At 29.1% G+C, this 109897-nt stretch overlaps 2 protein-coding genes across 2 annotated transcripts; both read left to right on the forward strand.

Annotated features, from left to right (window-relative positions):
* Nucleotides 1–6750: 6750 nt before the first annotated feature.
* Nucleotides 6751–10787, forward strand: LOC100575341. The gene is made up of 5 exons (XM_003244204.4): nt 6751–6932; nt 9502–9617; nt 9695–9813; nt 9904–10075; nt 10312–10787. Exons 2-5 carry the CDS (start codon nt 9515–9517, stop codon nt 10422–10424), a joined length of 507 nt encoding a protein of 168 aa, XP_003244252.1. The 5' UTR covers nt 6751–6932; nt 9502–9514; the 3' UTR covers nt 10425–10787.
* Nucleotides 10788–16423: 5636 nt separating this feature from the next.
* LOC100575255 (AT-rich binding protein-like) lies at nt 16424–86119 on the forward strand. The gene is made up of 3 exons (XM_008184442.3): nt 16424–16791; nt 40559–41404; nt 85724–86119. The coding sequence occupies exon 2, from the start codon at nt 40600–40602 to the stop codon at nt 41392–41394; it is 795 nt and encodes a 264-aa protein (XP_008182664.1). The 5' UTR covers nt 16424–16791; nt 40559–40599; the 3' UTR covers nt 41395–41404; nt 85724–86119.
* Nucleotides 86120–109897: the final 23778 nt, after the last annotated feature.

Genomic DNA, 109897 nt, shown 5'->3' on the forward strand with positions numbered 1-109897 from the left:
AGAGAACAGCGTATTATAATAAAGTGAAATTTTAAAATATGTGAAGGTAATTAAACCAAGTTTATAGTTTGTTTAGTTTTAAGAAACTGAGTATATTACCTTTAATATTGTCCGGATCAAGGCTGTAGTATGTTATATTGTTGCTATAAGCGTCATATTATACTGTTGCATAAAGATAGGTAGATACTGCGAACCTAACCTGTCCGGATCAGGGCCGTACTATGTTGTTATATTGTTAGAAGACGTCATGTTATTGTTGTATAAAGATAGGTGCTGCAGCTGTATATACAGAAATGTGAATACAATAATAGTATGTAGGTATTATAAGCCATAATATTATATAGTCTAACGGAAAAAGATTTTTATGTCGTTTCCTGTACGTCTGGTTGACGATAAAGCGAATCTAACTTTTAGTCCCAACATTTATCTTGAAAATTAGGTATCACACATTGTAATCTGAAATTATATTATACTATAGGTATTAGGTACTATATGTAGGTACTGGGTATATAGCGCGATATGTAGGTACAATGCTTATATTATATAATATTGTATAATATATTATATAATCGCAGTGTCTTAAATTGTACCTCACTTATATGAGGTCCGAGAAATTGTAATTACCAGCACTACAGCCTATCCATACTCTGTTCAAGACGTAGTCGGCGACGACTAGTTTTCGTCGCTCAGCAGTGGTAAAGCAAAGCCTGTTTGTAATTTCTATACCGTTTCAACTATTTGTACATCTGCCGTGTAGTATTTGACGGCATATTTTGTTGTCTCCTTACAAGTGCGGAACATAGTACATTTATGTTCAGCAGATCACGAACGTTTAGATTCATTATTTTAAAACTTAGAGTGAATCGACTTATTATGAAACATGATGGTATGTACATTATCTGTGTTTGTATGTGATTTTTTTTACGAGAATTCAGTTTTTAAGTGATTATGAGCATTTTTAATTTACGATATACATATATTAGGTATATACTCAACATTTGTTAAAACATTGAACTATCGTAAAATACCCACATACAAACACGTCATATTATGTTCTTACCATCAAGTTTCATAATAGGTAGGATTCACTCTAATTTTTAAATTAACGAAGGTAAACGTGATCTCCTGAGCGTAAATTTGTTATGTTGCGCACTTTTAATAATGTATAATATTATATTAGTAATAATTTAAGAGTAGGTATAATAGATTATTATAGATAGTTGACTGATATTATTATTAGTCGGGTTACCTATATATAAATGACTCATGAAAATACACAGTTTTTAACCATTTTGCACATACATATTATATGTTTCCAAATACAGACAGGTCGTAATAGTATTAAAATAAAAATGGCCACTACTCCCGGGTAACAGCTAATAATAAGAAAATACATGTCTGAGTCTTATAGAATCAAAAAATAATCTACCTAATTTGACGATTTAAGGTTAAGATAATAGCCAATAGGTAGACTGAACTAAAGCTCTACATAGAATGGGTATGCTATGCCACCATTTTGCGACTCATTTATCAATGATAAAATGATAAAATAAAGGGGGAGAAATTCAAATTCACGTAACATTATTAGTCGCAAAATGGCGGCGTAGCATACCTGTATCTATAGTTTCCTAACTGAACCATTCATTTTAGGGTTGGCTTACCTGTTATTAATAATATTTAATTCATAACCTCGTATACGTTTATTTCTTTTTGTAATTGGTTTGTGTAAGAAAAAAAAGTTACTAATTACTAATCCGCCGCAGGTAGATTGCCCACCTTGTTTTAATATATCCCCGTGCAATGTCGGTAATACACCTTTAAAGAAGGTACAATCGTATCCAAGAAATATCTAGGTATACGATGAGTCAGTTGGGTTGAACTTTTGTTTATAATATGGAGTTGACTTCACTTACCCGTTCAATAGCTGTGGTCACATTATAACTAGCTCCTTACTTAGAATTGTTCATTTTTAAAAGTGAGAGTCCTAGAAATTCCGTATGACACCCTGTATTTAAAAAAAGTAGGTACATAATATTTGATTAATTTTATTACCTACTTAAAAAAGTCTATACATCGGTACTTAAAATTGTTTATTGCATATTATATTATCTTATACTGTTATATTTTATGAAAATATGGTGGGTATATTACGAGTGCGACATCTGTTGAACGTTTATTTCATTTTTCGATCGTTGCAATGTCTGGAGCACAGACTAAGATATATCTTAGTCCGTGGTCTGAAGTTATATTGTATAAAAATGTTATAGCCATTGTGAGTGCGACATCTGTTGGAGCCTTGAAAGGTAGATTATATTTTTCGATCGGTCGCTACTCATACAGTGGTTGAATATTAATAATAATAATAATAATTATTATAATAATGGCCGTTTCAGATTTGTCGTCGAAATACTCCCACTCAGTCATACCTACGGAGTACATACCCATCACAGTTCTGAGTTCTTCGTTTTCCATACGATAATCTGGCGCACCAAAAACGATAACAGCTCTCTCTCAAAAAAACACACTGTTCTTATTCAACAATTCGTACACCTGATGTAAAAATTTTAATTCAAACTACGGCAGGGCTTGCAAACGTTATAATAACGTTATATTTGACATAAAACGATAGAAAATTGTAAACGTTATCATAACGGAAAGCGATAATCAAAAATAATAAAATACCGCAAAACAAAACATAACGATTAACAAAATCTATATAATATATATAAGAATCTAACTTGATTTTGGAGACGAAAGTAACCGGTTTGTTTGTTTGTTTATTTATTATTATTATTATTATTATTAACTACTTATTTATTTGTTTGCACTTGAATTTTTCCATTTGAAATATATATTATTCATTGAACAAATAATTTATTGTTACATTTTTTCTACCTTATATCTATTCTATAATAAAAAGAATAAAATTTACCACTCCAATGGTTGAATTCAAAATGTAGGATATATAATTTTCAGAAATTAGCAATAACAATAACTACAATATGTAATTATATTATCTATATTATTTGTAGGTATAGCCAAAAAATAGTCATATGTTTTTAAATTAAATTATAAAAAAAAAGTCTTCGCAAGGAATGTCAGGCAGCTAGTATATTATATATTATTATATAAAACATATCGCAAAACGTAATTTATAGAATATCATTGAACGAAAAATAATGCAAAACGATAAACGCAAAACTTGGATTACGTTTTAATTCCGAATAACGATAAACGCAAAAGTTTAATAACGTTTTAATTTTAAATAACGATAAATGCAACAATTGTGTAATATTTTAATTTTAAATAACGTAAAACTGAATTTTTTTCAAATGCAAGCCCTGAACAAAGGTCTAAAACAAATATATTAAACTCGAACAATTATTAAATATTTGTATATAATGATTTGAGGGAAGTTGCCACGAATGATGGTCGTGACCTACCCTTACCTACATCTACCGGATAAACAACGCGTAACCATCATGTCTTCAAGCCACGACCATTCAACCTTATCACGGCGATAAACGTATACACGTCGACTTTAATGCCCCGACAAACTTGTCATTTGTAAGGAGTTGTGGTTAGGCAATTATGTCGTCCCTTGCGGTCACTGCTCATATTTGTGTGTCTAGTAAATTATCATTAAGGGGGGATGATGCTCCACAAACACCATCCGCATCATACATATTATAATTACATACGTCGGTGGACATGTAATTTAATCATAAGATCAAAATATTCAAAACCAATTTACGGACGTGAAATAGCTATACGCATGACAAAAATCTAATCATAGGCACTTTCAAAGATTCGATTTAAAAATTTTTTAAGATGTTCGAATGCATTATCAAGATTATTATTATTATATCGGTGTGAGCACTTTTTCAATTTCAAGCAATTTCTTGACACTAATAAATACTTCAAGTTTAATCAATTTTTCCAATTTTTATACTAAATATATTAAACGTTTTGAATATATTATTATTATAATTTCAGTCATACATAATAAATTTTTTTTCGAAATCAAAAATCTTTTACTTTTTTAAACGAAATACTAAGTACCTTAATTTTTGTCAAGTTGTTTCGATCAAAAATTATTATGGTTTGAAGAACCTTAGAATGTTATAAGGGGCTGTGATAATATTTGATAACTGCAGATAAACTATACAGGCGATAGAGGTAGGGGTGAACATGTCTACCACCTTTGCGTAACCACTCTCCCCGTCCACCAGGGTCAGTTTATTGGACCCGACGCAGTTACTCGCTCAGGGTAATCATTTGGCGTTTACATTTGTCTCGATCAGTTGTCTGTAGTAGGCGGCAGCAGAAGACCGAGGAGCTATAACCACCAGTTTTAACAGAAAAACCACAGCCGACGTCCATACTCCCATCATAGTGAGTATATATATGTTTATATCATAGTGAGTATATATATGTTTATATCATATATATATTTATATATTTACCAGCCTGTTGTTTATTATTGTGTATAATATAATGTATTCAACACCACTAATTGCGCAAACCCGTAGTCCACGCGTTACGATACGTTTCGCTTCCGTTTAAATGTTTTCCCCATCCGCCAATCGTCGTACGCGCGCGCGCGGTTCGATGGCGGCCATTTTAAGCACTTAGCCGGTTTCTCGTGGTGCCAGAGTTTACTATACCCATGCAAATAATATGTTACACTTTGAAGATAGGACGAGAATGAAAAAAAAAACGCATGACAATATCTGTTATCGTAAAGACGTCATAATTTATCACGATTAACAATTAAAACAAATTGTAGACCTCCACCGCATACCTACCTATTATACGCATATAAAATAATCGTATAATATATTATTATATGCAATTACACTTCTACATCGGAAATCCCGGGATGACTTTCTTAGCACCACCACTAGAATTTTTATCATAATTCGCACTTCCCCTCGCACTATGCGTCAACAATAATGTGTCATCCGTTCATTCTGTAGAAAATATTTTGTCACGGTGGTGGCCATTTTCTGACAGCTAGTCTAATATTGTCGTGTGACTGCAATAACCATACCCGTATCGCTGCAACTCTTTTGTGCACATTCAAAATTTTTTACCTGAAAATGGACGACCCGCTTACGCACTACGAAATCAGTCGTTTACCTAATAACTAATAATACTCGTTTGCGCACAACGACACATTCACACACATGTATATCGTCACAGACTGCAGTACCAATTATCAAATATGCAATATTATCAATATTATCTTATAATCATTTTGGTTTTTCCGTACCTAACTAATTTTAGTAGAGTTTCAGTATAGTTATGGTTAAGTACAGTAAAGTACTAGTGTTTTGACAACGTTACCTCTTTAATTTGGACGTATAGACATATCTAATATTTTTGAAACTCGGCGAAGAAAACGATGTCTTAATATCGATAATCATACATTTAGTGAATATTGTGTTGATATTATATTCAAATTTTAGATTGTATATATATTGACTATACTGTAACAATATTATGACGATTTATATAACACACACACACACATTTTTAATCACGCCTATTTGTAGCAGACAGTCCTCAACTTGTTGAAGTCAGAAGGAAAATGTATGCGCAAACGAGTTCTGATACTAGAGATTTTCGTCACGGGTAGCCAAAATATATGCGAGTAATCGAGTTGTGCTTTTTTGCGCAAACGAGTGGTAGCCATCTGTATTGTATTGTATATATACACAGGTATATTTAAAGTTACAATAAAAAAAACAATTTTACTCAATTTATCATGATAACATTTCTATGGTCATGTACGCGTTTGCACATGTCAATAACTCAATAAAAATATAATATTCATTATACGAATTTTACAACAATCTAAACTTATAGTTTTGACAAAATAAAAGTTAGTAACGGCAGTAGCAAGGCCTCTTAAACGTATATGAATGGACACCTCCTAAACACTGCTGCCAGGGACGATTATCTCAGTGCTGCCACACAGGCCACTGCAATTTCGGGCAAATGTAAACTGGGCCCGCGGTTACCTTTTTTGTTGTAATCTCGGCCCGGAAATTTTAGGTAGTAAAATAGGTCGGTTGTAAACTTGGCCCAATAATGTAGACCAATAAAATATAATAAGCACGACATAATTTAATCTGCAAATACATTTTACTTATATTTTTTAATCCCGAAATATATTACTTAAATTTATACACAATTTTACATTATTATAACGAATTTAAAACTATGAATAATAATAATATAAAAATGAAAATAACTTTTGAAGGATAGCGAAATTCACGCCTCCTCATGGTGTCCTCTGGGTAATGCCAAATGGTACTCAAAAATATTATATGCATATTTTTATTCGGGCTGAGTTAACACTGAAATCATTTTTACCTGTAAAAACACCGGGCCGAGCTTACACCTAAATAATTTTTACCCGAAAAAAAACATGGGCCGAGTTTACAATAGACTTTTTGAAAATTATTTTTCCTCGAGCCGAGTTTACAATCGCCCGCAATTTCTTATCGTAAATTCGTAACGTGAACCATAGCTCCTAAAACTGATGCGTCGTTTATAGTTAAAATACTCTCTATACTCCATGCATAGACATATTAATAATATTTAATAATATGGCTATGACTCCGTGCCACGAGAGAGCTCCTACGGCGGTCGACCGAAACTCGTTTTTCTCGAGCGTCCCCCCTCCGACTCCACAGTCGCTATCGCATACGTCTTGACGCGTATGGCGGCACTATGCGTTTTAACGTGGTGCGGCGGTGGAAATTTGGTATCGCAACGTCGGAGTGACTGATCATTCGAGTACGCGCGCTGTGGCACGGAGTATAGATATAAATTCGTAGCAGTGGCGGCCATATTTCAGCGTACAATCTTGTTCATTGGAGGCTCTAGCTGTATTTCTAGACACGGTGCACCTATACATATAGGTATATTATTTTTATTCTGATAAATTTGTCTTGTATCAGCAGCGAAGGACGCACCCCTTCCCCCACCCACACACGACAATCCACAATCCAAGCATGACATCTCGACTCGCGTACGACAACCTAATTGCTGCCACTGAATTTCTTATCAGAACATGCGCTTCTCGAAGTTTTTTCCATTATCATGTTCAGTAGGGCACATTATTATTCGAAATAAACACATAATAATAATAATAATAATATTAATAATATATAAATATCGTTTTTTTACTTGTACTGATAAATAAGTCTTATTTTCTATAGCACTCAAGGACAACCCGAGTCCGAACTATATAGCGCCACTACGGGAATTTTTTTTTATCGCAACGCTGCGCACTTTCCTTAACGTTGGTTCATTGTTATCGGCGTTTCGGGTGTCTCGCCGACACGATGACGTGTATGACAAACAGGTTGCTGGCGTGCGACAGCCATTTTCAAACGCATATTCGATCGGTTTAATTTAGACTCGCGGCGCAAACTATAGTAATGTGTATATACATATTATACATGTTATAACTTTTTTTTAAGTCCGTTAATTTGTACGTTAACGGTTTTAGTAGGTACCTATTTTTATTGGGAATTTTATTGATCGTATTTTTTAAAACAGTTAAAAAAAATATATTAAAATTGAATGAAAATCGACTAAGTTAGAACTAATTATTATTTTGAATTTCTAAGAATAATAGTTATGTTACCTATGTGGCTATGTCCATATACAGTTTATGTGTCACCTAAGACATAGTTTAATACAGAGTCGGATATAATCTCGGTGGACCGCATAAACTTTGGGCTGGGCATGTGAGTATGGGTGAAAATAAATGCACGTTTAAAATATGATTAGTCACCTATATAACAATTTTAGACGTAATTTTGGGCCAGTGAATATGTAAATGGACCGATACATTTAGCACATACCAATCCGGCCCTGGTTTAACTTGACATTGTCTTATGCGACACATAAATTGACTATGCATACGGCATTCAGGCGTGGATCTATAACTAAAATTTGGGGGGGGGGGGGGGGTCATTTTTTCGAAAGGACAAAAAGATAATATAATAGGTACACAATTAAAAAATAATCAAAGTAAATTATTAACAGGCCATATTTACTCGCTAACAAGTAACAATACTCGTATCGTCAATCAGTTTATAATCACTGTTAATATTCTCAGAAGTAAGAAGTTTGCCTGTTTGCCGGCAATTATGATTTTATGAACAAGACGTGTTAATGTAGTTTTAGTAGATATAGATAATAATATTATATAATTCGTGTGATAAAAAATCTTCCTGAAATTTATGCATATTATATTATTTTTTCAATAAACACAAAACACTTAATCTTTATGTTTGGGTGGGGGTTATTATGACCCCCATGACTCCTCCCCCTGGAACCACGCCTGACGGAATTAGCGAAATACGATTCACATGCTTTAAACAGAATTTAAATATTACATAACTATTATTCTTAGAAATTCAAAATAATAATTAGCTCTAATTTGGTCGATTTTCATTAAATTTTAATATTTTTTTTTAACTGTTTTCAAAAATATAATCAACAAAACGGCCATCTTGGAAATCTAAAAACTGAATTGCCTAAAAAAATGTTTGGTAATTTTTGAAAAAAAAAATTGAAAATTATACTATTCAATCAACATTTTCTTACTTAATAGGTACTTAAAAAAAAACCAAATTTAAATACAGTAGAACTTCCATATAACGGTCACCGAAGGGACTGTAAATAATGACCGCTATTTAGAGGTACCCGTCCTACAGAGGTAGAATAACACTAGGACAGTGTTCGGAACGTTCACTAAAAAAATGAACTCGTTCACGTTCAGTCTTTAAAAAAGGAACTCGTTCACGTTCACGTTCTTTCAAAAAATGAACGCGTTCATTGGGTAGTTCATTTATTTTTTTTATGAATTATTTACCTGCTGTAAAGGCTCAGTCAAACAGAGGGTGACTTTTTGTCCAGCAATCAAAAAATGAATCCGGACTTTTTGTACCCGGACTTTTCGTCCACCATAGTTTATGGGTACGCGGACCGCAACGGGCGAGCGGTTTTTGTATTATTTTACAGTGTCCGCTCAGGCAGCCGCTTTCTGTTTGACCGAGTCTTTAATATAAAAGCCAATAAACATATACAACTCAAGCCAAAAATAAAAATATTATTTAGACTTATATATAATATAATTAATTAATATATTTTATAAATATATTTATTAAAGGGTAAATAAATTGAACGTCTTAAAAATCGATCAAGTTCGTTAAAAATATAAACGTCGTTCACGTTCACGTTCTATTTTAATAAAATGAGTGATATTCACGTGCGTTCATGAACGACGTTCTTTCCTAATACTGCACTAGGATACACTCGATTGGACCAAAAAATTGACCGTTACATAGAGGTGACCGTTAACGGAAGTTTTACTGTATATTGATTTTCCATGGAGATATTAAGGGTGATACCTACGGGAATTTTTTGGACATACTGTAGGTATATCCGTTTTTATAATTGTTTTTTTTTTTTTAGAATAAAGATAAAAATGTCTGACCATCAAGGACATAGAAAAGAGATTAAAGATCAAGGAACATTGTCCAGGGATTCTAAAAGAATGAAAAGGAGAACCTACAGGAAAGTTGTGAGATGTACGTATACCTATTATCAGTTATTAATTATTTTTGTGCTTTCAATTTTGATTAATTGTTATATTATTTTTTGTTAGTATTCGAGCTGGGCTTATTGAAGTTAAAAAAGATGACCGTAGAGGAAATTGATAATAATGCCGTTTTACTATTTACGGAAGTAACTAAATGCCGGTTATGTAGCCAATTTCTAGTCATGGTGATTTTTATATTTTGTTATTCTATTATTAGGTCCATACGATGAATGTTGCAAAATAATAATAATGTGTATTTGAATGTATTTTATAAGACCGCAAGGAATTCATGCTGCGAACCATGTCTCATCAAATGGATGAACGAGGATGACCCCGATGACGAGATTATTAAGTGTAGAATGTGCAATACACCAATCAAAGCTGTGCTGAGCGGCAGAGAACTTAAATTATTTTACGAACTAGTTGAATTCAATGATAAAAAAATAAGTAAGGAAGTTGTGATATCTATAAATAAATTAGTTTATTTCATTAGTGATTTAGACAAAACCTCTATGAGGGTCAAATTTAGTGTCATAGTAGTGGTTAAAAATAATATTTTAACGTTATAACATGTGTGTAGAATGTTGTGTTTTTAAAGTGTTTAAATCTTAATAATATATACATACTTAACTAAGTTGTTTAATTCTGTTTAATGATGTTTTCACTTTTTATTTTAAAAATAGGCTCAAACGGACACTTCGGTTATCCCGTATTAGGCAAAGTAGTGATGTACCAGTTATTCGTGGACTTGGAAAGAAACCTGGACTTTGCAGATGAAAGAATCCAAAAACCATGAATTAACGTAGAAAAAAGTTGACGACATTTTGTAGCAGTTGTCCATCAAAACCATGTGTGCTCCAATGTTTCCAACATTATCAACAACGATAAATTACATATATAATACATAGTAACAAATAACAATAATTAATTTAATGTATAATGATAATAAAATTTATAAAAATAACTTTTTTTCACATATTTTAAAGTAATAATAAATCTTTCATAAGTTTGAATATTTTAATCATTTTTTTTTCTTCAAAACCATCTACTTTCTGTTGTCTACGCCAATGTAAAAACTATATTTGTCTATCCCCAAGCCGTATTAAAATAAAGTCCATTTAAGATAATGTAGAGTTTTGTAACCGGCGACCCAAGCAGCTCCTGAAAAATAATTCGGTTTAGGTCGCCGGCCACCCAATTGGCTTCACAATAAATCAAATCATTTGGATCGCCGGCGGCCATGTGGCAATCAACGTGTTAACCTAATATGAAAACTATTCAAAAGTTTAAAAGAAAGATCGTATCATATAGTAATACAATATTTTAAGAAGCTATCACATACCTAAATATTGATGAAGATTAAAATGTGTTCACAATAATGTTAGATGTTATATGAATGTATATGCATCCTGAACCCTTAGAGTATTAGACCATAATATTACTTATAATTTATAAAGTAGTATAATAATTTTAAAATGTTTAAAAATATTATTTATAAGTTATAAATAATATTTTAAAACACTTTTTACTAAGCAACTACTGAAGTTTTTACCTTGTATTTATAGTTTATTATCATTTTTAGTATAAAAAAAATGTAGTTTACACCTATAAGTACCTATACAAATTATTTTATTTTTTCTTGTTTAATAGGATAACTAATAAGACTCATTAAAGTTCACATAAAATACCAGGAATACTGAACAAAATGCATGGCCATTGAAAATATATCATAGGCTATACAGTGCAATATAGGGTGAATTGGCCCCAGAATACCGGCCACTTATAGTGGAACAATTAAAATCACTCTTACTGCAACCCTTCTCACTTCAAAACATTATCAATTACTAGAAACTTTTTTTTGTATTTAGTTTGGTAATAATTATTTACTATTAACAAAAAAATAAGAAAGTAAAATAATTACCCAATAACACTATAGCAAAATAATTATGTAATATTATATTATACATAGTTATAAATTATTTAAAGAAAGGTACTAAAATAATTGTCACTACAACCAAGGTCGTAACAAATGATATTTTATTATTTTAAGCGTTATCTAATATTACAAAATAATAATAAACATAGGCGAAACTACGAGTCAGGCCAGTCAGGCCATGGCCTGACCTAATACTGACTAAAAATGTGTATATATTATATATTATTTTAATAATTATTTAGGCATTATAAATAATATATTTATACCTACGTGAAAACGTACATTGTTAACATTTTTTTAATTAAATTGTATACACTACACAATGAACATAATAGTACAATTTATTTTAACATTGATTATGGAAATATGGAGTCATATTGTCATAATATAGTCTATTCTATGTACTTGAATAATCGGTTTAATCAGTTATTGTTTAGTTCAGACATTTGACGTTTATTTTTATATTATAGCAAGTAATAGTTAATTTTACGTAACAAGTCGCCAGTCGGTAATGTTTGTTACGTGGTGAAAATACAACCGAAAATATAATCGTAGAAAATTTATTATTGTCGATTAAACGTACTTTAATATTTTCATATTATTTCTTTAATATAAATTCATATTTTTATCATAGACCGGCGACAGCGATTGTTCGTAAGATTCTTACGTTTAACATTAGAAAATCATGGAAACCGGAGACGTAATTATTAATTAGAATATTTTTTTTTTATAGTTAGAGGATAAGTCAAATATTTTAATTATTATTAAAAATATAATACAATACATGTACAATTAATACAATGTATTAATTATTTTTATTATACACATTAGTACATCCCCAAACAATTTATTTATTATTAACCCCCGTTAGTCGCATCGCTGTGTAAAAGACCGGACATTTATAATTTTTCAAATTACTCATTGTAAATAATTTACATTATTTCGTGTACTTTATTACCTTCAATGTCCAAGTCAAGCTATCATTTTATGCTATTTAAAACAATTATCTATTGTTTGTTGAATTTATAGGTATTTTTAAAGTCACAAACCTGTCAAAAAGACCTTGTGTGACTAAGCTCGGAATTAATTTTGTTCAATATTATTTTCGTCAGTGATTATTTTTTTTGATACAAAAAAAAAACATCATAATTATATATTAATACCATCATCGTTTATTTTTATACATGTATTAATTATTATAATATTTTATTTATTATTAAATAATTATATTGTAAAGAAATATTCATTATATAATATATATATACATTTAACAAAATTACTACCTATGTAAAGTTGCTAATAGAAGTTTTTTTTTATATTTTTCATTTGGCCTGCCCTAATAAAAGTGTCTAGTTTCGCCTATGATAATAAATACTGTTAGTTCTCACGAATGGCTATAAAATATCTAATATTTTTTAACTATGACTAAAATTAAAAAAATATGTCAAATTAAAGACGTCTAGTGATAATTTGAACTAGACAAAGTTTACATATTGAAGTCACCTGAGCCACATAGCCTATTAGTCTGTTGTTTTTTAATTTTAATATTAGGGAAACTTGAACTTTTATCAATTTTGAAGGTAAAAACATTATTATATAGAAACCCTTCAAAAGGATTTTTTTTTTGACATTTTAAATTGTAAGCAATTAAGGAATATTTTAAAATTTTAAAAACTTTTAATTTACATAGTCTAAAATTCTCAAAACTTGTTTTAAGAAATATTAAAAATGTCCGCGTGGGCCTAAATAATAATAATTATTCCGACATTTAAATTTTATATGACGTTTTAAATAGCTCTAATATTAAATTCAACAAAGTAAAACAGATTATTCTGGTTTTCTGAACGTAAAATGTGATTTAGTTAGATAAACACAACACTTCATGCGAGTTCTTAAGGGGTTGTGGATAGACAATTTTAATCACATATTAATGCCAAGCTGTAAGAACAATCATTTAAAACAAATTAAAGTATCAATACTCAATAGTGAAATGGTCCCTTTAACATGATTTAGTGGCACATGATTGGACAATTAAATTCCATCAGGTCCATCGGTATATGATTGACAAAAGATTAGTACATTTTGGTTGAAATAGTTGTCTGTTTGCAATCCTCTTATAAGAGGACGCAATATCTTTATATGTTGTCTCCGTATTATTAATGCATAAGTGCATAACATAGCAAATAGTACATTCTGACGGAAGAATGAATTATTCAGAATTTGCTATGTCATATGCGGTTAAGTGTTTGTAAGACGGAGAAAAGGCTGCGGGTATTAGTAATTTATTATACTATATATATCAGTGGAGTATTTTGTGAGGGGGTGTCCTCCATGTCTGGACACCACCTGACTTAAAAAAAAAAGGTCCTAATATATTGAACATTGGTATTATCATTTATTTTATAGTATATTAGTATACTATTTTTATTTTATTATAAAATAAATGGTATTTTTATGTAAAACGGCAAAACTGAAATTAATTTTATTAGATTCGACAACATAGAGACTTATCTACAATTTATCAGGGATATCCAGAAATTATTTGAATTTCACCGGGTCATTACGATAATAAAAATACTCGCAGGGTGCAGCAAAAATACAAGGCCGCAACGAAAATATTGTGAACGTATTGAGTATATTTTAGTCTAGTTTACAGTTTATCAGTTTAGAGAATTATACATTTCATTATTAATAATACCTAGTGTTTGAAGTATGAAATATTTCACTATATGGTGAAATATCTCACAAAAACGTGAAACATTGAAATTTTTTTTAACACAAATAAAAACACAATTTATTTATTTTTTAACACAATGTTTAGTATTCTAAATTCTAATGTGAGAATTCAGTAGGTATACAATATACATGTTTACTATTGTATACCTACTTGTATCATTTAAACATTAAAATATTTAAAAATGTTGAATACCATTTTAAATGTATAATACCAAAGGTTAAGTATACATTTAGGTACCATACAATTATGAAGTTGATTCATGAGTTATGCCATTTATATGTAAATATAAAATTTATTTAAAAATAAAACAAAATTTATTAAAATACTGAAATATTTCACACATTTAAAATATTTCTTTTTTTTAAATTTCATGAAATTTTCAAACACTAAATTAATTCTATTTATCAATGATTATACTATTGTACTATTATGGTATTAATTGTCAATTTGTCATTATTTTTTTCGTTGTTTTTGTTCGAACATATTTGTCATGTTCTCGAGAGTCATGTGGCCGCCTCGAACATTTCATGGTCGCCAACCATGGACCGAGACCCGAAAGCCGGAGTGCCGTGGATTTTTTAATAATAATAATAAGGGGAACGGGGATACATTTGGACCAGTAATAGGAAGGGCAAAATTATAATTAGGATATGCATTTTTTAACCATTAAAATAATAATGAGAGTAATAATAATAATAATGCATTTTACCAATAAATATAAAATAGTACTCACACCACACGGTTCCGACGGAGCGGTTTACCGGCGGGATAAAAATAATAATGTACCATATTTTTTAATAACAATAATAAGACACTAAAAGTACCGTCCATGGTGAGAATAATAATAATGTACCAAAAAAACGTTACCAGTGAATAATGTATGTCCTGTGCCGCCATTCGGCGCACCAGCAAAAACGTTTGCCACTCGCTTATGGTACCGGTAGCTGAGACGGGAAAAAATGCAGTTCTGGCTTTTGCTGGTGTCGGCCAGTACTTTGCGATCTTGGGTGGCACGGAACAGGCGACAGGTGACGGAGGGGGTCACATATGCGCAGATAACATGAGTGGCCGATACTCTAGGTATATTATTTAAATGTATGGTTATCGTTATGGTGTTTTTAGACCTTTAAGTTATACCTAAGCCGTGGGTACTAGGAGAGGAGCGTGTGTGCGACTGCAGTACGGTGGTGCGGTCATCGATCGGCGGAGACCTGTGGTTCGCGGGATAGTATACCTTATCTATTTCGTCACATGTCGCGCTCATCCTGTACCTGCTATAACAATAATAATAATATTGGTTTGCGTTAGACGTCGTAATGTTGTTTGTGAGGTTCAATAAATGTTGGACAACCCCCGATAAATCACCCAAAATACACCACTGTATATTATAAATCAATGTAATCAGAAACAGTTCAAATACAGACATATTTTTAGGTATTATAAGAAGAGACTAGAACATTTTTAAAACTCTAAAGTATATTATGAGATTAGGTTATCGGCGGGGGTGCAAACATATAGTATAATATAATATTTTATATGCATTCCAGTCAAAATATAATATTTTAAATAATAATTAATATTATACAGTTTGGTATGGGTATTGAAAACTCGCAGTTGGACTAGGCACAATAATACACGCCTGTAGACTGCAGTACCTAGATTAAATCATGAAATTAATATAATATTTGATTTAAAATCAAACCTATTGGTGCAGTATATACAAATTTAATTGCCTAATGCCTGGGGTACTTGGCACTCTCGAAGCAACCCCTTGCGTTAATACCGGTATTGTACCGGGACGTTCGACGAGAAAGAAACGATACGCTCTTTCCACTAATTGTATAGGTATATAGACGGTATACATAGTATATTAAAGCTGAATATATTGGTCGTTAGGCAAATGGTCGTATTATCGTTTCAATTCCGAAAAACATAAACAACTTCAAAGAACAGTAGAAAAACCACCCCTTTCCAAATTCGGCAGCAGAGGGCGGTTGCTGTATCATATTTATGATGATATAATAATATACCATGGTATTCACTCGCTTCGGCGCGGAGACTCGCGTGGCGGCGGCGGCGGACCGATGGAAAGCTTTTGGGCAGCGGCATTCGCGAATCGCGATTCACGCCCGAACGGCCTGCAGTGTGTCGCGCGCGTCCCGTTCGTCCGCTTATATCGCCCGCCGCCTCCGCCGTTATCGCCGCTACCGCGTTTTTGGCGTTATGTCCCGCCGACGCGTTTACCAAGGCCCCGAGCGATTATAATAATTTACTGCTATTATTAATAATGTTATAATTAATTGTAAAATATTATAAGACGTATTATACGCCTCTAAACGTAATATAATATTATTACCTATATTATTATATGATATTATAGTTGCGGTCTTCCGGGCTCCCGCGATAACGTTCGGACACGCGTAAATAGACTATATAATTATATTATAGTGTTTCGTCGGCTGACGGTTTATTTTTCTTTTCACACAGTTCGTAAGTATATATTATATTATAGTATATATTATGTTATATATTATAATAACACAAAGGATGGGTCAAACTCTGTTTTTTTTCTCGAACTGTTCGAGATTGAGTACTTGGACTCAAATCCATTTTTACTCAAAATGTTTTTGAACTTTCCTACTATAATCAGATATAATCAGACAACGACGACACGATTAGAAAATTGTGAAAACTAAAGATGTGTTCTCGGAGAAGAGGATATCTCGAACTCTGGGAAATTCGAATAATTAAAAGTTCATTGGGAATTAATAGATACTCGAACTCATTTCGAACAATGCAAGAAAAATCTAGTTCAAAACCGATACTTTTATAAATATAATACATCATATAATATTGACACAGATTTTCCAGTTTAATATTTTCTGTGAAATTATTTTTTACCCGTTTTTTGAAATTGGTGGAGGGGTGACTGGGGAAGCCTTAGTCTACCACCATTCCAAAAAGCAAGTCTTCAGGTTGCTATACTACACTAAAAACGATCGAAAAAATTATTTTCATATTTTCATAACGTACAATATTTTGGCTGAACAAAAAAAAAAAATGTTTAAATAATTCGTCATAGAATGATAATCCAACTGCAATTATTTTATATATTTATTATATTTTATATTATACGTGTAACACGGTGGCTTTCAGATTATTAATTATACCTAATCGTTTTCAAAACCATTAGGCATGTGCAATAAATTCGACATTTATTTTATAGATTTCCATGCAATATCATATAAAGCGATTAGTTGACCATAACACACATAATATATTATATAATATATGATTCATATATGCTCCTACAACAATATATTATATTGAATGCCGAAGAGCATATCATGAAACAAGTCGTTATCTTCCGCTGAAAAATGTATTCCTTTTTTTATACTCGTATATTATAAACAGTGCGTTATAATACTTGCTTTCCATCTCTCTTAAAAATTTTCCATTTCTATAAATGACATTAAGTGCGCACATTTTTGGATATTTATATTAATAATAATAATAATAATAATTTGAATGCTTATTTTATTCAGCACGTTAAGTTGGAAAAAGTGAGATTCGATCATTTTTTTCTGGGGTGTGTGGTCAAAATGTAACATACGTTCAAAATATTATGTTAATAATAAATGTTTCAAAAAATATAATTAAGCAGACTTCTGTCTATGATCGACACTGAGAAATCATGCAAAATGCATAACTATAGACACAAACACTATTTGTATAACTGTAAAAAAATTGTCTAATAACTTTTTGAATGTAAGACACTGATATTATACAGACAATTTATATTATATGTAATTAAAAGCAACTGCGTTACATCTATACTTATAAAAACACATTTCATTTTAAGCAATATATAGATGATACGTTTTATACTTATAGGCAAGACATAATGTATTTATTTGTAATCACAGCCACTGTTTTTAATTTCGTATACTGGATATTTCTACATATAAGTATATAGTATAAAACACAGTATTACCGTTCGTTATTCTTGTCAGTTGTCAAGTAACAAATGTTTAATACCGATTATGTGTACGGTGTACCTATTATTTGAACAATAATTTTCAGTTTAAATAGTATAAGGTAAGTGGTACCTAGGTATAACAGTATATAAGTGTCTATAACCAACAGGGTACACCTCACAAACTTGTACGAAATACGAACAGCTATTCGTTTGTTTTCTGCTTTTTACGTATAACTATATAAATGAACTCTTTAAAATATACATCGATAATTTATAAGTAAAAATTGATAGGTACCTAATACATGTTTTTACATTTTAATATAAACAATAAAGAAAATGGCAGAATATTGATTTTTGTTAGTAATTTAATTGGTATCTAAGAAAAATACACGAATGACTATAGTACAAATAAAAAAAAAAACGGTGAAAAACGGTAGGAGGTCATTGAAATATTGTTAATTAACCGGTGATTGATCATTTCATTAAAATTACGTTTATTTATTATTATTATTTTATTTAAATACCAACCTGACAAAATAATCGACATTGCTTATATAGATACGCTTATATTATACGACGTTTAAATATTAGGTTATTGTTCCTACACCATTGTAAATTGCCCCTTAAATTGATATTTTGTTAAAATTTCATAACTTACTGACTGTAGAGTGTGCAGAGCCTCGTATCCGAAGGAGGAACATTAAAGTATCTAAAAAAACACAATGGATGAGTTTGCATTGAGACATTTCTGTTTAATTTATTGTCCGCACTAACAAAGTACAAAAAAAAGAAGTCATACTTGTTTCCTCCTGATTATTATGGCCATCGCAGTTTATTAATATATTCAAAAATAATTTTAAAAAATGTCTTATTTACCGAATTATTTGGTCTAGTTTCTCAGGTCGTTTATTTATAATCCTCTAAAAATCGAGTGGTTTGTTTAAGTTCAGCAAAATATTGTAAGAATTGCTGTTTTATATAATAGTTGTCCACACAAATAATTTAATTTATTAGGTAGTATAACTTTAATTTACTAATATTACTTCCTTACTTAATATTCTACGTCTTTTGTGTATAAATATTTTTGTATGTTATATTTTTGTTTAACATTGTTTATTTACTGTTATCATAATATTCTTTTGTTCTATTTCATTCACCTTAAGACACCGTGCTGGAATATTGTAATAATTCGTATAAAACAGCACTAGCAACATTAGTAGGTATCAAAAACACTGTTTTACACATTATTAAAATAGGTAAATAAACTGTATTTCTTATATTTATATAAAAGTCTATCTAATATACTTTTAATTTTATAATAAATTGGTTTCATTATTAACAAAATTAATTTGCAGCAAAACCGTTATTACGTTCTATACGGCTATATCTAATAAAATATCATAATTTGTGTAAATTGTAATTAACAGTTTTTTTTTTTAATGTAATCGTAAATCATGCTGTCTATAGTTTTTGTTGCAGTTTCATATAGTTGAAACGTATGACAATAAAATTTTAAGAAAGTATAATAATATAACAACCATATAAGATTTCGTGGATTGCAATAATACATGTATAATAAAATTGTATACTAAAATACAGTTGTATAATAATTTACAATTATTATATTTAATTATTCACTATAGGTACTCTTTAAAATGTAAAAATTTGTACAATATGTTACAATTTATTTCTTATATTATCGACCTTAAAAAAATTGGACATAAAAATTAATATTTAACTTTGTTTTATAAATGAGCAGTTCTATGAATTTAATGCATAAAAATTAAATACCGTCAAATATGCATACATTTTGCATTAAAAATTGACAAAGATACCTATTCAAAAAATTTCAAAATATTATGTAAAAACGTAGCTTTGACAATCACTAAAAATATTAGTATTATATAACATATTTTAATAAACAATCAGGATCGCGTGTTTGATGTTTCTATTTATAGTGTTATAATTTTATTATTTAAAGTAGATACCTATTGTTTCATATTTTAAAATAATAATCCAAAGCAATATTATCTTCGTAATTCACAAAAAAAAAAAAATAAATAACAACCCAAATGCTAATCTGGATTGGAAGATTGTTAAAAAAAAAACATCAATTGTAAATTGTTAATATATGAGAATATAAAAAATATGCCCTAAATTTAAAATATTCAAAAACATACAAAATGCATTTATATAATACCCATTTTATTAATACACTTTAACATAAGGTACTATTATAATAAGAGTTGTGTGAATCAAATTTTGATCGAACATAATAATATTTATCCCTTCTATTAAATTACAAAAAAACAAAAAAACTAAATACATTAAGTTCGACGTTGCTTATATTCCCAGTTGTGACTTGTGGTTAGTCGTACATGATAATATGATTGCTGGATCATTACTTGGGGTAGTTCTAATGTATTAACCTTGCATATTCAATTTTTAAATAAAACAAAACAATACGATAAAGATTATTTTGAATAAATACTATTTCATTCGTAACGAAAATATATTTTCTGAACTTTATGTCTTAAACCAATTAAAAAACTTTTCTATAAGACAGCGATTGTTGTTCTAGTTAAAACTCAAAACTTAAAAATAATAATACAAAACAACCGACCACACATTTAACACAAATCACAATACATAAAATCAATAATATTATTATATTCCTAGAACAACACATACAACTACTACTCAATCCTGAATCCGAAAACTTATTCGTAGAATCATTTATATTCAATACCTACACTTCGAAATGAATAACTAGGTAACTTTGAGATTAAATTAATGGATAATGCGTTGTTTACTTGATGAAAATATTATCACAGTACCTACCTATTAGTGGATTAATGCTGCAGCTATTATTTAATTATTTAAATGTATTTAATTTGTTTATTATTCAGTAAAATATATCATAAACTAATGAATTTATATCAAACGCAATAGATACTAATTTTTTTTTTTAGAATAATTAGCATGTACATACATTGTACCTACCTGTGGAGGCATGGGAGCACTTATCCAACAATGTTTTTCTTAATATTACGTTGGCATAATTTATATAATATAGATAGCTACTTATAATAATAATAATAATAATAATAATAATAATTTTAGAAAATATAATTTTAAAATACAGAATACTTAATAAACAAATTGAATACATTTAAATGATTACTGTAGCATCAATAATTCTATAGGTTGGTATATTTATTGCATGAAATAAAGCTTATGATTTATAACCTTATAAACTCACTAATTTTAAAATTATTATCAGGTATCAAAACAGAAAAGCAAATTATGAATGCTATAGGAATTATAATGTTTAATGTGTTTTGAGTTTTGACAGCACGCGATATTATATACACATAAGTTCCTACATGGTTTGTCAAAATTTAACCAAAAGAAAAAAATATCAGTCACATACCTAGATATATTATAAATGAATATTCGAACTATAACAAATTCATCAGTATAATATATGGGGTATATAATACTATATACCTGCTATGTGTGAATTTTTTATTTTCTATTTATGAAGGATATATTAAAGAACCGAATCAAGTACAAAATATATTGTGTCTTATCATAATAGGTATATAGTTTGTAGGTACCTACTTATTTTAATATTAAGCCCTAAATATTAGTTTAAAAATTATATACATCTATTATATAATAATATTGTCAAATAATATTTTCTTAAGATACAGCGAACATTACAAAGTTTTATTATTTTGAATATTAATATTTTCGTCGTGACCGTGGGGCGCAAGCCTGTTGTAATTAATGTAAATATAAATTAGTTTGAGTTTAAAGCGTTTACACAACAGCACTTTTCTTTGTTATTTACGGTTAACTTTCGTTAAAGAATACAAACGAAACATGTCGACCGAACATAATATACAATATAGCATAAAATATATATAACATTAACATGTACTAATATATTATGTTATCGAGGTCGGCTTATTACTCAAAACTTTTTACTTCCATATACGTAGCTCGATCGCAGCAGTATATATTATATTATATATACCACGGAAAACAAAACAGAAAATAGTGTACATAAATAAAAAACAAACAGACCCATATATCATTATACAACGTATAATATTATAATGTATATGCAATCACGCAATTTAGAAATATTGCAATAACACAAAAGGTCGCCACAGGACGATTTTATAATATTATTACATAACATGAATGTATTAGACATATTACAGTTTATTATTCATAGGTGTAATTTCGGGGGTGCAGAGGGGTGCATATTATATTATATCTTCACCTGCATAGTAATAATATATCATATTCGTCGTTAACGCGGCCCAGTAAACGTTTCACAATATATATTAAATAATAATATAGACGTACCTGTGCACATAATATTCTTCGTCATATGATGTAATTAAAGATTTCTAAAATCAGTATTTCAATAAATTTACGTACTGAAGGAAAAATTGTGGTGAGTAACATGGTTGATGAATCACCCTATATTATAGTGTATACGTATGTATATTATATTACTAAATATTTAAATCGTATTAAAACTTGACGGGTTATAAGTTATAACCACCACGGGTGTGTATAGCTCACAACGCATATATTACAAAAATATCCTATATATACGAAGACATTACGCAGATACGTATATAATAATGTACACGTGGTTATAAATATATGGAGGAGTTCGATATTTAGTTTTGTGCGAGATAAAATTTATAAAACGCACGTGGGAGAAAAATACTTAAAAAAATGCGCGCAACCCAATCGTCGATGGCCGAAAAAACACTCAACCTAGAATCTAGAGTATAACATTTATAATGGACCTACCTATCTACGTTTGATTGGATTAATGTATGTTATTATTATTTTATTGCCATTGGTTAATCGGGCAGATCAGGAGCAAGCGTGCATCAAATCAAATTTCCACACGTTGACTACATGAGATACTGTCACACATTGTCCGATAGATCCAACTAACGTAGTTTTTGATTGCTTAGTTGCACCAAAAAGGAGTTGGACGATCACAATTTTTTTTACGGATAATGAAGTGCGCAGGATCAGCTAGTAAAATATAAAATATAATATTTATTGTAGGCAATTATTGAATGGAGTTATGAGAGAATTGAAACGATGGGAGTTTTTTAAATAAACACTACCTCAAAACATTCCCCTGTTGCGCACCCCTAAATATGTTCCTGTGTTTAGATCATCGCCATAGAACTAAACCATTGCGATAATAATTAATTATTAAGAAGATTTTAATTATAACACTTGCATACATGAATACATAATGTGCCTATATTATAATCATTTATTTATTCACCTATTCGAGAGTGCCCTGTATGCCCGAAGGCCTGAGGCAGGGTAGAATTAGATTTGTATATGCAGTATTATAATTTATAAGCACGAATTTTCTAGAAAAAATCAAGTCCGCGCAGCACGCCGCATTTATATACATCTTAAGGGCTATGGCGACTTTTCAGTTCTCACACCACCGTGACAACTCGTTGAACCATGATTTCTAAAAAACAATTTGGCGCCGTAATTGGTTGAATGATACGGTTAAGGTTGGTTTACACTACGTACGTTTACGTGTAAGTGCATACATTAAATTTTCTGTGACTGGTTGGATACCTGGTAAGCTTTTGGTATACCATAGTGTTTATACGTTCTTACTTCTTATTAATGCACGATTAACCACGATACCGTGTTGTTGGATCTAATTCAACAATTTCGTGTACACGGCTATATATTGATAACATAAGAATATAATATGAGGTAGCTAATATTATGTTACCAATTCTAACCTTTCTATAACCGATATTAACCGATGGAAAACGTTTTGGTGACCATTCGTAGAGAACGAACCCGGGCAATAAATGCACGTACCTACACGTGAACGTATGTAGTGGAAACCCACCATTAGTAAGCAATGTGGAATCTGATGATCTAACATCTTATGATGTAGAATCCAATCCAACTAAAGGCATATAGGCATATGTTAGACCGGATTAAGTCCATTAATAATCTATCACTGAACCATCATTTTAATTACTCTAATTTTCAAAGTGATCAGTTTTCTGGAAATCACGGTTTGCGTCGTGTGCTGTGTGCACTGTTACTACTATTAAGTCACCTTTAGTCTGGCGTTACGTTTTACAAGTATACGTACACGTTCACGATAAATCTAGGGAAAATTCTATCTGTTACGCCGCTTCAATGTATTCCTGCTTGGACTGGTGCATTACACCTGTTGTCCGTGATGCTGATCTGAATTTTATTGGGCGAGGCAATGGAATCCGAATACAATTGTATACAATTGTCGAAGACGGAGCACACCCACAATCTACATGATGAAAATACTTAATTTATTATAATATTATCAATAGTATTCTACAACGGAGATAGTCCTCTCTGCAGCCTACTGTATATAGTATACCTAAATGGTTCTTGTATGCATAGACAATTCAATTTAAATGAATGTGCGGAACTCAACGAGTTAAATGAAGACTCTTAGCATCTATTTCATATAGGATATCTTGAAAATTAAAATTAATTGAATATGTTACTAACTATTGAAAATTTATTTTCAAATAGAAACAATATACCTTAGTAACTAACTAATAAATAATCCACGGTGGAGATTGGATTAATTTTTGCAAGCGAAATACATTTTTTTAATACAACTATTGTTATAATGTTATATTATTATTATTATTATTATATTAGAAATATTAAAAATCAAAATCGAAGTAGTGCAGAACGGTCTGCTAGTTTCTTGAAATAAATATAGTTTTAAAAATAAAAATGTAGATTATGAGTGTTTTGAAAACTTCTTTGTGTATAGAAAATATTGAAATAATAATACTATACATAATATAATGGCGAAAAGTTTCAAGTCCATACGATTAATATTTTTTGAATTACGTCAAAATAATTGATAAAGTTTGAGATCGGTATTTTATGTGAACACCCAATTTGGTAAAAACGTGAACTTTAAATGTCTACCTACGGTCTATAATAATAGGTGTTGTTGTTATTAATTTGAAATTGATGTAAAAAAAACTGAATCCGAGTAAAACTTGTTGTTCACGGATTGATATCATATTTCAAGGATTCGAGCTAAAAACTTCTCGAACTTCACGAAATGTATGAATGAAGAAATATTGCTTAACTGCCATATCTTTCAGAAAATGTTAATCTATACCTATATTATTATATTGTGACTCAAGCAAATTCCAATTAAAACTAAAGTCGTCATTTCAACATAATAATAATAATAATAATAACTAATAAGCTTATAAAATTATAATTATATAAGCTTACGCCCTCGCGTGATAATTACTTTTTGAGTAGTTGTAATAAAACGTCAGAAATCCGGGATCGAATTCGTGACTTTTTCACCGAGAACGGTTGCAGTTTACTATTATATCGACAGAGTTTAAAATATTAAAATATATTTCAATATTTTATAATAATATGAAAGTCAAAAATTTACAAAATAACGAAAATATTCGTTATTCATACTGATCGCGATATACCATTATTATTTTATATTAATAGAAAGAATTTATCACTATAGGTACAATTGTACAAGCTACATAATATAATATTATGCCACTAATAATAAAAATAAAAAAATAATATGGCATTTATCAACCAAAATTCAGTTAAGTCCTATACAATAACAAAGACGTATTGTATTATATTTTTAATCGAATTTTACATGTATATATATAAAAAAACCTATTGACCCATAAACCTCGCACGCAAAGCTTTTCGGCGATGATCATCATTCTAGTCAATATGACGTTATAACAACATTCACTGATGCTATGCGGTTTGGTTTCGATGCAACTTGTAATTAACACTTCATAGCAATAGCCTCCTGTTTAGATCGTATATTATAAAATAATATAAAAAACGTTTTACATAGGAAAAACATATGCGTTTGTTTGTTTATTACCTCAAGAGTTTTAATTCAAAATGGTTTTTTACCGGGAATTTTCGCAATGGTACCCGACTATACTTAACGGATCACATAATTTTTATAGCACAACATTTGTTTTGTACTCGTATAATAATAATAATATTATTTATTATTAATATGATATGTTTTAAAAATATATTACCTATTATATATCCATTGGCCGTTACCCAGTACACTAGACATACAGATTCCGAACAATGATTGTACGTCGTAATTAAAATATTACATTATTCAAAAGTGCAGTAGAACTATCGATAACACTGCACCTCCCCCTCAAAGGGGCCTGGAAATAATAATGTGATGTGCATATTTTATAATAAACAGGATGATTCACTATATAAGCACTCTCATTGTTCACACACATATTTATTTTCCTTTAATGTTGGATTTATTCAAATATTCTAGTTTTTAAAAAATATTTTTTAGTTTATACTGGAAGTATACTTCTTATTAGGTAGGTACTACATGTCTACATACCTACTCGGACGTGATTTACAAATAATAAAAGTTAAAAAAAATATAATATCAATTACTATGGTTTTCAAATTATCATGTTAGTCCTCTAAACATTATTATCACGGACTCCTCTGTGTACTTAATGGTCGATAACTCAGAAACTACTGTTTGAAATTCGAATTAAGATTAAGAAGACACAATAAATATAATTTTTCAGAACAGTTTACAATAAAAATAGTGGATATTATTTAAAAAAAGTAGGTACTTTATATCGCACTGTGGGTATACTCCTTTAACTGTGTAATACAAATCTGAGTACACTAAAACAAATAGGTATCAAGGGTTTGAAAACTTAAAAATTCCAAAATTCAGAATTTGAATACATTTATTGTTGAAAGAAAAAATGATGTGGGCGCATGCTCGTTGTCAATCACTCTGTATACATTATACACTCGTATTGTAAGTACATTGCACAGGGTCACTATTAATTTTAAAATATCTAGTTTCTTTTTAATTGTAACGATACGCGTAATAATAAATAATTCGTGGCTGTCCGATAGTTTGAAGTTAATATAATATAGTTAAGTCATTTTACATTGAATATAATAATAATAATATTTATGCTTGACAATTACCGCTTAAATTACACGAAAGAAATACAAACACGGAAATATTGAAAACACAAACATTTTATTTTATATTTATCAACGACCGCAAACAATAATGATAAAAAAAATGTTCAAAATAATGTTATAAAAGTTTGTAACACTGAAAGTGGAATACTGAATATATAAGCAGGCCAAGTTAGGAGATTTTCTTCGTTCAGGATTAAAAACCGTAAACTTTGTATTTATATATATAATATATATATAGCAGCAGGTTATATATCGAAAAACTTTAACGATTTCAAATTAGTTCCAACTTAACTCTTGAGTGCATTATATTATTAAATATTCTTTTCTATCAAACTTCGGATAAATGTTTGTAATAGTAGGTTGTAGGTACATAAAATATTTTGGATTATGAGCGAACCGCGATGCAAAAGACATATACATACCTATTAGGTAGTTCTTTTGCGTTTATCTATCTGCACCCGCTTTATTATAAGTAATACTTAAATAACCAATATTGTGATATTATACCAAGCACTTTATCGCTGTAACACCTGTAAGTAATATAGTGTAACGGTACAATCCAAATCTTAATGTGAATGGGATTTTTCGAATTTAGTTGCCAAAATGAGCGCAGAAAAAAATTACGAAACTTCGGCGGTGTACATGTCGGTAAAAGGCCTTAAGTGGTGTATTTGAGTAGAATTTTCTGGGGGGGGAGGGGGGGTTTAGAATGTTATTGTTTGAATCTACAAATTTTATAATAAAAGTTACATTATGTTTAGCAAATAGCAATAGTGCAACACATTTAGACAATTTAAAATGTTTCACGTTCAATAAATGTCTTGATGTGACTCACGACGTACGGCCGGAAGGGGTAAATAAATACTCCAAACGCATTAATATTATGTGCATAGGAAATAAAATAGTGTACTTGTGTGGATATTTGTCCGACTAACCACCTCGATGTCCTCGAATAATATACCAACAAATTGACTCTTTCTGGTGGCATGTTATGTTCGTATGGTTTGAGTATCGTTTAATAATTCGGCATAAAGTCACATACACATTCCAGGTACCTGGAAATATTACTGTCAATTTTTTAATCACTCTGTCAAAAATTAATAATTAATGAATATGTTTATAATACCATTGATCAATGATAATATAAATAGCATCTCCTAATAAATGTACTGTAATTCCCAGCAAGAACGAGAAAAAACCCTTTCTATTAACAATTAACGAGTATCTAAATAGTTCTAATCTATACCACAAAAAATAAAAATAATGTAATAATTAATTTCTTTGTTGACGGATCTAGTACTGCAGTACCTATTTGGTATCTTAAATGTAAGATACATTAAATAAAAATAATAAAAAATGTACAGTAATATTTGTCAAAATACATAGTTATTGTATGCTTGTACTTAATAAATTACTGAAAACAATAAATTACATTATTTAAATACCCACGAGTCACCAAGAAACAAAATTCCAACACATCGCTAAGTTCAATTTTATTAAACTATATTATAGTGCTACCCACGTCGGAGTGCCTTCGATGGAAATTTATTCAAAAATATATTATAAAAGTTTGTAGAATAATGAAATGTAATGTATACACTGTACATAATATTTTGTTTATTTTAAACTGTCTAATTTGAATGGCATTGAAAAAAAAATCATAACTGAAGATGAAGATAATATTTTAATGATACTAAAATCAAACGAAAATACAAGTTTGAAATTATATCCATAATTACCTAAGTATAAAAAAATGAATGTATTCATCATATATATCAATGATATTCATCGATTGAATAACACAATTGTTGGGACCGACTGTGGTATTTATAAATTAATTGATATTTAAAAAGAAAAGTTGCGCCCACCAATCGACTAAACGCCTATCGTACAACATTAATACTTAATAATTTATTATTGTATAAACATTATATTATAAAATGTGCAAAAAAATTATATTTTTATTATAGTGTGTGAGTTATAGGTACTTTGGCGACATGTCGTTGTAGCACGAGTTACTCTGTATATATTTATAGCACTTGATGCGATAAAGTAATTTAAATAGCGATAGAGTAATTTAAATAAAAATCTTTCGGCGGGTGGAGCTAGGGCAAATTTCACTTTTCTCCCCTCCACCAACCTCCCCCTTGAAATACGCCACTAAGGAATTCGCTCGATCGCGGTCTGCAGAATCGTTATCTAAATAACCGAGTGCAACGCGATTTATTTGCTATTATTTTGGTCTCGTAATGTGTACAGTATAGTTGTTTGCGTATAATAATAATATAAATATTTATTTCGAAACCGCGCCAATATAAAAAAGTGCCGATACCGGGTTTGGGTTGGCCACCGGGGCGGGTGTGGGTGTCTCCTGTAAGTCGGACAGCCGCGCGGCGAATGAATAACGATGTATAGAGTCTTTTGCGTCTATACAATACATTCATGTATATATAGACCCATTTTAACATTCACTACAAATAACCGCTATGTCGCAGGACACAAACGAGCTCGGTTTGATTCCGGAAACGATTTAAGGATTTCGTTGTATAATAAACGAACGACGTGCGAGCAGTGCACCGTAAATTTTGCTCCGCTCAAAACGATAATTAATTAATCATATAAATTAATAAATAATATGTGACTATATAACAATGGTAATATTTTTGTAAGGCCAATTAAAAATATTAAATAATATAATAATATTTTATAATTGAACACATATTTTCAAATTCTAATATTTTTAACGATCCCTGTTACCTTGCGGCTTGCACTGTGGTAATTGTTATGAACAATATTCAATTTTATATAAACGTAGTAAGCAAACGGTACAATGGTAAACCTCCTGATCAAATCGGTTAACGACGCAATGGAAATGTGTGCCGCTCGAACACGTAACAGAGAGGATTTTCAATTTAATCAAGAATATTTATACACGCTCCAAGTTATGCATATAGGTGCGTATTTCATTCTAAATCGACTGATTAAAGTGATTACACAACAACGGAAAACCAATTAAAATTGTTATGTCGTTCGGTTTTACAGCTTTGTGAAAAATATCCGTCCTTGAGTAGTTGAGTTTCGTTTGTTTTGGTCTATCCCGGATTATAATACGCGAGGGGGTAATGACTAATGATGAATCTACAACACGCGATCCATTCAATCATAATTTATATTTTAGTTTTAGTACCTATAGACAAAATAATATCATGTATAGGTATTATACCTCGTTAATCAAATCGCAAATATTAATTAATTAAAATAATTCGGTAAACTAAACACGATGTAGCATTGTCGCGCTTAAAAATAAATCGTATACGATATATATCGAATTCTAGAATATATGGAAATATGTACTGTAGGTGTATTGTATTTTAAATTGTTTATTGTGGTTTGACACCGCAAATCCAAATATTTTGAAGTTGAACAAAAGTGAATTTTTTAGCAAAAGACAAAATCGTCCCTGCCTGTGTCCTGGACGGTAAGCGAATATGTAATATTATCATGATGTTGAATGTACATAAACAACAAAAACAATTGGGTTTTCCATGCCGCAGCCCGTAGGTCAACAGTTCAAACAGCAACAATTTTCCGACCGATTGAATCGTATTATTATGCGTGCGAATTTAGTTTTTCATAGTTTTATAGGTACCTATGTGGTTTATTTTAAAAGTTATATTAAAAATTTGAATGAGGGGCTAGTAATATATATCACGATAATATTAAAATTTGCTTTGACAACAGTAATATTATCATTATCATCATCATCATTATCAAGTTATTGATGGTCATTCGAATATTCGATATAGATCACATATTCACACGTCTCACTTCATTCCGAATATTTCCATCGTGTATACCCGTATTGTAGAGGTAAATAATATAATAATAATACATTTTGTAAATCCTTATTACACATTAATGTTTAATAATTTGGAAACCACTTGTTTGTGTTTTATATAGACATGTCATAACAATTTTAAAAAATCCCTTATTATTACTTACAAGAATGGTTTCAGAATTTTGTCGCCACAGAACCCTCCTCAAATGGTATACAAAAAAATCTCTGGAGTTTTCGAAAATAATATGGTCTTTGAGACTATCGAGTATGATATTTAAAAATTCCAAAAATCAGATTTTGAGGTAACGTGCTTGGTGAATCTCGTTGTACCTACATCACCAAAATGTCATGTCATACTGAACGCGCGCTGTCGGTGAAAAGTGTAGCGGTCGTATTATAATACGCTCAAGACACGCGATTGTCGAGACGTTTTGCATTTAACGTGGCTAAATAGCCTATTATTATTGCCTGGTCGCATGAAAACCAACTCGAACATTAACGATGACGGAGTAATCCGACAACGGGACACGATAATCGCGAAATTGAGTGTAGTAAAGGTATATAGTTTGAAAAGTCTGCGGATCTAAATGTAGTTATAATATGATAAACGTTTAAAATCGGTACCTGTCCTATAAACAGGGTGGTTCACCCCAAGCATGCACGTATTTACAGCAGAGCGACACCCACTCAACCGCTTTTTTAATTTTATAATGAAATAGTTTAAATTCTGATTAAGATAGTATAATTTTGAATATACTCAAAGACTATAATGTAATATATTTTAAAATTCTTGAATTGTTTTGTACCTACTTTTGAAGTTTAACTTTTAAGTTTTGACTTCTTTCTACTGTAGGTACCCTGTGGTGATAAAAACTTCTGTTTTTTTTTTCATATGAGAACCCCCCTTTTTTAATGTACATTATTTAGTGGAGTACAAACAATCTCAAAAATTAAAAAATATGATGTTTAATGTATTAAAAAATTCCAAAAATTGGATTTTGGATAGCTGCATCATTGAAAAAAAAACGGAGCTTTGGTGAATTACTCTATATACATATTAATATATTAATTATGGTGTACGGACGCAGTACCTACATAATTCAAATTAAATTTAAAAAAAACCATTGTGGATAGTATTTTTCCAGTGTCGATGGAATTGTTTAGAAGTGCATTAAAAACCTTATACCTACTTCGTATTTTATATAATATAATATGTATATACTCAAAAGTTATTATGGGTTATAGGTATTATGTATTTAGCGGCAGGTATATATCGAAAAACTTTAATGAATTCAAATTAATATTCCAACTCGAGTGCGTAATATTATTAAACATTCTTTTCTATCAGACTTCGGAAAAATTGTTGTGCACTTGGATGAAGAAGAAAAATAAAATAAATGTTCTCGATTCGCGTCGGGGGATTATATTGTCGTTATGCGTGTTCCCATGACAGAACAAATAGCTGCGACGTATATAGTATTCATTTTGAAAAATATTACGTTCTAAATTAGATTTGTTTACAAAGCGTAAAATATTTGCGAAAAATACAAAAGGTGGCGACGACGACGTTTCGCCTTAATATTATAATATATTTTCATTTCGGCATTTCGCATACGAGGACGTCAATGTATACCTATGTACCACATTAGTGGAGGAGACGTACAGTTGCACCGTTTCTTTTGAAAGTTTCTACAGTCGACGGCGGATCAGGGAAAGAAAACCTTGACATCAACATTGGGCCCAACTTATGGGGAACTGTGTCCCCCAAATTCAACTATGACATAGGCAACAGTGATACAAATCTGTACACCTATATAAAAATGAATGTTTCTTTCATCGTCCTCTATTGAGTAGGTATATAAACTCAAAGACTACTTGACCGTTTTCAATGAAGGTAATCTATTAAGTCCTTAAGACAATATTTTTCTAAATAAAATTATTACATTTACTATTTTGGTTTTTTGGTTTTTTATTTTTATTTTCTGATGACAATATGCATTTTTTATTTCGATATGTAAAATGGAAATTTCGGGCGATAGTAGCGTATGATTTATAAGTATTTAAAGTTTTGATGGACACTCAATGAGTGGAGCGATACAGAATTTACCACGAAAAATGTTGTTCCATTACTCCGATCATCTAAACTTTAAAAACCTGTAGTTAATAAACTACCTACTTGTTCGAAATTTGATTTTTATAGATCGAAATACTCCGAATAATGTTATTCTGCTTTTCCAAAAGTCGAAAGTCGGAGTACGATAGCACCTTACATATTATTATAGTATATTTAGAGACCGTGTCACATTTGTCGACACCTAAGAATCGAGTCAAAATACGTTGAAATTATGTATAGGTATCCAGCTAGGTAGGTAAGGTGTTCCGTAATCGTCACGCCCAACATAAGACTGCAACACAGCAATGTTGTAGCTGCAACAGCCGTGGTTTATAAAGCGACCCTGCGGCGGCGGCAACTACGTAGGTACGTATACCTATATAATAATATAGTACTTTGTATAATATATTAATAAAAGTTATAAGCTCGCGGATAGAGACAAAAACCGTAAAAAAAATAACATTGTTCGCAATCATATTGTAACAGTTCACGGAGCTGTAGGTATATAGTTTATGGTATATATAGATACATACCACACTCACGCGTTCGGTGCACGCCAAAACGCCGAATAACCATAAATTTAACTCGGCTGCTCCGTGTTCTCTATATAATGTATACAATATAATATATATATATATTATATTATACGCATACACACACAAACCTATAGATATATATATTATATACAATATACATATTATCTACGTACACGTGTATAACCGCGTGTAACCCAGTTACCATAAATTTAAACTTCATTATTTTTTTAACCGAATAAAACCGCACTGGAAACTACTACCTACCTATATATATATATATATATATATACTGTACATTATATAGTCGGGTTAAAGTTCATTTAGACACCGTGCCCCCTCCCCATTTCCCCCTTCACCGAACGAGTACACGTATAGTATGACACACACGCTACCTCCTTTTGTCCGAACGTATATTTACAATATATATATATATATATAATAGTCATATATTATATTATATATTTATCGAGTAGGTACATAGGTGTATAATGAATTCTCGGGATTAGTTTAAATTGAAATCAGCACATTGTCTTCACTATCACGACGATTAATATATTATTAAATTATAATATTATGTGTCACGATGAATTTGTGTTGTACAATTAGGTAGGTGCCTATATATTGTTTGTGGGGCGCTATCCACAAAATATAATAATATTATATTATACTAGTTGCCCGACCTTCCTCCGGAAGAAATTATTTTTTTATAATTTAAATTAAAAACACATGACTATTTTTTGGCTATAAAAATAATATAAAATAATTACATATTGTAGTTATTGTTATTGCTAGTTTCTGAAAACTATACATCCTACATTTTGAATTCAACCACTGGAGTGGTAAATTTTATTATTTTTATTATAGAATAGAAATAAGGTAGAAAAAAATGTAACAATAAATTATTTGTTCAATGAATAATATATATTTCAAATGGAAAAATGCAAGTGCAAACAAATAAATAAATAATTAATAATAATAATAATAACAATAATAAATAAGCAAACAAACCGGTTTCCTTCGTCTCCAAAATCACGTTAGATTCTTATATATATAGATTATTATACGGCGTAAGCATAATACCGCATTGTGTTGAGATCTTAATATAAAAATTATTTATTGTTTTAATGTTTTCCTTGACTAAGTATTATATTCTATCTGTGGCGTGTTTAGTTTTATCATAGTATTTTATTAAACATGCTACTGAATAACAGAATATATGACTTATATGACTCCTATATTATAATTCATAATAACTAACAACATTAATAATATTAAATAGTGGCCCACCACCTTAAAGTAATATGATATTAGTCTCTTTGACTATCTTGAGTTCATTGACCGAACGAGTAGATAAGACGATAGGTCCAAGAATTAAAGATATACGTCATGCATATTGTGACACAACAATTAAATCTGGCTATTTTATAAATATAAATATAAATATATTGATTATCTATTACGTATTTCTTAATATGAACTTCTAATCTCTGCTTCTTAATATTATGTTGTCATCACGATCAAAGATATAATGGTTACCCGACGGGCTAGTATGTCACAAGCAATATCACATGGCAATTAAAATTACTTTCAGAATCAGCTGTTGAACTAAGCGGCTCTCTATAATATTAATATGAGATAATATTAATATATTAATATAGTACAATAGTACATAAATATTCCACTGCTGTCTAGAACGCTGCACAATTGTTCTTATCATGAGAGTAATATTAAAGACAACTATTCCATGCTCGTTGGGTAACCATTATATCTTTAATCATGGTTGTCATTCATAAAGGAAAAAAACCGCGGAAATTGATAATAGGTACATTTTTTTTTATATTGTTTGGTATGACTCCAAATTACGTAAAAAAATACTTTCAAAGACATTTATATTTTCTGACGCGATGAGTCGAGGAAAATATAGTTGAATCGTCAAAATATATGTGACAAAATCGGTAAAATGGACTAAAAAAATGTGGGAATACGCCCTTTAAAATTCTCACTGACCCCATTAATCATTGTAGCGTATAATCTAATAGAAAAATATTGTTTCCTAATTTCCTATGTGGCAGTATGCATGTAAGTAAATCGGAAACATCCTGTACAACAGGCGAATCGCGAATTTATGTGAGTCAATTAATCGCGATTTCAAATAATAATAATAAGCGACGACTACTGTATGATAATATTGTTGTATTATTACGTGTCTTCGGACTGCACAAGAAAAATTATGTTGCCATAAAACTCGATAGTGATTTAGTCTAACTTTACCAAGTATTTAATAATAATATTAAAAACTACGTTCAATACTATTATACGACACCTACGTCGTAAGTCGTAACGCTCATACATGCCGGTGTTATGGTTGTATATTAATATTATATTATGCCTACAAATTATAATAATAATAGTTATTAAGTAATTTTAGTATAATATGCGAACTTATATTTTATATTTTCCCGAACGACACACAACATTTTGCGTGTGAACATTGTTTCGTGACGTGCTTACATTGAAATTATCGATATTTCCAATTTTTGAAATCGCAAAAGATAATATCAAATTCGTCACGAATTCAATAAATTATTTGATTCCCACACACCCATCATATTATTATTATAAGCACACGTACGCTAGTATTACGAGTACATACTCAAGTCTGGGGGTCCACAGAGATCCGATGTGCGCCCGGGGAAATATTTTTGTAATAATATTCAGTTCATAAATAACGGACGAAGACAAGTCAAATTTTCACGACCGCGTAATAACAACATTGGTGAAAACTATAATAGGTACCTAGGAAAAAACAATACTATATACGATCATATTTTGTAGGTAATAATAATTAGGAGAAAAAGAACAGAAATAATAACAGAAATGTCTTGACTGTAAATATTTCCCGGAGCGGAGGCAAAGAAAAGAGTAGGTACCTAAACATATAACGTGTTGTACATGTTGAAACCGAACTGTTGCAGTGGTTTCCATGTAAACATATAAATTCAATCGAGATCGCACTTTTACCCGACCAAACTTATGTGGTTGTTTTTAAATAACATTTTCCGGTGTTTAAAATGAAAATAGAATTTTACGCACTATATTATATAGAATGTACAGTTTTTTTTTATTTATTAATGTTAAAGTTTTGTAGACCATTGGTTTGTGGTTTATTATTATTATTATTTTTAATTATTACATTTTTAAAAAACATTATATTTAATTAATCTCAAACTTAATTTTGACCCAACGAATTTACAATTTACAGTTTATATCTCGTAGAACATTAAAAAGTGTATCAATTTTGCGAAATTAAAAATTAAAAAACTATTTAGTATCGTAATGGCATTAAAAACAGTTGTTCCAGCTGTATATTATATAAAATAATAATAACGTACTAACCAAGCGGTAAAAATAATAAAAAAGTTAAATTTTCAATAATTATTAGTGATTAGTTACGCGTTCTAGTATTTTCTATAAATATAGAAATTAGATAAAATATAGACTTTACAGTATTTTTATCGTTTTAATTACAAATGTGTATTGTTCATTGGTATGTGATAGTTTATTATATGATTATAAAAAAAAAATAACTAATGTAGCTACCTACAATAATAACATATAGTATGATTATCTATACTATTATATAAAAAGAAAAGGTTTGTTTGTTTCTAACGAATTAACTCAAAAACTACTTGACCGATTTCAAAAATTCTTTCACCAATATAAAGAAATAGGAAATAGTATAAATTTAAATCATACAGTCCAACCCAAGAAGTTACTCAAACAGGAATTTTGAGATTTACGTTGGACATTTTTGTTTATAAATGGTTGTTATTGGTTATCGGGCAGATCAGGTACAAAAATGCATCAAATCGAATTTTCACACATTGCCTACAAAGGTGGCTCAGTTGCACTATAGCCGCTAATAGGGGTGTCTTCAATCCACCACAGGTGGATTGCCTACTTGATATGCTGTCACATATTGTCCGCGATCCGACATAGACGGATTGCCTATCAGGGTGTCTGAGTTGCACTTACTACAACGAGTTACACACATGAAGATTTAAACAATCTCAATTTTTTAAGAGTTGTATTTTTTACGGGCAACGAAATGCGCGAGATCGGCAAGTATAATATAAAATCGATTTGATTGGAGCTGTTCAAAGCTTGAACAATTCACATTTTCACAAACTGTCATTGTTTTTTTTTCTTATGCTAAACTTCAAATCTACTCGAAACAAAAGTCGAAATGAAAACTATCTCTATAAATTACAAAACAATACGCATCAAATTTTTGGTATCTCTACGCGGAAATCATTAATTAACTATCAGAGTATTATTATTATATTATGATATCAGATCTCCATCTCTTTCTCGGACTCAGTGCATCAGTCGTAGAGCGCGCATCACTCTTAGGTATATAATTAAATAGTGAACAGATATAAAAACCTAAAATAATCACATATTTTAAAATTTATTAACTCCTCTATCATAAAAAATATGTTATTTATATTATATTATGTGTACTATTAAATATTTAATGTGCAATTGTACAGTAAAAGCTTTTATATAGTAGTAAGGTAGTTGGCAAATAAAAATAATTATATGATGCTATAGAATTACGGCCCTAAGAGCCGTGCCAAGAGGTAGAGGGGGGTGGGGAGAAAATTGGGCAAGTTCCCTAGGGCGGCAAAAGTTGTAACATTTTAAAGTGCGGAAAATGTTTAAATATGTACGTTTAATAAGGGCGCCAAATATTATTGACCTGGGGCGCCAATGAAAGTTGGCAAGGCACTGATGGTCTTGCTAAACAAAAGTTTCATAAAAAAAAATATATTAGTTTTGAGAGAAATCCATATTTACATTTTTTATTTTCTTATACCTTAATTATTTGCTAATCTATTTGATTTAGTATAAACCATATTCACATTAATTGTTTTTTCGACGAGAAATGCAATGAAATAATAATAAAAAAAGTATTATCGATAGTTGACATATTACATGAATTTAAGTTACTTTTACGTTATAACTTAGCGATATAAGCCGTTTACACTTCTATTTACTAAGGAAAAAAGGCGTAGATAAATATGATGTATTAATAATTATTATAAACCATCTATACCTACATTTATTTACTAGAGTAAAATGCAGTAAATAAATGTATAATATTAATATAGATAATATGACATAAAATATAATAAATATAAAATGAAACATAAATGTTTTACAAACTGTCAAAGTTAAAGTTACATAAGTAGTTCAAATTATTATCAAAAACCGATTTATTTTCTCAAATTCTACTGTGTGGTAGGAATTTTCTTAGTTGTTGAGAATGTCGTTTCGTTTTAATACATGAATGACTCTAGGCCCCTGGTGCATTCAATGGTTAGGTGCAGTAATTATTTTGGATTATTCACAACATTGCTAAGCAATAACGCCGTAACTTGGGTAGAATATGAAAATGTTAAGCGAATACGTTGTATAGTATATAAAAAATATTTACGGCGTTTATGTTTAGTGAATATAAAGTACGAAATTCTTACTCATTACTACGAATTTTTTTGTTATTTACGCATTTCCAAAGAACAAAAATTGTGTTTTGCCTATTCAATGTAATTTTAGGGATTTTTTACTACAGAAAACAACGTGTAAAATTGGTGTAAGTACTTATAAAATTTCACAACTAACTCATTTTTATTTTCGAGTTACGAAACATTTGCTTTAAAGGGCAATGTGTGTTTACTGTAGGTACTAACTTAAATTCATCAGGTCGAACCATAAAATATAAATGAATAATTATTAAATAATGGAATATAATAATATTAGCCTGTAGGCTGTTGTGATGTTTAAAAATAGTTCAATGTCATGTACTTAACACTATATATTGTTAAATATACTAAAACAATACAAAAAAAAAAAGTACGTCTGGTTAGAGGACTCCACATTATAATTATTATAATAATTGTATAATGCATAATATTGTTATGGGTTCTCAAACAACCCTGAACTTCGAGAAATTGCAACTGTTCGAAGTTTGTTGAAAACTAATACTCGAAATCTAACACTTCCAACTCGGAAACTATTTCGAACAGTTCGAGAAAAATCGAGGTCATCGTTAAAATGTAGGTCTTAAAAATATAACTGATTCAAAATTCGTGTACAGATTGGTTTTGCAGATTATATGGACTGTTTGGAATTACTTAGTTGTTCAAATTTCTACGTCCCTCAATGATCATAATGAAAAACGATGATTACCAGCTAACTATAACAACTATAACAATTAATTAATACGTTAAATTATTTACTATAATACGTGGTAATAACTAATTTTAATTATTTGTTACATGATTCATTAAACATAATTCATAATAATATTCACACGTAGGTACCTATTTGATAAATGTGATGATAAACAATAATACAGAATACAGCTTCCTTAATTTAAAAAAATATATTTTTTAAGGTATACTATCGTAGACATTTATAATACGAGTAATGTGTATAATGTGTACCGTACATTTGTACTATTTTTACAGGCCTAACCTTAATGGTCTAATTCACTAAATATTAAATTGGTATACAATATACATCGTATATCCCCTTATACCCTCCAAAATACCACTGCTTAAATTTAAACTTGTTATTGGCATTTAGCCCGTTTGAATAAATAATTAAAATCAACCGTTTTGTGCATCACGTAGGTGTCAGCGGGGCCCCTGCAATTCGACGTCACCGCCGCCGCATGTTCAAGACGGTGCGCGCCCAACATGGCGCCGGAGACCTGGTGGCCGAGCTCGAGTACACGATATTGCCGCAGACAGACGACCGTTCACCGTCCGCGTCGAGCGGCGAGGAAGAACAACCGCCGTGCGGCGCGGCGACCGCGTGCCATCGGACCCATCTGCACCACCACAACCATCACCACCACCAATTACAACAACAGCAGCAGCAGCAGCAAAAACAACAACAACAACAACACCACTACCAATACCGGTACCACCAACACAGCAGGGACGCGTCTCCGCAGACTCAGCCGCACCACCATCACCATCATCACCACCGCAGGTCGTCGTCCTCGTCATCCTCTTCGGCGACGGCCGATGACAGCGTCGGCGGCGGCGGTGGCGCCGGCACCAGACGCACCGTTGTCGTCATCATAGCCATGCTAGTGCTCGGGTGCGGCGTCGTGGCGGCCGCCGTGCTGGTGCCCATTCTGTTGGCCGCTCGACTGGTAACCGTGCCAGCCTCGGCCCGGTTACAGACGTTTGCTGTGGCAGCGTCTGGCGTAATTCACTCGGCGCGCGGTGACTACGTGCAACTGCTGCCGGTCAAGCACGCGCCGCCCGGCACGGTCATCAATTTTGGACCACCGCCGCCCCCACCGCCGCCTTCCACGGGCCGCCGGCGCAAGAGACGATCGGCCGTGGCCGCGGTGGTCAGACGGCGACGGAGGCGGCCGGTCGCTGAAGTCCAACACCGGAAACCAGTCCGGACTGACGACGGCTTCCGGTCATTGGACTTTCGGATTAGTCAATAGCGATGGAAAAGTAAGCGCTTACTATTTTTTATAATATTATTTTGTAATACACGCGGAGAGTTGCCAAGTTTTCTTAATATCCGACACACGTCATACATGACGCGACTTCCGTTTGAAAAAGTCTTTGGAAAACGGGGCCATATAGCCATTTTTCTCTAAAAATCAGATACCGCGTAAGCCTACGCTGATAATTTTCCTTGATAAAAAAAAAATAAAACAAAACAAAATCTGGGCCATTTTCTCCACTGTTCACTACCATGCATTATTTAAGTAAGAAAATTGTCACACTCTCATTAATTTCAATAGGTACTCTATAATTTCAGTAGCTAAGTATATATTTGTATACACTGGTAAAGTGGTAAAACAGGAATAAATTAAAATTAAAGACCAATAAAATACAATCAAATATTAATTATTTATAATAATTTAGAGCTATCTTTATAATAACTTTAAATCAAAATATATTATAAAAATTATCGTCAATTTTTAAGGAGTGTATAATTATTAATTATACACACGTATCCATATAATATAATAATACAAATTAAGTATAATATTCTGCTGTATAATTGAATATTATATTTTAAAATAAAGAATTTTAATATTCAAATAATTTACATAGGTAGTTTTTTTATATTGTTAAAATCACGAAGACAAATAGTCATAAACCTTGTTTAAAAAAAAAGTGTAGAGGAGAATGAAATGCATTTTCCTTTCTTTTTTTCGGAGGGAAATGGTCCCGCCCAATTACGGTACTATGCATAATATTATCACATATTCGCTTGAACCATTTACTACGTGTGGGTCTTATTTTTTTGGTCATGGATATATTTTATTATAATATGGTCAATGTGTTGCAGATCATACATTGGCGTTTTGATTTTCCTAATCTTCGTCTATGTGAAAATATTGTGGGATCGCGTGGATATATTATAAATCAAAAATATAAATATATTATAATATTGTATTTAGGCTTTATTTGTATCGTATGACTTACTAACAATAACTTAATAACTACCTACCTAGGTATAATACGTATACAGTGTTCACGTTCAGATCAGAAGTCAGAAGATCTTTGATTTTTGGTTTTCCTTTGATAGTCTTTCATTTTTTTTACACTGCTCGAATTTTACCATAGTATTTTCTGTTTTCGAAGTAAATAATTTTTTTTTTTAAATTTTTAAATTTTTTTCAATTACATACATAACATTTAAATACATACAATTGAATAAAAAAATTATCTACCTTCCGTATAAGCATAGCTTGTGTTGAAGGTAGAGAGCTAACTATTTTTATAAATTATGAAAATTTACAGTTTAATTATAGGTGATTACATACTAATTATGAACAATACAATACAGTAAATTATATATTAGATTTGAGAAAGAGAAGAGAGTTTTCATTTACAGATACAAATAATTATTGATCTAGAGACATAAACAACCATTTTATAACTAATGTTTTGGCATCAAAATATTTACAGACAATGTTTTTTTCGTAATAATAGGCATAGAATTAAAATGGGTTGGACCAAGGTAGTCCACGAATTTTTGGCCAAATGATTTTTTTAAATAACTAACTTTAGCATCATAAGCTACTGTTTCTCTTTTATTTAGATTTAACCAGTTATTACTTATTTGAGTTATTTACTACCCATAAAATAGCAATTTTTTTGAACAGTAGATCCACTGGTAATGCATTAAATAATTTGAAATTAGTAAAAGTTGAACCTTCGAGACTGGATTTATGTATACATATACGAACTATTTGTCTTTGATGTATTAATAATGGTTTCAGTGCATTAGCTGAGAGTCCTCCCCAAATTAATAGTCCATATTGTATTATTGCTTGGTATAGGACTAAATATATTGTACGAATTAAATGCATTGGTAAAATCTCGTGTAATTTATAAAAGCTATGACTCAAAATACGAAGACGCATTAATAAATTATTTACATGTAGATTCCACCTCATGTGTTTATCAATTGTTAAACCCAAATAACGTATACTTGAGACTCTATATATGGTTTTACATAGCTTATCATTGCACAAATTATAGCTGTCACAAAAGTGTATCGTTAAATTATCTAAATGTTCTTCTTTGTTATTTACCGTGAGATTCACAAACATTGTTTTATTATAATTTATTGATAGCTTTCTTTAATTTATGAACTCTACTACTTTTTTAAATTCTTTTGCTGCTTTTGTACGCACCTCATTCCAGGAGTCTACTGAGAAGAGGAGACACGTGTCATCGGCATATGTGACGATAAGTCCCTCAATATCTAGACTACAATTAATACTATTAATATATAGGATAAATAGAATTGGGCTCAAAATACTACCTTGAGGAACACCGCAATCTATATACATTTAATCCCCGGTAATACCATTTATTTTAACCATTTGCCTTCTATTTTCTAAGTATAACTCCGAAACCCGTCTAAGCTTGGTGATACGATACCAAATTTTGGCAAAATTTTTAAAAGTTCTAAATGATCCACCGTATAAAATACTTTGGCCAAATCCAAGAAAATCGCCAAGGCTTTTTTATTATTGTCCAGAGCATAATTTATAAAACGTGTTGCGCTATATAGAACATTTTTTGTCCCTAGACCTGGTCTAAATCCAAATTGATTTTTAGATAAAAGCTTATATACTCATATACGTATTTGCAATAATTGAATTTAAAAAGTAGTTAAGACTGCACTTGTCACGGATAGAGAAAAAGAAAAATTTTTTTTGGACCTAAGGTGATTTCGGGAGGGGGTGGGCTGATAGAAATTTAAAATTTCGGTGGGCCGAAAACTTTCAATCCGGCGCTGTAGTACGGGTCGTCACAAGTATTTATAACTTTATTATTCACTGTAACATGACTAATATCGTCCTTATTAGAAATATGTTATAAAAATATGTTATAAACAATATAATTATTTTAGATTTAACAATCTAGAACAGAAAAATCAAATATTACTTAATGTTACGCTGTAATTATTACGAGGGCTACTGGCTAGTACTCAACTGTAATCATTTTTACATTAATTTTTCTAGTTATACGATTTTGATAACTTATTATAAGTGTACCTACTTACAAGTTAAGACTCTTATAATACAGATTACCATCCCTTCTTCCTCTCAAGTTATGTTCACTGAAATTATGTTAAATTTGTTGTCAAGTTTGCCAAATTTATTTTTTTCATTATCGGACATTAGTAATCATATTATATACCTCTAATTATTTTATGTTAAATAATATTAATATAGACAAGATTATTCCGTCATAGAATCCGTTAGTACTAGACAATTAACCACAATTTAAATTTAAAAACAAAATTTAAAAAATAGATATTAGATTAACTTTAGGGAATACAATATAATACGTATAATTCGCAATTACAAAAATGCATTGATATTAGAATAGATATACTTTTCTTTTTTTTTCTATGTTGATAAAAAGAATATTGGAAATTAAAAAACCAATGTTTTTTTCCATACGAGTCCATTACACGGCTTGTGTTATTATAACGTTTAAGAAGTACCTGTACTTTTTTACAAGTAAAACTGAAAAATAAAAAGATATGTTGAGATTTGAAAACTATAAAAACTGTGTTACGATTCGTTAATTTATCCCTAAGAAGTAAGAAGTAAGAAGACAATCATCTTTTGATGAAATCGTACGTAAAATATTAATTTACTTACTAATATTATATCCATATAAATATTAGTAAGTTAAACATTATTTTACTTTGAGCCATATATTTGTTGACCCATCATGCCCTGGGTTCCCCTACATTAATTATTAAGTGAACGCGTTTTGTTGCATAGCATCAAATTGAATTAACATAATTATCCCAATTGGCCTTATGCATATATAATATTATGTAAATTCGAGCTGGTTCTATGTAAAAAAAACTCGCAACCGTGGATCGTTTAACAAATCATCCGATCTCTTATCTAACTTTAAATAAATCAAATTTTCCAGATCCAACACCTCCACACCAATTTCTTTGGGATTCATTTGATGTTTTTAATAGGGGCTTATAAAATAAAGTTGTAATTCGTATTATCGTCAAATGATTAAAAATTATTCTAATTTTCGAATGCATTAAAAATGAATTGAATAGTTTTATTTTACTAATTCATAATTCATAATAAACCTTGGTTATTTTTCTATATATTAAAAATATTTATGTATCTGAGCATATTTTTAAATGATTAAATAACGTAATTTGTTTATTTGTAATTATTTTGTTCAGAATCACAAAGATTGATTTTCTTAAGGGATTTCATATGTTTCTTTTTAGATTCGGTGTGGGGCAAGGGAGCTATTAGTTTTACAATGACGTGTGTTTTTTTTTTTGGTTAACACATTTTTGCGTGCAGTAAAAAAGCTTAGAAAGTTTTACGTGGCACCTCTTTACAGATTGGAAATTGAACACATATTGTACTCGATAGTGGAGAACTTCCCAGTAGTTTTCACAAAAATCACTAAAAATGCGAGAAACGTCGTTTTGCCAACGTCTTGACCAGACATGCTTGGAAGTCAGAATCTTTTTGATGATGTTTTTGTTGTTGTATAAAATGTTCTGAAACCAGACAGCAAAAATAAATAAGGTTCATATATTTATTGAATCGTTGTATAAAATCAGTGGTAAATACAATTTTTTTTTACTCATGTCGATTGGGTGAAACCAACCAAAATATTTTTGTTTATAAAAATGTATTTTTTAAGGAATATCTGCATTAATGAAAACACTTATTTATCGTTTTTAATTAATTATATATTTTACGAAAGGGCTTAATTTATATGAAGCGTATCACGAGTGAGGAGCCTGCTTGTCTTAATCGCTTTTAATAATTATGTAGTCGAGATTGTGGATCATCCATTATTAATTTTTCCTCATCAGAACGTTTAATCTAATTAAAATATGAAAATATAATTTGCATTGGAAAGTGTTTGAAATTAGATATATGGTGTACTTTTAGTAAATAATTATTATTATAATCTTTATTTGAAAAGCTTCAATTAATATTATACATTTTTAAACTTGAAAGACAGTAACTTGAAAATGTTATTGTAACTGTTACAATAACATTTTCAATATCCCGTCGAGTTTTTATAAAAGTAGTATTTAAACTAGTTTTTACTTTTTATAAAAATAATGGTTCATAATTTTTTTTAATAACAATAGGTATTATAATATATATTTTGTAATCACTTTTTTGAAATGTTAATAAATAAGTTCGAAAGTGGACCTATATTATATTAAATCAATTAAAATATTCAAACTTATTGTACCAATAAGCAACACGTCTGTTTTTTTCGAAGTAAAAATCTGATATTTTTATTCAAACGATTCTGAAAAGGCAATTTTTGTAAATAATAATATTATGGTTCATATTTTTTTTGTTTTTTTTTTTTAACGTAACAATAAATTGTAAACTGTATATATTAACTTTTGTTTTACCAATTGAGTCCGCTCGAATCTTTCAAGATTTTCGGAGAGAATAACCATAATATTAATATTCATCGTTCGTTTTCCGGTGTCTTTAAAATGCTAATACATACATAAATAGGTATTAGCTTTTGTGTGTTGGTCACGAGAAAAAGCGAAAATATTTGCGTTTATGTATTCATATAATGCACTATGGATATTATAATTATATATTCGTTATAATATAGCTACCTATTCAATATAATATGTGCACGGGTACAATTTATAGCCTATACATATACAAGGATTTAATGACTAACAATAATTTAAAAAGAATAGAAAAGTTTTACTTGTCAGTGTGTATTATAGCCTATAGGTACACACCGAAAAATTATAATAATTGTATAGATTTACCGATCATGCTCACCTCAATTTTTCCCATTTTTATTTATTTTTAAATACTTATTTTTTACATATGTGTCATTTATAGAGTGTCCTATATGGTGATATCAAGTTCTTCTTTTCGAATAAGTAACATCTTTTTTCTCTCCAAATTTGTTAATCAGATGATTTTTTTAAAATGTTTATATTATAATAAACGCATATTAATCGAAATTCAAACAAGACGTAGTTTTTTTAGATAACTTTATGTAGGTACTAAGGATAATAATATAATATCCCCTCCATGTTAATGGACTTGAAATATATCCGGGCTATGATGATTTGAGAATTTTAGTCATTAATAATAATTAATCAATATTTTATACTTGCAAAGATTGTCCAAGCATAATAAATTCCAAATCCAATATTACGTGCATAATATATTTGATATTTTAGTGAACTAATTTTTAAGAAATACAATATTTAGTAGGTAATATTTGCATACCTACATTTTAATAACTCAGAAACAATACATACATCAACATTAAATGTTGATTAGATGATTTTTTTGTAAATTTTACAAAAAAATCATCTTCTTAACAATTTATAGTAAAATAGATTGGTTTTCTAATTGAGAAAAATAAACTTTTATTGCCACGAGTCTATCCTTAAATCAGGGGTCTACAACCTTTTAAGGTAACGGGTTGCCTAAAATTTTTTAAAAGCCTCGAAAGCTGTATACAGTAAAATGATAGGTAATGTATAGGTGAGTAATATTGTTTTTTTTTCATTAATTAACCCGCGGCACCTTAGGCCATTGGGTAGTTTTTAATTGAGGGGGAGTGTACTGTAGGTTTATTAAACACGTGTGTTAATAATATTGTTATAATAACAACGCATAATGTATTATGCTATTCTAAAAATCTGTTTTCGGGTCTTAAATAAAGACAACGCCAGTTGCGGATTGAAGACCACTACCTTAAATGGTATGGAAATTTCAACAATTGAAATCATTGTGCAACGATACACTTAAAAATTCCAAAAATAATCAGTATATGAATAAATAAATATATAAAATAATAAAGGGAAAAAGTGGGGACGCTCATGCTCGGTGAATCACACTGCAACATAATATGCAATATGTAATATTATGCAATGTGTCAATATATAATGTTTTAATTTCCCACTCAAATAATTGTATACATTTTAAAATATCGCAAAATCTGTGCACACATCGTTCGCTGCAGTAGCTTATGAAATGTGCTTTAAATTGTTTTTTTCCCGGTATAACACACGTAATTTCCATACTATATACTCTATTTTATCGACGTCGGCGGTATTACCGTTAGGTATGTAATATTATTATTATACTCTGAAGGCTCAGTAGGTATTTAAAGTCTAAAAACTATTATAAGCTCCAAAACATTTCCATTCAAATATTATAATATAATACAACACGTCAACACCACACTGACGCGATATTCGATTTACGACAAGTACCACCTATAATATATGATTATGATATGCATAGTATGTATATTGCACAAACGAGTAATATTATATCCGTTTCAGGTTATAGATATATTGTATTCTTCGTATTCGTTATAATATATTTTATTTAAGGTTCCTTGGGTTCCTTAATTATTTATGTAAATCGTTCACAAATGCTCTGCACTACAGTGTACTACACTCTTGTGCACAAGACGCCCAAAAATACACATTACATACATATACATCCGATGATTCAGCCCCATATTTTTTTCCTGTAATAATTAATTTATTCAATAATTCTGAATTTTTAGGATTTTTAATTATACTCGAGCAGGGACGGATCCAGGGGGGAGGCTAGGGGCCCAGCCTCCCCAGACATATTTTTTTTATAAATATAAATATTATATATTAAATAACAAATAAACAAAATCTAAACTTCTTTTCACATTGTCGTTTCATATAAATAATCAATAATTTATTTAACACATTGATCAAAATAAAAAATAAAATATGGCCTTTAAGCAGGTCCAAAAAATCAAATTTTGAGTATAACTGCAATATCGAAGAAAATAAAGGGGGCAAGCGTGTTATTTGTGCATTATCCTTACATCGTGTGTATTATAATAGCGTATAGGTGCAAACAGTTTTCTGGTGGCCATAAATTGGTTTTCCACCAGAACGCATCAATATTGGCTTTCCGGCGAATGCAAAAGTCAATACACTATACTTATCAGTGACGTTCGTTCCGATATACAATTACATTTCCAAATTATCTTGTTTGTATTCATATTTCGAAACAATATCGCACTGCGGAAAATCATGTTGAATGTAATGATAACCAGTATAATATATGTATATGTGCAATGTGAACAGACACAGGAATTACAATATTTGTGAGCACGTAAATCGAAAATAACACACACGCGATTTCGATTGTTTACCTATACCTGTATATAAGACCAAAGCGTCGAAAACTAATTTAAAATATCAAATAGTAATGTAAAATTTGACTATACAGTACAGAAAATATATTATTACAATATAATATTATGTATAGTAGGTATAGTAGCAGCTGTATTCGGATTTCAAGTGGTGTTTGCAAAAATATAAATTATAACTTCTTCAGCAGATAAAAAACCTATAGTGTACTAAGCCCGTACAAAATAAAATAAACTTATTTTAAAATAAGTCTCATTGGTCATTAGTCATTAGTCATTACTCATTAATATTCTGCCATAGGTACCTACCTCGTATTATAATGTCATTTAAAGAAATTTTAAAATTTGTTTTACATGATCAAAATTTGAAATCTACAATTAAAACCACATAATAATATTATTTATAGAGTTTTTATTTTAAATTACACATTTAAAAAAATACCAATTTAATTATCAAATAATATTTGAAAAATACACGTATGTATTTAAAAATCTTTTGTGAGTTATAAACAAATTATTATTTTTGGATAAAAATAAGATAATTTTATTATTTTTTAATATTGGCTTTCCAACGAATCCAAAAGTCAATTTTTATTATGTAGTATAAATTATATATATATATTAAAATAATTATGTGTTTGCTCAACCGCACAGTCAGCGTTCGATCTGCGTACAAAATCGCATTTAAAATACAATATTAGCTATTAATTTATATTTATATTATAATTTACTATAGTTTTCATAAACAGTAAAATGTATAACCTTTAAATTCCTATTCAACTATATTTCCTAAATCTAAAATCTACACTGCTGTTTATTATGTGACTTGCAATAAGTAGACGCATATTATTATATTAGTCCTTGCACCTTCGTATAATATTAAAGGACGTGAACTTCTATAATTTGAGCTCTTTGCAGAAGAAAAAATGTATAATATTATTTTGTGAAATACATTTAGTTAGAATGTATACTTATGGTAAACGTGACGATTTGGACACGATAATGCTGCAGTGTATAAAATATGTTGTCAGTAGTTCTCGTCGCCTGCACCAGCGTTGAACACTATAACTGGGTCGAGAGTCCTCTGCTGGCTCGCGCTTATTATCCTCGTAATCACATTCATTACAACCGGGTAGTAGGTATATTATATATTTATGTAAATACGGTTTAATCAAACCATGACATTATACTACCACATCAGTAATTCGAGACTTGCCTATTTTAATAATACGTTTGCACGAAGTAATATACATTTTTTAACGGTCCCTACTCTATAACTAACAGCTCTTTCTGTTTCCAAGCATTAATATATAAATGAAAAAAAATGAAAATGCAATTATGTACATGTGCATATAAGTGTATATTATATATCACACATACATAATACCTATATGAAATAATATAATATCTCTTATACCGTTTTATAATAGTAAGCTGCGGTAAATTACATTTTTTTGAACGTTCACGATATTAAAATATTATTATACGATAAACCCCTTATTAATATTATACTTTTATAATGTACCTACATTAAATACTAAATATTACTTACAACATATACAATATATATAGTAGATTTTTCTAATTTAACTGTAGATATTTTAAGTGTATTTTTTAGGGTCGGCTCATTCCTAGATATTATAATATAATCTATTATAATATTATCGGTGTAGATATATTTTTTTTGTGCTTAACATGTAGGAACCACATACGATAAAAAAGCTAATTGTGAATTCTTTTTTCAAAAAAAACCTTGGTACTTTTAAAACGGTATGACATAATATTATTTAGGGGTTCAACTTGAAACGTTATATATTGTTGTGTACAGCTTCCGCCGTATTTAGTATTTTAGCTTTTTGTAAGTATAGTCGAGCCTGGACAGATTAAAAGTATTAATAAACATTTGCTATCTTTTTTTAAAAGTGGATGGAGTTGCGGCCGTGTAGGTAAATAATTTCATACCTAAACAAGGTTCTATTTGGTACTAAATGTAGGTAAATAGGTTAAATGGCATATGAACTTTTGCTCTTATAGAAATGCATATTATATATAGTGTAACGCATTTATAGCTGTTTTTCTCCTGTAAAAATTGTTATCATTTGTACGAAAAGGCAGTCAATTTGTTTAGGATATTTCATAACAATATTTGTAATTACAATGGTGTGTTTTATTTTTGTATTGGCGATATTTGTATTTTGTACTATAAGGTAATTGTTTTTATTTAGTGAGCCACGAGTCAAGACTGTCAGTTTCATTATTGCAGCGCATGATTATTGTTTTTGAATTAGTCCATTAGTTAATGCGTAAATGCTATTTATGGTAGATACAGTTAAATGATCCGTATGATAAAATAATCGTCATAAAAATTAATAAAATAAATAATGAGGTACACGAGGTCATTATTACTAATCATTAAACTATATAATATTTTTATGATAATGATGGTTTTATTATTTGGTTTTTGCCACTTAATAAAATGAACAGTGTTCATCGTGATTCTCAATTTAATGGATGCTATAATTGTATGGTGAACTTTAATAAGCACACTTCTTCTTCTTCTTTCGTGACCTCAGCCTTCAAGACCATGTCGTTCAACAGATTTGCCTCCAAAATTCCCAATTTTTAAATTTCCCAAATTTCCAATGCTAAATAAGCTCACTACGGTGTTGATAATATTTTAATATTTTAATTACTAATTTGTATTAACTATGGATATAGAATTAAAATCAACTGATTAACAGGAATACAAATTCTGAATAAATGGATCTGTTACACATCTCATACCTGCAAATTTAAAATTTTTAGTTCGAAAACCACACCAATTATTTATTCTTGCACAATTTGAATACAATTTGTAACCAACATTTTAGAGTTTTTCACCACCCCCCTACACATTCACTTGTTAAATCAATTTTTATCTCGCAGTCGTTGCAGATAACACCTTGGGTAAATATTTAGTTTGTTAATTGTTAAACAAATATATAACGACTATGTACATAATGTGTATAATAAATATTTAGTATATCGTATATTCATATATGTAACTGAAAATTATGATAGTGTACGCAGTATTTACTAATTTGAGTTGTTGTGAGTTAGAAAGAATTAACGGTGTAGGAGAAACAGTATTTTAGCACGATATTGTACGTTCGTCGTTCGAGTATAAATACCCGACAAAGTTCAGAATTTTAATGTGTGAAATTGACGTGGCAGTAAAAAAATCAAAGGTAGACAGTGCCTATTATATACAGTTAATACTTAATATACGAGCGCTATAATTAATTACGATTCGGAGTTTAAAGTTTAAAGTTTAAACTATTATACTGTGTGGAACGTTGCCACGTAAACATTCTACGGTCTGGCATTGTTAGGTACGCATATAAGTACATTGTATATGACATGATTTTGGAAATATTCGAACAGCGATACAAAAAATATAAGATCATCATGATTAATTTTACGTCGAATGTGTCCAAAATATGCCTAATTTTAATTGTTTTTTTCGGTTGGTATTATTAGATATAAAAAATGGGGTGATCCATATAACGAAAGACACCCGTTATTTTAGAAAACACTTAAGTTTTTGGAAACATAATTAAAAAAAAAAAAAAATCAAGTCGGTACAAAACAAAATGTTACCGTTTTTTTCGTTATCATTTTACTAAGATTTTTGCTAGATTTGCTATTTTTTCTGATATATTATTACATATTTAAAGTTTTTTGATCTATATACAAATCACATTTTGGACAAGTAGTTTATAAATTATTAACTATAATAATTTAAAGTTTCGATGAGCGCAGAAGTGGACCAACATTTTGGGATATAGCCAAATACCAATCCAAGTACAAATCCGCTACGCTCATCTAAACTTTAAATATACTTAAATCTAATAAATTACTTGAACAATTTGTTGTATTTATGTAGTTATAGAAGTACTCCAAAAATATTTCGCTTAGGTACGTCTACTCTAGCGTCGTTTATTTTATACTGCAATATTGCATTTCGGTGTTTTCTACTTTTCTATTAATATATTGTATTGTATTGAATTTATTACGTATGCGAGACGGCGATGAATACTTCCTTCCGAAAAAAAAATATCAACCATTTCACGCCGTGGACAACTTGTTGAACGCGCGCAAATGGAAATTGAATATTGTATTTTTAAACACAAAACATAACAAAATAATAAAATTATAGGTACACAATATTAAATTATTATACGACGATAATGATACAGTATACTAGTAGCACTGTGACTGATTCGAGATCCCACGGCATGGTGCGGTACCCAACGTAATTTGAATTTTAAATTTTTAACCGTCGTACTTAGGTGCCCATTATACACAGCTGTTGGCCGTTTTGAAAATGTTAACATGTCATGGATAAATGGTGATGAAATTTATTTAAAAAGAGGGGAAAAAATGTCATTATTATTTAAATTTCATCTATTTTATGAAATCGTTTCCTAACGCTATGTTATAATATATATTTTATTCATACGCACGCGCAAAAGCTATATGCTATAGCTATAAAACCTATTATTATTATTATTATTATCATTTTCTCTCTTATTATCGGCTCTGAAATAATGCGCGTATCTACCAGCTACCTATGTCACATTATTATAATGATAAATCGAAACGAATTTTATGGCTGTCGTTAAATATTCGCAATAATGTGATATTGCCGTACTATACACTGTATAGCAGCAGGTACAACAAAACAGTATCGCAAATCGATTATGAAACAACTATCTCTCTATATAGGTATACGGCTAGTAAACACGGAACACCGTTTGATGAGAAAACGAATAGCGCTTACGCCGATTACGTGGGTTTTATAAGCCAACAGTATTATAATAATATCGTGTATATTACAATAAACTGCATAATATCGTTCGCTGAGTAAAAATAAAAATCGGAAAATCCGTGAAAATATTATGTTCCGTCCACGGGTGGCGTAAAATAAAAAATAAATCATAAAATTGTATACGTAGGGTGTGTATTATATTATTATTATTATGCTGCGAATAATAAACAAGGGGACCGCACATAACGCGTAGGCGTAATGACATCGCGATCCACAAAAGTGATTAGATTAATGCGTCGCCATTTTCACGTTTTCGTGCGAAATACATTTACTACGGTAGACGAAAATTAATAACGAAATTCAAGACCTAGGCGAGATTTTGGCGGTTTTAAAGTCGGTGTATCATAATATAGGTACCTACCTACTTGTCCTACCTACATCGCCGTGTCTTATAAGTATATACATAATATATTATCGCATACAGATGAGGCGAAGGGGGGGGGGGTGTACCTTACATACGTCTGTCGTTTGTTAATCTGTTAATTTATAGTAAAAGAGATATATTTATAAATATTTAGTATATAATGTTTTACACATTATATTGAAATAGTGGTTCATCACTTTTTATTTAATATTTTGTATTCAAATAGTCGTACGACGATTGATGGAGTGAGTGTCGAGTGGACACATAGGTGTTGACTGTTGAGTGACGATTTTAAAACTTTGCACATCATCTTTATCGTAGTATTACGCGATATCACAGCGCATGCAATGGTATCGCCTTTATCAACCATCCTGCAAAAAATTATGGTTCGACTGGCTTTATACATTTTATATGCGCTTTATATCCTGTCTTCTATATATTCATATTATATTATTATATTGCAATAAAATAATATTATGTTGTTTAAAAGTGGTACTCAACATCTCATAATCCGCTTAAGGGCGTCTGCTTTTTAGTACAAAAACATGTCTTACAGAAAAAACTATAACGCCTCGCAGTATACTTCTATAGAATAGTCAGATTTCGTTCATTTTTTTTTTTGCTGCTAAATATTTATGGAGCGGTAGATTAGTGGAAAAGAATTATAAGGTATACTAATTAAGGTAATTAAGGTATAGTATTATAGAAATTAAGGTAGCAACTTTTAAAAAAACATAATTTTAAAATTATATATATAGAATTGCAGAAAATTGGAAAAACGAGCACCGACACAAGTTGTGTTGAGACCCTATTTGTTTCATTCCTAAATCTAGTGGCGCTATTGAGTTTTTTAAAAGTGGTGCTAAAATTTATGCAGATCAATTTTTTTTTCTAAAATTACAACCTATTTTGTCTTCATCATAGTAGTAAATCTGTCAGCGCTTGACTTGGAAAATAAAATATAGTAGCGTGGTACTCTTATGAGTGATGACACATGCAAAATGTGCGTGCCTAATTAAAATACCGAATATAAACGTGGAGGTCTTCAATACAATACATAATATACTCTATATACGAACTATTGGCCTATAATATATATCTAAAAACGTGAACATGTGAAAATGTCGTTATAATGTCTTAATGAAATTCAATATTGACGATTTTCGTAGTTTGTAAGTGCGTGTCTTGTAAATGTGTAGGTACGTCGTAAGTGATCATTAGTGTGTGTGTGACTGTAGTGTAAAATAAAATATAACAGAGCGTTCCAGCGTGTACACGCACATGTCAAAAACGCGGTTTACAAACTTTAAATATCTTGTTTTTTTTTTTTGGTAAAAAAATCAAACCAATATTTTAGTCAATTGATTGAAATTAAACAACTTATTTTATGCAATAAAATTATTGAAAACTTATTTGAATTCTTCTCGAAGTTTACTTGAATACGACTATCTTACATTTCTTAATTAATTTTTTCAGTTCAATATTAAATTGATATTTTAAAATTCTTAGTGTTCTGCAAAAGTTAAAAACGAAATGTCAAAGAGTTTAATAGTTCAATTTTAATAAAATGGAAAATTCGTGGTCAATTAAACGCTTCATTTATGAATTCAAATATAATATTTTCATAAGTTTTATCCAATTTCTAGGATTATAGCCTATACAATTATTGGTATAAGATAGGTCTGTTTTGGTAGAAAACACTACCTGGGTCGAATCCTTATCTGAAAACAAACAGTATAAATACTGAGAAAATTAAATTTCATATTCAAGCTTTTCGAAGAATGTGTTTTTCGGTGATCGTTTATTCATTGGGTCATAGTTAATCAATATTATAACTATTAAGAAGTATACCTATTAGGAATTATGCATAATTTATGTCTTAAATTGTTAACTTTTTATGCCCAATCGGAGTGTTTGTAAATATTGTAAGGCAGGCCAATAAGATAAAAAATAAGGATGTAAACCCTGCCACCCCCAATAATAACACCTCCGTTTAAATCCACCCCAGACGGCAACGTACCGATTTGACCGACCGAATCTGTTTTTTTTTTTACGTTCATCGTTATTATTGCTGTGTGAGTCATTATTTTATTTTTTCGCAAAGACTATTTTACGGTCGCATCACAATGACGTACCGACCAAAGTCATAATAATATAATATTGCCGTACACGCACACAAAAATGGGAAATAGCTGTGGCGGAGTGCGGTTTTTACGTTTCATACAATATTCTCGCTTTTCTTATTGCTTTTTATTTGTGTACATATTTTTTTTTTACGACTTTTCCCGCGGCAAACGCTTTTCGCGCATATTGTCGTGTGTGATGTGATATACGCCGCAGGCGCCGCCGTCTACAACGACGTCGTTATATCGTCCCGACGCACGGCCGGCCGCCGCCGTCCCATCCGATAGAGTTTTTTCTTCCGGTTGTTTCTATCTCTTTAATTTTAAAGTTTAGATCAGCAGAGTGGGTGGTAGAGGTTCAGGGTAACCAGCAAAATGTTGGTCTACTATTCTGCTCATTTAAGCTTAAAATACTTATAACTACTAAACTACTTGTCTGAAATTTTTTTTTATAGATCAAAATATTGCTTACATATCTATATAAGCTACAGCCTACTTTATACAAACAATATAATAACAATAGTTCCGTATTGTAAAGTTATTGATTTTCGCGGTCAGAAGTAAAGTTAAACCAATATTAGTTCATGAAGTTATTTATACCTAAAAACATCAAGCGTCTAATTTTCCATTTCAATTGGATTTCTCTACATTTATGTATTCTGGCACCGACATGCTACTCCGAGAACATAAACTAAAACCAAAATACACCGAGATTTTTAATTGTTAGTTTTTTCAGGGTGAAGTCAGGTAACGTTGTTACCTAGTATTAAAAAATAAATCAAAAACAACGATAATAATAATTAGTGTATATTATAAAAAAATTTAAAATGCCTTGTGGATGCGTGGAAAAATGTCTATACCGTTATACTATTAGCCATACTTATAAGTTATAACCACTCAGTGGCGGCGTGACAAAGGTTCTACGAGACCCGGGTCTCATGGCAAAAGTTGGACTAAATTTAACTTATTATTTTTTATTTCAGAAAAGTATATAGGTATTTTCTATAAAAATATCTGAACCGAGTATACTCTATCTATCCCATTTTATCATAAATTCATAACAAATAAACTATGTGTTGAAAGTTTAGTCCTTAAAAATATTATCCAAACATTTTGGGGGTGGGTGGTCCTTAAAATTGTTTTTGTCTCATGAATGAAAAATGTTCACTCATCCAGTGTTAAACCACTAACCACAACACTATAGTACAATATTACTAATTATTAATTATTATACGACGATCTACACAAAAAATACACGAACGTAATATAAGCAATAGACAGTTTCAATGAATACGAAACATTATATTCGATTCGTCGCGGATTTAGAGTCATCGACATTTATAGAGTTGTTTACTGCAGTATAATATATAGCTGCACATAAACATGGTAGATGGCATAAGATGAGAACGGGATAGGATTTAGTTTGACATTTTGCACAAGATACGGTGACCGCAATAATAATAAACTACTAAAGATTATATTAAAAGGACCAGGTTATATGGATGAGAGATGGGAGAGGCGAAGAGCCAAACTCTTTCCAAAGAACCTAGAGACACATAACACACGGTTCACACCCACTTTACTAAATCCCCCAATTCATCGACAATCCAGTTCACCGATAAATTTACTGGTTTTATAATATTTTGACGAAATTCCCATTTCACCGATATTCTAGTTCACTGACATCTCAGAAAATCTCTCTCTAAATGATTGAATTTATCGGCTTTATTAACTTTTAAATATTCCCAAGTAGTTGACAGGTAATGGATATAATACAAATTGTTTTATGCATATATATATTTATTTTTTGTATTTTATATTCTATTATTTGAACTCGATATTTTTTTTATGATCGTTGAAAAATGTCTCATTTGATAATATAGTTATATTATACGAATATATACTTTGTATAACCTGTTTACTGACTTATTATGTTTAATAAGTTTCTATTGTGCAGCAGATCTATCTGCAAATTGGGAGTTGGCGAGCTGGGATTAGGCAAATTGGGCTACGACGACGTGGGAAGACACGCCGCACACACATAAATTACCATTTTTTTTAACAATTAACACAAGTGATGGATTTAATACTTATGCGTATACTTGTGTAGATATAATATTTAAAAATACATGAGATACATATTTATGTGGAGTACATTGAAATAAGTGCAACCCTCCCCCTAACGTTCACCAATGCCAGATCCGTCCCTAAAAGGGCATAGAATCATCGTGTTTTTTTATGCTATACCTACTGCAATATTTTATTTTTAAAATACTTTAATAAAATATCAAGTACTTATGTATTGATTATTTTAGGCGTTGGAAACGACAAAAAAATTAAATTGTTGAAAATAGGGTTTTTAAACGTACACTATGCGTACAATAATAATACGTGTGTATATGGGAAGTGAAATTAAGAGGTGCATTTTACTTGATGTAATGATATGTAAGTCTTTGAATCAATTTTTTTCACATCTGGTGCCAGGTTAGGTTAGGCATTGAAGATAAATTAACTGATATTTCTTTGGAAGATGACGGGATTTGAAAAATTATTTGATGAAGAATAACTCCAACTTGACTAAACGCTGTTTCTTTTATTTTGCTTACTATTTTCTTAACAGCAACTTCAACTGCGTTTGGTTAGGTACCTAGCGATTATGATTTGTGTATTCTTTGTGGAAAACAAATTCGCTGTTTGAAGTGTGTGCTCGTCCACAGCACTTGATACATTATATTTTATACGTTTCCAGTACGCCTTACCTTTTTTCGTATAATCGTTTTTAATTTTGTCAAAAATATATCCTCTATAAACTAGTAAATCATTTTCTTTATAACATTTTACGTATTCCAAAGCTATAGTATAAAATAAAATAAATTCAAAATGCATTATTTAAAAAAAATATGAATTGTAATCAATTGTAAAAAATCTAAATAAATAAGAAATACAATCAAATTATTCGCAGACGAATAACGTGATATCAAATATGAATGACGGTTCTCGAAAGACTGTTTGGTTTTGGTCATCTAAACGGGTCAATCATAATATTTATTATATCTATCGGTATCTTCATCAATATAATAGTATTATGTATGATTGATAATATAAATAAACTGATAAAACTGTATAACTTACATAATATGATATACAAAACATAGGTAAGAACACGTTTATTTTTATATACTGCAGGTGTATTCCAGTTACCAGTCTAGTCGTCGTCAGCTGATATCTTTACACCGCTCAGGCCACTTTATGTCGCTATCGTCGCACATTTTTTTCAGCAGGGAAACATCCCGACGGGTAACCGTTGACGGGGAAATATCAGACGGGAGTGTGACCTGCCACCAATATTTTATATAATATAATTTAATATAACATACAATCATTGTAAACAAACCGTAAGCCACCGCTGTTCCGACGAAGTTTTCGAAACGGAAATTATTTAACTTTATCTACCGACTGTATAGTGTATATTATACATCTATGCAATATACATATATATTATAACATCGTACGTGGTCTTCATCGTGCAACATATTATACGATGACAAAGCTATAATATATATATATACATATTATATGTATAAAGTTGTATATATGCCGTGTTTTATTGTGTCTGCAAGAGAAGGCCGGACGTTTTGAGTAATAAGCCACTATTTATTACGGGGTAGTGCGCCAGCCGTAGGACAATATGATGTATAACATATATATAAATAACGTCCAAGTATAGTCGAAAGAGGGTTGTTCGTTTTAGACTCTGCGGGGCTGAAAATGCGAGATGAACCAATTGGTGTTATTGCGGATTTTTTTTTTAACACTTCGCAATCAGTGCGTGCCTGCGCGCTCTTGATAAATTTGCTTATGTTAAAAAAGAATATTCAATTATATTTCCAATCAAATATTCAACTCCTCGCAATCCAAAATTATACCTATACTTACCCGTATTTTGATTATTGTTAATGTATACATTTTAAACCGTTGCGCTGTTCGAAATAAAACCATTCTATTCTGCAGTACCTATACGAGTATACGTAGATTTTATCAAAAACAGATGCGCTTGCGGCATGATTATATTTTTTTTCACTATAATCCCGTGGTTTAACTTATTCAAAATACCGCAAAAATACAACCTCTGAAAGAGAGAAATTATATTAAAATTGCAATCTATAGGGAGTTTTTGGATGTTACATAACTTTTTAAAATTGTTCTATTCAAATATATTTTTGTGTAATAAGTAGTAGTTTACTTTTTCAAAATAAAAATTAAAAAATACCTATATATACATATATTAACTGTAAGTCCACTCAAAATAGAAAATAAAATCGAAAATGTAAAATATCTATATTCTCTATATGTAGCTCAAAAAGAGTCAATATATTTTGAAAATCTTATTATTCTTATCATATATAAATAAAATACCAATGTAAACAGTACCTACTGTTATTGATTTACACCAAAAAAAGAAAATAAATCGTGTTAAAGCTTTACATTTTATAGCATAATTTAATACGTATGATTATGAAATTTGTATTTGCTTAACTACAGCACATGCACAATTACATCAATATTCAAATATAATAATATAGTGTTGGCGTAGAAGGTTTTGTCACTTGCAAATTAAATTAGATTTTATATACCTAGGTAATAATTAATAATAATAAATGTATAGGTACTCGGTACAAGCACTGAATAATGCAATAGAGCGTAAGATAAAAAAACAACTAACAAAGTTTGATACAAAAATGTGGAATGTCTATTGATTTTTGGGAAATATGTTTTTAACACTGATTTCGTCCTAATTAGTTTCAAATATTATTTCAAGTACTTTTCTGTACATAATTCATTTAAAAAATAATAAATTTGTTTTATTTTTTTATCCGAAAATATAATGTCGATAATAATTTGTTGCAACTTAATAAAAGGTTTTAAATTTATACGTATTTCTCTATTATTATTTTGATAATTAAATTAAAAACATTTTTGAAATGTGTAGGTACTTAATTTTAATGATACATTGATATGTAATAACAATAATTCTAAAAGATAAATTTAAAATCCTAATATCTTTCTAAACACTTAGAGCTAAATAATTAAGTAAACAGCAAATAACTTGCGATGCTACGTGGTCCAGCTATTGGTATGTAGAATTTAGATTGATAAATCTATTTTATCATCAAAAACAACCAAAAACAATTATGAGTTATGACTGTACCTATAGTATCTTGTAAATGCAGAAAATACAGTTTATGTTTTAATTTATATAATTATATATTTATATATAATATTTATTGTTTCAAATTTGAAATTTCTATTGATATATTTTATATTTTACAATATTGTATAGGTATTAGGTACTCTTCATATTTTTACTCAAATAATGTAATTTATCTATAAGAGACGAAAGAATTAAAACAAAAAATAAAATATCTTATGAATATTATGAAATCGAAAATCATACATAATAATTTCTCATAGAAAATGATTCTGTGGTATTCCAGGGTTGGAAAAATATAGTCTTATATTATGTAATATTATGTACTTATTCGGTATTCCAACTCAGTTTGGAATTTTCAAGTATCATTATTTAGGAGAAACAAAAATTAAAAAAATTATTATTTTAAACCGAACATATTTTATTCCGTAAGTTTTCATTTTGTTTTTTAGTTATGTAAAATTACAATTTCAAAATGTATCTCAATAATTGTATAATGTAATCCAAATTATTTTGGTCGAGAAAAACATTTGATTACAACACATAAATATATCACGCGTATCATTCGAATACTGTAAAATTAAAAGAGCAATACTATCATATCGATTTGTGTACATCATAAATGAACACAAATACATATTCAATGATGTCTAAAGAATAAAATGTCGTATAATATGTATGTGAATTCAGTTTAAAAAAATAACAATAAAGTAAACTATATATCTCTTTTAGTCATATATATTCATAATATTATATATATATATATATCGATAGATATTAAATTTTATTTTGACAGTCGAACGTGTGATATGTAAGTCGATGAACTACGGAGAGTTATAAAAATGATCTATGAAATATTATTATAAATTATAATACATATTTTTAAATTAATGGTTGGTAATTAATTCATAATATTATGCAAACTATATTATTTATTTATATATATTTAAATGCGCTAAAAATCCGCTAAAAATCCGCTAATAAATAATAATATAATATTAATTCAAATAATTTACGAATAATTATTATTAATATATAATTATACATATTTTAATGACTCTATAACAGAGTGAAAATTAAAGGTAGGGTTACAATACTTTAAAATGATTTATACTATTTTATTGGTAAATTAATATATATAAAAAAACCGTCTAGTTGGCAACCGCTCTTCTGTGCAGTTAGTGTCGAGTGTTTTATCATTAACTAATGGAATGGACGTGTTAAATTTGAATTCAACGATGAATCACTAAATATCTACGATAACAATGATTCTGAGCAGAGACTGTGATTACCAAATAACTATTTTGACAATAATATTAACATTTTAACAAATGTTCGTATTTATTTTTTGTTTTCACTATAATTTTAAGAGTAATAAACAGTTTGTAATTTTGACACACCAAAGTACAAACTAGATTCAATTTTTTACTGGAAACCGCTGGTACCATAATAAAGCACTTCAAAAATTCATAATGATATAAAAGTATATTATTTGTGAAAGCGACGATGTGCCATATATACGTCTAGCGCAATATATTTTATTATAAAGATCGGGGATGTATTTTCGAAGAGCGCTTCGAATGCCGTTTATTCGGGAAAAACGAGGTTATTTTTTTTTCTAAATAGTTTCTTTAAGAGTTCCGCAGAATGTCGACGTTATACAAACCACATTTCGCTAATGGTGAAACGCTGTTGTTAGGTTAGTAACAATCCCAAACCATGTCGTTTCGACGTTTGTTTTAACCATAGACGTTCGACCTCCTTTTGCAGCGTTTGTTATGCGAATGTACAAAGTCCAACGGCAACGATATGTACGTCATGTAGTATTGTGGGCTCGTATATACATAATATTATAATTCCTATGCGTTATTAATCTGTTATATATTTGGCTGCATTACCCAGGTTTCACCTGGGAATAAATGGGATCAAGATGTGCAGTTCACCTGCGGTGGATAGTATAATGAGTAGATAATTAATTACTTTATTTTCTTACGTGAGCTAATATTGGGAGCAGAAATAAACGAATATTATTAATATCGAGTAAAATAAGCGTTCATAAATTATCTGGTTCAGTATATTTGGTAGGTACCTATCTAAACAACCTCACTTGAATCGTCAAAATCGGTCGGGTATTTAGTTGAGAGCTGAAGTAAAACGAATAAGCGGTTATGATTTTAATAATAGTAGCGGGTAACCCACCCTATAATATTAAATACCTAACTGGTTGGATTTATTATTTAAACCTTCCTTGAATCATTAAAGTTTGTCCAGTATATTTTGATTCTATAAGCATTAGCTATATACGCTTTGCCTTTTATATCTATAGGATTTGTTACCCGCGACTTCTATTCTAATACTCGTACAATACCTTTTAAAATCTCAAATAATATTTGTATGAAATTTGGTGCCAATTTAGATATATCATTTATATAAAAATATCTATTATAATCTATACATCGTTTCAGTTTTTGGAAAAAGAAGTAAACATTAATTTTTATATAATATAATATAATATAATACGAGTACATTATGGATTGCATTTGCACCACCCACGTAAAACATGACTACCTAAAATTGTATATATTTTTTGGTCCGCTTCAGGTTGTTATCTCGAATCCCGATATCGCCCTGTATTGATTTCGACCTTATTACTTTAAAAATATTTTAATACATCCATAGTCATATATATGTAATATTATGTTACAATATCACAATACATATAAGTACAGCGCGATGAGCAATATTATTATTATTCACTATCATTATAGTATTATGTCCATATGAATTCCCTTCTGAGAAACCGAGATTTGATATTCAAGAATTACATACGCATTTATACTAGGTACATCTGCATTACACGGAAGAAGAAGCGCTAAATAAAGTAACCACAGTTACTCGTTTTCCTCGTACACGGATAACATAAAAATACGTTATGTAACAAGATGCCAGTAGCCAAAATAATATTATGTAAAATCGACATTTTTGCTGTCGATCAAACTATTGTGAACATAATCGAGTTTAAAAATAATTATTTGACTAGACATACATAATATACGATATACACAATACATACATATATATACGATATACAATATATATATTATATAATAATACATAGTATAAAACAATCACGATAAAATTCACATCCTACGACTTAGATCGTTCCAATATTTTTTGAATATTGCATATAAAGGTACATTATAATATACCACATTACCACAAGGGTTACATTTACACAGCTAAACCCAGTGTAACGTGGTTGGGGATGACCCGCTAAATAGAAGATATTCAGGGAAGAAATTAGTTCTTTTGAATATATTTTTACCGTAGCTCGGGAGCACGAATAGTATTAGGATCTTAATTTTACAAATAAATAACGATTGGTCTAAACTATTATTAATACAAACACATTTATTATTACTTACAATATACGAACAAAGTTACCAAAAATGTAGGATTGTACGGAGTTCAGGTGCGCGTGATGGAATCGCAGCGAACTGCCTTTTCCTTACATAGCGATATTGGCCGGAGCCTTACAATCATAAAAATATATTAGTCAGCGCATAATATGCCTATTGTGCATATTATGATGCTTATAAATTAAACGTTATGATGTAACATACGTTACACCAGAGTTTACATTCTGATATAAAACTTAAGCTTTGATTTACAAACATTAAAGATTTTATACACCCACCGCAATTATAGTCGCATTTTGACGTCTATTATATTTTGATATATATTTTTTTTACCTCGCACTCAATTCTCACATAATACACTTGTCTCAAAAACGCATTTCAACGACGACGGGAAAATAAAAAAATTCTGAAGAATCCGCATATACACGGTCCTTTACATCCTACTTCAGATCCGAACTGTGTAGGTTTCAAAAAAGAAGGGAAAAGGGAACTGAAGTGAAGAGGGATTGTGCTAACAATGCTCCATCCAAACCCCCACCCCAACCCTAGGCACACAGTAGCGACCCTGAGCGTATTTTATTTTATCATTTTTAATCCGAAATTCGTGTCAAGAAAACCAATTATGGCCAGAGAACGAGGTGGGTTGAGAGAGTGACAGGGGTGTAAGAAAGGGGTATTTCAAATATCGACCATACGGTGGTATTATGTCGTATAATACCCATTTTAAGTCACCTAGGTGTTTTCCGAACGGTTAAATTGTCCGACTATACCGCGCGAAAGACGACTATTGCTATATAATATTACTAGGTATTATGAATTTACGATATTTTCGGGACATCTGGTTTTTAAATTTCAGTTATTTATCCCACGCGCAAAGTACATTTTCAGCCGAATGTTAACGATCGAAATATAATTTGGGAGATGGTTTTAAAATATACTTGGCATGTTATCTGCTTTTTTAAAGAAAAGTTGTTAAAAAAGTTATCTTTTTCTAAAAATCAAGCAATTATTTTTAGATTCGTGATTAGGTTGTTTTTCAGAGACCATCTAGGGAAAATTGCTACAAAGTTTTATATTTTAAAAAATCTAAACTTAATATTGAAATGGCATATTGCCAATTGCCACAATTGGAAGATATTGTAAACTAAACTTTTCACGGGCTTTATATTTAATTTTTTTTCATACATATTTATCAGTCTATACTATTATATAAAATGGTAAGGGACCGCGGTAACCGAGAAAACTACCGAACCGATTTGGCTGAATTTTTTTACTGTTATACTTGACAGTCTGCTGGAGGTCATAGTACCATTTTTGTTTAGAAAAATCCACCAGAAAAGTAGGAAATATGGATGTCAAAAATACAGCAGTGGCGCCATCAGTCCAGAAAAAAACTATAAAATAAAAAATTTAGTTTATTGTTGCAGATTAAAATAATAATAGTGTATTATAATGGTTGCTATTGGTTAATCGGGCATGTTTGTTGATTTGTATTATTATTTTTCGTCAATATATATACATATAGGTATGTACAATAAATGAATGTTTATGTGTAGATTAGACCTCTGAGAAGAAGTTAGATTAATTTAAAATAGGTAAAATTTGGTTTCTTCTTATTCATCGGATTTTAGTACGGTTAGCTTAGGTTAGGATTTTGTATTAGTTGGTTATATTATTCCATCGTAGGTGGAATTAAGTAAAAATGACAAACTTGGTATAACTTTGATACTCTGGAGCTAAATCATACACTTACATATGGGTACAAACAGCACGGGTTCCGCGATCTACCGCAGGTAGATTGCCTACCAGGCCCTACCTGATAATATACTGCTGCGAATCAGAATTTTTATTCTGGGTAACAGAAAAGTTAATAATAAGTTTTGAACACTACACACCGAATATTAAATAAAAAATTGAACAATGTTTGAGTCATATAGAGTTGGTACATTTAAGGGGTATAACGAAGTGCACGGGATCAGTTATTTTTATTATATAGTTATCAGTTATCAGTTATTTTAAACAACCAGTCACGGACGAAGCTGTGATGGGTCGGCTAGTCTTATATATAGTATAAGTTCAACTGCAGCATTACATTTTTAAATGTTTATTATAATCACGTGGGTTTTAATGGTCTTATGGATGGTTTAATTATAGTTAACTAAATGTATTTTATGAATTTTATGTGAAAATTATTTACAACTGGAACATTGTTATTATAATTTTTAACTATTGTATTAAAATAGATTATTTTAAAAAGCTATGATAGCTATTGTTGGATATATAAGTTTTTTTAAAAATAAGACATGTAGTTTTTGCTTTGAAAAATTATCTTATCTTATATCTGGTACAATAAACGTCATTGTGTATACAGATGACAAAATTGTCGCTGTCCTAGTTTTGGTTCTAAAAGTTGAAAAAAGTCAATACAAAGAATTTAAAGGTTCGCGTTTGTTTCGTTTTAAATGTCTTCTGGCATTTTCTTAAACGTCAGTTTTCATCATAATAATGTGCTACTCAAACACGCACCGTTACATTCGGTCTTTTAATCTATTTTTTCTGTTTTCTCGGTAAAGTCGCCTAAACATCCGATAACGGATCTAACACTATTACATTTTGTGTACTGAATTTCAACATCAATATAATACTGTCATGAGTTTTTTACTAGTCGGAGGTACCACTGTTCTTGTCTTCTCTACCCACACGGGATCTATTCGTATCTTTAACACCGTGTAATCCATTGGACCACACGAAACATCGTCTATTGTTTATTTTCTTTGGTTTCTCGGTAAATTTGATTAAACATTCGTACCTACCGAGAAAACGACAAAGATCATTAACAATATTAATTTTTGTGCACCGAATTTCAACATTGATAATATAATATTGTTATAACTTCATGAGTTTTGACCAATCGGAGGTGCCACCGTTCTTTAAACCTGTACGGAATCTATTCGTATTTTTGACACCGTGTAATCGAATCGATTGGACTATATGTCATGACGCCGACATTGCAGGATCCAAAACTGTTTGCAATATTTTTGCAGAGCACTCACGATTTTTCCCGTCTCGTCCGTGTTATCGAGACGAATGAAATACTTGATAAACGATTCGAACATTAGCGAAACACGCGTGTTTCCATGAACCTTTTATATCCGCGGTCATTTTCTATTTTTCATATATTTTGTAGTATTCACACGTTTCGGGTTAGCCACCAAAGAGATAATGCTGGAAATTTCGTTATTGTAGACGAGTAAAAGGTCAATTCGTGGAAATCGTATAATCATTTTTATTTGACAACTGCGGTTTCAACCACTCCCATTCCGTTTTCTCCAATACGATTTTTGGTCGACCTTTACAATTGACGCTATATTACGGTAAAATGTTCAATATAATATCAAATATTATGAAAATTCTTAAATTCAAACTCGTGATAACACCGCACTACTTATTTTATATAGGTATCACGTACTCATTTTCGTTCACTGAAATCGTGCACAAGACTAAGCTATTGCAGACTAAACGGTTATTTTAAATAGAATTTATTTTTCAATTTAATTTTATGTTTGTAAATTGTCGGAACAATTTTTATTATTTTCTATAGATATTTTACCATATAAATTTCAGTTTAGTAAGATTATTATTGGATTATGTACATAATGTTAGTTATACCTAAAATAATAAACAGATGGCGTCTATGGAGTACAAAGGACGGGAAAGGAGCGGCATCGACTTGTAGCAGACTTTTATACATAATTTCAATTATAATTGTTATTAACAATTGTTAAAAAATTACTATCTAGTTTTACTTTATTTGTTATTGTTTGTTTATTAAAAACACAGAGATATAAACAGAGATACTTAACATCTGTATATTTAGCGAGAACAATAAATAAATTTGATCATAAAATGCATACCTATTTATTTTTTGAATTATTTACTTGAGGGGGAAAGCTTATCCATTGCTATTATAATATGATACAACCCAAACAATAATAGTTTTATAAGAAATTATTTGTATATTCAATTTATGATATGTATACTTAAATATTATTTACAATTTTTTCACTATTATTTTCATATCTGCAGATGTTACAACATAATAATATTACTTTTAGTAATTCAATACATTAATATACCAAGTACCTACGATAATAATATGAAATATTTTTAAATGATCATTGTTCGCTATAGTATACTATCAATTCAAAAATGTTTTTAAATTAGAGATTATAAAGACTTTCAACTATTTGTAATAAACCCAGGTTTTTACATAAAAACCAAGTTGTTTACTACATATTAAAGTAGGTATCTGATATATATTGTTTATAATGTTAATATTTTAAATATTATGTCTTGAAAAATCATGAAATATTTAGTTTAACTCATTCGAATTTTTAATTAGGTTCAAAAAAATGTTTAAAACATTTATTCCCTAAATAATTTAATATAGTTAAAAATATAAGTTTTTTTTTTTAAATCAGAAGTTTCTATCACCACAGTCCACAGGACATTACTTGATACTACTACTACTACAAAAAAAAACAAAGATTTTGAAAATAATATTATGGTCTTTGAATACATTTAAAAATTCCAAAAATCAGAAATTGAATAAATTTGTTATTAAAGGAAGAGGGGGGGGGAGCATGTTTTGTGAATAACAGAGTTTCCTTCCACAATCAATATTCTGTTCTAATATAATAAATTATGCCTGGATATTTCTTATTCCAAATAAATTATGTTTATTATGTTTGATAACTTATTATGATCACAGTTGTTCAAAACTATTATTAATACAATATACATGCCATTTTAATGTTCGTTTTTGGGATTTTACATGAAATATGTTATAAAATCTACGAGTAACCATCTACTATACATTATTTTTGACGGTTACTAATATTTCTGACGTTATTAATTATTACAAAAACAAAATTTAATTTTCTGAAGGACTAGCGAAATAATTATTTAATTTTAAGTGATTATTATTATTGATTATTTAAAAACATTAAGTTTATATCAGTTAACATCAAAGTGGACATATTATTATTTATTTTTTCAAAACTTACGTGTTGACAAGTGAATCATACTTTTTGCATTTTAAAATTAATTATCCATTCAAAATGACGTAGCTAAAATAATATAATCCTGACAGTGAAAAACACGGTTCTCAGAAACCCTATTACGCGGTTGATTATAATATTAAACGCGCATCGTAAATAGGTAGCGGAAACTTATTTTATTATACAGACAATATTATAATTTTTCGCATTAATTATAATGACTTTGAACACATTACGCACACACAATTTAACGCACGAAAACTAACGCCACTAACACACTCGTCCAAATGACCTACCCAGTGTGATATTATATTATTTTATAATATCTATATGTGTACCTATATACGAGGAGCTTGATTTTATTTTTAATTTGTACGACGTTTTTAATGACGACCCGTAATCAGCCACAATGTGACACGCTTTAAGTTTTCTTTTAACACCATATATATGATATATAATTATATCGATTAAAAATGGCGTCAAAACAATTATTTTAAACCCTATTTACGCGCAATATGCAGAATATAATATAATATAATGTGTAATAATAATGAATAGGATACATTACTATAGGGTGATTCACCAAGCATGCTCACCCCCATTATTAATTTTAATAATGAATTTTTCCAAGTTCTAATTGATGATGTTTTTAAAATATATGCGTCTTCAATTAAGACCATGTTTTTAAATTCTTGAGATTTTTGTTCTATACAGGAAATGTCCTGTGACGGTACCGAATTTTTTTGCTTTTCAATTTTAGAACCCCTCTTTTGTACTGTAAATTAATGTTAGTGGATAATTCATAAATCCGAGAACATGGACCTAAAATGTATTATCCTTAGTAGGTACACAAAGTTAAATATAACAAAAATGTAGTTGCAATTGATTACGGAAAATAAAATAGTTATAGTTATTATGATTGGATAATTTTTTTTTTCTTTTCATGGAAACTTGATATACATAATATAGTTTGCGATGATTTATTTAGAAAAACCTAGCTTTTCTCACGGTCAATATTAAAAGTTGCGTTCTAGCCGGTAGGGTATACCCAAAAATGATTTGTACGTTTTTATATTCCATACTAACAATGACAAAATCATCGTTTACAGCTTTTGGAATTTTTAGAAAATTGATTTTTTTTTTGCAGCTTTTTACAGTCTCATTTATTTTTATTTATCTTGCGTATTCCAAATGAAATGTGTTCAAATTTTAAACGCTGTAATTTTTAAACATTTACACGATTAAAATAATATGTAATATTGCATGAAACACGCACAGATATATTTGGCTGTATGTACGAGAAAGGTTTCGAAACGGATGATGCGAATTTTGACGGGGTATTCACATGTATTGTAACGGAAAAACGGAAAACAATAGATAGATTAATTATTTTATGGGTAGAAGAGCTGGTATAATATTATATATGTTTATATATGTAACACACTTTCGCCAGGAATAATACTCGGTTCAGAAAGTGCAGAATCGGCGGGGGAATGCGTATTGTGTATATATGTACATAAAATAAATATTCGTAATATACATTTTATCCATTATTATATTAGGTATATATAGGTACTGCGGCAAAGTTTATTGGCCATAATTTCGGAACAAACTTTCGGTTCGTTTCGTCTTGGCGAAAATTTATTGGTCCCATCACGGCGCCGAGACGTCAAAAATATATACGCGAACCGTAGGCCCCGGAGATATTATATATATATATATAGAAAGCTGGTATAGGTATAGAACCTAAACCTATACCGTATACCACGTTTATACGTGCACCTGTATGTTTTCTGTAGATTTCTCTCTCTTTCAACTCGAGAGGGCGCGCGGTCGAGTAGGTCGGAAACTTTTATTTATTTACTTATACCTACTGTTATAATATATATATATTTTTTCGCTTAAGACATAAACAATACACATTGTTGATGTTTCAGTATATTATCACAGTGAATATAAGGAACTCCCCGACTGCGTATACCGTACAATAAAGTCCGAGAAACAAAAAACCCACGCCGCCGAAGGTATATATTATTATACGACATGTACGACGTAGGTATATTATAATATTTATACGTATAATTGAAATTATGTAGCCAGGGAGCTTATAATATCACAGGTAAATTATATATATATATATACACACACACACACACACACACACACACACACACGTATAAACGCACCGTGGTTTTAATAAGGTCGGTCGCGGGTCTCACGTTTTCAAAACGCTTGAAAATATAATCTGTTTATGGACGGTTGATTTAAATTTTATTTCGAACAACGAACTTGAGTATACCACATGGTCGTGTCAGAATAACAATAATATTATGGTATTATGAATTCGTACGTCATCATCATCATCATTTTTCGTAGAATTCATTTTTACCAATGGTGCGTCCGACCACGACCATTACTTATAATACGTCACCTATAATACGCCATAAATCAATTATTTTGTTTTTTTTTGTTTTTAATTATTTCATTATTGCACTCAAACTAGCAGACTTTAACGCCGACAAAAAAAAGCGATAACCGAAATATAAACGTGATAATGATGATGATGATGACGAAGAGCGCAGAGTTTTAGCCACCGATAGCCAATCGCTGACCACATTTCCCATTAAACATTATTCATTAAAACAATAATCATAACAATCACGCATTGACGTCAATTCCACCATATCGCCCTTTAATTATATATATATATATTTTAATCATAAACTAATATTAGGTACCTATACAGCACATGACATAAATTAATATTATTTGGACCACCGTTTTCCTATAATTTCTTGTTTTTTCTTTTGAATAATCCAATATAAGTTAACGGTCTTTACCTGAAACAAATTGTATAATATAATATTATTTCATGAGCAAGTACTATTATTATAGTACACGATGTGTCAATGATGTAGGTTTGATATTTGTGTTATGTTATAAAAAAAAGTCGTAGACATAATATAGTAGAAGTAGGTACAATCAAATAATATTTCAAAAATTGTGTAGTCATTAATCAATTTCAAGTAGCAGTATTAGCACTATTACAGTAATGTTATAAACTATTAAACGCGTCTTTTGAGTTTTGCCTAACATTATATTATTATCGTTATGGAGATCAGTATTTGATTGTTTATTTTACTTGACTTAAATTAATAATTATTTAGAATTACTGTGTGTATTATTTTATGGATTTTGATAGACCATTTTACTAGGTATTTTAAAAACAGATGGGTACAAATTGAAATTTGGTTTTATGTTGTCATAAAAGATAAATTGAAATCATCATTTATACTTTTATATGAATGCAAGTTTAGTGGGAGCCAGTAGGTAATACTGTAGTAATAAACTTTTAAAATCCTTTAAGTATTTCTTCACTTAACCCTTTTTACACTGATCTTAGTTAAAGTATATAAAGAATAGTTGTATTAATCAGAGCATGTTGTCAATAATGCATCACCTATCATAAAAGTCATCTTTTTATATTTTTTATTGTAGGCAATTTGTTTTAAGTTTTTTTTTACTTTTTTTATATAATAATATACATTTTTAATTACATATTCTTAATCAGAGTATTTTCTGAGAATTTCTTTGTATTAAAATTCAATTTTGAAAGAGTAGTTATAAGTATTTAAAATATAGATAGGAGAAGTGGAGTAGGTATAATAGGGTAGTGAAATGATGGTCCACTACTCCACTCGTCTAAACTTTAAGTATCTACATATAACTAAGTAACTGTAAATCCTCTAAGTTCGTATACATACAATTCCTTGAAAAATATTCTGGTTGAAATTATGAAAATAAATTTCAAAATATACCTAGAAAACCATAAAATAGTGAACAATTTTGTTTTATAATGAGTTCAAAAATGATGATCGTTTTCAAAAAAACCTTAATACTTTTCTAAATTATGAGACGTTGTTTACTGTTAAAATAATTTATGTGGGTGCCTATTTTATACTTAGGTGTCACTAATACAGTCTACTTAAAATAAATTCAAGCTAATCGTGAAGACAGCTGTAATAATTGTGTTAACGGTGCTTTGACATTTCGAATCTCTATTATCAAAGCTATAAATTATCAACCTATATGCATATAATGAACCATCTGTGTATTACATGGGTATACCGTTGTCGAACTGTATATCCGGTATGGCGGTATATTATGATAATAATGTATATAATATTATTCATATGCCTACCCGAAAACCCGATGATGCATACTGATGATTAATGAAGTACCTACCTAAATACAAATACAAATGTATGTACAGAAGATTATTTTACACGAAGTTCCTGTTCTAATCCAAGTGTAACCAGTGTAACCTTAAATATTTACACTAGTTTTCTCAAAATACAATATATATATATATATACGTATAATTATAGATTTGTTTGGTTTATGACAGTCGTCAGTTGATTGCACGAAATGCATCCTTTTATTATTATTGTTATTATTATTATTGTCAAAATGCTATTCTGTTCATCCGTTTTACGCGCGTCTGCACAATGTATATTATATTACACAAATAAACACGGTTCATGGTCAATACGGTGTTTAAAACCGATTACCCGAACCTTGCCGTAAAACGGAATCGTACGCAGTTCTGTTATAGTATACCTATTATTGTAATATTCATTGTTTACCATTATTATTTTTTATTTTGTATTTATATTATTATGTTGTTAACCACGGTGAATGATGGTATACAGAATGATTCACCTAATGTTTTCATCCCCATATTTTCCTTTAATAATGAATTTATCAAGACTGTGAAAATATGGTCTTCAATAGTATATAATATTTAATTATTCAAAAAATCAGATTTTGAGTAACTGCATTATTGAAGCGAAAAAAAAACAACAAGGGTGAGCATGCTTAGTGAACCACTCTGTACTCATGGATATACAATGATGCAGTCTGCAGCAGGACCTGCGGAGAACACGAAGCGACCGGAACGGTTTCATCTCCCCCGTGATCGTATATAGTGTATGATATTAGGTTATTAATATTATAATATTAATACGGTCAGACCCATGTCAATATTATATTATATTATTATTGTGTCGAATAGATATCACAGGAAGTTTCGTGAAAAAAAAACACCATCATTTTTGTTTGTTTTTTAAATACACATTTATAACATTTTTTTTTAACAAACACATACACACACTCGTTTTTTCTTTAGACACCTACACATACAACCATCATAGTTTCGCATCGTTCAAACGCCGCTGTTATTGTTTACATTTTAACCGTAAATATTTTTTCCGGATGTAGTATATTATATTGTGATGTGTACCTACCCACATATCATTATTATTATTAAAATATTACGCATTGCGTAGTATTTTGTCTTTGGGGGTCGTAATAACGCGCGCTACTGAACGCCAAAACGCCGTACTATAAATAGTAAATACACTATATATACGTACAACATTATATCGACCGACATGATACGTATAATAACAATATATTTTCGTGCCAGAAAATAATAAAAATCATCGACACAGTAATAACATTGCACGCCGTCGTTATACTTATTGTATACGCTTTTTTGATGTGCGCGCCGAGTGCCTTTCTCGTAAAACTATAATCTAAATCCAACGTGTACCTCCCACGTAAAATACTCTAAACCGAAAATGAGTAGGTAAAAAGTTTCTCCAATTGAAATATTAATATTTAAAATATTAATATTTTAAATATACAACCTACATTTATCATTTACTAGGCAGCTGTGTAACCCGGTAAACAATTAACAAATATAAAATACGGTGCTATATTATAGGTGTACGGTGTACCTATACCTACCTTGGTACACGGAAAAATCGTCATTGGCGTACCACACTTTGTGAAGATATTTGACCGAGATCCGCATGTGGCTGTTTCGATGTAGTCATATAGGCATAAAGCGTATTATGATATATTTTCGATCGTGGTTCAAACTACTCACCAAATACTTTCCTGATATCTCTAAGAACAGTCTATGAAGTTTTCGTTAAAATCGGTCGATTGTTTTTGAGTACGCAATGGCTAGACGCCTAGACAACACACACTAATTTTTATATAATAGGTATTAGGTATATAGATTTTTTAAAAGTATGTTTTAATTATGTAACCAATCGCATCCCCATATTATAATATGAACAAAAATAATATTCGATTGAGCCAAAACGAAATTCATGTCATCATGTGTGAACCATCCTATAGCGATATAATATTATATGAGTTGATAAACGAAGCTATCCGAGTCTCAACAAATACACCTTCAAAATTCGATGCCAATTGTTCAGTAGTTTCAAATTCTATAAGATCTATATAAACGTACATTAATTTTGATATATTATATAGATTATAATATATTAATCATATGGGTAAATTTATAAGTATGATCCCACGAGGGTATGTCTAGGATCAAATTATAACGAATTGAGTCTTGTACGAAAGTAACGTTAACATAAAAGATTCTAGCGTTTTTAACAAAACCATATGACAACCACTGTAACGCTCAATAGATAGTTAAAAATTAATATATATATTAATTAAAAATAAACTCCCTTTTTTGCAGGGCTTGAAACCGTTTTTAAAACCGGAATAAACCGTTTTAAAACCGAAACCGAAACTGTAATCAAAAAAGAAACCGAAAAAAATTGGATACCGGTATTAAAGTCAAAACCGAAACAGGAAAAAATTGGATACCGTTATTTTTTTTTTAATTTACGTGTTTTAAAATACGTAAATTCCATTAATACGCATAATTAATACTCTTAATAAAATATTGAGATCATAATTAAAATTTTGATAACCATTTTATTATTCGCAAAATTATTAGTTGCTTTATTAATAGTAATGATATTAATTTATTATAGTCACTAGAAAATACTATTTATGACAATATGGAACAAATAATTATAATTGTATAGACGACACAGCCCCCTGAAAATACTTTAGAAACCGGTATACAAAACCGAAACCGAAACAGAATTTTTTTAATACCGGTATTACTAAGTTGATACCGAAAAATTTAGAAACCGGTATTCAAAACCGAAACAGAAATTTCTTATTGCCAGTGTTGCTAAGTTGAAACCGAAATCGTAAAATTTCAAAACCGGTATACAAAATCGAAATCGAAACCGAAATTTCTTAAAACAGGTTTTAAAAAATTGAAACCAAAATCGAAAAAATTAAAAACCAGTATACAAAATCGAAACCGAAACCGAAATTATTTCAATCGGTTTCAAGCCCTGATTTTTTGTAGTCTTTCTTATATTGGAGTTTTATGTAGTATCATGATACAATAAGTATAATAAAGATTACGAAAAATACTGACTAACTACTAATTCTTTTTTATTTGAATACACAAATTCGTTGAGTATATTATTAAGTATTATTAACATACTATGTAGATTAATTTATTATACTTCCAGAAGTTTGAAGATTTTAATTACAAAGAGGAATTTCGGTTTAAATATTTCACTGTTATTTTTCAATCTAAGTTGGACATAATATAAAAAAATACTCGTCAAGATGTATATTGTACAACAAACTAAATAATAGTATTTAGTTTATCTTTGTTCATGTGTATAATGCAACGTTACGTACAAATATTTAAATTGAATTGTCTTACCCTGTGACATTACAACATTTTGCATACTGCAGTGTCATAAGCAATTGTTGAATAAAATAATGTTATCTCGTTTGTCCATAATTTTTTTGTTTGTTTTTTTACCAATGGTTAAGAAAAGTATTGGTAGTTTTTAATATTGACATCTAAAAGTACCAAATGGATTAAATTTTTTACCAGAAACTACCCCCCCCCCCCTCCCAAGTTGAAAATGGAAACATTTTTCTAACCACACGTCATACATCATTGTAAAATCAACTCGTTCATCGCTCCGTTGAAAATTTATAACTCGACAAGTGTAAAAATATACAACAAACTACATAATAGTATATAACTCGTCTTTGTACTTGTATTAATGTTATTACGTTACGTAAAAATGTTTAAATTTAATTGTCTTTATATACCCCGTGACATTACAACATGTGACATAGGTACGTACTGCGGCGGTGTCATAAGCAATGCGTTGGATAAAACGACGTTATAACGTTTCTTGCGTGGTTAATTCGCAAGAGTTGTAGAGACGTATATAATTTTTAACAGTGGATGATAGATGATAATATTTTAAGTCGAGCTGTCTCTATACCCCGTGACGCACATCGTTTTTGCAGATAGGTTTATAAAAAGAAAGTTTTGGTAATTGTGTGTCCGACATTTCGGCGTATATACCCGGCTGAGTATCGAAAGTTTCACTTTGACGAACTCGAGTTATAATCGATGTGGCCACGATGACGTGCGGCGGTTTGATTGCTGCAGGGGGGGTATCGCTTATATACACAATATAGTTATCGACTTTCACGTACTTATAACACATAATATATATATATATATAAAAGAAGTGTCTCGGTGTGGCAATGAAATGAACATAATATCGTATTGCCTTCACAATTCAATCACCACGACAAACTAAACGAGAACGCAATAATGTACAAGTATAATATTGTATATTATGTAATATGTGTGAATGTGTATAAACGGACCAGAATGAGAAAATTGAAACTTATTGAAGCATTCGATATATGTGTACGAAGTAAACAGGTGTGAAAAAAAATTAAATATATTGTAGTGAAGTACATAATGGTTGCATCGGGATGCAAATATATTCCGTACATAGGTACCTATAATATATTACAGGTATAGGTATATTATAAATATATATAGTCATATTCATACCGGAAACGAATATTTTGTTTGTGTTTGACGCAAACGCGAAAATATAATACCTATAGGCTATAGTTGTACATTTTTTTTAATTTAAAAGAAATATTTCATTCCTAAATTACTAAAAGGGCAAGGGTGTATAACATTAGAACGAATAATAAATGTGTGTAGTATATACCGGATGATCCATTCGTCATTCTCATTGTTTCAAAAGTTGTAAATGTTTTTGAAAATATTTGTTTTACATAATTTTAAGTCGTTAAAATACAAGTTTTCTAAAAAAAATATATTATTTAAAATTTTTAATTATTATGGTTTTTAATTTTTATAAAATTGTTAACGACAACATGCATTTTAATTCGATTTTCCAAAGATAATTTTTGGAGTACTTTGATGTTATTTCGTAACAAATTTAAATTATGTAAACGAAATATTTTCGAAACCTTATTAGCAGGGTTTGGGACTAATAGCACTAAAAAGCACCAAAATATGAACTTATATATGACTCGATAAACTTCAAAATATGCACAAAAAATGAAAAAAAAATCACTTAAAAAACTTTTAACAAAAATCATTTATTAGATATAAATATAAAAAAAATTGTTATTCATATATCATTAATGAATTTAATAAAATAAAATCTTTTAAAAATTGAGTTTTGAATGTTCTGAAAAAAATACACATAATATAGGAAAATATTTACTAAACACGGGTTGTTGTTAACAACATTTTTACCTTTGTGATTGCATTTGTGATTAGACTATAACGTGTTTTTGAACGTTTTCAAACAGGAAGTCTCTCCTATTATCTTCAATAATTTAGATTAAATACATTTTTGTAATTGATCGTTTAATATTTTAATTAATACATTTTGAACTATAATACTATCCATAAATTGCTAAAAATCGTCGAATATGCGTCAGTGTAGCAAAAAAATTAAACATAAACTTGCAAAATAAAATTTCATATTTGAATTCTCTGTACTATAAAACGTATTTGCAGTATATTACTTTGCTATGTTTTACTTCACCTATGATGGATAAGCAAATTCTATAAGTCCCGAACCCTGTTTATTAGTGTTTTCTGTAATTATGGATCATGATCACCCCGTATATTATGGTTTTATTTAAAAACAAAAGATTGTTGTTAATTTACAATAATATATGTTTATTCGAAAACTTTTTATAATGTGTAGCTACGTAAACCTATGTTTGTGTCGGTCCTGGTGATATGAGGGGTGGTGACGAAACTCCGTAAACACGCCATTGCTGTCGGTTGTTGGATTTATATAGGTAATAAAAACGTTTCCTAAAAAGTAAAAATAAACCCCAGGAGTTCTAAATGAGAGTTTCGCGTTTCCGAACTCGCGCCGGCCAACTTCACTCGTTGTGGGATATGATGTTATAACTGCAGCAGTATACAGGGTGTAACAGGTAGACCTGACAAAAACAAAAAAAAAAAACTGTGTGACTTAAACGTATGACAAAAATTGTGAAAATCATATGGTTAGTAAATAATTTAAGAAATATACTTATATCAATATACTTTTATCCCAAAAATAATATTTTGAAAAAAATTATTAGGTTTGTTCTAAATTAATTTACCCTGAAAAATATTGATATTTTAAATATAATACGTGTAGTGCAAATGACTATAAATTATATATATTAAATAATAATATATATAAACATATATACTGTATATATTTTCCAAAATTGTCAGAAACATAGCTAAGTGATAAAACAATTTTATACATATAGCATATAAGTAGGTACCTACTAGGAGTTTATAGTCATTTTTTTCTTCATATTTTGCACATTTAACTTTTTTCTGGTGTTAGCGTATATTTTGTTATATATTTTCATTTGAAGTGCATATTTCACTATTTTATTTTAAAATTAAAACCTCATTTTTCTCTTTAAATTGGTAAAAAATAAAAAATATAATATTCCCGTATAAATTACATTTGAAAAAATATTATTCGATGAATGAAGTGTAGGCTGTGTATTTTCCTTATTATTTAGGTATAATAGTTGAGATTATTATAAACACCTATAATATTTAATCTACACACTGTGTACCTAACGTGCCAACATTTATGAATAGGTTCCTATACGTGATACTTTAATCTGTCTGTGTCGGTTGTCTATTCGTATAATATTATATAGGTATGCACATTATATTCCGTCTTGTGTGTTTCGTTTGTAGAAATATTGCATAATATTAATGTAGTCGTCATTTTCATAATTGTTCTATTGTTAAATATTTACTATTGATCAACCTAGTTTCTACACTCAATATTAGTATAATAATGATTATTTTTGTTTTCTAATGAGTAAGTGAAATGGAACATGCTAAATTAAATGTTTCGGTTGGTTAATGCAAATGTTTATCGCATAATTAAGAATTGATGCATATTTTAAGGATAAAAGGGCATGAAGTCCCTAGCCTTATAATTATATAGGTTGCGGGTAGACGACCGAGATTGGTTGCTGCAACTGACTGGGTATCGATACTTGATGCATATATATATATATATATACTATATAGTATACGTAGTTTATATTGTATGAACACACAATATACGCGCATATTGAAGAATCCAAATAACATTGCACAAGCTAACCGCACTTCTCCTGGCTATATATAATATACATATATATGTATATGATAAAATAATATATTAATATAATGCCTGGTACATACCATTCCATTATACGTGTCGTTTACCCCCATCCACCCCCACCCCCACCCCCACCACGTCCATCGGTGGTTGATTAATCGGCGCGCTTCAAAAGTATAGCGTGTTCGGCGTTTCGTTTAATTTCGCTTTTATAATGCCGAATAAATGGAAACGCATTTTTCCCCAAGCCTTTTCTCGTTCTGATTAATGGCCGTGTACAAAGACCCACGCGGACCGTCTTGAAAAACGGTCGTTTACAACAACCCACCGCCGCTCTGTGAATCGAAAAAGAGGTGCAGTAGTTATCGGCGATACATTATAATATATATTATATATATATAGTATAATGGGCACGGTAACAAAAGCGCGTATTCAGGATCATCGCTCTAGGCGGAGTTGGAGAAGGGACCGTCCCGGGTTGCGATTTTACCAAAGGTAAAAGTTTGATTTGAATATATTATTATTATTATCATCATCTATATTTATAAAAGGCAATGTTTGTGTGTGCGGTGCAAGAAATTCACAGTCAAGCCTATTGCCTCGTATTTCTGGAATTTGCTACATTAATAATAATAATAATAATAATAATAACCTTTAATTACTGAATCAAGATTCTAATTATATTTTTTTTTTGTATAATATGTTTTATAATACAAAATATTCATAGCTATAATATACATATAATAATTTACAACAATTCAAATTAATAAAAAAAAAAGCTGGTATGTGTGTGTCACCCTGCTGTACAATAGGTTACAAGTATAAAGTAGGTCATGGTGGTAAATTTAAGTTTAATGATATAATATCAGTGTATACGAAAAATAATTCTGAGCGGGGATGTATTTTCAGCCTAGGATATTCTATGTTATATTTATATTGTTATTATTAATACGGTAGCCGGTTAGTAGTTGAATTAATATTATTTGCATATTAACATATTCCAGTATCTAATAGTAATCCAATACTCAAAGATGTGCATCCCGAAGCTTAATGTAGACAGAGAGATTTGTTGAAAAATGAATATTTTTCTATTCTGCATAGAGTATTTTTATTGGTTGTACAGAAAATTGAATTGTTACTTTAATATTGGATGTACTTTCAGATTTGTATTTTATGTTTAGTCAAAACAACCCAAATGACTGTATTAAAAATATTTGTAGTTTACATTTGAGGGTATTAAAAAGACAGTGTATATCCAATGGCATAATTCAATTTTTCACGGGCAACTCCGCTTGTAGGATCAGTAAGTTATTATAATATCACGCATCCTTAGACCTGCTGAAAGGACCACGAGGTTAGAGGAGATCTGATGTCCTCTTTGCAAAGTAGCTATTGCAATAAGACACGAAGTCAGAGCACCGTGGGGTTTCGACGGGGACCCTCGACGACCGTTTACAGTTTACCGTAATATTCGTGGCTTATCTCGAAATTAATAATTAGACTGTTTAAATCACGGTATCACACGCTCGGTATCCAAGTTCAAATTGAAACTCTTTTATGTCTCACGTCTAAACAGATTAGGGGCTTAAAACTTCTGGTCAGAGTGTTATACCGGTATAAAGAAAACAAGTAACTTAATGTCGTAAATTATTGACTATAATAATGGTATAAGTTTTGTTATTATTGTTTTGTTTCGTCTTTGTATTGATTTAGCATTATTTTTCGGGAAAAATTAAAATAAACCTCAAAAGGAAAATATGTCGGCAGTACCTCTTCTGCACTAATACTAATTTACTGACACGTACAATTTTTAAACCATTCACCATTATGAACTGGACGAGACGTTATAATAATAAATGGTAGCATAATATATTATAATAATATATTCATATTATGTTAAAAATTAAAACGTAATGCCAAAATATTTTACAAACTGACAATTTAAACGGAATTAGTATTTGATGTGGATGTTAAATTATAGATCGGTATATAAATTATTATAAATATTTGACTCGTCTAGGGAACAGTGTATATAACTATATATAGCTATAATAATGGGTATCAAAATATTATGTCGACAAACGTTAACAAATTGTGTTATAAATAAAAAAAATAGTCTTCTTACAACAACTCTGTGCGGTATATACGTAAATGGTATAATTAGTGTACCTACAGGCTACTGTGTCATAATTATTGTAATAATTAATTATTTACTTTTCTTTGGAAAAACAAGAATAAAATTTAATTAAAATTTTAATTTTAATTACCGACGAGTATCGTAAATTATATGATGAACGGATTATGATTTTAATATTCAATGAATGTGACTAGTAAACACAAAAATAAACTAATGTTTACGCTCCAAGGCTCGTGGCTCCGAAACGTGGGTTTGTATACATTAATTGCCATTGAACGCGTGTATAAAATATAAAATATAATATAAAATATATACTGATATTTCTATTATAATATATTACACAAAAGATTAAGTTTAATAAGACTTTAATAATTCATAAATAATAGGTGTATGCATAAAAAAAATATCAATGACATGAAAAAAATCCAATTTTTGAGAGTACCTACTATTACGGAGCAAAATCGTATTAGTCATAGGCGGCCCAAAACTGAAAAATCGTTGTACGTTTTAAAATATTAGAGGCATGTTAAATAAAACAAAAACTTGTTAGTAATTACCTTATATAATTATTTCTAAATATCAATCCATTTACACTCCGCTCAGAATCTAAAATGGTTTTTTGTAACGGCTTAAGATCATGTTAAAACTAAAAGAAATATTTTCTAATACTTTACTGTTTTCTGAAATAATGAGTCTTACGTTAAATGGATTACTCCGTACATACATATTATTATATTGTAAACAACGCGTAGAAATCTACAGGCCACAGCTGTCGTACAAAGTTCGTAGTTTTCCCCTTCATTATATTTTCGAACGAACCCCATCGAGTGAAAAAATAAAAGTGAAAAACACATCGTAATAATTAACGTATATTGGTTTTAGCCATTTATTATGTAGGTACCTATTCATTATTGAATAATAATATGTTATGAGTTTATGACATGCACAATGAATCGAACTGCAGCGATCGAAATGATAATATTTTTTTACTCATCACAATATTATTCTAGCTACGTCTGACAATAATAATTGCTATACTATTGTGATATTCGTTACAAAAAAAGAAAACGCTACATGTGCACAATACTTGGGAAAACTGTGGTGCCTCGGGGGCTGGCATATTTTTTTTTCAATCAAACTGAACGTATAATAATAATAATAATAAAAACGTGTAACACCCTCCGGCGGTAGGTGGCGGCCGCGGTAAGTCGGCCAAAGAAAATAAACATCGCACGAAAGCTAAATGAAAAGAAAAATTGAATATTTTTTTTCCGGTCTCGACTCAGCAAAGGAAATGTTCGCCGATATTATTATTTTGTCAAGATATTATTATTATTATTATTATTATTATTATATTGCGAGCCACCGACTTTTTTTGCGGACGATTACTTTAATGCATATTCCGTGTAGCGAGCGCGAACGTCCCATCTCACCTCGACGGTTTATATTAGACATTTTCATGTACCATATTATATATAAATGTATATTTTTTTTCAGAGTTTCCGGTTTTATACGGACCGAGAGTGAAGTCGGATATGGCAAAAACAAGGATGCGATTCCCATCAGACCGCCAATGAAAATATACAAGCCGTAGCGAGTAAATTATTGTTTATGATGATTATACACAAAACTATATTAAAACAAACCAATTTATAAATATTATTACTCGTCTATGTCCCATATATAACTTATTAAAATAGTTGATTTGTTTGTATACATTAAAATATATGCATTAAAAATGTATGTATTTATATTCAATTGCTGAATAAATAACTTGAAAAAAAAACTATTATATTATAAAGTCACACGAAATCTGTACACCCAACACTTAAACTATACTGAGTAATGTTAACATATTTTCGTATTAAAATTATAACATTTTTTTTTACATAATTTGTATTTTTATTTACCCCAGTTGTTGTCATTCGTTTATTTACCTATAATATACATAATAATCTATTGACAATAATAAATTGTAATGCATCTAAACTGCTCATCACTCATCAGCGTCGGTTTCTCGTATTATAATAATATACTTATTGACAAATAGTATATTTTATTGTAACATTCGTTGTTCTTACAGGTCATTGCAGGTGACTTTTTAATTAGTAATTTCTTTCAAAATATTTAATTAAAAATTGTACCGCCTTTATTTTAGGTTTTTAATTTTAATTTTTTAATTATGAACCCTTATATTTGTTATTGTTTACGAAAACGCATACTGAACAATTTAGTGGTACATATAATAGTGAGATACGCCATTAACATTTTTGCTGCAATTATTTGATATTCCACTCATCTCGAATATAAATAACTGTACTTTATACCTACTTTAAGTTTTGGACTATTAGTTTTTAATGTTCGATATTGATAAATGTATTTTATAAAAACCTACGGATACCATATAATTTAACCAATACTTATACCTATTTACCTACATTGACGGATTGAATTGGTCATAATGAAAACTTATACGTACACACTTTTATTATTAGGCGCATCCTTACGTCAAATTGTAATCTGTATAATTAATGTTGTCAAAGCATCTTTTTCACGAACCTTATGAATTCGTCAAATATAATTTGTTGCAGGTTAGAGTTAATAAATGGCGAACATGTATTTTTAAGTTGTCTCTGTAATAAAGTGACACACCGTTTGCTCATATTTTATATCGCTATAGCTGTTTCAGAGTTCTCCATAGGCGTCAAACACTTAAAATAAATGTTTTTTTAAAGCTTTCATCTGAGTTTCTTTTTATAATTGTAATTTTACATTTTTTAAATATAACACCGTCCACTATATTATTTCAGACTATTTGGTACAGCAATTATTATTATTTTGTGTTTGTAATATAAAATTTCAGTCTTGTAAAAATTGAACTTCATTTTTTAATACTAAAAAATATTTCGGTAAAGGTATTCTTGGTATTTATATATGAAGCATCAATGGTAAAAAATCACTAAAAAAAATAAATACTAATACAAATTATCAGTGTTGTAAAAAATACTTTTTAGAAGTATTTGAAATAATTTTAAAATACAAAACAAAAAAAAACAATTTAATTCTGAATCATTCATAATATTAATAATATTAATCAACATTTGAGTGTTGCATTTTAAGATCATTATTTGTTCAAAATGCTTATCTGTCATATTTGTTCTTTTTTTCGTAGGTACCGAAAACGTACCGTTGCGATCGTCATCGAATGTTGACGATAAATAGACGGTTTCTCGGAGTAAAAAATATTTAGTTAAGCTATTAATAGTCGAAAACTAAAACCGATATAGAATTGTTCATAAATTATTAATATATTATATAATAATATTATAACATTATTATTATTTGACAATGAATAAAGAATTAAAGGAATAAAAAAAGTATTCGATAAAATAGTATTCAATAGTAAAAAAAATATCGTTCAAATACTTCAAAAATAAAAGTATTTTAATACTTTTACTCAAATACTTTACAACACTGCAAATGATATGCATATCATGACGAGTCTCACGTGCTACCCGTATCAAGTAAATTATCACACCGAAACCAAAAATAAAATATATAGAAGGTAATTTTTAAGCATGCTCATCTCCATTTTTTCATCTAATAGTAGGTACATTTATTCAAATTGTGATTTTTAGAATTTTTATGTATTTCAAATTCCTGATATTTTTGTACTACCTACTTATATAGAGTGTCCTATGGCGATACAAACTTTTATTTTTCAAATAAGAACTCCCTCCCCCTGTTTATTACAAATTGTTTTGAGGATATATAGTTATAGTTATATATAGTTGTCTTGATCATTTTTATGATTCTAAATCAAAACTCTAATAAGTAGTTTCTGAGTTATTAAAATATTTGGACTAAAAATAATAATCCTTAAACATAGTTTTAAAAAAATATCAACCATATTAATATTATGTAATATTAGATATAGTATGTAATAAGTATGTATACTTGGACCATTTTTACAATCAACTATTTATATTGATAAATCAATAATAATTACTAACATTTTAAAATCCATTAAAAGCCTCCCTATCTACTTAACCCATTACCATTATCATTACGCATTAGGTATCCTTACTCTTATTAGGTTCATCATATTCTCAAAAACAAAAATATCTGTTAAATAGTTAAAAGTTAAAAGAAGGGGGAGTCCTACAAAAAAGATAGAAGTCTGTATTATCACAGGATAATCCTAAAATGGTAAAAAAATTTCATGTATTCAAAAATATGATGTTCAAGTGTATTACGTTAAATACGTATTTAAAAATATCAGAATTTGAATATTATAATATGCATAATTTAAGCATACAAGTGTGGGTGAGTATGCTTAAATTTTAACCTCGTATAAATTATATTATAATCTACTTGTTAGAGTAGGTACTCAGAAAATATTTCTTCACAAAAACTAATTAATAAAGGAGTGGTTTACTATAACGAAAAAACAACTAGCACAATAATGTAGTGGCAGCATTATGCAGCGGGTTACGATTTCGATTACGATAAAAAAATATAAAATATTTTAATTTAATAACATTTCAAATCTACCAATGTTTATAAATCACGAATATTGGTGGAATTACACACGGAAACACATGCAGGACGGTTTTTAATTGTAATTCGTGTTGAATTTCAGTAATTTTTTTTCGTTATTATAATCGTGTTATTTATATGTTACTAAAATACGACGATACGTATTATAAATTATAGATGATATTGAATAGTAAATCACAGTTTTTGACCTTCGAAATTTTCGATTTAACTTTGCAGTCAACGTTCCAGTGCTATAACATTTGATGATTATTTAATGTGTGTAAACACACACAATACGTAACAATTCTAGCTGCAGGGTTCTAACGCATGAATCACTCCTAAATGAAAATGTTGAAAATTGCCTTCGATATTTATGGTCTTTCAACACTATGCCAATGTTGACCATTACACAATTGCTCTCCGATCTGATGAAATGCCAAATAACATTTACCAACAACAGGATATTCTCTTTCGTTGTACGTCTGGACGGCGCCAAATAAGTTTATTTGGTACGTACACGTCCCCTACCCTTTTCCAAACCTCATCACAAACGTATTTACGATTATATTATAATTATGCACTAGGGGTACCTAGTCCTACAGAGAGGCTCTGCCTATACTGCGCTCTTCGCTCACCAACCCGTGGACCCGCCCCGAGTGACCCCCTTGTCGGTTTAGTCCCCCCACACCCCAAGGGTTTCAGCCATCTCCCATTTGCGTTTTAAAATTTAAAATATTTAAATATACAATATGTGGAACTCCAGTGCGGGAAGAGAAGATGTACAAAACTTTTTTTTATATAATAGAGATATTATAATATATTATTATTACTTTTTTTTATTTGAAATTATAAGGCTTCGACAACTGAGGTAATTAGCCTACTACTGTGTGCGAGGGTACAGCTGTTAGTTTCAACACGTGTGTGTAAGTGTGGCGAGGATTTGTCACTAAAAATCCCGGATGGTCACTCAACTTGGAACTAGTGACACCGACCGGTGCGTCCACCCAGAGCACATTCGTGACTGTATGCAAACACTGAACCACTAATATACCTATTATTATTTGTATTTCTCTCATCACTATTAATGCTCGTGTAAGTATATGATGTATGTCAAGATAGGAGGGGTGTTTTTTTCAACAATAATTATAATTTAATACACCGTTCATCGTGTTTCGCTTATCAGATTCCGTCCCACTGCATATTATTATATAAACAACAGTAAACCAGCTTTGTAGAGTCTCTACGTTTACTCAATTTTAACGAATACGTTCATAAGTTTTTAATCCTCGACAAGTAGTTGGAAAACAAAGAACCGGAATACAATGAATTATTATACGAGCGTATGAATATGAACTTCGTAGGTAAGAACTTAAAAACTACCGACAATAAGTGCACTCACCGCCGTCGCGATAGAAGTAGCGAAACGAACCAAGTCTCGGCCTACACTAAAACAATCACACTAGTCGCAACATATTTTCAGTATCACACGGCGTGGGGTTGTATTTAATTCAAGTTTATTTGTCACAAATGTCGTTTTGCCTGGTACGATATAATATTATAATGACGGCGTCAGCTACGAGTCTTATAGTTTGGTTAAAAATTTAATAATAAGAATAATAAATTATTAATATTGTTTGGCAGCAATCATTACAGTAATTGTAGGTTTTTGTCGGAGTTTAAGTTTTAGGAAAATAATATATTACATGCGACGTATTCTGTCTGTATTCCAATAAAAATTACGAACGAGTGGCTATCTCCACACCATTATTGATAATGCTATAAATCAGTACGTGTCACGATTATAATCGTGGTACATATATAGTTTTACTTCGTAAATTATATCATGAAATTATACGCAAATGTCGGTGCTTACCGTATAATATTGTATATGATGCGTTTTAGTGAGGTGTGATCAGCGATAACTGCAAATAATTATAATAATCCCCACGCATTATGATTTATAAAAGTATTCAATAGTTATATATTTTTTTCCTAAATTACCACATTATGTTTTGTACCGACATTTATTTATTTTGATGATCATTATTTTATTATGAAATGTACACATTTAAATGGTCAATATTACTAGTTGCATTCAGCCCGTCGACCATTGGACTATAGAGATTGCGTCCCAGTAGAACGGGTCCAACTGATCAGCCCCCGTATGATAAATATGATGTTTTTGTCAACAGTTAGATCAATGGTACCGTACTAACTATAGAAAAACAAATTACTATTACTAATGATTTGCACATGTTTGTGACTTTTACGGATTATGTTAAAATGTAAACTTAAAAAGGTCGAAAGCTTATAAAAAGAAACCGTGCTTATTTATTTTTGATAATTTTAATATGTTTTAGGAACAGCTTAAATGAATAGTATAATTCGAACATTTCAAATGCAAATATTTATAAATATCAAACTGAGTAAATATATTTTGAAAACAATAATATCGTGTCTAGAATAGTAAACATTAAATTATGAGGAACTTGCTGTTACATTTTCAACCTTTTGTAACAATTGTTAAACCGTGTAGTGATAATAATATGATATAAATTACAAAATTTACCTATATGCAATGGGTATATTGTATACAGTAATATAAGTAATTTACGTAATGTATTTTAACATTATTAATTGTGACAAAAATTCTAATTTTGTGTAAGTGCATGACTAAGACTGACTATCAAACTATATTGTTACGCTTTATCCTGTACTCCAACTCGAGACAGTAAATTATAATATGAATTTGTTAAATATTTTAATCTCAGAATAATTCGGAGCCAATTATGTTTGCAACACTCCAACACATACGTGGTGTACAACTGACATATTATCTTTCATCGCACAACGATATTAATAATACAGTTTTCGAGATTAATTAATTCGTGCCACCACTGCCGTTAGCTACGAGACAAAATCGTAATTGTCTGACTTTGTACGTTTTCTTGCAGATAGATGAGTAACGAAACGTCTAAAACTATTATAAACAACTTCATGAAGTATTTGTATAAAGTATTTAGGTTAATGCATTTAAATACTTAAAAAGTATCCAGAATACTTTTTAAAAATATTTTCTAAATCAAATACTATCATCGATGTGTTCGTAATTGAAAAAAAAAATACTTTTCACATTCAAAAGAATAATATTATTCGTCAAATTTTAAATTTTTTTTACAACCTGCATTATATAATTTTATTTATAATTAATATTAAATTATTTATTATTTATTTGATTAATTAAATTATTTATTTTATTGTTTAGAATATCAAAGTATTTTAGAATTTAAATTTAACACATTTTTATTTATTTTTATTTTTCAGTACCTATATTAAAATGAAGAAAGTTATACAAAATCCTTAACTGAATTCTAATGATACTATGAGACATTATAATTTTAAATTAGTAATAACCAATTAACAAATTATTTTTTTTACCTACCTAAAACTTGTACAAATGAAAATGTACTTGGAATTTTGAACAGTATATTTAAGTAAATATAATATAAAATATTTGAAATACTTTCTGAATGGATGTATGTATTTGTATTAGTACCTATTCAAATACAATTTTAAAAGTGTTTTTTACAAGACTACACATTACATACCTACCTAGTACGTTGAAATATTGTATATTAAATACTTTCACGAGTATTCAATTATAAAATTATCATGTTGTGCAGCGTATTAATGGCTGTAATAACCGAGTGGCTGGAAATTTATGTTTACTATTATTCGGATGTAAATGTTTGGGCGATATTCCATAATATCTGTCGCTTTGCCAAATTACGACTGGGAATACATGGAAAAAATAAAATATACACAACTAAAAGCATAATAATATAATACAATAACGTGGGAGAGCTTGGTATATAAAATGGTAACCGAAAATTTACTGTCACAACAGTAATTGAATTTGTTCGGAAGCGAAATTAATTTCATATTTGTTTCGTGGTGTACAACCACTCTCACTGAATGAGATTTTAATTATAAAATCATATTGCTTTTAATTTTCAGATCACGTACCTAGTGTGTATTATATTATAGTGAGGAAAACGTCGTGTCGGTGTTGAAAACCGACACGGTCATTGATCGTTTGAGTGCACACATAATAATAATAATAATTTATAAATATATATATATATTATATTGGGACTTGTAAGGTAGGTATATATTATATTATGTGTTAATCAAAGTGGGTCGACGCTTGACTGCGGCGTCAGTGTATTTGACAAAAAAGGGCGGTCTTTGAAATCAAATACTCGGGGCTCTGTCAACACTTGGTATGCTTCAAGACGAGATTTTTTTTATATTTTATTTATTTGTTTTTTGTTGTTGAATTACTTCTAAATAATGCGCACTCGAGTTCATGGAAGAGAAAAATGAAACACGATTACTTTATATAAAAAAAAAAACCGTTCGCTTTTCAAGAGAGTTACTTGACATATTTTTTTTTTTTTTTTGGAAAAATACGCTATTGATTCAATCAAAACTTTTGGAAAATATAAACTGTCCGATTGGTTAGTATTTACGTTTCGAGTGTTGTACATACAATAAAATACACATATTTTTTACTTGTTTTCTAAACACTCTAAACTTCAGATGCTCCCATTAAATTAAACTAGAAACTCTAGAGTACTAACTGCACTACATAGTTCAATATCTCTGGACGTTTGTTCTTGTGATAGCTATTTTCAGAACTCGGATCTTCTAGTATTAGTTAATTATTATTATTGTACAATGCTAGATGGTAAACTACGAAAACTAAAATATATGTGAGCAGCACATTTCTTCATTTTTTTCTAGGATTTTAGTATTATATTATCATCTTATAGGTACTCTAGAGTTTTTTTATACCTATAATAGTTTATTATGCTGATTCATGTTTTTTATTTAAAATTGTACGTATGTTTTATTTTTTGTAATATAATGTATAATAATATTCTTTTTTATGTTATGTTCATGCTATTTATGGTTACAACATAAACAATTATTATTATTAATTCCTAATTATATGACTTATATTACATTGTAATATCTGTTAGTATATGATACCTATATATTATATATACCTATTGGATGTCTCTTTTTTTAAATATATTTTTGTTACGAACAGTAATATTTTAACTGAAACCATGAAATTCGTTTAGTTCAGTTTAAATTTAAATTTATAAAATATTCAATATTTTTCGACATCCAAACATAGGTAGGTATAATATATATTTTTTGATTTTATGATTTAGGTATTTATTTTTAGAACAAATATTATTATTGGAAACATTTTTATTTTTGTTTTAACTCATAATATGATTACTATGAATTATGAGCTACATAAAAACGGATTTCAAATTATTACACTTTATTTTTGTGGTTATGTTATGTTTTCACTTATACTATGTTTATTTTGCAGTCATTTTTCATCGTTTCGACTTTCAAATATTTTATCTATTTATTTATAAAACAACCGTATTGTATATTTTTTGATTAATTTGTTTCCTTTGCAAACCATTTAATTTATTTATCAAAACAAATAAAACAATATATGTTTAATTTTCATCACCTTTTTGATTAATGTTGAGTAATTTTTCTTGTCACGTTTGAACGTTTGATTATATTCTATGAACGTGATAGATGGTTGTCATTATACAATATGAGGAAAATAGAAATTAAAAAGTCTACTGTAGTTTATTGATCACTTCTTGTTCGCTGTTGCAGTTATGACATTTGTACCACCCAACCGAATAGTTCAGCTTATTATTATTTTTGGTCTAAACTTCTGATGATTTTTTTCTTATATTCTGTTCAGACTTAGACGTGAGTTTGTTAGTTTATCTACTATAGAAGATAAATATGAAAGGTATCGATTGATTTATCTTTTAATTTCAATATTCAACGACCATTATAATAATAATTGTTGAAAATATTTTAATATAATACTTATAAAAATGGCATTATATTCGTTTAACTGATTGTTGATTGAAAATTATGATATAAATATTATAAAATGTCAATTTTGATAACTGGTTGGCTGTAATCGATGGACAAAATTTTTTTTTTAAAACTCAATATGGTATATTATTAGCGTGAAATATTAAAATACGGCATAAAGCTCGACAGGAGAATATTTCGATAAACGTCATAAACGACATAATATAAGAAGCTGTCAACTCTGTTTACCTCCAAACATTATTCGTAAATTATATAATTTAGTTATGGTTCCTATATTTGATGATCTTATATCATTCAAAATAATAATAATAATTGAAATAAACGCATTATAGTTGAGTATTTCAAAGAAATTGGTAATTAATTGTTTATTATACGATAAAAAATAGTTACGAACATTTACGATAAACAGTTAATATACATTATTTATAATAAAATTAATGATTTTCATAATAAGTTACTACATTCAATTTAAGCATTGCTTCGGACTAAATATGTCTGGGTATTAAATAATATGTATAATTGATAAAATATTTAATAATTGACAACAATGTTATCAAGTAAATCAAGTAATTTCATAATTATTTATATAGGTAGTAATAGGTATATAATTATATAAATATTATTCAAAAAAAAGTTAAGTATTACCTAATTATTATTTAGAAGCCTATTGTGGCAATAGCACAGCGAATCGTTAAATTCGTCTCTGGATGATAATTAAAAAATCATCGATTTATAAAATAAAAAAAAAAAAACAAAAAAATCGATTCTAGTGAAAATAATTTTAATCTTTATCTATGGATTACTAATGGATTCGTGTAATCCTCTTTTTGATATTATTAGAACGTTTAATGATTTTGGAATGAACCCAAGACGCCCATTAAGGGTACTTAATATTATTCATTAGACATCTGAAAACAACTTCCTGTCTTTGATTTTATCGGCTTAAAGCTATAAGATTATAGGTACTCATAATGTTTCTGATCTAACGAATTTAATGTTACGAGTCTTACAGTGTACCTTTCAATTAAATTTACAACATCCTTGATCCTACCACGTAAACTATTCGTGGTAAATTATTTAATGCTGCAAAGGTTTAATATTATGTAATAACCTAGAATATGACAAGGTTGTACTTCTTACAAGAATATCTTGAATAAACAGTTTTACCGATTTATAATAATATACAGTTAGATTCATTTCTAACTCAATTTCCTTTATTGTCAGCTATATCCTTTTCCAAATAGAAATCTATACATTAAGTAAGTTTTTGATACCATTATAATTTTCAAAATAAATCGCACAAACGTATTGTTTTATTTGTCTAATGTCAATGAAACCCATTTAGAACCCCGGTAGCTTTGTATAATAATTTAACAAGTATGAACATATTATGGTACACTGAGATTTATTTGGAATAATATTTAAAATGTTGTACTTATATATTATGTTATACGAGAGTAGAACACTAAATGAAATGAAATGAAAAAGTACCTAAAAACACTGTATTATAATATATATTATTGATTTGAGTAAAGATTTTCCAAAAAAAAATGTCTTAAAAGAGTTTTGATACGATTTTTCAAAACTGTTAATTTTGAAATTACTTAAAAAAAATGTAGTTGAAGTACTTCGTAATTACAATAATTTTAAGTAAATTCAATAATTATTATTCAGATATTTCATAAAAAATAATATTTCTTTTGATGTTGATACAATTATAAATTATACCGTTAGAGTTATAATAAAAGTAATGGAGGTATGATGTAGGCAAAAATCATATTGAGTTTTTTATAGAACATTCATTATATTTTTATGACAATTTTAATAAAAACAATAAATTATTTATCATTGTTGCATTATATAAAATATTTTTACACGAGGTGCATTTCCGTTCTCAAACAAAATAAATGCAATTAGGTAATATTGTAAATAAATCATATCATATAGTTCCGTAGTAAGTATTCTATTTATTTAAAAGTAAAATTCGATTGGTATAGTTAATATAATTTATGTATGATATGTACACTGAGTACAACCACTGAGGTGTAGATACAATTTTTACCTGAGAGATCGTCGTAGGGGGTTTTTTTTTAAAATTGAAATCGCATTTATTTGTAACACATCAAATATAATGCTTATTTTTTTTTTTAATATAAAATTAAATCTACACTCTAATTTATATTTGCTAATTCATTAAGTTCTTCCTTCTGGGCTAATTTGTATTGTACGGCATAAAATTACAACATATCTTTGTAGTTTACTGTTAAAGTTATTCTCAATGTTTTTTTCTAACCTAATAAAAACATTTGATTTGTTTTAATAAAATCGATTTAACAAAAAGGCTTTAACAAAAAATGTTCTTCTTCTTTGATTTATTATTTGATTTTCTATTATATGGTTTTAACTTAACACGTCGTCCTTTAAAAACAAATGGTGATAATCTGAAATCGTTTTATTATCTTACATTCGACTTGATTTTAGGGTTTTTTTGGTCCCACACGACTCACTTTAATAGAATTTCCCGTCCGGTTGACCAACCAACCGTGTGTTTTAAATGACTGTGGATTGAAATTAGAAAAATCTCTAGAGTCGTTAAACGGAATTCGTTCTGATTTACGATACGCAAGTACTGAAGTACTCCTACCGACTACAATGTAGGTGTAATTGCTGACTTTGATGTAAGGACAATGCTTCTCAACAGATCCCAACTGATTGATCGTTAAATCACAGAAGGATTATCTGTCTTCGACGACAAACCCGATTCAATCGTATATGCGGATAATGGATGGGCCACTTTGCACCATAACAAGAATAATACTCGATGGAGTCCAAAATAAAAATAACATCAATACAAGACACCCAGGCCCAGTTGAGTCTTTTTGTTAATGCAGCATGAAAAATTATAGTAAAATTAATGGAATAATTTCGTAAAATGTGGTCAATATAAGAAACTTTTATTAAAATCATCAAAGATAGGACATTTTTGTTTAATTTACGTAAAAAAAACTACTGTACTAATTATATAATAATGATATAGTCAAAAGATAAATATATTATAATTTATAAATGTATAAAAATATATAAATAATACAGTTTAATATATAATATATAATATACCTATCATGCGCAATGTTTAAATAGTCTTATTAGTATTCTAACTATATCCCAAAAGTACTATTTGTCAATCCAATTATTTCTGCGTCAAATCAATAATATAAATTATTTAAATTTTGTGGTTTTAACATTAATCTATAAGAAATATATGCAATTAAATTGGAATTTTAATATATTTAAATATATTTAACATACTACATTTATTACTATATTTATATTGTAGACAATATACATACTTTGGGACTTTTGTGGGACATACTTTATATTAGGAAAAATGAAAAATACAAAACAAGGAAAAGTGTAATATTACATATCATTATATTTACCCCGCCATGAATGTCGTGATACAATATTAGCCAAAAATACACAGAATATAAAATTTAATACATGAGACTTAATTAGAGCAAACATTCAGCCCTCGTTAGGATTTAACTTAAAACAATTTCTACACACGACTCCAGTAGGATTTTCGGTACAACCCGTGACTGTTACAGACGACGCATATAAAATAGGGAAGACGATGGATTTTAGATGGATATAATGTGTGACTGTGAAACATGACATAATTATTGACGTCTTGATCATAATTAAATCTTAACATATCTACAGAAGTCTTAAGCGGACATAGGTATACTATTGTAATTTAACTGAGTTGATCAGTGTATAATAAATTAGAAAAAATTAATAATTTAAAAATCGTATCTGTTGCCTATTAAACTTCCAATTTTCATTGATAACTGCAAGTTTCATGGACCTATTCAATAAGTGAAATGTAACAATATAATGTAGCCAATGTAGGTATATTTGGACCTGTGTCGTTAACAAACAAAATACCTATATCGACAGATATTATAATTTATGTTAAAATGTTTTAATAAGATCCATTTTGAGATGAAAAATTATTAAGAGGACGATACGCATACATTTTTTGTCTCCGTCTTACACATGTACGACATACCATATTCTCGTTCACTAATTTCAATGGTGTGCTGTTAGTTTTGATATTAGAGAAAATTGACTTATTACTAAACTTTTAGGTAAGTAATACAATTATCTTGAATTTCAGCAATTTTTCAATATTTTAATTTTCAAGCAAGATAATATTATCATACATTAGACAGTAGGTATGTGAAATATTTCAAGTTAAAAATGCTCATATCTCGCTTGAAAATTAAAGTATAGAAAATCGCCGAGATGTAAGCAGTAAGAATAGCTAGTGTTCTTATCTAAAAGTTTGATAAATGTTAATTCACTAAAATATCAAAACTAATAGTACACTATTGAAACTAGTGAATGAACATTTGGTATGTCGTAAGTGTGTAAGACAGAGACAAAACATGCATAGATAACGTCCTCTTATAATGACTAAATTATTGTTAGTTTTGCAATATAATTATAAAAGATACACTATCACAAAATCATATTTTATACATATACACAGTCCAAAATGTATCGTTAAATGTATTCGTCAATAATTATTCCGCATAATTTTATTACGACCAAGTGAATCTATGTAAAAACTTCACGTATTTCTGTAGATAAATGTTTAGTAAGCTACAAAATATTTCTTTTAATTAATATTATAAAATTCCTTTAAATTCTATACAGTTTTCAGTATCATGATAATATATCTGAGTATTAATCTAAAATATTCGAGCCGCGTGGAATGGCAACGGACTCAATGTTGGAATTGGCATTTTCAGATATTTTCATGATATGAATGAAGTATAGTTTAATGCGTTGAAAACAAAAAAAATAATACTTTAGGTATTCGGGGGATATGTATGTACGCATTCGGCATTTCATATTATTATACCAATGTGAAAAGTCATATTAGAAGAAATACACTGGCTCTAAAAGTGGGTTTTGTTATTATACATTCATATGTGCTGTTAGCTGAGTGTGGAATAGAAGAAATAACCGCATAAAATTAAACAAAATCAAAATACTTGTGAAAATATGAATTATTTGGTAGGAAATAAAAAATAATAGGTACACATACGATTAAAAAGTAAAAGTCTAAAAGCATTAAAAAAAAAAAAAAAAACTATACAAACGATTAAAAATGTCCAATGGTTTTTTGAATACTTAACTCTGCAACTAGAATACCAAAATATAATTTGAATTTATTGTATACAATTTTATAAGAAAACATCCTTATAATAAATGCTTAAGACATATAGGTTTGAGTGTACTTTTTTGGTTGAATAGGTAACTATAATATATGTATGTGTTAAATTTGCATTTAATGATAAATCATTGCGTAATATACGAAAAACGATTCTGAGCGGTATGGCGTGTGTCAGCCTCTATTTATAAGGATATTTTATAATTTACGAGTATTTATTATGCTATATCAGTCATTGGTTCTTCAATCAGTAATACGGTAGGCTTAACTAGTTTTTTTCAAAGTACATTGTCTGTATTGTGTAATAATAATTATTATAATAATATACCATTAATTATTGTTACTAACTTTCAATGCAGACCATGACGTGCCATGATATAAATAGCTTACAAATTAGACCAAATATTCTCTAGTCAAATAATATATCCAGTCTAGAAAATGGTAATATACAATATACATATTTGGTGAATAATTAAAGTCTCTACAGTTATTAATTTATGAAGTAGGTACACCAAACAAAATAAAACAAAATCGGTTTGGCTGAAAACTGGTTTTGCTTGAACATTCCCAAAATTGTTACTAATTATTTTGAACAGTATTGGGAATTTTTATTTTTGGCCACCCCAAAGTAACAAGTAGATTTTATTTTCTACCATAAAAGACCCTTAAAGTTGAAACCAAGCCATTTTAAATGTTCAAAAGATGATGACTGACAAAAAAGGAACATTTATCGTTCCACTGATAATCTAAAATGTTATTATTACATCTGCTCATTTGGGCTCACGATGTCCTACCACAAACCATAGTTACACGATCCCGGTTATCCACAGAAACTTATTTGAAGTTCGTGGTACTTGTGATTAATATTTTATAGATACCTATAACCAAGGCTTATACCACTTTACACTTAAAATACTATAGTTGAAAAACTTAGCTTACAGTTTCGTCTTGTTTATAAACACCAACAAAAAACATTATAATATCCCAGCCAAACAAAATACTTCTATATAAACTTCAAGCTTTACCATAAAAAAACTCTATATTTTAATCTACATGACAACAAAATCAATAATACTGTCTCTGCACACCAAATATTTCTTTTCAAACTAAACCTATATTCTGACAACTTCATCTCAAAATCATCCTCTAAAAGTTAAAACACTCCCAGACGTCGGGAAAAACTTCTCAACCACAAATTTTGCAAAGCTGTTGCTCTATAGCCAAATAGATTTCAACTATGAACTCTTTAAACTTGTCTGCCCTGTGTTGTTTGTATTATGAATGTATTTCTACTTTTTCTTAAAATTCATATTTTTTAACGTAGATAAGTCAATTTAATAAAATTTATTGGTTATTGATTTATCTGATTTTAAAAGTCTTAAAACAGAAAATTAATGTGTCCCTTGAAGAATAAACTGACCAGTGTCATATGATATTATACCTTATGTAACGAAAAAAACCTCTACATTTTTTTAGTCATGGGCAATTCAACTTTTTTTTTAAACAAACTGAACCTATCGCACATTTGCTAATAATGTATCTTCAAAACTTGAAGCTAATTTTTGCTAACTTTTTCTTACTTTTTTATAAAAATAATTTATACATTCTGGTTTGATTGTGTTTGTTAAATCGTTAGCACAATAAAATATCTTTAAAGTTTAAATAAAAAAAAAATACGATAAAAAGTTTAAAAGTTTTGAAAATACGTCAAAAATGTGCGATAGGACCGGATTTGTTTAAAAAAGGTTAAATTGCCCATAACTAAAAAAATAAATAAGTTAGTCAAATCAATAATTAATTATCATTTGATATATTATGTAGAATTTATTTAGTTATTAGTTATATATTATCATTGATTATACATAGTATACTATGCATAATCAATGATATTATAATAACATACCTATTATTTATTATATTTATTTATTTTTTACTATTTATATACTTAACGTTTGTCACATAATTATAGTATTTATAAGTAGATAGTTCTAACTACTATATGTACACTGTCTAGTATAGTATATAATTTTGAACATGAATTGTACATTTGTGCATATTGTTTAATGTATATATGTTTCATCTTATGTAGGTACTATATTATCATTTATAATATATTTTAAATAGACATATATATATATAATACTTATATAGGTACAGTAGATATTAGACATAACTATGTGTATAAATTTATACTTAATATTATGTTATGTCTTACAGATAACAATGATCATAGAGACCAGGAATTATAAATTACGCGTTAGTTGTGACTTAAAACTATAATTGATTATTAACTGCAGACATCTTTAAGATTTAAGAATTATATCATAAAATCGAATTGAGATCCATAGTTATCTAGAAAAAATACGTATGCTCTGAATGTGGTTTGCTTATGTCTACTATTATCCATTAAAAGCAATTGATTGAAATGTACCAACTTATGATTCGAATATAATATTAAACTAAAAAAATTGAATACGATTCTACCTATACATAATACATTACGGACCTATACGAATAATATTTAGTTATATGACAGGTCGATATTAGTATATAATATGATAGTAGTGAAATGTAATATAAGTGAAATGAATCACAATATGTTAAGATACTTCAATACTATTCATCGTTATTTTTACGAAAAAATTCAAAGTTCATTTTTCACTTTGTTGATAATAATATCATAGATTGTTATTATTTACTGTTCATATATTGTCGAGTATGAAATAAACGTCAAGATACGTTATATATGATTATGACCATGTAAAAAAATATACTATATAATAAAATTGGTACACAAAAAAATAATAAATATATATTATATATATATATATATAATACAACTTGTGAAATGTAGCATAGAGAGCTTTTATGTTTTTATATTGCGCCAAGGGGTTGTTTTTATTTTTTTTTTTTTTTGAAAAAAGACAGTATTCATTTGGGCCAAAGCTCAAGTAACATTTTATAGAAACTGTGGTTATTTCCCCGACTTCATTCCCTAAGGAACGCGTACGGTACGTGCGGTGAGATAATTTCTAGGTAAAATGTGTTTTTATTTTTTTTCTGGTATGATTAAACCTTTTCATATTATTGGAGTTTTAACAGAGAAGTTAATTTGGAGTTTTTTTTCACGTTTGTAGAAATTGAATTGTTTTTAACTATTTTAAAAAAGAAACCACTCTAGTAAATATTCTTCTTAAAAGTTTTGGAACATAGGTATCCTGTTATTATAAACAACATTTGTCTTTTACAATCAAGTATTATACGAGGTAGGTATTCTATATTTTTATATAGTAAAGTTACGTTCTACAGATTTCATGCAAAAATAAAACTTTTTCTTTACAAATTTGAAAGCATATATTATTATAAAAAGTGGCAATGTTTTTATTTTGTTATATAGGTACTTATGTGTAGAAACTAGAGGCTACCTACATATCACGTATATCTAAAGTGATAAGGTTTTACGTGTACGCATTCCTACGTTGCAATAGAATCCTATTGTATAATTCGAACTTCTAATTTACCAAAAAACAGACAATTCAATATCGTTATTATAATATTATTATTATTTGACAATATAACAATATAAAACCGCACGATAAATTATTGTCGTTTTATAAAGTGATCAGACGCACTGAGACATGGGACAGGACCAATCAATCATTCTGTACAAATAGTACGAAGAAACTACAAACTAGCATAAAGTATAATAATATATAGTTCATAAGTGATATAATAATATATGTAATGGTTATTGGTACTTGGTTTATGGTGTTCTGAAAAAAACTGCAAAGTAGTTTGTGATGTATTTTATGACGTTTTTGTTAGTATAAATAATAAAGAAAGATTAGGTACATACATGTATTTATTTATTTGTTTAAAAGAAAAAAAATAATCTAGACGTATGTTTGCGTCAGGTAGGATGCATATAGCAAGAGCTCGTTCTTTAATCCAGTGACTTATCCTTATCCATCCCTTTTTAACGAGTAAAAAAAAGGATTTTTATCATAAAAACACTATTTTTTAAAAAATTGAAGAAAAGAAATATTTTTTATTAAAACACTTTTTTTTTAATATTCAGAATGTTACTAGAAGCCGGAAATTACGCATTGGAAATGCTATTACATCATATGTTTTACTTTTTATTATTAAAGAGTTAAAATTAAATTTCACGATGTCCGTACGAACATATTTTTAACAAATTATTTTACTTGTTTATTTCACCCTTTTTATTTATAAATGTAGAAAATATAATGTAACTGTTATAATATTATAAAGTTGTTTTAAAAATGTATATTATTTAATAAATAGAATTCCATAATTTATTTGAATTTGTCAAAAAGTTCATAAAAAGGTAGGTACATAGATAATATATACATATATTTAATATTTCACTATATTTGTATTGGTTATTAACCAATAACTAAATACAATAATAGTTATTAAAATATTAATTGTATTATTTTTCCCATGCCTGTAAACACCCATAAATGCATAATTTGCATATCGTGTTGGATTCGTTATGTAGTATTATCTAGCGTATCAGATTAGTTGACATAAGTCATTATTGGAATCAACAATAAACCAACAAAAATTTTATAAAAAATGAATATTTTTTTCTGAAGTTATAAGATGAAAAAATACTGACATTTTGGGTTGTGAACTCGTAATAGCTATATGTGTTGTAGTCAAATAATATCGAAAAAAAAAGATATCAAAGTTATATACAATATACCCTGTCTTTGTTTTTAATTATTTAATAGTATAACCGTCTGTATAATTAATTATAATAGTATAATAGTATAATTTAGTATAGTATAAAACATTCAGCATGTCACCCCAAATACTTTAAGGTAGGTAATTAAATTAAACTAAACAATATTCATGTATCGAAAAATAAAGTTATTTATCATTTTCGTACATATTTACATTGATATCATTAAAAGATATAGAAATCGGTATCTGTATAATAATATGAAGCTATTGGTTCAAGGAAAGAAAAAATAATTTCCTCTTCGATAAAATTGATTATAAAATAGCTCTTTTTATATTATGAGTTACATATTTAAAATCAATGTTTAGATATCAAAACGTTATTTTTTGTATACCTATAGTTTTTATACGAGTCTATGTGTATTAACTTTTAATATAACCATTTCAAAGAAAATACAATCATAATAAAAGTAAATAGTGAAATTTTTTTTGTATATAGGTACATATACTACAGAGCCCATCTATTTCAGGTTTATCGGTCTCAATTTTCTTTTCACCGTTCTTTACTTCTTTAAGTAGTCCTAAGCCTATAACAGTAGGTACTTGTTTTAATTTATCTAAAATTAGGGTTACCCTATTCTATGCCCTACATGGAATGGCTACTTTCCTACTTCATTATACTATTTCAAATATCCAACTAAATATACTCATTTATATGCAGCACTTGTGTTTATGTCATTTACTTTTAAGATTCTATATAGTATCGTTAATGTGTACCTTCTTAGTTCTTACATTTGAATGATAATATTTTATTATTAAAATATTGTTTTATTTAAAACCCTTCAAAAATTCCACGAAACTTCGTCTTTCTTAACTAAGCAAGGCTACTATCAAATGTTTAAAGTAATATTTATCGAGGAATACCCATTTACACATTACCGATTCTATTTTTATACATGAATACAAATCAAAATAGTTATTTTTCAACGTTTAAAATAATAATCATATTTTGTCAATTTGGTTATTTTAATTTTTTATACAAATTTATAATGGTGCCTATACAATTTAATGCAATTTTGTTCATTCTACATAAATGCGTTTAGCCATTATAAGCGGTATGTTCAATATGCCAATGCGAGTATTGTTTTATATATAATATATATATATTTTTATTATAGCCATCACTTATTCAAATTTATCTAGTGTTACACTGCTGCCGCCTACCTAATTATTTAAAACACAGTTATTCAAAAAAATATTCATTGTTATTTGGTTTAAGTCATTTAATGTATAAAACGTTTAAATATACAAAAACAATGATTTTTTTAAAGTATCAAGTTATAAATTATAGATGCTCTATCTTTATGAAATCTTCAAGTGCAATTTAATATAATTTTTTATGTGAAATATGATGTATAAAAAGTACCCATACTTTAGGTGTGATGGAGTACAGCATTAAATAAATCGTAATAAGAGATACGAATGGTTATTTTGGGAAAATGGTGCAGAAAAGGTGACGACGACACCGTTAAATAAGATAATCTAGCTAAAATGTTATATTGGTTTATCCTCTCAATTTTGTATAGTAAGAAATAGTTATCAAATATTTTGTTTACTTCCTGCAATAAATGTAAGTTTATTTATCAATTAAATATTTAAAAAAAATTGTAATTATTTTGATTTTTTTTTATAAAACGTCACATCATATTACAAAAACTATATTAATTTCCACTAATATATTAAAGTATGAATAATGGATAAATGGTTTAATACGCACCGGCATTGAATATAAAACAAAAAAAAAACATTGTGGGTAAACAATGCACATTAGTTAGGATTTGCAATGTTTATGTTATTGAATAAATCCATATGAAATATGTATTTATTTATAAATATTAAAATACAATATCCGAATATTTATAGTGCGTTGTCAAATATTTAAGCAGTGCTTTCGAATACAATATTATTCGTGAAAAACAAATTTAAATAAAACACGTTTATTTACAATTAGTTAAACGTTGTTTACAAAATATATTATATTTCAAATTGTTTTAATTTTATTAGTTTAATATTGTTTTTAGTTATTATCATACACAACACAATATGCACTTATATAATACATTATATATATATTATATATATAGGTACTTGGGCGACATAAATCCGCCACGCGCAATATGCGTGTAAACATAAATAATATGAATATTTTAATATAATATAATAATATATTTAATATACGTGTAGGGGCGTTTTGGAATACGTATAGTATTAGTAGTATTTAATAGGATACATAAATGAATTAGAAGAACTTTATCAGTGACTATATTAAAGTTTACTCTTTGTTCAACAATTTAAATAAAACGCGAAAATGAAACAGTAGCCATACACATAATTTATTAGGTATATTATATAATATAATATTACCATCTATGTATATTTTATACGGATAGATGCGTCAAAATATAAATAAAAATAGAAAGCTGAATGTTTTTTTAGTTTTTAATAAATATTAACATTAAATAATTATAATTATTGTAACTTTAATATTTCATTTCTATAACCTTTTACTACCTGATAGAGTACAGTGGGCCTTTTCCAATCACCTGGCCACCGGATATTGTGAACTTCAAATTATGCATAATGTTTGTTTTTTTATTATTAGGGTCCCACGAAGAGTTTTTGTGATATTTTAATTTTGAAACAGGTTAAAACACTTTACAATTTTAAGATAATAGTAATACAAAGACAACATAATATGTGAGTATGTCGTCTTCTTATGGTAAAATAATAATAGAAAAAAAAGTGTTAGTGACTAATAAATGCTATTATAATTATTTATTCTAATTAAATAATGATATAACGTTAAAGCTTTTTACAGTACACAATAGTAATGAGTGAAAACAAACGATTTCATTTATTTAGAATATAATAAATTATATATTTCAACTATTTATTACTATAGTTGAACACAGTAAATTTTTTAAGTAGACAGTACATAGGTATCATTATACAATTTTAAAATCTTACACAATGTTAAAATATTATGTTGTATTATTTGACGTGTGTAAATGATTAAAAATGATTTAAAAAAAAAATTTATAGGTAACATTAACTTTTTACAATATACTGGTTTTATGTCTCATTATTTATTATAACAGTACATAATCGATTTTATTTGGTATTTGCGTGGTGCTTCAAACAAACCTTTTGGATTAATATGGTTTATATTTATAGGCCTTTTGAACGTAAAGTAAGGTTTATGATTATACTAAAATCAATTGATTTATTATTTAGGATAAAACAAGTCATACAAATGTTGAAATGTGATGCACATTTATTCATATTTTTTAACACCAGTGATACAGCTAACACTTTTAAGGTAAAATAATTTTCAATTACCAAGTTTGATTTTAATCACAGAAATTGAACGCTTTCGGTTGACTAAAAAAAATATTCTTTTAATAGATATAAAGTATGTTTTTATTTATTGAATAAGAGTACACTTTCGACAGCAATGATTCAAAACTTTGGGATAATTGAGAGCGTATGTGAATATGGCTTATAAATGATGTACAATGTTGGGTCTACAAAATGGATTCAGTATTGGACGTTTCTGCGTAATTTATTGACCACTCTTATATTTACGGCAGTTTTGTGCGGAACTTTTGGATGCAAAAAGGGAATAAGGGTCGTTGGACAGAATGTCTTTACCGAATTCGTTGGCCCAACTATTTCCCAACCTAATAGAAATAATCTCATAATTTATTAGGTTAGGAGTATGATGTCTTAAACATTTTAACGTGGAAATTCTCAGAATATATTTTTATGTAAAAAAAAAAAACGTTTTTTTTAAAAATTAAATCGTTAAAATGTCACTGTACAAATATAATGTATATTATATTGTTGTGTAGACATTTTTCCCAATTATTTTGAGTACCTAGCTACCTTCCTTCCTGTATTATGTTTTTTCACAATTATTATTTAAATAATATAAATGTACACAATATGCATGGTTATATATTAAATAAATGAATAAATATACCCTTTTATTATACATAATATGTATTATAGGTGTAGTTTTAATACTTATAAGTTATAATTATGTAGTGACGAGAACGTATGTTTTGTTAAACCATGGGAATAATAATTATTTATTTCAGATTGAAATCATAATATTATGTTTATATGGGTTAAATAAGTACCTATAAAGGCATTATATATATGTAATATTGTAATAAGTGTCATTACTGCTTACTTAGGTACCTATTAAAAAATATATTCTTAATCAATCCATATCAATATATTATTACGTGACGAATTTTTTTTTATTTTAATTCAACTATATTCTATCATATTGTAATTAATAATAACGTGTATATAAAACAAAAGAGCAGAACCAACGTATTTATATTCAATAATATATATATGTGTGTTTTTCATTAAAAGATATTTCAATAATTAAAATGGTACGAATTTTTAGATGGAAAATCATATAAAGTAGTGTGTATGTTTTGATCAATAAATGAATTTGCCGACGTCTATTCTATACCGAATGTGGCTGCAGTGGTATCAATTATCGTAAAATAGAAAAAGTCAAAGGATTTATAAAAATATGTATTTGAGATGAATAGAGACTATTATATGTTCGGTATTGAAGTTCTATTGAAACCAGGATAAAATTAATGGATGTGAAATTGATGTTTTCCAATATTTCAGGATAGACAATTGAACCATTCAATAGCTCGAAGACAAAGGTGATATCAGAAACACTCGTTTTGCGAAGGATATAATAGACGAGTTTCTATAAAAACATTTATAACAGCAACTCACAATATAACTATAACATAAAAACCTCTAACCACAAATAATCTGGATTCAGAAAGTCAGAACAGTTGCGACGAATAAAAACAATCTAGTGTCTTATAAAAATCATAAAGGACGTCACAACCGACGGCCGACATATTATTATTATGTGTCATCTCCGTCTTACAAACGCGTACTAAATAGCGAATTTGTTGAGTATTTTTAAGATAATAAAATTATAAAGTGAAATTTACTGACCTATTTTAAACATCAAAAGGAAGGTATACTTATGTATCACCCATTATACGTACTTTGTTGTCAAACTTATAAACATAATATAATATTATAAATATCTTACAAATCTAACATAATATTTGTTATTATAAATTTATAAATTTATAATGCCATACATTAATTAATTTTTTAGA

This window comes from Acyrthosiphon pisum, chromosome A1, assembly GCF_005508785.2.
Source record: "Acyrthosiphon pisum isolate AL4f chromosome A1, pea_aphid_22Mar2018_4r6ur, whole genome shotgun sequence".
NCBI lineage: Eukaryota > Metazoa > Arthropoda > Insecta > Hemiptera > Aphididae > Acyrthosiphon > Acyrthosiphon pisum.

What these genes read in the sequence shown, in the direction of transcription:
- LOC100575341 (XM_003244204.4), top strand. Translation starts at nt 9,515, where the DNA reads ATGTCTGACCATCAAGGACATAGAAAAGAGATTAAAGATCAAGGAACA. An exon ending in CTACAGGAAAGTTGTGAGAT is followed by an intron (nt 9,618 to 9,694) that starts GTACGTATACCT and finishes ATTTTTTGTTAG; the next exon opens with TATTCGAGCTGGGCTTATTG. An exon ending in ATTCAATGATAAAAAAATAA is followed by an intron (nt 10,076 to 10,311) that starts GTAAGGAAGTTG and finishes TTTTAAAAATAG; the next exon opens with GCTCAAACGGACACTTCGGT.
- LOC100575255 (XM_008184442.3), top strand. Translation starts at nt 40,600, where the DNA reads ATGTTCAAGACGGTGCGCGCCCAACATGGCGCCGGAGACCTGGTGGCC.